At 43.8% G+C, this 132,522-nt stretch overlaps 4 protein-coding genes across 9 annotated transcripts; 3 read left to right on the forward strand and 1 right to left on the reverse strand.

Annotated features, from left to right (window-relative positions):
* The first annotated feature begins 948 nt into the window (after positions 1-948).
* Positions 949-46,668, forward strand: LOC132327231 (ubiquitin-conjugating enzyme E2 E1). Of its 6 annotated transcripts, XM_059846206.1 has the most exons (8): positions 949-1,143; positions 1,309-1,345; positions 1,855-1,919; positions 3,258-3,346; positions 5,432-5,482; positions 37,507-37,639; positions 44,670-44,817; positions 45,740-46,668. In XM_059846206.1, the coding sequence occupies exons 1-8, from the start codon at positions 964-966 to the stop codon at positions 45,835-45,837; spliced, it is 801 nt and encodes a 266-aa protein (XP_059702189.1). In that variant the 5' UTR covers positions 949-963; the 3' UTR covers positions 45,838-46,668. The 6 variants fall into 6 exon arrangements, with proteins under 6 accessions (XP_059702189.1, XP_059702198.1, XP_059702208.1 ...); XM_059846215.1 differs by lacking the exons at positions 1,309-1,345; positions 1,855-1,919 and having other exon boundaries at positions 3,168-3,346; XM_059846225.1 differs by lacking the exons at positions 1,309-1,345; positions 1,855-1,919.
* Positions 45,503-63,395, reverse strand: NKIRAS1 (NFKB inhibitor interacting Ras like 1). Its single transcript, XM_059846268.1, has 5 exons — positions 63,321-63,395; positions 62,212-62,305; positions 61,370-61,494; positions 53,544-53,785; positions 45,503-50,773 (listed from the first exon to the last, which is right to left on the reverse strand). Exons 3-5 carry the CDS (start codon positions 61,461-61,463, stop codon positions 50,534-50,536), a joined length of 576 nt encoding a protein of 191 aa, XP_059702251.1. The 5' UTR covers positions 61,464-61,494; positions 62,212-62,305; positions 63,321-63,395; the 3' UTR covers positions 45,503-50,533.
* A 64-nt stretch (positions 63,396-63,459) lies between these two features.
* Positions 63,460-69,064, forward strand: RPL15 (ribosomal protein L15). The gene is made up of 4 exons (XM_059846281.1): positions 63,460-63,559; positions 65,023-65,204; positions 66,581-66,717; positions 68,708-69,064. Exons 2-4 carry the CDS (start codon positions 65,033-65,035, stop codon positions 69,011-69,013), a joined length of 615 nt encoding a protein of 204 aa, XP_059702264.1. The 5' UTR covers positions 63,460-63,559; positions 65,023-65,032; the 3' UTR covers positions 69,014-69,064.
* Positions 69,065-84,535: 15,471 nt separating this feature from the next.
* Positions 84,536-108,559, forward strand: NR1D2 (nuclear receptor subfamily 1 group D member 2). The gene is made up of 8 exons (XM_059846293.1): positions 84,536-84,805; positions 88,158-88,418; positions 90,399-90,487; positions 91,368-91,512; positions 93,101-93,717; positions 96,930-97,115; positions 100,902-101,112; positions 105,501-108,559. Exons 1-8 carry the CDS (start codon positions 84,790-84,792, stop codon positions 105,695-105,697), a joined length of 1,722 nt encoding a protein of 573 aa, XP_059702276.1. The 5' UTR covers positions 84,536-84,789; the 3' UTR covers positions 105,698-108,559.
* The last annotated feature ends 23,963 nt before the right edge of the window (positions 108,560-132,522 follow it).

The following is a 132,522-nucleotide window of genomic DNA, read 5'->3' on the forward strand; positions in this document are numbered from 1 at the left end:
GGTCCCACGGGCGGGCAGGCCGCCGGGTCCCACGGGAGCCCCCAGGGCAGCGGCTGGGCACGGCCGCTCGCCGCGGGGAACGGGGAGGGCTTCCCCCGCCCGACCCGCGCCCGCCGCTGGGGCCATGTTGGCAGCCCGGGAACGGGCAGCGCCTGGCAGCGTCAGACGGGAAGCCCGGGCTTCAGGAGGAGCCAGCCTCGGCTGCCCCCGCTCCCCCCCGCGGTCGCTGCGAAGCGGAGATGACCAGCCTTGGGATGTCCCCCCGCCCCCGTCCCCCGCCACTCCTGCGGCTTCGGTTTTGTAATTGACCTCTCGGGACTCCCCAGGTGTCATGTCGTAACAGCGCCCTGTGGAGCCAGCAGTCCTGTGTGCCTGCGGATCACCTCGAGGTCCTCCCGTGGGAGAAAGGGTGACATACAAACTCCGATCCATTATCGTGGTGCGTGGCGGTGACAGTCCAGTGTATTTTCGGCCACCGAAGACACCAAGTAACTCGATAGGCGATCCCTCGATAGGCTGTGGAAACTGGCGGCAGCGAGCCAAATGTGCCCCGGGTGAGGTCGGTGGGAATGCTGGTCCCCATTGTCCCTTCACGAGTGGGTCCGGCACCCCCAGGAAGCGCCGCAGCTGCCCACCGGGGCTGCTGCCCGCGCCTGGGCCGGGGGCGGTGGGTCGCTCCGGCCAAATCACTTTTCTCCGTTGGGTGGACAGGGAGCGAGAGATGGACAGCAGAGGTACCGGAGAAATGAGTAAATCGCCTCGAGATTACTACACGCTAGCGAATACAACACGCCTTTTTCCGCAGACGGGCTCCCCATCAGGGGACTAGGGGAAAAAAAAAAATCCCTAACACTTTTACCTTTGGAAAATTGAAAGGTCTGTGTGTGTGTATCTGTGTGCGTCTGTGTGTTAGTGCTGTCGCTGCCAAGCCCAGAATTTTGTTTTCTCTCCCAGCATGCGTTGATGACATCACGAAGTGCCCCTTCTTTGTGTGTCAGTGATGTCACCAAATGCAGTGTGGGGGACAATGGAATCCTGAACTCCGGGCGAGGGCGAGTGGGAAGCGGCTACTCCTGCTGCTGGTTCAGGGCTGAGCCGGGGGAGGGAAGGGAGGACACAGCTGCTGCTTTAGGGCTGAAACAGGTGAGAGACGGGAAAGCTGCCGGGGATTCCTTTTGCCTGGATTGGTGGGGGCGACTGGGCTTCGGGCTAGGCTCCGGGGTTTTTTTTGGTTTTGGTTTTTTTTTTTTTTTCCTTTTTTTTCTTTTTTTTTTTTTTTTTCCCCTTATTGCTTTCAAACTGAGACAGGTGAGAAGTTGCTGCTGCCGCCGGAGGGATAAAGCAGGTGAGGCTGGGGAGAAGCTTTGGGGTTGAAACAGTTCTGAGAATAGGAGGAAAGCAAGCAGCCCCCGCGCCGAGCCTAATAGCCCCTCTGAGCCTTAAAAAAAAGCACCCCGGGAGCTGCCCCTCTCTCAGCCACCTGCTTCCACCGCTTCCCTGTGGGGCTCTCGCACGGAAGCAGCAGCGGAGCCGGGGAGGGCGCCTGTCCCTCTGCCCCCCGACACCCCTGCAGGTTACTTTTCAGAGGGTCTCCATTAAAAACTCAGGTCCCCCTCCGTGTGCCCCTTTCTTCCCTCCCCGGGGAGAAGGGAAAGAGAGGGGGCCGTGGCGGCCGGGATCCCCCTCCATCCTCGGAGCTGGGGCTCCGCCGCCCGCCCCCGCCGCCCCCCGCTCCGCACCGGGTGGCGCCCCGGCCCCGCCGCCCCCCAGCCCCGCTCGGCGGTGGGGGAGGCAGCCAGGGAAGCCATTGCCTGTTTAATAGTTGCTGTTGCAGCACTTCCGCTTCTCTCCCAGCGAGAGAGACACGAGTGGCCAGGCCCAGCCGCACCGAGGAGGAGCAGCCAGACACAAAGGGAGAGGTAGGGGGACGGGGCACCCCCTGCCGCCCTCCTCGGGGGTAGGGGCGAGGGGCAGGGCCGGCCGCGGCCCGGCGATGGGGCGGCAGCCGGCGGGGCAGGGGGGTCGCGCCCGGGGCTGTCAGGTACCACTGTCCCCCGGCCCTGCGGGCCCGCGGCCGGGGCAGCTCGGCCGGGCCCCCTCCAGCTCTCGGCCGGCGGGGGCAGGGGAGCTCCCCGGGGGCCCGTGGCCCTGGGAGGGAGGCGGCCGTGTGTCGCCCCCCCCGCCGGGCCCCGAACTCTCCCGGGGTGCCCTGCCAGCCCCCCCCATCCCTCCCGACGGCTTCTCGCCTCTCTCGGTGCGGACCTGCCCTCGGTAGCCCGCCGTGCTCGCCCTCCTCCCCCGTGCCCCCGGGGTGCCCGCATGGATCCGAGCTGCCTCCCCCTGGTCCCCGCTGCCCCCCTCCCTGACACCGGCCTCCCCGGGCCCTCCACTCTCGCCCCTCGTAGGCCCTGGCCCTCCTTCCCCCCACGCCCCCCCGGCACAGACCCTCTGCTCCCTTCCCCCTCCTCTGGCATGTGCCCCTCGGTGCAGTGGGCCTCGGTGGGTGCCACCAGTGCACCCCACTCCCTGCTTATCCCTTCCCCTTGGTTTGCTCCTTTCCTTCCCACCTCCCCTCACGGCTTCTAACGCCCGATCCCACAGACAGGGGTTGTCCAGCAGGCAGGGGTTTCCCCACCACAGATCGCGAGTCTGCCAGGGTCTTCCCTGTGTTGCCAGTGATGCCCCACTTCCATTTTAGAACTGGCGACGGGCACCCCCCTGGCCTCATCCCTTCCTGCCTCCCCCACGTGCCTCCCGGGAACCCAAGGGACCGGAGCTGTTCCATTTTTATCTCCTACACCCCTAGGCTCGATAGTGGTGGGTGGTGATGGCTCCTCTTGTGTGTGCAGTTTGGGGGAGATTAGAAAGAATTGCTTTGAGCTTCCTTGATCCTCGCAGTTGTCCTCGTTCCAGTCTCCTCTCATTCCGCACTTGCTTTCTGAGAGGAAGCTTTTAAAGTCCCTTTTCCCCTGCTCCTCGGTGTTACTAGAGCAGGGGAAGCTATTCCTCCTCTTGCTATGGCTGTAGGGCCTAGAGAGGAGAGGGAGACATGAGGGTCCTTTAAAAGGAGCATGACCCAAACACAGATCGAGATTGTCAGCAGCCTTTCTCTGTGTGTGTTTGTGTTCACTGTTTGTTCCCCACACCCCGTGGTGTCTCCTCTCCAGGTTGGGGTGTGTGGTGGGGGGGTCGCTATGTCGGATGACGATTCGAGGGCCAGCACCAGCTCCTCCTCATCTTCATCCTCCAACCAACAGACAGAGAAAGAGACAAGCACGCCTAAGAAGAAGGAAAGCAAAGTCAGCATGAGTAAAAACTCTAAACTGCTATCTACCAGTGCCAAGAGGTGAGGCTGCAGTCAGTTTTCTCACTGATTTGTTGCATCTTCCCTTCTTCCTCATTTTATTTTGCACTGTTCCCCTGCTGCTCCCATTCCTCATCTCTAGCCCTTGTGCTCAACCTTTCTGCGTGAAGCTGCTATTGTCTCACTTTTTTCGGTGTCTCGCTGCAGTTAGTGTCTGCCCAACTTCACTGCTTTCTGGTCCCTCTTCCTGCTTATTCTAAATATTTTCCTGGCTTTTCTTCTTCTGGGCTGTCATTCTGACCCTCAATTATTTGTGCTGTCTTTTCCTTTTTCCTTACTAGCATTTGTTATGGAAATGGTGTAGAATTGACATTTAGACCTTATTTTATTCTCTGCTACTGGAAGCTATGTGGTCCCAAGTAAGGCATTGCATTTCAGCATCTGTTTCGCTCTCTTGTGGGTTTGAGTCCAGAGTGTCTTTTTTTTCTTTCCAGAACTGATTTGGAGATTAATTAATGTTTGTGAAGTTTTGAGTTTGCTTGTTTTGGAGGAGTGCACTGCAGTGCGAGGAGTGTAATATAGCCCCAGATCTTTACCAACAAATACATTACTGTTATTTTTGTCTGCTCATCACTTATATTGAATTTTCTGTGTATGGTTGGATGCTAACTGGAATAAATCATCCACAGCAGGCCCACTTGTGGACATTCTGCTCTGAAATAGTCTTTGCTCACAGCACAGAGTGTGTTTGGACTTTCTTTGAGAATAAAGTAATTTTTATTCCAGAATAATGTGTAGGGAGAGACACCTGCATAGAATAGGAATTCCAGAACAGCTGTGTCAGTCAGCTTTCTTCACTTGGACAGACTCTTGGAGCTACTAATTTTTTTTTTTTAAGTTACCCTTTCTTATTTATTCTGCATGTCACCTGAGTTCAGCACCATCCTGCTCCAGGGAGCTAAGCTGACAAATGGAGGTTTTCAAGCAAACTTGCAGTACTTCAGTAAGAATAATAAACCATCTCACTGAACAGCTTTGCCAAGCAGCAGAGAGGTTGTATCAGTAGGTGTCTAAAGTGACTGGGGTTTTATGCAAATGCCCTGTCGTAGCAACTGAGTTCTCTGTGGCTTTGTAGAATTTAGGTGGTTTGGTTATTCCAGATCTCCACTCAGCAGGTTTCCATGGCAAACTGACATAGATAGTGGCAAGCAGTGTTTACGTGTTGTGCCCTTCACTGTTCTAAGGATAAGATTTTAAACTGCCTCCTGTGGAAAGGCTGTGGTTCTTGTGTGTGACAAGTGGCAGGAGATGCTGGCTGAGTTTAAAGGAGAAGGGAAGCAGGCTGAGTGCTGGGTGGGGAAATCTGGAAGGGAAGCCTGAGTGACAGTAATGGGACTCCAGGGAAGAGGATGATAGCTGGTTGGGCGTTTTGTGGCAGAAGCAGCGTAAGCCCAGAATAGTCTGGGCTGGGAGGACAGGGTGTTGGCTGAGCACAGTGGAGAGAGGGAGTGTCTGGAGTCCTATTGAGGGGACATGGGGGTGTTGTGAGGCTCTTGAGGGTGAAGAGAAGGGAGAATTGAAGGTGGTAGGAAGTGCAGGAGCGTCAGAAATAGATATTCACCTTCCTTAAAGTGTCCTTGAGAATGGCGCAGTTATTGACTCCCTCAGGGCTGTGTATTTTTTTTCCTCAGGATGGTGATGAGAAACTGGGGGAGAGAGGAGGGAGCCAATTTGGCAATGACTGTTTCTCTCAATCCTGTAAGACAAAATTCCTTTTCAGACTGCAGTTTCTTCTTGGTGCATCACATTTGCAGAGGTTTCCCCTCATTTACAGGCTGGTTGGCAGAGCAAAGAGGACAGTCTTTTCCACTGTGTGATTGGCATCTTTGTGGGAGTGCAGAGTGGTGCACCTGTCTGGGTTCAGTGCACGATGCCTGTGTGCTTTTCTGCCTGTCTCTTTAACAGTGCAGGGTGTCTGTCCTGCTGTGGGGGTTTGGACTGGTGGGAGGCCACACCTGAGAGTGCCTCTCTTACATATTGTGGCAAGCTCACAGTGACAGTACTTCTGCAAGGAGAATGTGTTAACTCAGTGACTTACCTTTGTTCCTTCTTGCTTTATTGCTGCAGGATTCAGAAGGAATTGGCTGACATCACCTTAGATCCACCTCCCAACTGCAGGTTGGTGTTCATTCCTTACCTGAGGAGGGTGGGGGAAGGTGAGGGGCTGAAGTGTGCCCAGGTGTTGTAACTGCCCTCAGAGGCTCTGGATGGAGCAGAGGAACGGCTGTTTAGGTGGCCAGCAGTACTTTTGTGAATGCTTTAAAGAGTTTCCAGGTGGGGATACCTCCAGAGATTATATGTATTTTGACCAGTTTTCTGTTTGTTTAGGGGATTGTTTTGTTTTTTTAACAATTGCATGTCAATATGCTATATTGTTTTGTGTGTGTATGTTTCAGAAACTGGTCTATGAAGAAGAGTGTGAAAACTTTCTCCTTGTTTGTTTTTGGTTTTGGTTTATAAATCTAATGCCTGACTGCACTAATCTTATATAAATAAGAGTCCTGCCAAGGAAGCAGAGAATGCTCTGAGGTTTTTAGTTCAGAGTTCTGTTGTGAACAGCAGCTGACAGTGGAAGTAAAGTGCGAATTCGTCACTTAATGCCCCACTGGAACATGCGTCTTAGCTGATGAAACAGAAAGCAGGGATGTTCTGTTGCCCTTTATAAAATATCTTGTTTTTAGGTATGTTTTAGAAATTTATATATTTTTTTAAAACCTCTGGTAGGTTGATTTGTTTCATTGCATGGTGTTGCTGAACCTCTTTGCATTTGGAGAGGAGGCAGTAGTAGTGTAACTTCTTTGGTTATACTTGCTCATCCAAGAGGAAAGAGGCTTTCAGTCTGGTCTGCATTTGCTGTAGTTGCCAACGCATAACTCTGTTCTCTGTTACATCTTCTTGCTGTAGCTGAGGTTTGATGTCTTTTGATGTTGGTAATGGCAGAAATCAGAGAAAATTATGCTTATAAATAACTGTTTAAATTGGTCTTTTTCATATTGAGTTACCACCCACAAACGTACATGAACCTTTTTATTGAAGCTTTTTGCCACTGTTAGTCTGTGGGGAGGCATTAGCACAAGAGTTAGCCTGACAGGTCCAGAGCCACCCTTTCAGTAGCAGTCCCTAGGATCATAATTATTTGAAGGAGAGATTGAATGTGATGTGTGACATCTAATCTGCTACTAAGAAGATTTTTGTGCTGTTGGGATGATAACCAATAAGTTTTGAAATCTTTAATTGTGACAATGTTGTTTTAGGGACAGTAATGACTTAGCTGACTAATATAAAATTTCCAGTTCTCGGGCTGGAGATGTCTGTCCCGTGTGCATCCCAGCTCTGTATCCAGATGAAGTCCACATGCTTTTCCCTCCTCCTCCCACTTCAACCTGATTTTCATGGGAAAGAAATAAGGAAGCACATCTCAGGCACTGTTGCTTCTCTTTAGATAACTAGATGGTCAAGGTGCTGGGACTTCAGACTGAGCTTTGCAAGTTTATCCAAAAGCTATGATTGTATATGAGTTTATTAGATTACGTGTTTCTTCTGAAGGTTTGTATAAATGATATTAGAACCCTAATTTGTCCTTGTTTAAATTGGATTCAGTCATAGGTAAAGATGAACTAGCAGACTACTTGTCAAAATACAGTATAGTTTTGGTTTTTCTTTTCTAATTACATGGACCATTGAGGATAACGTGCTTCAAGGCCCACATAGTAAGTCTGTGTTATTTCAGCCTTTACCAATATTTCTAATGGTAAAAATTAGTTCGTAGTACAAATAGCGATGGTTAATCTTCATCCATAGTGGAGTTATAAGTATTCTGCATTCCTTTTGACTTTCAGATGAGTGACAGTGAAGGCTGACAGCTTCTGCAAGTAATGCATGGAACTGGTGTAGTTGTTACTGCCTTTTAATATGTTGATAGGTAGGAAAACGTGAGTGGAGGGGTTTGTTGTGTGTGTATGTGTGACCAAAGGAGTTTTGGTATTGCTCATCTTGGGGTGAAGTCATCCTGCTTCTGTAAACACGGTGCTGAGAGCCAAGAAGAGCAGCTCTGCTTATGGCTAACGAGGCTCCAGTTGTGCATTTAAGCACTGGGAGTTTGCCCCTGTAGTGGCTGATTTGTAAAAAGGCAGGCAGGTGCTGATTGCCACAACAGTGAGATGAGTTTCAGCTGGTGCAGTTGTGGGGAAAGTTCACCTCTTGTGAAAAAAAAAAAAAAAAAAAAAATTGCAATAGTCAATTTATGACTGTGAGATTAAGCTAATGAGAAACTCTGGTTGCTGCATGATGTTTAAGGTTGCCAGAATTTGTTCTTGGGAAGCCTGCTAACAGTGTCACTGCTTTCCTTTATATTTTTTCCTTTTGTATGAACATTACTGGCATGCTGTGAAGGAGGTATTAAATACATAGTTTGAGAACTTAGTTTCAATTTCCTGCCTTTATGACTTTGCTTATTCTAACCTTTCCTCTGACCTCCTGCCCCTCATATCTCTGCTGCCTTTGTGCCTCTACAGATTTTTTTCAGGTGTCACTGGAGGAGAGGCCAGTCCTCTCCTTTTAGGCATCTCACTCTTTCCTGTAAGTTTAATCTTAGAACTTACATATTCAGGGCATTATGTATGATGTCATGTATTACCTGTTGTACTGCCAGTTTTAAGGGTTGCCAAAGCCTCAACATTTTCACATTTGAAAATGTTTGTCGGAAACTGTATCTTGTGTTATGTTGGAAACATCATAATCGTTTTTCTTTTTCTGAACATCTTACACCCCCCACTACCATGTTTGTATTTTCCCCTGTTCTATGTCTGGTGTTTGATATAAGTTCATGGTTGGCTGTGCTTTAATTTTTGGCCTCGCTGCAAAATACTGTTCTTTCAGTCTTATTGCAGAAATGGGAGTTTAGGATATTTAACACATCCCAGAACAGCTCTGCCTATTGAAAGATAAAGGTTCAGGTTGTGAATGATTTTTAGTAAGAACTGATTTACCATATCTTACGTGAGGTTTTTTTCTTCTTATAAAATACAACATACAAGATGCAATTACAAATAATGACAACCATTTGACATTTCAAACAAAATAGCTTAAAAATAAATGCTTCATTTTTATTTTTCTAGCTTTTAGTGTCTGTATTGTCATGAGTGTAACCTACAGATCATCTGTTTAAAAAACAAAAACCAAAAAACCCAAACCCCAGGCGCACTCAACACCCTGTGATTGAGCAGCTGTGTGGTTTTTACGCATATGAGGGTAATATGAGGGGAAGCTTATTCCAGAATTTCCTCTCTCCTCAGCACTTTCTTTGTTTCTGTTTTTTCCATAGCTTGCCTGTGTCCCCCAAAATTTACCTGTGCTTGTGTGTCATTGGCTGGTTCATTTCTCATACTCCCTGTGTACTTGTGTCTCCTTCGTCAGGGTGTGATTTTGATTTTCTCAGGCTAGTGCAGTTAGTTGTGCAGAGGTGCAGAATATGTGCATGGAAGCAGTCTCTGTTTGGCCTGCATTCAAAATGCAGGTTTTTGGACTTGAAAACATTTTCTAAAAGGGTATATTTAATACATGTTGCAAATTCGTAGGTTCCTGCTGGGAGGAGTGCTGCGTCCTTGTAAGTGTCCTAGTGTAATGTATGTTTGGCGGCTACTTCTGAATGAATTTTAGTCCTCTTCATTATTTTCAGTAGGCCAGTGCTCTGGAGGTCTTTAATTTCTGCAAGTTGATTTGACTCGTGATATTAATACTGAGTTATGAAAGTTAAATATGACTTTCAAGTTCAAAAGGTGGTTAGTGGTTAAGACGAATTGGAGAATGACTGTTTTTACCTAAAGTGTTTAAAATCTTTTGAGAGTGTATCTGGTGATCTCTTCTCCTACTTTGTTTTATATCAGAGTTTAACTCCAGTTTTAGAGCTCAGAGAAGGTAACTAGAAAGGTCTTACTTTTGGTCTTTTATATATGCTAGTGACAGAGGAGGTATCACACCTTTGCTTTGGGTCTGCAGATGTCAAAATACGGTTGTCTTGCTGTGTAAGCAGTCCTGACTTTTGTTTGCTGGTAACACGTAGGAGTGTTGTGCAGAAGCTTTCCTTCTGTCTCAGTGATGAACTATCCAAAGCTTTAAGATAAACTAATTCAAGCTTTAAGTACTCTTTATTCGCTTTGTGTAATTTATTCAACCTCTGTATCTAAGCATCTCCTCATGGTAGATCTGCTTATTGATGTGAGGTTATGGAACAAGTGGTTTTCCCCATTTTTAGGGGTGGGGAGTTGCAGCACACAAAAAACAAGTGACTTGTCTAAGGTCACACAGGAAGTCTCTGGCAAAGTGGAGAAATTAATGTAAATCTCTTTTGTTTCAAGCTAACTTGCAGCTGAGCTGTTCTGCTGGAACTGTGTGCATCACTTGCATTACGAGCAGGGCTTTGAATTTGTGCTTTATTGGGTGTCTGGTATTGACTGTATGTAAGCATGGTAATTTAATGTTATTTTTCCCATCTGTGTAGACGGACCAAAATGGATATTAACTGGAATTAATGTTTTTTAATCTATCTTAGCTAAACAGAAACAAGTTCGTCTCCACATGGCTCATTTAAGTCCATATAGGCGAGACCAGCTGTTATTTAAACAAAAATAATTTTCAAACCTTTGTTGAAGGAGGCATTTGCCTGCAGGGCTTTCCATTGCTTCAGAATAAAATGCTATCACAAATTCATTATTTAAATAATAATAAAATACAGTTGTGTTTTTTGGCACCTTCAGCCCAGTTTTTGTAAATTTGCAGAATAAGGACCAGATCTCCTTGAGAGTCTCGTGAAAGTTAACTGTCAGCACTTAATAAATATGTGTCTCAGTAAAGATGGTGGGGAGAAGTGCTCTCTATTATAACGTATGGAATAGTAATAGTTTTCAAAACTTTACAGTGTGGAATTAAGATTTCTTGGCTTGAGAGAAGTCTGCATAAAATGTGTGGCTCAAAGGCAGTTTTGAACTCAACAGCTTCATATTATAATTAATATATTTCATCTGCATACCATGCAGGTCTGGCATTTGTCTTGCTTACATTTGTTTTTCATGGTGCTTGTAATTTTTTGCAAATGTATTTTTCAATACTTTCAACTCCAATAATGCTTTAAGTGCTTTTGCTTTTAAATCTAACATATTATTTAAGGATGGATTGTCACTGTTAAACTCTAATATCAGTGTTGTTTTTGTTATTTTTATGTGTGAAATAGCCCTTCCTGAGCACAATTGTATTCTATAGCATAAACTTTCCAGTTTTACATTTTCTAAGTAACAAGCTTAATTTCATTATGACTTTTTTCCTTCGTATGCCCAGTCAAATTATTAGGTCAGGAATGGCACAAATTCCAGCTTTTGCTTCCTTGTAGAAATAAAAAAATATTATCACCTTTAAGGAAAGTGAAATTATCAGCTTATAAAAGTGGGTTTTAGAAGTATTTTTTTCTTTTTTTCACCTTGTATTGTGTTGAAAATGTGAGTGTTTTCTGTGAGAAGTTTCCAGATGTAGGATAGGAAGGCCCTACATAATTAGTGTGTAGTTGAAAAATATCATTTGTCATATAAACTACCAGTGGTTCAGCATCCTCTCCTTGCTTTGTTTGGCACATGATCCCTGGAGAAATAACTCTTCCTTTTGAAATGGTGTATTAACTAATTTAGAGATCCTCTGCAGTTGTGTATGGTCTAGCTTAAACCATAAAAACAATACATTTCTACACTGGCTGAATTTAAGTATGTGGAGGTAGCAGCTCCTGCAGGCAAAGTCCTCTGTCCGATGTACTCAGACAAAGGCTGCACCAGGAGCATTTTCTTTGCTGAGGATCGATTAGTTAATATTACAGGAATTAACTTTTCTGAAGCCACTTCTGTTTTTATTTTAACTGTCAGAAATGTTTTGATGGCCAGGCTGTTCGGACGCTGTGGCAGGAGCTGGCTGATGCTGTGGTAGATTTTGCTTTACACGTCCTGGCTCGGTAATTCCCAAATGAACTGCATTCTGTGCTCTTGCATGCCAAACATGGAAACGATGAATCTTGAGAGCGGCTGTGAAATTGTATCATGGCTAAGAACAAAGAGGATTGAAATCCCTTCTGTGCACCCTCCCTTGTATACCACTTAATTTTATTATTTGACTTTCAGTTTTGCTGCCCTTGGAGGGCACTGTGCAACTGTGTTTATGATGCTGCATATATGTTTTATCTGACAAATTCTTATTTCCTCTTGGTTACACAGTCTTGTTTGGTTTTTCAGTTGTATTCTAGTGCTGTTTGTCTAGATTTTTATATTGGATATGTGTATAGCAGCAGTTTATATGCCTGGTTTTGTTTTAAGAAACATACACTGTATGTCTATGATACTTCATAGATTTAAATGGGAAACAATGTATGTGCGCTATTTATACTTTAGGGCTTGAATCTACCTTGCCTCCTTACATGAAGACAAAATTACCTATGGTTAACTGGCTTTTCTAGGGGATTGAGGAGGATGGGTTTGTGTTTGAAGATTTCAAAAAGAGCAGGTTGCCAGAGCCTTGTGGTTTCTGAAGGACGGGTTGGTTTTGAGAGCCAGTGTCATTGTATCTGGCAGATGTTCGCTTTGGTCCCGCTGTTGGAGGGGTTGTGTTGGGATGGAAACGGAGTTCACCTGCACCAGTACTTTAGTGGATTAAGGTTATCTGTGAGTTTGTGTGTAGTGAGACTTCTGCAGCCTCTGCCTGCACTCTTCTGTAATTGTACATGACTGACCAGCCTTCCATGCAGCCCCTTTTCAGAAGCATTTAATGTACTAAAAAAAGGATACCATTTTATATGAATGGGTGAAGAGATTACAGCACACCTGTGCAGGCACACACCATGCTCAAAGTTAAGGGCTATACTTTCTCCACAAAACAAAGTGCTTCAAACTAAGTTAAATTAATGATGCAATTTACTTATTATAAGTAAAATCTTGCCAATCTGTGCATTCATTTGAATGAAATAAATTTATACTTATTTTTCCCTCTGAGGCTTAACAGTGGAGGTCTGAATGCTCACTTCATTATGTTACAAAACCGAGGAGAGAACATGTATTGTCAAGTACTATAAATAAACTACAACTGTCAAAATAAGCACTGTGTGCTCAAGAATTCAGAGGGGTTTTCTTGTTTCTCTTGCCAATTTGCAAATTTCAGCAGTAGGCAATTAAAATTCCAAGGCATTTGAGGAAAGTGTTATGGTTGCAACCATGCATTTAATACATATTTTCTGTGTGTAAGGGGCTAATTGACATTACAAGGAGATGTTGCAGAGCTGGATGCTTAACTTCAATATCCAATTTGCAGTGCTCTTTATTAACCTGGACTCTGGGGGAAGGAAGCTGGGGGAGAAAAGGAGAGTGGGGCATACAGACTGTAGCTCAGGGCAGATGTGCTGTTCGAATCTCCTCACTCTCTCCAGTGTCTTCCATAGTTTCACATCTGAAAATATGGATCAGGTAAGATGAAATTGAGTTGTTTTGAGAACTGGGTCCAGGCCAAGTTTTGGCAGCTCATTTGTTTGAGAGAAAATACAAAGTAATTGGATTAAAGAGGCTGTACGGTTAATGATGTAGAGTCCTGTTAGATTTCTTTGCTTCTGTGTTTCTGTGAATCAGTGTCGAGTTTAGGTCTCAATTCCTTTAGAAGCTTCAACTTTTAGAGTCAAAAGGGAGTGTGGACCTAATCAGATGAGCGTGTTAGCAGATATGTTTAGAACTTTGTATCAGTGTAAATGACTGTTTAAAAAGATTGCTCATCTCTGCCTCTGGAGCTGCTGGACTTGCTGGAAACACAGAATTTTGATCTGGTACTGAGAATTGTAAAGGCAAAATGGGGAGGAGCTTTCTGGAGCAGATGTACTGCTAATATTTAGTGCTTTTTCTGCTGTGGCTATCTGAGCAATATTTTGGTCAGTGTGCTAATCCCAGTGTTTCCCTGGGAGAAATCAGGAGAGGGGTTTGTTGTGTTTTCTTTTGATGCCTAGGATCATACAGGAGCTGCACACAGGAGTGAAAAGGCCCCCAGACATTAAAATTAATTCTGAAGTCAAAGCTGTCTTTTCACGATTGGTGAATTGATAAAAAAACCTACTTTTGATACAGTCTAAGAACTTTGTCAAATTTATTTGAGACAGTGATTGTTCTACAAAGAAAACTGCTGGGGTAATTGTCTCAAAGGTTTTAAATGCAGTTTGAATATCTTCACTGACATTTTAAGGTGCTAATTTAAGTTATGACTGTTATGGATTTCATATGTTTGCAGTTCTCAAGTGGACAACTTCTAGAAAGTTTCAGTGTGTTATTTTATACTCTGAACAAGTGTAGCAGCTCTGAGAAGTGGTCTATAAATGGTGGAGAAAGTGCAATTTATTTAATTAAAGCAGTGTTTAGCTGCTGCCGAAGGTTTTGAAAGATGGCTAAAATGTACACAGTTGTAATAATACTGTTTTAAAGTAATTAGGTCAATACTGTAGTATACCACAGAAGGTCATTTTATCAGAAGTTTCTGATCAATCTATTTGTTGTAATACTGTATTTGCATTGTGTTTTCTATATGTCTTAGTAACCTTTTTAAAGGAGGTAAATTAGGTGATGCATACAAGCCCTTATAGCTAGTGTCCTCCTTGTCTTTCTTATAAGTTATTTATCAAGGAGAATTGTCTAGCTTTCTTTTTGATGGGGTAATTCTTAATTTGAGATTCTCATTGTATTTTGTAGTGCTTTGAGTTCTGGTAAAAGTATTTATGCCTCCTTACACTTGGGTGACTGTGGGAGAGAGAAAAGACAGAAGCCTTTAAATAGCTATGCTAAGTCTCAAAATATCATGAATCTCACTGAGTTCTCCATTGCATTAAAGTTGTGGTGATGCTTTCATTCCTGCTTTAAATTTAATTTCAACAGCACCCTTGTAACATGAAATCAGGCAGAAAGATGTACGGTAGCAGCAAGAGTGACCTAGGAGATCTAAGTTTTGAATGTAACTAGTGCCAGGCCTTCAGCTGCCCTGCTGCTTGTCTTTCAGCGGCATCCCAGGGTTGAAATCTCTAGTGAAATCTAAACATTTTCTTTTGAATAGCATCTTTCCAAATTTTCCATCCCCTCACTCCTCTTGTGAGGTTAATCAGATTGCGGATATTGGTAAGACTGGGAGATGAATGAGTTGCAGATGAGGAGCAGAAAACGAAATAAAACCAGTCAGGGTAGCAAGGTTGTACAAGGCATTAATGGAGGCTGTAAGGGACAGCAGAGAGAGGTGGCCCGTTGGGGTGACTGAGGTGATTTTGTGCTGGTTGCTGAAATAGTTGCAGCAAAGGTGGAAGTAGAGACAAGACTGATGTTTTTTCTGCTCCAGCTGTTTAGTTCCAATTTCTGCTCCTTGCACTGTGAGGAACAGAAGATAAAGGGCATCTTCCTCTTGGTGGATGGGGAGGACCACCCATGGGCTACCCTCTTCTTGGCCATGAGTAGAGTTTCAAAACAGTAAAGCATACAAGCTGCGTGTTTTGCAGTGGTGATTGTTTTGCACCCTCACTTGGGAGATAAAATATTAATTTAGTAGTAAAGTGAATGCACTTATATGTTCTTATCATGGGAACATCATACTATACCTTGAAGCATGTGTAAAAGGTGCCTCACTGTGTCTTTGCAGATGACCTTGAACTGCTGCTTGAGTCACTTGTGACTCTTTAGCCATGTCTTCCTAGAAGCACATCAGTGAGGTGTGAGGAGTGGGGAAAAAATTGGGGAAGTGGTAGCAAGCAGAGGGAGTGAAAGGCAGACAGAGAAATGGAGGAAGAGGGCAGAAATGGAGAGAGAAATAAATTACTCAGTCAGTACCAGTCAAATAGACTAGTATTTAAGATAGGAAGTTGCAAATTAATTTTGTTGTAGGCCCTGTGAATCTGAATCTCCCAAAGGAGCACATTTTTTTTTTGTAGCAACTGAAACAGAAGTATGGCCAAAGCTGTTATTCAATAAATTCCATAATACTGGAAACACATATTCACTAAAAAAAGGTCATTTTAGAACAGTTTAAGTCCTTCTATCCAGTAGGTAGTGAGGTTCTGAAAACTCTTCTGCAGGAGGTTGTGGAGGCAGATAGTATCAGCATGTTCAAAGCTGGGTTGAACAAATTCATGAGGAACAGGTCCATGAACAGATACAAAGAGAAAAGTCAGGCAAGTACCCTTTAGCACCCCTCATCCAGTGGCTGTGGATCCTGAGGGAGTACAAAGGGAATGGACTACAGAGAGTATCCACCATCACCTATTGTAAGGAGTAGGCTCTTACCACTGCCAGGAGTAAGGTCCCGAGTTAAATGACCCCAAATGTTTTTTTTATGTTCTATGTGGAATACCCACAAAATTACCTCCTTCCCCTTCCCCATTGTCCCTCATTCCACTCCACTAACTTCAGGCTCCTTTCTATTTCCTTCTTCCAATTGACATGGCTTTTAGCCACAGAAAATGTTCAACTTCTGCCCTCCTTGCCTCTCTTCTTTTTATGCTTTGCCATTTAAAGCAAGCTCTTGTTTCCTGTCACTTAGCCACTTCTCCTTGCTTTTGTGAAGGATTAACCTTCATGCATTTGTGTTGCTGAATTTAGATTGCCAACACCAACAAAAATTTAGGAAGTGCTTTACTCTGAAAAGTTTACAAAGTGGTATGTAAATTTCCATCTATGTTTAAATGTTCTTTATTAATAACGTAGGTTTAGCCTTTGGGCTTGTTGGTGTTACCCTGTCCTCTCTTCCCCAAAAAAGTTATGCTTATGTTGCAGAATTGCCTTTTTTTCCCCCCTTATCTGATAGAGGTAAATAAGTGAGTTGTTTTATTCAGCAGCTGTTGTATTGTCTTGAATAAGTGATTTGATTATTTTCTGGTTTTATGCACACCAAGGTTATCACAGCTGTTACTTTGTGATACTACTACTTTGTAATAGGATAATGTATTTTGAGATATATTAGTGTTGGGGGCTTTTTTCTTCCTGGATAGTGGCAGAGAAATAATGAAGCTGTCCAACAGCTAATCTCTTTCTTTGGTGTCTTTGTGCTCCTGCTTCACCTTCCACCTCAATATCTAGGAGGACTGTAACTATTTGTTAGGGAAATACGAGTTAAAATGCATAGCTAGTACATATGTCGAGACATTCCAGTTTCAAGTACTTAGTATTCAGTGTGTGTACTCTTAATGACTATAAATACTATATTACATATGAGGTTCTGTAATGTATTAGCTACGTCTTGTACATTGTTTTTCCCACAGAAAATGCAAATTTTCTTATCCCATAGACTGTGCAGTCTCTACTTTCTGTGTTGCGTTTCAAGGATTTTGCCTTGTATTTCATAGAAGAGTCATTCTTATAAGGAAATGCAAAGTCCAGACAAATCATTCAGCATTGGGATTGTTCAGGTGCACATTTCACTGCATGCTGGGTAGCACAGAACTGGCCATTTAGGATGTGTTTATTAAATAGTACTGGATTTTGTCAGGAAAGACTGAATAGTAGTGTTTGATTAGTAGAGGCTTGTGTGGTAACACTTTGTGGTGGGGATACAGCAAGGTGGCAGGGTCCAGCTCTAAGTGGTAGCAGCAGAGTGAAGGGCTGTGGCTAAGTGAGGATGTGCTGTGACCTCTTTCGTGGCTGGTGGAACATCTGGGTGAGATTTGTTAGTGATTCACAGCTTCACTTAGAGAGATAAGGTTGGAGTGCTGATTTAGATTTGGATCTGGGAGGGAGAGCTATCTTTTACCGACTGAATCTGTTCTGTTTGCAGCAGTCTTCAGTGATTCAGAACAAATGAGGAAAAAAAGGATGGAGCTGGAGTTGATGGCTGAACTATGACATACTAGGGAAGAATGAAAATATAGGGTGGGATTAGATGTAACTCTTAAAATCAGGGAACAAGAGAGAAGTATATTGCCAGATCCCTTTCAGCAGTAAATCTTACTGTCTCTTGCAGAGATTCTGAGCAATCTCTATGCTTCTCATCTAGGTTTTCCTTTCCTTCTTCATAATCCAGTGTGTTACAAGTCACCAGTGTGGTGCAAATTCTGGAAGAAGGAGCTAGACTGCCTGTTCTGGCCCCTGGAGTTGGGCCTCTTTTTGCAGGCCATTTCAGCCTTGTAAAGAACAGTGGTAGTGTCTCCTGCTTCCTTATCCTTCTGAGCTGAGCATGTTCTGGTGCCTTCTCTTTCCTGATGGCTGCACTGATCCTTCAGCACTAAGCCATTATATCTGTCAAAGTCTGACGCCCATGCCTACAGAGAACTGAAAAGGCAAGGTTGTCCTGTTGACAGAAAGAAAAATGTATATTAGGAATTAAAAAATAAGCAGACATAACCATTCCTGTTTTATTAATTTACTTGCAAATGAAGTAGCAGTGATCAGCTAAACTACTGAATGTGTATATAGTTTGGTTGGGTTTTTTTTAAATTGCTAAAGTATCTGGGTCATGAATCAGAGTAGCTTGATGAAAGGGAAAGAGGGAAGTGTTTTTAAAGTACTTAAATGGGCAAATGGGATAATCCTGAGTGCAAGGTAACACAGAAATTGAAATTTGTTATCTTTCTTTATGTATTATATCTTGGTCATTGGAAAAGTATTTTAATAGCTTGAAAGGTTTCTAGTCAAGAGGATACATCTAAACTTCACTTCGGAGTTATGAGGGCATTTGGTTGTGCAGAAGGTGAGCCTGTATGAGCATTTACACAGCAGACAACTGTATGCCAGGCAAATGAAAGGTTCTTTGCTCAGTATTTTTACTAACCCTCCTCTCATGTACACATTAAATGTCACACCTGGAAAGTCATTTAGTTGCTGTTTTAGCAAATTATTTCTTTTCAGAGGGAGAATCTAATTTTTTTTTTTTTAGGTGTTAAAGTAATGGAAATATAATGTTTGCTTAGATTGGCTTTCCTGAAAGATAATGTGTCAAATCCTAATGACACACTGGGTCCAGTGTTAAATTTCAGTCCTTGCTGGAGATAGTGAATGAACTGTGTCCAGAAATAAGTGGGTTTGCATGTCCCTGCTTATATTACTAGACTTCAAGGTCGCTAAAACAGTTCTGTAGAGTTTAATGTACAATATGTATTATTTACCCATTTTTTTCTTTAAAGTGCCAGACTGTTTACTGAACTGTGTGAGCACTTCACTGTTTTATATATAGGCAATGATTTTCTCAGCTGGTTATGCACAGAGGGTAAGCGGTTTTTTGCCCTTATTTATTTATTTGTTAATTATGCTGAGACAACTGGATGGGAGAAAGCACTCTTGCCTTTGGCATCTGAAGGAAAGATCTCTATTTTTGTGTAGTGTGCTAAACAGGGTTGTTTTCTAGTAAGGGTTATATAATATGATTATGAAGGTATCCTGTCTTCCAGAGGGTTATAAATGTGATCTCTGGTCAGTACGGAGAAACTCACGCATTTGACCTTTCTGTCTCTTTGGACCCATTAGTTGTTGGACATAATGGTCTTATTAAAATTGCTTAATTGTTCCAAAGAGATCATTTGTGCTTACTCCGTTATTGCCATTTGATGCTGCCTCTCTACACACTGCCAAAAGTCCATGGTATATTACATTTTTATTGTTATGTAAAGCAGCTGTAAAATAAACTGTGGTTGTGTAAGTGTATTTGAAATCTTTGCTATTGGCTACTTTGTTTTTTCCCTTTATGTCTCTAACTCTTACATTTATTGTTTTGCCACCACAGAGAGCTAATGAAAAGCAAACATATAAACTATTTAAAAAAAAGGTAATGCTATGCACAGATTCACGTTGCTTCCTTACTAATTTATTATTCTGTTTCTCAGTATAAGAAAAGATAGGAAGCACATGCACTGCTGGGGTGTTTTTAGGTGGGAGGATTGGGGATTTTGTCTTTCCTTTGCATTGCTTTTGCTGTTAAAGTCCTCTGATTTTCAGAGACTTCAGGAGTTGTAGACCTAGTGGGCATACAGCAGACAAAGGAAGAAGATAAATTTATGTGCAGTAAGACATTGATCTGGAAGAGGGGAGGTCTGTTTAACTCCTCTTCTTTAGTACTTGCATACCTGTGGGCAGTCAGGCCCATGTGCATCCTTAGCACACTCACAGGATTATTAAAGGTGACTTCTCTTATGTGTTCAGGTTTCTCTTTACAAGTAGTACTGAAGAAAACAAGGTCTTAAATTATGCTATATTTTTGATTCTTTCTGTATGTCTTTAAGTATGTAGTAGAACACTCTGTCTCACAGGAGTAAAATCATGACGTGGGTACATTTAAGGGTCTGACTTTCCACAAAAGCTGCTTCCAGTAAGAAAACTCATTGAGATGGTGAGTCTCTTAATCATTCTTTGCCCTAGTGGAAAAGTGTGTGAAACCAGCATAACAGCCACTGGGCAGCCTCTCTCACCATTTCTCATCCATGCTGGTCACAGCTGCTAAGAAGTTTTTAATAGGTAGACTTTTTCTTAGTTTAAGCTGTTTTTCTGCTGTAATTGGAGCTTGCACAGCTTAGATCTTGCTTTCTAGTCTTTTCAGAAATACACCTGAACTCAGTCGACACTGAACCAGAGCTGCCTTCCCTCTGTAACCTGGCCTGGGGAGACATACCTACTTGGTGGGGGTCTGTTCTACATGGATTAAAGGAACAGAAACTATGAAGATTAAAAGATGCTCAGGAGGGGAACATGTACTTGGATTTTGCCTGCAGTTAAAAGTAAATCCCTTACAGTAAGGAAGACTCTAAATGGTGCCTCTCAATATGTGTTTTGCAGTAGTTGAATTGTTCAAGAAGACTGAACCACTACCAGACTTCAACTTTGAAATTATGAAGTAAATTTTAGCTTGATTTTTATTTTACCTGCCATTTCCTTTTGCAAATTATGAGGTAATTCATAGTAATTTGCACATTTTAAAACTGTTCAATGCTATCTGGGACAACAGCTCCAGGGAACAGTGTTGAATCAGATCTGCTTTTTGTCAGCAGTGTATTTAAAGCATGTATGTGTGTGCAAACACATATTTTCCATTCACTTACCACAGTGCAGTGGAAGTTTTGAGAAAGTAAAGAGGGTTTTTTTCCCCTTTTATTTTTTCCCTCCTAAATGTGCAGAAGTAGCTGTGTGGAAAAGAATCACTGTAAGATCAAGTTTCCTTTTCTTCAGCATTTAATTTGACTTGTAGACATTGACAGAGTATGTGTTTTTATAAAAACTGCAAACATTGCATCACCCAGGAGAAGAAGCAGACATAGGAAAGTCTCTTAGGGGTGTGCAAAACAGACTCCAAGGGTAACACTGACTTGCCAGTTAATACCAGTGGTATAAAGGGTAAAGTCAAACTTCTTTTCGTGACTGAGAGGGAATCAATGCTGCCATAATATATATTCTTGTCGTTGTTTTGTAGCAAAAATGATAATACCATTCTAGATCCACTGTAATGGAATACCGTATGGGAGTGTGTATGATCACGTCACTGAATGGAGTACAGCTCTGGGGTTGTAGAGGTTTTGTGTACTCCAGTTTTACACATGAGAGTGTCTGTATGATCAGAGCTAGATATAACAGGACCATTATCACACAAGTTTGTTAAAAGATATATGACAATTTTAGAAAATTCAATCTGAATGTTGTCACGCTCAATCAGAACACCTCATTTTGTGTATCACCCACCTGGGTTTCCTTTCTGTCTCTGGTCCTGTAATCAAGTAAGAACTAATTGTGCTCTTGTGCCCTTGGCTAATCCTAGCAGACTAGTGGCTTTCTTCCGGTCTTTACAGTGTTTTGACTTAGAGCAATGAACTTCCTAGCTGTAACAGAACACTTTGTTTATTTATTATCTATTTCACTGTTGAAAATACACTTTTTAAAAAAAATCTGATCCGACTGATATATATTGTCAACAAGAGTTTCTCTGCTCCAGAAATTTGTTTTCAAGTTCTCAAAGCTGGGCAATATAGGTGAGGCTTTTTCACATGTATCAAATGTATGCTAATGAATCCAGTGTAAAGAACAAGGGTCCCATCATCCTGCAGAATGAAGCATTGAAGTGTGTATTTTTCCTCAGCTGCAGTGTTGTTTCCATTAAAATAAATGAGGGAAGATGGAATTGGGTATAGTAAGACACAGTGCAGGCTGGTAGTGGGTCTAAGGGCAGGCAGGCTTTGTATTTAAGGATCAGTCCTATAGCTAAAATAACATAAAAGCTCTGTCATTTCTCTGAATTGTCCTTTCCTGTCCTGCAATAACTAAATCAAGCAAGATTTCCACTGAAATTTTAACACTAATGTCATCAGTCTGCAATTTGGTGTGTTCCCTCTGAAATCTACTTCCACTTGCTTTTACAAATTCATTGCCTCTACATGGACATGCCTAGTTAATGAAGTATTTTGGTTGAAGTCATGCTTTTGTTTGATGCAGCTTACACCCAGATAATGGTAGTTACATGCAAGTACAGATGTACACCCTTCCTGCAGGTGCCCAGAAATGTCATTGCAAAATGGTGGCATCAATCCCTTGTTAAGCTGTTCATCCATGACCATGATGATGGCACCTGAGAACTTGCTTATGCTCACAAAGGAAGCTGCTACTGTTGACTAATTGCTTCTACAGTGAGATTTAAAGTGGCATGCTAAGTATGTGTGATATCAGAGGTTTGGGTGCTGTTACATACAAAGTTCTGTACTTTTGCTTTTTTAATTGTCCCTCTCCCTCACTAGCATCATCAGCCATTCACACTGTATTTCTTTTGGTTAGTTTGAAGTTTGTAGGGGTGCTTTGTTTGGTTTGTTTTTTTCCCAAATATAGACATAGCAGCATTGAGTAGGGGAACATTTTTAATGCTTTTGGTATTTGGTTTCTTATTTTCTGTCATAAACCTTTTGCCTAAAGTTCATAGGTTTGAATTTCTTTACATTCTTGTTCATCTTTCTCTGATTCTTCTAGTAGGTAGGTAAGTTTACTCTGGAAAAACAGGCATTTACTGTGTCTGGAAGAACACAATCAGAATGAAATACTTCAGTCATTTAACTGCTAACTTCATGCTGCACTGAATTCTAGTGTAAGAGAAAATAAATTAGAAACATCTGTTTTCTTTTTCTCATAACAGAAGAACCAAGAGAGATGTTCTATTGAAATCAAAGAAGGCAAATAGAAGAGCAATAAAAGGAAGGTATTATATGTGTATTTCACACATATAATTAGTCTCTGGAACATACTGTCATAGGAAATTACTGAGGCCCAGAACATAACGGAATTTGAAATAGATTTGGGCAGGCATGTGGCTACCATCAATGTTCAAAGTCAGTGTTATTTATTATGGTGATTTGGGAGCAATATTAAACTCATGCTCCTAGGTTTAAGCAAGATACCTGGAGATATTGTACCAGAAGAGCATGGTGGAGGGGTTTTTGGGGCTGGGGGGGAGTTGTTTGTTTCTTCCAATAAACTAAAGACTAAAATCTGCTTTAATTCTGAGCATTGCACTAAAATCTTTGTTCAATCCCGACTTGCACAAAGAGTGTTTTTTCCCTCCTTCCACATACACATGTGCACACCTGTCTTGTATCTCTTTGGGACCAGAAATCCTCATCCATTACTGATGTCATCCCTTTTCATGCTCCTTTTCCACATCCCTTTCTGTATCAGGTCATCCCAGAAATTAATTTTATGCATCATGTCTGATCAGGTTGCAAGGGAATGCCTACAGAAATGACCTACAAAGTAAGCAGTAGAATCCAAAGACTTATAAATGATTAATACCTACACAGAGCAGAAGTCAGGGTGTTGATTAAACCTGAGTGTGCTGTAATGAGTGAAATCACTATATTTCTGTAAAGGAAGTGATGATGGTAGCAAGCTCTTTACCATGGCTTGCCTTTTTAATAAGTGGCACTTCAGGTTACAGAACTAATTCCATGGAGTGTAAAAATATCAGGAGTGAACAAGGAAGTATGTTAGAAGCTAGGCTATTATAGTTGACATTTGTGCCTGCAAATCTCAGCAATACTTTAAACTACACAGTTTCTACATGTTGGGGCTAGGGAGGAGAAATATCCTGATATGCAAAAGATTAAAAAAAAAAAAAAAACAAAAAAAACCAAAACAAACCCCTCCAAAAAAACCCAAACTCAAAACCACATAACAGAAAAACTCAACACAAACCCACATCTGTAGATTCAGAGAGAAAAGAAAAAAGGTTGTTGAGCAAAAACTAATAGAAACAAAAATTAGAAATACCTAGGCTTTAGTCAAAATATTCTTGGCCTCCAAATTCTCGTATTGGGAGTGTAGGAAAGATAACTTGAATAAATCATGTGGCTTTAAACAAAAGAACCTTAAAATTTCTCCTTTAGAGGAGTTCAGCTTTCTGTAAAGCTCTGTGCTTTCCTTATAAGGTTCTGCTATTCTGTAATTATCTATAAACTAGTGTTAGTTTAATGACAGAAGCAAAGTTTGTTTCATGTTTTGAAGATGTCCAGCAGCAGCATTGATTGATAACAAACTTTTAGACTTTACTCTTCCATAAAAAATACAGTATTTTGTATTTTCATGCGATGCAGGTGCAACAAAGATGCTTTCAAAAGTGTTCTTTGCTGACAGTGCGAATTAGGAATGGCATAATTACTGACTGGGTTAAGTGTGATGAAGCAACCTCCCAATCTAAGTGCTCTACAGTGATCTGGCTTTTGCAGTTGCTGCTGGTTTTGTTGGGGCGGGGGTGGGGATGGGGGGGAACGTTGTGCTGGATTCCCAAGAGATTTCTGTGCCCTGCATTGCATATGAATTAATTCTGTTGAACTTGATGGAATTTTGTCATTGACTTCAGCTAGCCCAGACTGATAGAGAAGTTCTTGTTTTTAGAAGGAGACTTGACAAATGTATGCTTACAGGACAGACCTTTAACGATGAGTGGTTTGCCACCAACTTTGAAAGGGAAAGAAACTTACTCTTTACTGGCCTAGTGCTCACTAGAGGCATTATGACCTGTGGTAATAAGTATTCCCATTTTGAAAAACGATCATATGAATGAGAAAAGGGCTAAATTCAAATACATACAGAGTAATCACTCATCTATCAGCTTCTGTGGAGGAATGCTCTCCACTTTATCTAAAAGAGTGTATTAGAGGAGTAAGCAGATTTTGGAGAGGAGAGATGGAATTAATTAAAAAAAGGAGGTGGAGGGCTTCTCATGTGAAGACACAGGGATTGTTTCCTTAAAAAAAAAAAGGCACCTGAAAAACCAAACCCACAAATGTAGCATTTACAGAGTCACAGAATATGCTGAGTTGGAAGGGACCATCAAGGATCATCAAGTCCAACTCCTGGCCCTGCAAAGCACCATCCTCAAAGATGACACCATGTGCCCAACAGTATTGTCCAAACACTTCTTGAACTCTGTCAGGCTTGGTGCTGTGATCTTTCCCCTGGGCAGCCTGAGCCTTTTTCCTCATTTTTTTAACCTCAAGAGAAAATAGAGAGGAAGGGTTTTTTCCTCTTCTAAGACAGGAACAAAGGCATATGGAATGAGATTAAAAGATAGTGAAATTTAATTTGTTCACTTTTTACAGAACAAAACGGGGCATAGGGAGTTCCATGCTGTATTACATTACTGAAAGCAGGAATTGAGCAAGCCTCAAAAAGTCTCTGTCTTCTATGGATGGCAAAATCAGACAGAATTTCTGCAGTTGATTCATAATACTGATTTCAGAAGGGAAACATGGATGCCTGGTGTTGAGGCTCAAGCAGTTACCACTGAGGTTGTTGTTATGGTAGAGGAAACAGAAAACTTGGCAGAAACCTTCTGATGCCCATCTCTGACCCATTTGACACTGGAAGCCAGTGAGATACGAGGTGTTAAACTAGGTGGACTTCAGATGAGATCCAGCCTGATGGATCTATATTTCTTTTGATAAGCTAGTAGATAAAATTTGCACTTGACCTGTGATCAAAATCTTTGGAGTAATACTATCTCTCTAGTATACTAATGTGTGAACTGAACTTTATTTTAACATTGTTCTATAGGAGGAAAAATGTGGTTAGAAAAAAATCTTTGTAAGTCAAGTTGTAAAAAGATTTGTGTTGTATGAAACATACATTTATATAAATGTGTGTGTGTGAATATATAAAAAACCACTATTAAGAGTGATTTCTAAAAGTATTTTCTGTTATATTTTTGTCAAAATAGTATGTCTCTCGTGAATTGAGTCTTAAAGCACAAAACAAGGACTCATTTTGGTGTTTCACGTCAGTACTTAAGGTTAAGTTTACCTGATCAGATTTCAGGTTTGTAGTATCATTAACTCAGTGCTGGGAAGTTGCATGAGTTTTGTGTATATTTATGTAGACTGAATTAAGAAATCATATTAATATTTGTTAGTTTGTTAATCTGTAATGATACTGTCATGGGGATGATTTTTTTGTGAGTGATATGTTCTACTCTTCTGATGCTTACAAACTCAGCAGAAGAGAGTTATTTTTAGCTTTTTTACCTTAATTGGAAAAAACTTGGCTCATCATAACCTCTAGCTACATTTGATTAAAAACCCAATATGTATTTTTTTTTTTTTTATAGGGTAAGTTACTTTTAATGATGGGAATATCAGCTGCCTTTGGAAATTGTCTATTCTCACTAATTTGTTGAGAAGGCTTTTTGTGTGTACTCTGAGAGTTTTATTTACTGGCCTTTCTGAATTGAGGTCTTGATATAGAAACTTAAATGAGGAAAAACCCGCTTATTATTTTATCTTGAAAGTTCAGGTGGGGTTATCTAGACTGGAGGAGAAATTTTCCAACATAGTGTAAATAGTGCAAATATATTTACATTGTAAACGTATTTCTGTTTGAACATCTTTATTTCACTACAAGAAATACTTGAAATGCCTTTTAGTAAGAAAAATCAGTGAATGAATGGGGGTGACTAGAAACAGATGACTTTTCTTTGTGCTTAGAGAGATTTTCCCTACCTTCATACCCAAAACCCCTGCAATTTGTAGCTAGTGAGAGATTTATTTCTCTTACGTTGTTGTGTATGGAAAATTGCATCAAGCATGGGTATTAAGGCTGGCAGTTCTTCCAGGTATTTTGCCATACCACTGTGTGCTATTATGCTGGTTTCATATTTTGTGCCTAATTAGAAGCAACGTGTTCAGTTAGTGTTCAGAAACTTAATATTGTAATATTAGGTGCAAACTGCTCATCTATCTCTGTGTCAGTTCTGCAGTTTCCTCAGCATTATGGAAATGGTTATTGCATAACAAAAGCAAGGCTCAGCTCTCAAAACATATGCCTAATCTTGTCACTCTTGCTTCAAAGTATAACTTGCAACAATGCTGAGGTTAAAAGGTTAGAAAATGTATGCTGTTCTCTGCCTCTAAGACACTTGCATGTTTCTGTGAGAGGTGTGCTCTCCTCCTTCTGCCTGTACAATAGAAAACCTCTTGCTAGAACTACTACCAATTCAAGTGTTGCCACCATCCAATGAAGAAATGTGTATTTCAGACCCTTTTTTGTACATTTCTTGGATTGCACCAGAGGCTTGTGGGGAAAATGTCTTTCTTTTTTAATGACTAGAAAAGCCTCCATGGCAACATACATGAAGTATTATTTAACATGAGTGATTTCAGGTAGTATAAGTGTGAATTTAGTATGATTTTTTTTATCTTCATTGTACTGAAAAGTTTCAGTTTAGTTTAAGCTATCAGTGATCAGCTGAAGAAGCAAATTCCTAAGCCATGCGGGACCAGGAGTGATGCTGAGGAGGATGCCTGAATTTCTTGTGCTCCCTAGCAATTCCCTGTTCCCTGCCTGCTGTTGCTCTCTGTCAGCAGCACTTAACTGCCACACATGGGAGTTGTCTTTCAGCTTATTAAATTGTAGCTAGGCCATCTCTCTTTCCTGGAAATCAGGGAGGAGAAGACACCAAGTGTTGGCTTGTGTGAATGTAACCTGTTTTTCATAAAAGGTGTAAGTGACATAATGCCCTAAGTTGAAACTATTATTGCTTGTCACTTCATTGCTTCATTGTCATTAATGTTTCCTTACATTTGGGAAATTTGGACATTTCCAAATAAAAGGGTCATGAAGGAAAGGTATTGGGAAGTTCGAAATTATTCTATGAATTTTTTTGCAATTCACGGGGAAGTTGCTTAATATCGAGTGCCAAATAGGGTTCTGAAGAAGAAAAGATAATTTGTGAAGGACTATATGTGTTCTTCAAGTTAAGGCATACAGGTTGGCCACAAAACTGGATACATCATTTAAGAGCACTGCTTAGTCCTCTTATGGCTCCTAATGAGGATTAAATTTAATGTTCCTAATATTTTGAAAACAAAAAAAAACCCCAAAAGTTTGGAAAGTCACTGCAAGCACCTGTTTAGGCTGCCCTTTATGCATGTGAATCTGCTGTAGAAAAATCAAAGTTATATTTTTCTTTTTAAATCTCTTGATATGTTCTTGGAGGTTTTTTGAAGTTTTTTCTCTCTAACCAGCTTTGAAATATTTGTATCTACTACAGTAAATGTTGGCTAGCTATTGTGACTGGCTCATGTTATTAATGGGAACAACTTGCAGTGGTATATAAACAATTTTTAGTGGCTTCTATGTAGTTGGCTGGCAGCTGTGCTGTATTACAGTGTAGGTAATCTTGTTTTACTTAAAGCAAGCTCTCATCTTAGATTTCTGTTTCTAGTCTGTGCATGCCAGAGTTTCAAAACTCAAAGACAGTGTTTTCAAATTACTTTACTTTTTTGCCAGGTAATTTTGATAGTTTAGAACTGTGAAAATCAGGAAAAATTTTCTCTCTGAGTAGTACAGCATAATTGAGAATATTTTGTTGTTGTTTTGAGAAGAGTAACCAAATTTTGAGCTGTTATTGGCTGATTTCTGTAGTTTTGCTGTTAGCATCCACAGTGAAATGGGTTCATTCAAATGCAGTGATCTTGATTTATTTAGTGAGTGGCGAGGAAAGGAGGTTTAATGTAGGCAAAGGAGAAGGGGAAGACCTTGAGATTGGACTCTTTTTTTCTTTCTATCTTTCATGTATCTTTAAGATATGTCCTTCAAGATATACTGTATTTTGTTCCTCAGCATAATGTTATCAGTATCAGCATTGGTGTGCTGATGGGGAGCGATATAAAGATGTGAAGCCAAGATAATGGGATGGCCTGTTTCTCTGGTTAAGTGATGTTGACTCTACTTATCATACATCTGGTGGGAAGGGGACTCTCTTTGTTGATTAGCTGATTGATTGTTCTAATTTGTAACATGTTTTTTAGGGCAAGCTGGTCGGTAGGTAGGTAGATGATGGGACAGGTAAATCAGTTTAGGAGCATGTGGTACAGGAGCAGGTTTTTTTCCCTTAGGTTATGTTCTCTTGAAAACTTAGAAGTTGCATATAAACTAGTAATCTTAAAATAGTACTTCATCTGTTCCTAGGACAGACTTTAAGCAGAATCCCTCCATTCAGTGCAAGAGAGATGGTAGTGTATCTCTAGTCTGGAAATGTATTGACTCCTCTCTCTCAAGAAGCCCTTTTCCTCCCCATGGAACTAAGAAAGTTAGCTCAAGGAGACAGTTGGGTGAAGCCTCAAGAACCTTGTCCTTATTAGTGTGAGGAAGCTCGAGAGTCCTGTTTGCATTCAATTTTCAGCATAGCAGAGGTATCTTGCCAGTTTTTACATAGCATCTTTAACTTTCTGGGGCTGTTTTTTTAAGCTGGTTTACAGCTGCTGTTGCCCTTTCAATTTAGTTTATTTAGGGTATGTATTTCTTGATCTACAGAATTACAATGAAATCAATAGGGCAAGTGGATTGTAAAGTCCAAAATAAACAGTCCACTCTGTTAGCTTGGTGCTGGATAGGTAGGCTTGTGAAATAGGTGGGGTTATCTATTTTTTTTTTTTCCTTGACAGGGCAAGCAACTTGTGAAGAGACAGAAGTGTTCAGATCATGTGGGTTCAAATTGATTACTTTTACAATTGATGTACTACAGGGCTCCTAAATATTTATGATGTACTGGGGAGTTTTACCTGCTTAGTGAGATTACCTTCCATATTCACACACTGGTGAGAACAGCACAGGAGATGGGTATGATAAACAGAAACACTGATGTAGGTCCCAGCTTGATTTTGGAATGGCAGGTTAATTGTGGTAGATTTCTATTTTCCTTAATGGATAAAGCACAGTATTTAGGAAAGAGCCCTGTTGTCACTCAGTGTAGCACCTCTGGAGCTTATGGAGGGGAAGGGGATATTATTGAACTGTTTAGCTGTCAGAGGGAGTAGTTGCCTTTCCACGTATGAAGGACCTACTATATCCCAGTAAATGCCAGGAGGAAGTAGATTTGCTTTCTTTTCAGGAATATACCACATTTGAGATTAGTGAAACAAGAACTTTCATATTTATCAGTAATATTGATTGTCTTTTATTTGTCTTTAATTATAGGTCTGTCAGTTTGATTCTAGGCAACCAGTTTAGGGTATGCTTGCTTTATGCAGCCATTAAAGTTACACTAGATATATTTCTACACCAATTTCCAAAAACCTTTTAGAATATGAAGACACCCCCTAAAAATGGTGTAGTTGAAGAAACAGTGCATTTGTGAAACTGCCTGGTTTTGCTTACCAACTGTAAATTACATATATGTGCTATAAATACATAAATAATTTGGAAATGAGGTCTGATGATGTGTAATAATTTCTGGCTCCGTGTTGGTAGTTGATAGTCAACAGACAAATGGCAGGAAGGAAACTGATTTAAAAATAACATGAGGTTATGTTGGCAGACCTCAGATTCTACCACCACATTTCTTGTCATTTTAAATGAGAAATTACTTATTGTTAGGTGGGTCAGATTCTGTGTTACTCTTTCCCAATTTGTTTTACTGTTTCTTATACTGAGTATTATTTAATGGGACGTGTAAGGTCACAATAAGCTGGGACATTTTAATTTATTTAATTTTTGTTCACAGCCTCAAACTAAATATATGAGGAGAAAAGAAAATGATTTGCATACAATGAAAATAATTTCATTCATTACTTAGTCTGGCATTTTCTGTATTTCTGTACTGTACATACTAAAGTCTCAGACTTACAGAAACAGCCTTTCTGCTGTCGTGTTTGACACTGAAAACATTCCCCCTGTGTAGTGGGACAAACTTCCAGTACTTTGCAGTAGAGAAGGCTACAAAGAAGTCACTGGAAAGAAAAACTGAAACCCTTGAGAACTGTGCAGGCTGGGTTTTCTTTCAATTTTGGAACCAATGCTAAATGGATTAATTTCTCTTGAATCTTTTTATAAGGACTTCCTCCTAAATTGGAGCGATTATTGTTGAACTAAAAAGAGCTGTAGCACACTCCTGAGAATATCACAAGTCTCTTCCTGACCTCCCTGAGGTCAAAACTGAGATTTTATTTTAAATCTTTGGAGCCTGGTTTAAAAATCAGACTCTGCAGTGGAATTGTGTGAGAGGGTTGGCCTTTTCACCAGGTAGCTTAGTAGTAACTTCACAGTAATCTTTTGCAGAGACTGAAATATTTCAGGTAAAAGTCCTAAACTTGCAAGTACCCCATGGCATTTCTGTTCCTATTGTAATAGAAAAAGAATGAGATCTTGGCTGTGGTAACTCTTGGTTGTTGTGTGATCTTATTGCCAAGTATTTTTTATATAAATTGAAAATGTAGTCTTTTTTTTTGTTTAATTCCAGCAAAGAAATCCCCGTGATCAGATTTCCTTGAAGTCCCATAAATCCCCACATTACACCTTATCAGCTCCATTATCAGAGCTATTTAGTTATTTAGTTCCTTTTTTAACCTAGTAAGAAAGTAATTCACTGCACCATTTATCCTCCAGTTTAAGCTTTGTGCAATTGTTCAAACCTTCCTAATTTTACATTAGGCTGATACTTAAGGGAAAAGCTTTCCCAGATGTTAAAACAGAAATTTTGTATGTGAAAATGCAGAGAAGAATGATATTATCTCTAACTCTGTTGGAAGTGTGGTGGGATTTTTAAGGCACTTATGCTTGTGCAATAATATTGTGACTGCATTTTAAATTGAAGACAGAAAACACAATACTTTCAATGACTTACAAAAATAATAATATTTACGGCTTTGTACTGGAGAACCATATCCCTGAATATGAACTAGAAGGAGAATTAAGTTCTATTTTCAAAACTTTATGTTTGGGTTGCTGTAGCAATATTATGTTCCATCTTTGCTCACTTACCTCTCTACCTCCTTTGCTCCCTTCTTGTGTTTTAACTAAAGCTGGCTGCAGCTTTTTCTCTTGCTGTCTTTTCCCTCTCACTGAGGGAAAAGATAGCAAGAGAAAAGTTTTCCCTCTCATTGAGCCTGCAGGAATTTCACCTGATATCATTCCATCATTTTTATGTTAACACAGAGGAGCAGCTTGGTTGTGTGTAATGACAGTGGGCAAAAATTGCCACTGATTCACCTAGGCACGTGGTAATTCAGTAAGTTACCTTCAATTTGCCATGGTTGCCCAGGAGTGGTTTTCTTGTGTTGTGATTATTTTTTTTTTCCTTTATTTTTCTTTTATTTCCATTCTTTGACTTAAAAATGAGAGGCATCTCACTTTTAAACTACTTTGCCAAAAAAATAGTAATTAAATGGATGGCCCCGGGTATCCTCTTAATTGCTTCTCTTTTGTCTATTTGGATTTCTTCCTAATAACTGTGTAATGTTTTAATGCTTATTTTATAATTGAAAAACCTTTGTAAATTGTGTACACAAGTCTTGGGATTGTATTATAGCAGGCTTGGCATAGTGTGGTCCTGCCTATGAATGGAGTGTCTCAATGCTATAATAATCAAAATAATACTAATAGATTTTGGTTGCTAAAGCATGTGCAGAAGGTGACAATTTATTTCTAAAATTAGAACTGTGCATTAATATGAAGGTTTTGAAGTGAAGTGTTGCCTTTAGGATTAGCTGGATTTTGTGTTGTGGGTTTTTACTCTGTCCTTCAACACACCTGTTTTGAGACAGCTTGCTTAAAGATCTGTAGAGCAAAATTTCATTGAATGGAGGATTTGGTGTTTGTTTTCAATGGCTAAGATGGATGAGCTGTCCTGCTTCTTTGTAAAGGTGGCACCTGCCTCCCCCAGTGATCCAGTATTTCTGGGGTGCTTTTCCAATCTCTCCACCAGATTCAGTTTAGCAATACAAGTGAGCAAGTTCAGGGATGGACCCACCCAGTGGGCTATGAGAAAAGAAAGCATATTTACCTTGAGGTCCAGAGTGGGGTGGGTTCACCAGAAAAATCAAGGTGCAACAGAACTTCATGTGAGAATGATATGGTACCTGCCTGGAAGCCAAAACTTCTGATGTGTTCTGGGCTTACATCTTTGGAGAAGAAAATAGGAAAAAAAAAAAAAAAAAAAGAAAGACAAGGGAGTGGGGAAAGAAAAGGGACTTCTAACTGTCAGCTGCTGCCTAGTAAGTCCATAACTAAGATGCACTTCCATGTTCAGCCATTAACTGTTTCTTACTAGAAAACAAAGCAACAGCAAAAAAAAAAAATAAATGTTGCTGTCAGTTTGTAATGGTGAAGTTTTACTTTAGAGATCATTAGATTCTCTGCCACCTTGAAATTCCCATGTGGCATTAGTATGTTGTTCGCTTTCGGATTTGAGCTATGTCCCTTGGAAAAGGTCATGTCTGCAGTGTTTTTCGAATTTATGTTTATTTTCCCCAAGTGTGCCACTTCAAAACAGCTTAGCTACTAGCATCAGACTCTTCATGTTTAGGGCAAAATAGCCTCAAAAATAGCACCTAGGGATATGGAGTAGTTGGTGTATGAGTTCATGGGTTTGTTACTTGCAATTTTACCTGAAATATATTGTAGGTTTTCATTAGGTGTTACTTTGTTGATCATAACAGGGAATTGCCCTTCTTCTCATCATGCTGTCAGATAGCAGTCTGTGGCACTTCTAAACTACTCTGCTAAATTAGTTAGCTTTTAAAAGGAATATGTGCTGCTTTGGTATATCAGGGTATTAACCTAGCGTCTGTAGCATCAGCTATTTTGATTTATCACTGCAGTGATCTTCTGTTGTGTCTTCTATATCTCAAAGAGAAATTAAACTATTTGCTAGTCTGAATTTTCACTAAAGGGAGCACTTACATTATCATTGGTCAACTCCTAGAGAGGACCAGGTAGTTTCTAAATGAACTAGCATGTTTACATAAACAATGGACTCTTACTGAGTCATTCTCCTGGAAAGTACCATCACTGTGTTCCCAGGGATTTTCATACATTAGCTATACGTGGTGAACGCCAAAAAGTCCTGCCTTCCCTTGTGGCATAGGCATATTTTGAGTGATTTGCCCACGATGCCAGGACAGAGGAGGAAGCTGAGTTTGTGTGTGCAAAATATCAGGGTGGTATCATGTATTGCAGACCTGTGGTGGAGGTTATATCTGGCAGGCTTAATACAAAAAAGCCACAGGCTGGGTGTTCTTGCAGACTGTCTGCCATTTCAGCTTTTTCCATTTGTGGAAGTGTATGTGTGTGTCTGTGTGTGTCTTCTCCAAGAACACTGAATCTCTGAGACAGAGTTCTGTGTTTGCAGTTGCTCAGTACTGCAAGGCATCTGCAGCTAATTTGCCTAGGCATCGTTCTGCTCCCCAGCCTCTGCTGCAGGCATTTCTAATTTACCTGTTGGATTTTTAAGTTGGGAAAGATTATGGCGCCTGCCAGCAAAGAGAGGCAGAGCAAGATCAGTTTTTTCCAAAGCAGCACAATGCTGTGTTAGGACTTGGCCCGTGCAGGACTTTGAGCTTGGTCTCACTTGTGCTGACTCTTTCTCTCTGCCTTGGGTTTACCAGGAGGTAACGCCTTGCATTTTCCTGCTTCTAGACTTGGAAAATTAGATATTCCTTGAACAATACCTTGGCTCTAGGAGGTTTCCCAAGGACTGTTTCTGTCATAACATCAGTCTGGGGAATAAGCTAGCATCATTGGGAACAATCAGGATCAGTTGTTACAGTGAGTGCAGTGCATCTTCACAGAATATATCACTGTTTTTCCAAGAGAGATCTCAGTTGCACTGAAATGTAACACATGCTGCTTGATAGGATAATAATGGGTTGGGATCTTTTCAGTTTTCTTTTGAAGTCATTTTTCACTCTGAATTGCTGGTCTTTTATTCATTTGTTTCTTTGGAAGTGAAGAGGTTGTGGGCTGCTGAGTTTATATATAAAGTTGTTGCTCACATACTCTCATCTTGCAATGGAAACTATTTCTATTTAATTGGTTAAAATTGTCTTCCTAGTGGTCATATGTTGGACAGCTTTAAAGTGTTATATTAGTAGACCTAGACACTTAATTTGAGCAGTGGTGACACATATCAGGCAAGGTGACAGCTGTGCCAGTGAGCCCTGTGTCCATGCATCAGTGAATTTCTTTTTGAAGCAGATAATTGCAAGGATTTTAAACAAAGAATGTAACCTTTAGCCTTTGACAGTTTCCATATCTCCACCAAAAGTTAATGCCACTGTTCTTACACTGTGGTCAAGTATTGTCACTTTTCTATTATTCACTAGGTCTTCATGAGCTATTTGATATTACTAATCCTAAGTTAAATCTAAGCAGTATCATACTTGAAGCTGACTTGCATCATCTTCTTTCAGTCTTTTATAAGAAATCAATGTTAATGTGTAAAAGTTGGACATGCACAGCTATTTTATACTGTTAATTGAATTATGAAAAGCTTAAAAGGAAAGCTTAGCACATCATTGTTAAAGCCTACTGATGTCTTACAAAGATGTTGCACTCTTAATATGGCAGTATATTACTTGTGTGCAGTGATAGCTCTAATTGGAAACCTAATAGGATACAAGAGATTTCTAAGACTATTACTAATGATAATATATTTTTTAAGTCTGTGGGAGTTTTTTATTGACAGTCCCTTGGGCTGAAGCTGGAAATAAAATGCGAAATGTTGAAATATTTCTCATTGGCTCAGAGGGCTGTATTCAGTGCTAATGGCACATCACATTTCTTGAGTGCTGAAGTGCTCTCCGTTGGCAGTTGTGGCAATATAAATTCCAACAGTAAATCGGTGCTAACGAAGTTCAAGTACCTGTTCCCGTTCAGTAGCTCCACCTTTAGGGGAGGGAGGGAGGGAGGGAGGGGAGGATGATTGCCGGGTGCAACTTGCAGTAATGACAGTGTGTCAGTAGGTTGCTAATAGGTACATAAAGAGGTGATTCCTTGGAGCGGTGGCTAAGGGTGCCCCAGAGAGTCCCTTTCGGTAAGTTTGCACAGTTAAGTTGGTTTCTTTCCAGAGCCAGAGCTTCCCTCGAAATACAGCACTTCTCCAGTCTAATGCACAAGTGGTAGCTGGAGAGTACTGAGTGCCCAAATATATGGACATGCATAGGACAGGGACAAGTCATAAAGGTGGAGTGGGATGCCAGGAGTGTTCAGGATGGAATGGCTTTTACTTTAATTTAATACCGATCTTGAGCTGTGCGGGGTTTTGTGTTCTGGAGAGAAAAATCTTTCCCTTGTGGCTGGTGCATCATTTGCAGAGAATCTGTCTACTGCTTTCTTACATGCTTTCCTTTCCCTAGAAGCATGCTTTTAGTCATAACTTCACCATTGTTGAATTATCTAGCACCAATGTATTGTGAAATTTTATTATTAGGTTAATCTGGAAAAAAAATATTAGGTTTTATAACAGAATTAATTCCCTTTCTCTCTCCTGATTCCCCTGCTGTCAAGAAGATGTTCACCAGTACTGGGAAGAGCAGGGAGAAAAAAAAATGTCTCTGATCACTGTTGACAATCATGTTCTTGCAATTGTATTTCTGTTTGTAACATTGTTATTACCACTTAGTGATTACTCTGGTTTCCTGCATGTTACTCAAATGCACATTGTCATGTGTGTATTGAATTTATTGTATTGCCTTCCTTCTCAAATAATACTGCTCCATGATTATTATAATGTGGAAAGAGCTTGGTTTTTACCTTTTGTCTTAGAGGAACCTTGTTAAAAGAAGGAAGAAAGAAGAGCAGCACTAGTTTTCATTGTATTAGGAATCTTAAGATCCATCCCCTTCAGAACAAGGGGAGAAGAGATTTCTGAAGCCATGGTACATCCATGATGGAAAAAGCTGTGTCAGCACCTCCTGTTATGCAAATGCTTTTCCAGCTCTGGCATCTTACAGCCAAAATACTACCATAGCAGTACAGAAGGGAAGAGCCAGCAAAGGAGTCCTACACCATTAATGGCTTTATAGGTTGAGCTGTACTTAGAAATACTCAGTGACATATGGCACGCTACTGAGTACAAGCATCTGAGGATATCAGTAAAACTAATTTTACCAAGCAGACATTTGATCTCTGCAACACCTTTAGTTTATACTGCTTATAGTGACATGCTGGCAGGTTAGGCAGAATCTCAAATAAGCAGAGCTAATTTGAGAAAGTGCAGTTTTAATTTGGCACAGTGATTTTAATTCCCCCTGAAAAACGCAGTTCGACAATGCAAGCAATATCAACAGGGTAAGATCATGTGCAGTAAAATGATAAAAGTGTAGAAACTTTTGACATTTAAGAGCATCATCATTAATTTGGCTTCCTTCAATTATACTGTGAGCCTTTGTTTAACAATAATGCAGGATATATTTTAATGTTAAAGAACACACAAGATTCATAAAATGAACTTAAATCCTTAATTTGTTTAGTATGGTCTTTAATGTGGTACAGTTTTATTGAGACTGAGATGGAAGTGCCATTTCTGAAATACAGTAGGAAATTGTTCTTTGAAACTTAGCTCTTGTATTGTATTGATAGTGTAGTATGTTTAGGAGTAGTTCTGGGCAGTGCTGCTCTTGTAACTATCAGGAGAGAGAAAATGGAAACTATACCCCACCTCTAGTTTCTCAGCTTTGCTAAACAGTCTGGAACACTGATAAGTTCAGGTAAAATCTCTGAGTGTTTGAAAGCATTCAGTCTTCTTTTAATCCCTGTCTCTACTACAGGTGGTGTATGAAGAGTAACACTGAAATATTTCTTCCATATCATACTTGAAGAATGTAAGAGGTCGTATTTAAGCTGTGGTAGTATTTCTAAATGATTTTGTTTTTTATCTCTTAGTGCTGGCCCCAAAGGTGATAACATCTATGAATGGAGATCAACCATTCTAGGACCTCCAGGTTCAGTCTATGAGGGAGGTGTTTTCTTCCTTGACATCACATTTACCCCAGAATATCCCTTCAAGCCTCCAAAGGTAAGAGACCTGTAGCTAACATCTTAAGTCGTGAGTGCTAAACATAAATGCAGTGTTAATGGAACACAGCCCATTTGGAATCCACTCTTCTTAAGAACAAACTTAAGCTAATTTTAGACTTTGCAGGAGTTTCTATTAGCTAATGTTAACAACTTTTCCAGTCCTTTTGATAATTATCCTAGAGCTTGTCTTCTTTCTTCCTGCTTCTGTTTATAAGAAGTCCTAAGCATTTAGTGCAAGCATTTAGACAGGACTGAGAAACTGAAAAGTAAATAAACTTGAGAAGAAGAGAAATGCTACAAATACTTATTTCTCCAACAACTCAGGTACCGTAAGCATAAGTTACATGTGTTTTGGCCACCAAAGTAGTATTTAATTTTCCAGTTTTGTTGGACACTAGTGTTGTTCACCTCTTGGTGCAGTAACAAACTTTCTGTAGGTGTGTTATATTTGTGAAGCTCTTACATTCCAGTGTTGTTGTGTTCCAGTGCTCTAAGGCAAATACCAGTGCAAGTGAACATTATCTGGTGGTTCCAATATGTGGCTACAGGAAAAGTGTTGGGTTACAAGAGGTGCTTGTGCATACACTTGGTGTTTGTCTTGTATCTGAAAGCATTTATGTGCATGTTTAACTTTCTACTTAAAAGTTTGATTGATGAGATAAATGCCAGTGACTGCACCTGCATCTTTCAGACTTTGGTCTAGTATTCAGCAGAAAGGACTTCTTCAGGCCATCAGTCCATCTCAACAGAGCAATGCTAATTGCTTGCACAAGACAAATTAATACAAGCTTGCCAAATTAAGGAAACTGTTTGCCTGTTCTTGCTCACGTAACTTCAGGGTTTCTTTCTGGTAGAAGGTCCTTAAATTCTACCTCTAAGATAGGGCTCTAATTCACAAACAGCATGTTCTGCCTTGGGACATCTCTAGTGCTTTTCTGCTGACATCTGTCCATCTCTTTTTGGAGAGTCTCTGGCATTCTCCAATTGTTCTCATGTCAGAATTTTAATTCACTTTTGAGTAGTTTTGGTTGGTTGGTTGGTTTTAGTTTTGGGGGTTTTTTATTTTATTTGCTGAATAATTTGTTGTCCAACCAACTGTATGCAATTTATTTTGTTGTGAGCCCAGTTAGCGTTTAAAGAAGGATCTTTTGCTTTTCCATGTGTGCTTTGTTACACCTTTGCTTTCTATAGTACAGGTCAGAAGCATTTATCAGCCCAAGGTTGTTCTGACTCATCATAGAATCTTGGAATTGTTTGGGTTGGAAGCAGCCTAAAGACCGTCTAGTTCCGGCCTCCTTGCTGTGGGAAGATAGACCTTCCACTAGACCATGTTGCTGAAAGCCCTATTCAACATGGCCTTGAACATTTCCAGGAGTAGAGCATCCACACCTTTTCTGAGCAACCTGTTTTAGTGCCTCACCATTCTCACAATAAGGGATTTCTTCCTAATATCTCGTCTGAATTAACCCATTTTCATTTTAAGGCCATGACTCCTTGCCAATGCCCTTGCAGAGAGTCCCTCTCCAGCTCTCCTGTGGGCCACTTTAGGTATTGAAAGGCTGCTCTAAAGTCTCTCTAGAACCTTCTCCTCTCCAGGCTGAACAAGCCCAACTCTCTCAACCTCTCTTCATAGGAGAGGTGCTCCAGCCTTTTGATTGTCTTGAGTCCTCTTCTGGACTCAGTCCAACAGGTCCATTTCTTTCTCGTGTTGGGGGCCCCAGAGCTGGATTCCGCGCTTCAGGTGGGTCTCACAAGTGCTTGTGATTGCCAGACACAGGTACAAGGACCTTGCACATGGGCTCATTGAACTTAATGAGTTCACAGGCCCACCTCTCTCTGTTCCTCCTAGGCTGCCTGTCCTTGCTTCCACTTTCTGTACAGTTGCTGTATGTGTTTGAGTTTGTCCAGGAGCTCCTTGTTCATCCATGCAGGCTCCTTCCCCTTCTCTGACAGGTGGATCCCATCAGACCAGTGCCCATCAGTGCCCAGCAGACCAGGTTTCCCAAGGCAAGTCCCGTGGTCTAAGTAGACAAACCCCCAACTGTGGCACCAGTCCCATTACCATTTGTTGGTTTGCTAGATTTGACTAGCCCTTTTGAACCCTTTCCCTTTGACCAGGTGGATTGATGAAAAAAGCTATCCATGCTCCAGAGTCCTTTCTTGTCACTCCCAGGACTGCCTTCTTTGGCTTTAGTGCCTTTTCTGATAGGATGGGTGTTTCCAGTCTCAGAGCAGCACAGTGGTTCTGTGGGGACACCTCAGTCTTTGGGGGCAAGTCTCTTCCTGCAGATCCTTGCCATGGCAAGCTTCAATTCTTCTGCATTATTGGCCCCCTCCCTTCCCTGTGTTCTGGTGGGAGTTTCTGGCTGTTTGGCCATAGGATGTGGGTCCAGTGCAGTTTGGAACCAGCTGTCTAGCTCCTCCTCAGCAGCCCTGATGCCACACATGCTTCTCACTGCCTCCTACAGCTCAGCCAGCTGCTGCAGGAGGTTTTCCACCTGGGCAGCACCTTTAGCAGTCAGGCCTGCTGGCTGTCCTGCTCAGGAGAAAGGTCTTGACACTGCCTGCAGTCTGAGATCCACTCTGCAGCCTCTCCCTTCAGCAGCTTCATCTGGGTAGAAGTGTCTGCCACGGGCAGGGTACATGGTACAAATGGCCCAGCCAGAGATGCAGCCCTTGCTCTCAGATGTGTTCCCACCATGCTGCTTCAAGGGTCAAGTAGGATGCCTTGCAAGACTATGCTGTAACTGCCAGAGCTACTGAGCCAGCCCTGTATGCCAAGTTCCCCCATGCAGAACCAAATAAACAGTTATGTCATTCCAGCTCAGCCCTGCTTTCTGCTCAGTGCTTCTGACTGAGATCGCTTTGTCTTTATTTTTGCATCTAAACCCTCACCCAGATGAAAAGAAGGTTGGGATTAAAACACCAAACAGATAGGTACCACTTTCTGAGACTTTAAAAGGTGAGTTTAGTGGTGATTCACTGTATTGGAGCAGTATCATTTAAATAGAGTTTTTAATCTAGCAAAGTCCAAGTCAGTTTACAAACCACATGTAGGCATGGAAGTAAAATACGTGTAACTTCAGTCTCATTGAGATGATATATAGGAGAAAGCATGGTGCTGCTGTAATAGAACACACTTTTTCTACTTGGACACTTCAGGTTGAAATGAAGAACCATCCTTTGAGAACCAAAGCTGCTCCTGTATTAAAATCTACACTGGTGTTAATCAGTGGTAATGTGGAAAATACCATTATCATATCACTCCTGCTTTATTCCTGTTATTTTTTTTGATTACAAACTGTACAGCTACTTGCAGTAGAGCGTAAATACTGTCTGTGGATCATGTTTAAGTGGTAGGCTAATGTAATTACAGTAGCCTTCCTGTAAGTGCCTTTTAGGGCAAGAAATAGGAAACAGCCAGTTGAAAAAAAAACCCAATGTATATCACTTTGATGATAAGCACGCACAGAACAGTAGAGTCATGTTAAAATAGAGTAGCATGTCATTTTAAAAGCCTTGATCTCTGAAAAGATGAAGCTCTGTAAGGAAAAAGGACTTGCAACCCTTGAATCTTCCTAGTCAGGCCTTGTAAGACCAGTGGAAGAAAGCCTCTGTGAGTCTTTGGTAACTCCTGTGAGGACAGATCCTGCTGTGGTGGGCTGCCAGTGGTGAAGTGCCTGTAGTTGAACACATTTCATAACCTGAAACTAAAATGCCATTAAAGGATTTACTTTCTTAAATAAAATTAGGTGAAAATGGTCATCCTGGCAAGCTTCCAAGCCCTTAGGAATATGTGAGAGAAGGTGTTGAGGCATAAACACTGACAAATGCTGCATGATTGATGAGCATCTTAGACATGTGTGATGAAGGATATACAGGTGTAGCCTTTGAGGACTGGGTCTAGCTCCGGTTGAGGGCTTGATTCAGTATGTTGGAGTAAATGTTTTTAGAGAGGATGTTCCTGTAGGAGAGCCAAAAGACTGTGCTAGAAGTGATATTTAGATTTCTGTGAGGATATTAAGAGGGGCTGCACTACTGTGCTTGAGGTTGGAGAAATGAAAGGTCTTAAAATTTGACTTGGAAATGCGTTGCATGGTACAAGGAACTTCAGTGGGAGAAATCTGATACAGGAACAGATACTCTCTTTCATGTCCTAAATATGTATAATGGAGTTCTCTCGCTTTTAATTGAGCATTCTATACAACACCTTGAAAATGTTAGTGCTAATCTGTTCTCTGCTTTTTATGTTTTCTCATTTTCTGTTGTATTCTGGTTTTGCCTGTGTTTCAGATAGCAGATGAGTCAGGCACGTGCTGGGTGTGCCTGGATTTAGGAGAATCCAGTAAACAAGTATAATTAGACTTTAAGAGTTCAGTATTAGTACTATTACAATGGACCTTTTCCTAAGAGTTACATTATTGTTGGGTTTGATTTCATTTACTGAGGTGAAAACAGTAGCTTGTGTTGACCTGGGGTGTGTGCTTTGATCATTTGTATTAATAACCTCTAACCACTTCCTTCCACCCACTCCTATTCTGCTGCTTGTGTAAATTAACCTCTGCTATCACTTCAGGGTAAGGTTGAGATTAGCTTCCTTTATGTCTTTTCAAAAGCTGTGCTTAACTCCATGTACTTACTGCATTAATGTAATCTCAGGTGGGACATTTCCAAAGGATTGTTCAGTTACACTATATTTTTCTGCTATTCCACATGCTGTTCTCTTCACTACCTTCCAAGTAACTCAGTTTCTTTTGATTTTAGTCCGAATGTACTAGGTTGATTTGAGGTGGTTTTTTTTCCTCTTAAGGGTGTAATGAGCATTTACTTTAAATATTTTTGTTTGTTTTCAAGTGGGCGTCCAGTTTCTCTCTCTTCCAGTTCCATTTGCTTTCCCTGCACTGCTGGGTTTTGTGCCATCAGCTAAAATCTTAGATGGCAAACAGCTTTACTACACGTGTCTAACACCATCCTAGTTCTGAGTTGCTGCTAAAGTGAAAACAAATTTAGATTTTTTTCCACAGTGCTTGGTAGAGTTCCTCTAACTGGAGAAAACTGCTTTCAGTGCCATAGATATATCCTTTAAGGATTGTATCTTAAGGTATATTAAGGAACCAGGCTTTTCTGCCAGTATATGGGAGTCTTCTTTCATTTTCACTTTCCCCTCCTTCATGAGAAATAACTTAAAAATAAACCTTACTCTTAAAGACAAACAGCATTCATGCTTTATTATCAGTTATTAGTCAACTGGACTGAGAGACTGTCTACAGAGTATTTAGCTTTTGTGATGAGAATCAGGATTAACAACTTTCTGTCTTTACAAATTAGAACTGTTGACCTATGTTAATTTGGTCCTTGTTGTATCAGCTTGGAAATACTCCATGGTTCCCCTTCTGGAAGTGTTTAAACTGTCCAAATGGTTACCTCACTTACAGTTAGAAACCTTCTTGGAAGGAGCCCAAAGGTGCAGGTCAAACACAGAAATACTGAGCAAGCAGCAGGGCTGGGCTGGGGGCTGCTCAGGAACCCGTGGCAGAGCCATTGCTAGCAGCTGCAAATCCCACAAATGTGTTTTGCCCTGAACAGTGTGGGTTGGGGCAGGTACGACAGAGGCAGATCCGCCCTCTGCTCAGGCTGGTGCACGTGGACTTCCACATGACTGCAGGGAGTAATTGCTGCCTTTCCTCCGAAGATTAGATGATCTGGGAAGCAAAGGTCATTTAGGCTTCTTGTCTGCTATACCTCCAAGGCTCCCTAGGTAGAAAGCATCTGGAGTTCTTAGTTTTGGAGTGACAGTTTTTTGCAGAAGGTGTGGGATGGTAACATATCTCTGCTGTCTTGCAGTCATTCTGCTATTTCCCCCATAATGTGCAAATGTGCAGGGATTTGGGGTTTCCTTTGTTTGCTTCCTGTTTTAATCCAAAATCCAAGCAGCTCGCAAGAAGTAAAGCGTAAAATCTCCCCAAGCATGCAGTGTGGGTGTCTCCTGTGTGACAAGTAACCGCTTTTGCAAGTCCAAAAATAGCCCATGTGCTCTGTGCATTGGGAGCATTCTTGGAAACACTGCATGGATTCAGTGCACGGGGACATGCCAGTCACCAGGCTTCTGTAGCTGTCATCCCGCCCCCCAAACCTGTGAGAGCGAGGGTCACAGGCAAATTTTTTGCATCAGAAGGGCAGTAGAAAAAATGAGGATTGACTGGCAAGTTTTATGTGTGGGCTGGACCCATCTTGAGAGAAGGTAAGTGTGTGGTATGACAAGAACACACCAGTGCTAAGTGTGTTTTGCAAATATTCCTGTGACCTCTAAACAGACAAAAAAATTTCTAGGTGTGGATAGCTGACAAATTTTTGAAGATTTAGGACATGAACCCACCAGCTCATATTCCTCATCCTAATTATTCATGCTCATAATCCTAATCCATGCGAATTGCACCAAATTTACTGTCACTGTTCACTCAGTGTCAGGGTAAGGCCTCTCTGCAGGTCCCATGGTGTTCTGAGCACAGCTCCTGGTGCTTGTGTTTCTCTTTCAGATAGCTTCTGTGGCAAGCTGCCTAGCTCGGTCACATCGTGAAAATAAGTAAATCTGACTATCTTCCCCTATTGCTGAGCCTCTTAGAAGTGATGGAAACTGTGATTCCAAGTGCCTTGGCCTGTCTGGAGGATTTTACAAATCCTTGGGAGTCCAGAAGGAGAAAAATTCTGGTGTTAAGGCCCTGGGCCCTTTTGTCACTGGGAACAAAAAGACAAAAAAAAAAAAGAGTGTGAAAAAGAAATGAAACCCACCGCGGCCTGGGTTTTGTGTTGACCGTGGAAGTCGGCTCCTGAGACTGTTGCTCATTTCTGCTCTAAATTCGGCTCTTTCTCGTTTCCGCCGCGAGAGGGCGGCGGCGGCGCGGGGAGCCCGGTCTGGGTCAGCCCGGCGCGCCCGGGCGCTGCTCCGCTGCCTCGCTCGGGACTGCTGTCCTGTCCCTCCCCACAGCCTGTGGCGCCCCGGCACACCCGCTCACACCCCTCTCTTGCAGGTAACGTTCCGGACAAGGATCTACCACTGCAACATTAACAGCCAAGGCGTCATCTGCCTGGACATTTTAAAAGACAACTGGAGTCCAGCATTAACCATTTCTAAAGTTCTCCTCTCCATCTGCTCCCTCCTCACAGACTGTAACCCCGGTAAGTCCACCTGCGCCTTGCATTCCTCCCAGCACCTAAACAATGTGGCCCTCCTCACTCCCTTGGTATGGCCAGCTCAGCTCATGCCTCCGGTGGAGCACATTTCCCTTTCCAGGGTAGTCAGAGAGGGGCTGGAGGCAGTGGAGGGAGATATCCCTTACCAGCCTGCTGTTCACTGCTCCTCAGGCTGACCCATGGGGAAACAAGCAATCCTCCTGCACATGAAAACTCCTTCCCCTTCCAAACGCAGCCTTTGCTGGTCTGAAGGGCTACAGTAATTCAGTAATAGAGCTTGAAGAGCCGCAAACAGCTCTGAAAACGGGGGGTTGACCTTTTACTTTGCATCATCCCTTTAAAAGAAGTGGCCAACTGTGCCACAAGTGGTCATCACTGCTGCTCTAACCCACCCACTGTCCGCACGAGTTAAGCAGAATATGTCTTCATTTCCAAAGTAATTTTACAGGTTGCAATTTTATATGTCTAAAGAGGAGAGAAAGACCAGATTTCACTATGTACTAAACTTGATGTACAAAACCCCTCCTTGAGATTTTATCTTTCCTAGAAGGCAGCTTTACATTGTTACAAGTACACTTAGCATGAGTATCTCAGGTACTCTTAGAAGGAATAAAATAAACCTGAAATGCATGAATTGGTGAAAACCCCCAGTAATGCAAAATATGACTGATTGTTGCGCCTTAAATTTTTAAAACTTTATTGGCATTTCACACTATTAAATTACAGATTAGCACGTCACCATAAATATTCAAAATCAGAGAAGATACAGATCATCAGTTCAGTATGTTTAGGTTGTTACAGTGTACCTTACCTGTGTGTTTGCCTTGTATGAAATTTACACTTCAGCTTTATTTAAAAGCTTTTATTGGGTAACTTGTCTGAAATAAGCGGTGTGTTTCCTTTTCAGCTGACCCCCTGGTTGGAAGCATTGCCACTCAGTATATGACTAACAGAGCAGAGCATGACAGAATGGCCAGACAATGGACCAAAAGATACGCTACATAAATTGGATTTTCGTCAAACTCTTACATTATTTGTCTGTGATGGAAAGAGCTGCTTATGATTTTGAAGGGGTGGGGGGGTGGGAGGGTGCTGGTAAAGAGTAGGGTATTTCTATAACAGATTTTATTCAGTCTTTTATTTCCTAAGATTTTGTTGTTGTAACTTAAGGTATCTTGCTACAGTAGACAGCTAGGATTTGGAATAGCATACTTTAAGACTGTAATTAGTTCAGCAATATTAGCTCACATATAGTACCGAGAAGAATGTAAACTTCTTAGACTTCTTTGGTTTTCAGTTTGCTTGCAATATGTAAAAGATTAAAACAGCTTAATTTTGTACAGGTACATAGGTTGACATTTATGTAAAACTCCTATCAAGACTCTACACACTGTTTTTGCTTTTTATTTGTTTGGGTTTGAGGGATTTATTTTGTTCTGGGTTGAGTTTCCTTTTTTTCTTTTTTTCTTTTTTTTTTTTTTTGTAAAAAGATGTTGGGATTGTTTTTCCCTATGGAGGGCACATTGGTATTTAACAAATCCTTTTTAAAGACTGTCATCTCATGATCTGTGATATGGAGAGGTAGATATATGGCCTCATATATAAAATGAGAAGTAGTTAATGTATTATTTTATAAGCCAATCTATCTTTGTGAAAAGAATAAAGGGTTTAATCAGGACTTATGGTAACCTGTAGTGAAATACCTTAAGCTGTTTAACTGTAAGGTGTGGAATAGGAGTCACTCAGTGGATTGGTTGTATGTTGTGGGCTACTTAAGTCTGCATTTGTTACTGTGCTAATAAAAAGATGTTTAAAAAAAAAAAGAAGAAGAAAAGATTTCTGCTTAGTCCCGTGCTTTGTCATTTTGCCAGAATGGTGTCTCTGTAAGCTTTGGAGGATTTATGCTGTGGTTAAGGACAAGGGAGATCTGCAGGTGAGTGCACTGACTGCTGCTATTTTAGGAAGACAGTTCTAGACAACCATACAGTGAATGACAGCATAAGACCTTTACAACTGTTCACTAGGTGTTCTGCAGGGACCTGGCCATGAGGAGGTAACTTGCCACTGAGTCCACAATAGTTACTTTTTAGCTTAAGTTTTCACAGTGTTGCCTCTGCAGGACCGCCATTTTGTTTGAAAGTACAACCAGAAAAGTGGAAGCTATCTGGAAGGGAAAGAGGCAGGAAGTAAAAGAAAAGAATGTCTTGATGTTTTTCTGTGGAGTGGTTTATTCACACCTGGAAGAGAAGGAATCGTGTCCTGGTAAGGTAGACAACACCATAAAGGAGTATCTGTACATCCTTTAACTACCTATAAAGATTATCTCCTAGAGACATAGTGTTTGCATTGAGGTGTGTAGCAACAGGGCAGTTCATTGTGGATGTGGCATTTCTGACCACTCCCTTAAGGTAAGGGCGGAAGCAGAGATTCATTTTTCATGGCGAGTGCTTCACCTTGCAACATTCTTGTGAGTGCTGGGTGGTCATCTGCACTCTCAGATTTGGTTTGGTACTTTAAAATAAATTCTGTATGTATTTCATTTACATACTTCTCTTGCTGTCTAGATACAGAGCAAATCTAACTTGGTCCAAAGTAATCTGTTAATCAGAGGTGTCCTTTCCCTTGCTGGGTGGGTAGTAGCACTGTACCCTCATCGGCTGAACTGCCGTCATTTGATACGGTGCATGATTGGCGTACGAGCTCCCTGAGCTGTTTACCTGTTTGGTACATAGCTGCATCACACTAGGAGCATCTCTGGTAATCTTTCCTTCTCCTCTACAGAGTAAAGAGGTAAATGGCTTAATCTCAGTAGTTTTTTTGCCAGCTTCTTTCTTTGTGCCACCAGGACACATCGAATTAACTGTTGTAACTGGTGAGGGCGAGTGATTTGTACAGTGTTTATTCAGCAGGGTAGAGGCTTTAGAGGAACAGAGAAAGATGGTTCAGTTTACTATTTTGTTTTTCTTCTTTCTAATAAGTTTTCTCCATTATCTTATGAAGGGACTCTGGTTTTGCAGAAGGTAAATGATCCCAGTGACCTAGAACAGGGTTTGTGTCAGTGGAACAGGAAGAACAAAATAAATGTTCTGCACATTAGGTACTACGTTATATTCTGTACTTTGCTTATTCACCCTGTGTAAAACTCCACTACAGCAAGTTTCATTTTTACTCAGTACCAGCCACTGTGTGCATATTATTTGCAGAGGAGACACTAGATTTTCCATCACTTCTCAGTAAAACACTATAATATTTAGAAAAACATCAGAGTAAGTTTATGAAAGAAAACAGTGGGTGGCAATTTTCTTTTTTAACTGAATGCCTCAAATTAACTAAACTCTGCATTTAGCCAAATCAAAGAAAATGTGTTTGCCTTTATGTAGCCTATTTGGAAAAATGGCCTTAGTCACTTAGAAGATTCTGTTTCTCTTGCCTGTCTTAAAACACTGTCAAGTCCTGGGAGTCCAGTGGAGCAAGTGCACTTGCACTGCACAGCTCTGGCAGCCTACAGGTGACATCAGTCTTGGCAGAAGAATTGGCACCGAGTCTGCAGCATGCAGAGCTGCACAGGAACCAGTCATCCCCATTCTTTCCATCTCCAGGCATTTTAAGTTCATTCTGACTTGTCAGCCTGCACTCCCTTGGCTCAGGGGTCAGCTTTAGCGATGTGTTGTGAGTAGACATCTTCACTTATTTTGATTGATTCAAGGCTGATTCTAGTCCCTTCCAGAGGGGTTCTGCAGAGCTGAAGAAGAGGAACATGACCCATTCCTTGGTAAGAGGTTGCAGCGAGGAGGTGAACCACTGCTGCTCTGAAGTCACCTCCACTTCCCAAGCATGCAGGCAGATACGGAGTCTTCTGGGTAGGGAGAAGCCTGGAGTACACGTGTGTTCAGTAGGAAATGAGTGAGGAGGGAGTGTCATCCTGCTGGGGACAATGACTCTTACTGGCTAGGTGCGGGGAGGTCGTGCTATCATGCTTACTCAGCTGCAGTGTGGAAACAATTGTATGTTCCTAGCAGGGCATTACAAGAGCTTGCTCATTCATAATTGCTGTCTTATCTTACTCCTTGGCCACAGCAATTCAAACTATATTGAGCAAAGCACATAAACAGTTTCGTCTACCTTCATTATAATGGTAGGGATTCCTGTTTAATTTTTAGTGAAGTGTACTGCTGCTCTGACATTAATAATGTTGACAGACTTTAGTAATGCTAACAGGCTTTATTAATCAGTATTCAGGAAGAGCAATACTATGAGCTTAATTGTGATCATTAAGCACACTATTTAGCAGTTATGATATGACAGTGCAAATAATGCTTGTGGTTTTGCTGATTCACAGTGAAATTCTCAGTATTTGTTCAAAAGAGGATTAATTTAGTGGAAAATGCAGAAAGTGGGTACTTCACTCCCTCTCCCTGCTCTTGCCTTCAAATATAAAGAAAAGCTAGCATCAATTAGTAGAGGAGGTTGTTAGATGCCAAAACTGGCCCCTGTCTCTGGGAAAAATTGCTCATTCTGTCACTCTGTATATCCCCTGTTGTTCAGTTTCGTGCCAGGCTGGCCTGGGACAGCAGATTCCTGCAGCACACAGGTTTGCCAGCGTCGAGTCAAACAGAACACATGCAGCTGTGCTCCTGCAGCCAGACTATGTGCAGAGCATGGAGACCAGGGCCATTTGTACAGGTATTGCTGGGCATTTTCCCAGCTCCAAAAAGGCAGGCAGCCTCCTATCCTCCTTAGCCCCACCTGCATTGTCATACAGAGCTTTGTACCAGCTGCTACCTGGCCTAGGGAGGGTGGATTGCTTGCCTGAGCAGACAGGTAAGCGAGCCCTAAGCAGAGCCCAGCAATACCTCCTGCATACAAAATTGATCCCTATAATTCTCAGTAAAATGACCACCTGTGGGATGTGGGACACCTATGAAATTTGTAGTGGACCTACTGGAACAAGCCCACAGCTATGTTGTCCTTAGGTTGTTGTTCAATCAGTGAGCTCTGAGAGCTGTTCTGGTTTCTACAAATTAATTCCTGACCTGAAAGCACTGCTTACTAGACTTTGTTGACAAGGTTCATGTTGGGGTATTTCCCATAAGATGTGGGGGGTGGTTTTTTTTATTATTTTCTTGGGGTTTTTTTCTTCCAGACACTAGCAAAACATCAGTGGCTAAATCTGATAATTGTTCCTCCTGCTCCATATCCTTCTCCTACACCAAGACACTGATCTCAGCCTCTTGCAGCATCAAAAAGCCCTGTGGCCCTGTTTAAGGTCAAGGTAAAAGAACTGTTGCCATTTCAAATATATCACCTTTCCAAATGGAATGCTTTATTGCAGCTAATACTTTTTGTGACTACAGGCTATAGATCTGCAGAGGGATTATATACTGGTAAGCTTGTTGATTTGTCCCTCAACATGGCTGTATCCAGGCATAGTAAAAGCCCCTGCTAGAGAGGTATCCATCTATCCCTTCCTCCTCCATAACCCTGGCTGCAAAATAACTGCTCTCCTAAAGTGCTTTTTGAGGCTTTTACCACCAGCAGCTTTTCCAAGCCAAGTCTATGAGAAGGAAGGATACCTCTTAGCTATATGCTTGCTGATTTTATTGCTGAATGATATTATTGCTTTAAGTGAAACTGCAAGGAGCACATGGCACAAAAAGGACTTAGACTGTGACCTGGCAGCAGGAGACAATGCTAAGCTAGTCTAATTTTCACAGTTATTCCCTTTGCTCTTCCTTCCAGGCAAGGGAAATGTTGATTTGTTCTGGGACTGGGACAGTTTGCTAGCTAAGAAGGTGAAGGGTTCAAGCAGTGTTTTGCGATCTGTCACAGTCACTTCCCACAGTCTCACTTTCTCAGCCCTTGCCCATTGCTGTGCTGCTTCTGTTTCCACTTGCCTTTGGTCCAGGAGGTCAGTTTTGTTCCCCAAGACAATAACTGCAACCTACAAACCAAACAAGAGGGAGAGCTTTATACCAAAATCATCCACCAGTCACCATCCTTTTAAACAGTGGACAAGTAGCAACACAGTTCAGTCTTGTTCTGTAACTTAGCACTGGCACAAGGTAAGTTGCATGTGGATTGGAATAGCAGGGTCTAGGATTTGAATTAGCCTCATCTACTTATGGGTTGAAAGCTTGTTTTAATCATAGGATATGCAGGACTTCCCCTTCTTGCCACCCCACTCCCCGCCCCCAATGATTGCTTGAAGGGAAGCAATAGCCAAGAGATCCAAAGTTAAACAGCCCCATTCTCCACTTACTTGGCAATTGAGCTGCCCTAGACAAATGATAAGAGCATGACATCTGAGTAGGTCACAGCAGCAGATGCTTGAGAGATGAAAAAACACACAGCAGCAGAGAAAGCCTGGATCCCACAGTGGTGGATTTTGCCCAGTTTGTTTCTTGCCCAAGCCCCGTTCCACAATATAAATAAAGCCAACTGTGCCAGCAGCCCGGGCAGGCTGAGCTATGGGGCTCCTCTCCCAGCTCAGCCCTGCTGGCTGCCCAGCCCCAGGGATGAAGGGGACAGTGCTGAGAGGGGCAGATAAGCACCAGCAGTGTTTTCTGGGGAGCAGTTTGAAGAGCAGCACATCTGTATCAGATGTGCAGTTGTAAGGATCCATCAAGTGACTTGTGTCACTATCACCCAGACAGTCCAGCGTAGCCAGCTCAGTAGGTACATGAAGCTTTCCCAGTGCTTCAGCTCTAGGAAGTGCCAAAGGCAGTGCTGACCATGTGAAGCTACTGCTCCTCCTTATTTTAACTGTTCTCTAGAAATGTTTTACCAGCTCTTAGGGGGAAACCATGCCTACTTTTTTAGTTCATGGTCCTTAGTCAAACTCTGTTTTCAACTCTACTAGTGGTTTGACAAAGATCGAGTGATAAAGTCCTCTCTTGATGATGATTTGTGGGCTTTGCTGTGGCCACACTTGCTTGCTCTTTCCTGTTCAGGCTAACTCCAGAATGCCTTCTGCTTCTTTCCAGCTAGAGATGTTTGTCATGTTCCTGTGAGGTCTGAGACTTCCTTTCTTTTCTACAGCAGTCCATGGTGTTTGGAAAAATGCTGCTTAGGGGTTTTTCCCCCCTCTGTGAAGGCTTTGAAAGAAGCTATAATCTTCATGTGTATTTACTGCATACTCCAGCTGAATTTTAGCTATGGCAAAGCTCTGTCAGTGTAACAGAACAAAACCTCTATTTAGTATAAAATTTGGCCAGGCTTTAAGGTGCATGCTGGAGAGCCCCCACAGCCAGCAGAGGCAAGGAACCAGCCATCAGTGCTTTCTGTCATCTGCCACACAACAGGGGACTGTGCCACTCAAAGAGTTGAAGTTCTGCCAGCTCAGAAGCACCATGTGTGGAGATACATCCCCAATTCAGTAAAGAATTCATTTTAGCAGAGCCCGGACTTTAAGTCACAGAGTCATTAATCTGCTGATTAACAGTTTACCTTAAGGGACTCCTGATCTCACCTTGTACACCTTAAAGCCTATTTTTTATGGAAATCATAGGAATGAAAACTATTTTATCCATCTGACTGTGGCCACGACTTTTTTAACCATGTAATCCTCAGTCAGAATCACAATTTTAAGCTCTTCAAAAGGATAAGCAAACTGTTTTTTTTCTAAAATACTTGCATGTAATGAGAGAGAAGAGTTCTGACAGGTAACACAGATGAGCAGGACGCAGATCCTGTTGGGGCTGTGACTCCCTCTCTGCATTACAACATGCTGTATAGTACCAAATCAGGGCCATCTTAAAACACAATGCCTGGGAAAAATTTCCTGCTTGTCCACCTTTCCTTGCCCTGCAGGGGAGTTATGCTTGACTCCTGCATCCCTGATATACGTGACAGTCTGCAGCTCACACCAGCCCTACCACCTAACATACCTCTCCTGTGACTGCACATTCATCTGCCATCAAACTTGAGCCTGCCTTTCTCTACCACCCTGTGTGCTGTCAGTACAAAACAAGTTACATTTTTGCAAAGTCTCTCCCTACCATTATCCAATTAATTCTTCATGCATTTTTTTTTTCCTTTTAAACAGCATAAAACAGGCATTTGGAAAGCTGTAGGCTAAAGACATTTAACAGAGAACACTACTCCAGAATATAGATACCGTAGGAAAAGCCGCAATGCTAATGCCACATGCAAGTTATATTCGTTTAGCTAAGCTGGAACGCTGTCAGCTGAAAACACTAGCTGCTTTCTAAGGGAAAATAGAGTAGTCATTTCACACAATTGAATTGATTCAATATGGTTGTTAAAATACATTAAAGCTGCTTTGCCAATTGACTAATGTCTGGGAGACCCATTGTCAATTACACTAGTTTGTAAGCCATCAAGTACATGAATACAAAACAAACAAAGATAATGCCCTTCGTTACATTATTCTATGCACTTGACTTCCTCTGTACAATATCTAGAAAAACATGAGCTGCACTGCTGTAGACCATATGTTTTATTAGTCATAAGTGTCCTGGCTGGTGCATTCAGCTTACTGAATTTTAGCTGTAGTAGAGGAAATAAGGAGGGGAAAAAAAAAAAGCATTCTTTTGCATGACCTGCATGGCATGTGAATTAAGCTTCTCTGGCATGTGAAGGCTTCCTTTTTGCTGTTTTCCTTTGTACACGACGTTTACAGAAACAAAAGCTGGGCTTTGCGACCTTAACTTCCTACCACTGCTACAGCATTTAACCAAGCATGCATTTACCTCCTTTTTGTCCCTGAAGACATCGATCTCCTTTTTGAGCAGTTCAACTCTCTGGAACGCCTCGAGGCTGGTCACGGCGTACACCAGGACGAAGCCGTCAGCCACAGAGAAATAGTGTTTGGGCAATTCCACGCCCTCCTGCAGACCCCTGGTGTCATAAAGCCGCAACTGTTCCTTCACGCCTCGGTCTGTCTCCACCGATGCCAAATACACATCTTCCATTGTGGCACCCTCTTCTAAGCCTGTTTGAAAACAAGCGGGAATGTTCCGCTGCTCTAAGTACAGCCTCACTATAAGAATTCTTTGCAGTGCAGCAGAATTTTGCCCCACAGTAGATTTTAGTGTGTTTTACAGAGCGACTTGGCCAGGCCTTGACCTTGCCTGGCATCTCCATGGAGGGCTGTATTCATAGATGACTGCACTAGCTATTTCCAATAGTGACACTGTAAATACATTAATATGTAAGCACATGATTATGCCTGTAAAATTAATCTATGCAACATGCACATTCTGAATAGGATAAGATATATGCTCTCCTCCCAAGTTTTCCAAACTCCAGCCACCCAGTTGCACCACTTCTGTGCCAAACACGCTGCAAAACGAGCCTGCCCAAACATACCCTTTTGGAACAACAGCCAGGGAACACCAGATAGTCAAGTAGAAACATCTTAAGCCTACTTCTTTGCCTCATAATGTGCTGGATCATACTGCAGAAGCAGGAGCCAAAGGAATTATTCTGGAAATGAATGTGTATTAGTGGTACAACTAACCAATATGTGAAATTAAGCCAGAAAGGGAAGGGGATGTTTGCAGGCAAACAAAGTTCCATACTATATTCACTCAAATACACAGAGAGCTTTTTCCATTCCCTAGGGATTTAAAATGACTCAGATTTGCTAATAGGAACAAGTTCATTTACTGCAAGGCGAGAGCATGCACAAGGTAGCAAGCTTTCATATATGTATCACCTGGTCCACCCTGACTCTGCATCCTGGCCCTCCTTCCCTCCTCCTCTCCACACAGTCAATGTGAGGTAATTCAAGGCAGCTTGCTTTGAACTAATTAAAATTAATTTTTCCTAAGCCAAACCTGAAAACATCAATCACCTTAGCTTTGTGTTCCCCCTGGATGGAGGTGCATAAGGTTACAGGTTGAAACAATCTATGTATAGTGTAGCTGGGCCACTTTCTGAGTTGGTTTTAAGTATTCGTATTAGCTCTCTGCAACCCACGTTTTTGCCTCCACTGCACTCCTATATACAATTGTTTGCTGCTGCAGGACTACAATTATGAGTCCTGCTTTATTCTCTTTGTCTGCCAAAAAGGGACCATTTTTAGTGTATTGTTTAAGAAAACACAAGGGATTATCTGGCCTATGAAAATAAGGATTTTGCTATATTCAATGACACTATTCAAAACACTTCACACTGACAAACAAGCTAAAGCATTCCACCCACGCTGATGGTTTCCCGTGATGCATGCAGCATTCCTGTGCAGGAAAGTGGCACAAGCTGTTCTTTTTGCCCCTCTCTGTGCAGTCTTCATAGATCAAACTCTTATTAGGTTTCCAAAGATTTAATTTATCTCGCCTCCAAATATAGCCACGCTAATGTGTGGGAGCAAAACTAAGAACAGAAGGACAAAGCAAAGGTTAATGAAAAGAGGAAGCACAAATGCATCCTGTGTGATTGTAGAATGTGTCAAAGGGTCACTTTTAAAGACTGAGGTAGTAACAAAGCCCTTTCTGGAGATAGCGCTATTGTTTAGACACAGCACTATATTCTTGCTCTGCCTTGCTGCATTGCACAGACAGGGCAAGGAAATGTCTAGCATCAGTAAACATGGCTTTGGCAAGAAGAAAGGAACCATAAGTACCTACATTTTGTTTTTTTAAAAGCAACAAACAATATTGTACAGTTTTTCATCCTCTAAATGCTGTAATCCAACAGCCTCTAATATATCCTTGTTATCCTGTGACAATCTCTTCCTAATGGCATTAAAAGCAGCAGTGAAAAGTGTGTCTTTTAACATCCTATTTAAAAACGAAGATGAAAATTTAAGACCTGGGACTTAACTCAGCAGAATAGAGCAACAAATTTTAATGTGAAATAGGGGGAGGCACTTAGGAGAGACTTGAAATTTATGCACCAGTATCAGATTCCAGAGGTGAAATTTCACCTACATGCACTGGGGGAGGGACTATATGCAAGTTGTTTCCCAAATAAATATAGACAATTTTTAGAAATACCTGTCCCATCTTATTCTAGGGCCGGGTCCTAAAGCCCAGACCATGTATCAGCTGTATCTTGCTGACAATGACATTTACACTTCTTGTTAGTAGCATCCCATTCAAACACTTCCTAGGTCTCCATTCAAAAATGGGTCAGGCAAGTTGTTGTAAGAGAAGCAACACTAGTCAGTGTCCTAGAAAGATGCTGGCACCATCCCATCCTCCCTGCCACAAAGATCCTGATTCTCCTTCCCTTCACTGGCATCCCCGGTCATCCTTCCACCACCTCTGCCTGAGTGGGCAAGGGCAGCTTGTGCTGGGAAGTTACTGTCCTGCAGACAGTTGCCAGCTTGACTAGTTTTTCCATGGAGCAGAGCACTGCAGTGGGCCAGCTTTCAGGTTCAGAAGTGGAGGGGTGAAAGGGAACTAACAAGATAGTGCACAATGTCACACTTCCTTTGAAAACAGGAGATATAAAAAATTTGGAGAGGGAAAGGAGGAATAGACAGAAGTGATGCCATTCTCTAGCATCTACTTAGCCGGTGCAAATCTTAGGAGAGGCAGAAAGGTCTTTGTTTTTTACTGACTGCTGCCACAGAGGAACTGCAACGGGAAGCCTCAGTCATAACTGGGTGTTGTTCCAACCCTTTGTGGCTTCCCAAAGAGGAAAAGAAAAGGTTTAATATACTAATGAATCCTGCACACTTAGGCCAGGCACAGCAGATAAACTGCAAATACCTAAGTAAATCGAAATTTCAGGAGGGATGGAAATTCAAAAGATCCCAGTTGGATCTTGAACATTAATGCAGTACAAATTTTTGAGTACTTTTGAAGATTTCATGCATAATCCCTCTTCGCCTTTTTCCAGAGGAATTCAGCAAAGAGCTCCTGAAACCTGCTATTCCTTATGTTTGTAAACTGCAGAATAACAGGCTTTTCTTATTTAGATCTCAAAAGACCATGTATCAGAGGATCCCTGACTTGGGAAAGAGCTGGACAAACCTCAAGAGGAGCTGATCTGTTTAGATTTAGCTGCTAGGGAAGTACTGGTCCCACCAACAAATAGCCAGGTTTTGACATTCAGTTCTATATATATTCAGTTCCATTCTCATCTATTTCTAAAATACAAAGCTGACTGCAACTCTATCACCAGGCAGTTTTAATTTAAGAAGTGAAGATGTAAAAAGATGTCTCTGCCCATGGCAAGGGGGTTGGAAGGAGATGATCTTTAAGGTCCCTTCCAACACAAACCATTCTGTGATTCTATGAATGCATAATTAGGTTAATTAGCCTCCACATCCAAAGTGTGTAAGCCAAAACCCCAAATCTCTCCAGCTGGAACAAGTGAGGCAATTTCTCTCATTATGGCTTCCACCACAGTAATATATGGTGTTTTCATTCCTAGCTAGTAAGAGGATCTGAAGTAGCTGCTTATGAATAACGTGACCATCCCAGCTATTTACACAGCCAGGAGCAGAGATAAGTTTTCTACAAGGGAGAGTTCTCATCTCCTCCTGTTGAGGTGATAAGTTTTAGTATAGGCTGAGAGGCCAGAAATATTTTAAAGGCAGAAGAAAGACTCCCTTCTGCACCATCACTGAACAGGAACACTGTTTAAGGAAAAATATCCATCCTCTTTACAGACATGTCCTTTACCAAAGCTAAGCCAGCAAGTCTCCTGCTAGCCTGGTCAAGAGGTACCAAGCAGTGCCAGGTACCACAGGTACTTAGTGGGACAATCTCCTGCTGACAGTCAAGGACCCTTTTCATGACTGAGGAGATAAGACTGGCCCCTCTTTCTTCAGGACAGCAAGGTGGAGGATTTGGATGAACACAACACTAAAGTCACAAAAAGAGAGATCATCCCAGGTACCAGGCAATCCCGAATCATAGAATAGTTAAGGCTGAAAAACATTTCCAAGATCATCAAGTCAAACTGTTCAATCAGCATTGCCAAGCTCATCACTCAACCATGTCTCCAAGTGCCATATCTGGTTTTTGAACACTTCCAGGAATGGTGATTCCACCACTTCCCTGGGCAGCCTGATCCAATGCCTGAACACCCTTTCCCTAATTTTTCCTAATATCGCATCTAAACCTGCCCTGGCAGAACTTGAGGCCATTTCCTCTTGTCCTGTTGTTTGTTACTTGGGACAGAGACTGACCCCCACCTGGCTACACCCTCCTGACAGGTACCTACAGAGAGCAAAAGGTCCCTCTTTGGAGCCTCCTTTTCTCTGGGCAGAACACTCCCAGCTCCCCTCAGCTGCTCCTCATCACAGTAGTGCACCAGACCCTTCCCTTCATCAGCTTAATTTTCCTTCTCTGGACCCACTCCAGCCCCACAATGTCTTTCTCATAGAGAGAAACCCAAAACTGAACACAGGATTCAAGGTGATGCCTCATCAGTGATGAGCACAGAGGGATGATCACTGCCCTGGCCCTGCTGGTCACGCCATTTCTGATAGAGGCCAGGCTGCCATCAGCCTTCTTGGCCACCTGGGCACACTGCTGTACCTGTATGTGTACCACATACACATGTGCAGTGCTTAGCAGCTACTTGCCCTGACCTATGGTGATATAGTTCCTACATGACTCAGTGCTAAATCTGCACCCATTTCAAACATTTCCTTTTGGGTTTTTTGTAATTCCTTGTACTAGTTTGGCAACAGTGTCTGCCTTGCAATAGCTACATTATTTTACATGGCTCTGAGAGCATCTCTCATCTATTTGTCCTCTCCTTTCCCATCTTGGAACACAAGGTAAATTCCCTTGCAGTTTAATGCCTAGCACAAAATCCAATACCAGACATCGTTGCTCACATGCTACAGGGACACAGATATTCCTTTTTGGGGGTATTCCTCCATCCTGAGTAGTTTTTCCTCTCTGACCTCAAGCAATCAGTGACTTTGCAAAGAGTGTTAGCTGCTGACCAAGTAAGTAACATGACACTTAGGGACTTCACCCATGACAAGCCAGGGAGACCTGAAGGTGCTTGTTTTTCTAGGAAAAGAAACAGTGCAACTGGGTTTACAGCACCATCACCAAGCACACAGCCAGGAGCACGGGCTCAAAGCCAAGGGCTTTACATAGCAGCGTGAAACCTCCAAGGACTCTAATCACTTCCCTGACACCAGCTGTGCCACCACTCCTTTTTACAGGAAAGTCAACAGGAGGCACGTGAGCATTGACAGACTTGTGGCTGATTTACAGCCAGGAGGAGACCCTCGTGACAGTGGCTGCAACACCTTGGAGAATGGCAGCAGACCCTGTGCTCTGAGCCTCCAACCAAGTTCTAGCGTGCCTCTTGTCACTGAGAGGGGGATGTGCCATCAGAACCAGAAAGGAAAGACTCCCCCTGTTGGCTCGGCCATCCTCCCCACGGCTCCTGGGCCCTTGGAGCGGCTGCAGAGCTGCTCCTGACGTCAGTCAGGAAGCACAGGTTTTGAAACAGCTTGTGTCTGCGTTGCCATGCCTGGTGAGCTGCCTTGCTGGTTGGCTCTGAACAGTCAGGCTTTCAGCAAACACACTAGTCCCTTCTTGCCTCCGGCCAAAAAGGCCATCAGCCAAGATGTACATATCAGCTTTCTGGAGCTCACAAGCTTTAGGAAATGAGGATCAGGATCCTGTAATCATGTTTCAGGTGTGGAAGGGCCACCCCTGCAATGGTAGCACCATTGTGCAGTTTAAAGCAGCTCAGCTAAGAAGCAAAGACCCACTATTCCTCAAATTCTGTCCTTGTGTAGTGAGATTCTCACAATGGCATCCTGCTCCTGAAATTCAGCAGTTAAATCAATACAGAGTGGAACAGTAGCTGAAAGTCTTCCAGGAACCATTTCCACCAACCCAAATTCCAGGCACCTCTTGCCACAACTGCCTGTGTGCTGAGGAAGAGGCAGGGAGGATGGTGACCACTCAGCAGGACTGCCAAAAGCACCAGCTTAGAGGTCCCTCCTCTCAAATGTGCCTGATGGCCTGTGTAAGGGATACGAAAATTGCTGGGCCATGACCACTCATCTCTTGGGAGTGCAGCAGCTCTGTAATGACCCTCTCCATATCTTCATCTTGTCTCTGCTACTTGCCCTCTTTCTCTGAATGTCTTAGGAATATGATTTGACCAAAATCACAGAAAACAGGAAACTACATTCTTCCTTCTCCCCTTGCATTCCCCATCTGCTATCAGCTGTTCCTTCCCTTACCAGTAACTCCAAAATATAAGATCAGAGCTGCAGGCAAGGAAAAATTATCTTTTTAAGCGCAGGGGGGCCAGGGGCAAGGTCTGGAGCAGGGCATTTGGGAGTGACAGAGAGACACTCATGGCTAAATCCCAGGCACGAGGCCTCCCTCCGGTTATGTCAGCCAGTGTCCGTGACGTTGTATAATCATGTACATGGCTGGCTCCATAAATAGCTCTTCTGATCAGCAACACCCGAATATCCTTCCTGCCGGGGTTGCTAATAGCAGGCAGGAATTAATGCAAGGCAATACGATTTAAGTAACGTGGCCTTGCTCATGCTGCTCGGGTGTCTCTGACAGTCACCCAGCCCGCCACAGAGGAGAGGCAGGTGGGTAGCAAAGGGAAAAACCTTCAGCCTGCAAAGCTTTGCAGCCTTCACGTTGAAAGCTACACGGGGCTACGTGCCTAGCGCTCAGTAGGATGCTGGAAACAGATGTTGCTGCAACATTAGAGGAAATCCTCCTTTTAAACACGGGTATTAGCACACAGTTCTGTATCACGCTTTGCCAGCAAATTCCTCCCATCCACACATTTTAAAGGTGCAGTGCTGCAAAGCACCATGCTAGAAATCCTTGTGTTTATCCAACAACTTATCCCTACATCTAATTTACTGGCTCAAGAAAAAAATGCAAAGTGACTAAACATCTTCTGGTGCCACCCCTTGTTTCTAGGTGAGGCAGGAATAATTTGTCAGCCTGATGATCGTTGCCCTTCCTTTCAAAGCCAAATGTAGAAACAGAGGGAAACGTGCAGGCTCTGCCTTTGTTCCCTTTCTTTTGTGCACAGCAAATATCAGGCATCCTCTGTTCCTCTGTCAAGTCTGTTTTCCCCATGGGGATTTCTTAGAGAGCAGAGACACTTGGCCTTCAAAACTCAGCATAGAATGTGGAACCTAAAGCTGAGCTATTTTTCTTTCCAGAGCTTTGATTAAATGCTAGCCAAAACCAAGCAAAATAAAGCTATAAGAAGATGAAACAAAAGTCTAAACAGCGTCTACACTCATCATGTGACAGCTATTTATTTTTCAGGCGTCTACGGCATCTTTCAGGGAACGAGATATTTCTTTTGTAAATACGCAGCAGGCACATCACCTACTTTCAGTGTTTGTTTCTTTTTAATCATTCTTGTGTTTTATTACTGGGAACATCATGGAGCGGGTTCTTCTCCACGACTCTTTTAAAAATCTGTAAGCAAGGGACTACAAATTTTAAGAACAGCCCAGAGATGCCAGAAAACCATATTAATTTCCTCCTTCACCTGAGCGCAGTTCACAGTCCTCCATTATTGGTGTTTTGGGGCCCACACCGACCAAGATGCTAGAAAAGGAAACCACCTCCCCCCAAAAGTAAAAATGTCTCACCGATAGTGTGCTTTCCATAGAGAAGCTGCTCCAAAATCGCAGTCTTTCCCACTGAGGCCATTCCACAAACCACCACCTTGTAGCCCTTTCCCATGCCTCCCGACAGCCGGTTCCACGGTGGAGCCCTGTGCAGACAGGGGAGGCTGTGAGCCCGGCACGGCCCGAGGATGGGGATGGGGATGGGTATGGGATGGGGATGGGGATGGGCACAGGCACAGGCGGGAGCCGAGCCCACGGAAGGCGCAAGGCAAAGGCGAAGCAGCGGGGACACAGCTCCCTCCCAGCGCCTGCCAGCGACTGATATTTTTAGGACTAGAGTTTCCTCCCACACCATTTTTTCAGGTTTTAGGCTGCTGCCAGTGGTGCTGATGCTTGCCTGCAGCCTCAACACTTGTCCTGTCAGGTTTGGAGAGACTGGGAGTGCTGGGGCATGCACGCCCCCGGGGCAGGGGCTGTGTTTGTTGGCATGTGTGTGCATGGCATTATTGGGCTTCCTGGGTTTGAAGCGGGCTTGATGGTATCTCATGGTACCAGGATGGCTTCTGGAAATACAAGAAAACAGTGGTTCCTTCCATTTTATTCTGCTCACAAGAAAGTTTTTAGCTTTTATGGACTAGGAACTACAAAACAGGAGAGTTAAAGGCAGAAGCACAGGAAAGCAAATGCAGAAAGCAGGTATTTTTGGTCTGCTTTGAAGCAGTTTGATGGGTGGGGGTTGGTTCTAGCAGGAGGCATCCAGCAGCTTGGGGCACTTCCCTCTGCCAGTGAGCCATGGCAGGGCAGCAGGCCCTGACTCAGTTTGCTGTTTGGAGCCATTTCCCACAGAGAGAGCTGAAGAGTACCTTTTCTGGACCAGGAGGGGCTGGTGTTGTCCTGCTTCAATTCCAGTTTAACCAGGTAATGCTTCACAAGCCAGGGTGCTCTGAAAAGCACACACTGAAAAACAGAAAGGTCATCCTGTAGCTGCAGATAGGGAAGCAGAAAGGACTTGCAGGCTGGGAAAGCCTAACTCATAGAATCATAGAATGGCTTGGATTGGAAGGCAGCTTCAAGGTCCTCTCCTTCCAGCCCCCTGCCATGGGGAGAATGCCACCAACCAGACCAGGTCGCTCAACACCCCATCCAACCTGTGCTGTGCCATAAGCAGGAGGGAGGGGAGCAGAGACAGGAGCAGATCAGTGGGTAAAGCCAGGGTCTGCAGAACTAGGCACCCCATGGTGCCCTCTCCCTACCCTCCACTGAAAAGGTTTTAGGATTGGCTTTAGGGCTTTTTTTTTTTTCCCTTAGCGTTTATTATTTAGAACAGAATAGAATTAGGTTGAAAGAGACCTTTTAGATCATCCAGTCAAAACATCTGCCCAGAACTACCACTGTAACCACTAAACCACTTCATCCAGCACCAAATCCAGATGCCATTTAAACCCCTCCAGGGATGGTAATTCCACAACCTCCCTGGGCAACCTATTCTGATGCCTAACAGTGAAAAATTTTGTTCTAACACCTAATCTGAGTTTCCCCTGTCTCAGCTGAAGGCCTCGGGTCCTCTCAGTGCAGTCACAGTAGAGGAGACCAGCCCCCACCTCACTACATTCTCCTTTCAGGGAGTTGTAGAGAGGGATGAGGTTTCCCCCGAGCCTCTTTTTCTCGACACGAAACAAACCCAGCTCCCTCAGCCGTTCCTCATCTCACGATTTAAAAAAAATAATTATCATTTTAGAGAGATTTTTTTTAAGGCTTCTTTTCAGGGTTTTAAGCAAAGTCCCACCCAATGCGGACCTGGGGGTCTCACGGGGGCTGGGGAGCGGGGGTGTCTCGGGGAATGCCCTATCTCGCCAAGGCCCTGCCCCAGGTGCAGCCCTCGGGCGGGGCGTGCCCCAGTGCCCTGGGCCCGGAGCGCGCCCCCAGCCCCCGAGCGCGCCCCCGGGGCCGCGCCCCCGCCGCGAGCGCGCACCTGGACAGACAGCCGTCCCGGCCGGCCCCACGGCCCCGCGCGGGGCCCGCCCCCGCCGCCCATTGGCGGGCGCGGGGGGCCGGGCCGGGCCGGCCGGGCTGGGAGGGGCGGGACGCGCGGTCCGCACCCCCGCAGGACTACATTACCCATGAGGCAGAGCTGCCGCCGCCGGAAGTGTATTGCGGCCCGAGGGTTTGTGGGAAGTAGGGCCTTTCCTTTCCGTCGCTGGGCGCCATCAGGTGAGGGCCGGTCCGCGCGCGGCCTTTCCCTCAATCCGCGCCCATCCCGGGATCCGGGCGCCCATCCGCCCGTCCCGCCGCCGCGCCCGCCCGGCTCCGGCTGGGATGGGGCTGCGCCTGCGGCGCGGAGCCTCTGGGAGGCCGGTGGAGGAGGGCCCCGCGGGCTGCGCCTCGGTGGGGCGGGAAGGGGAGCGGGGCAGCCGGGGTGGCCCTGGCGCGCCAGAGCGGGTGCAGGTCGGTGACAGACGGCGCGCCCTGGTTTGCTCCGGGTTTGCGGTTTGATCGTGGGGGTTTTTGTGCCATTAGGCCGTGAAAAGGTGGGGTGCCTGGGGATGGGAATGGATGAGCTATGGCTGGGCAGGTTCAAACAAGAGGGATGTCAAAATCACACCCGAACTGTTTGTGACGTGTTTTTACGTGTAAATAAAGTGAGTTGCGTGTATCTGATGGTGAGTTGGGTGAGGGCTTGATGGAGTTCAGGTACACGTGCTGATTGCTGCAGATGTGTAAGGCCTCAGAGGTTTTTGGGAAAACAGCAGTAAACGTGATGACAAAATAAAGTAATATGTGATTTTTGAAACGCCTTCAGCTATTAAGGCATATTAATTTAGGACATACTCACATCGCATTCATGTTATTAAGACATATTCACTTCAGAAGAGGGAGTTTGTAATAATCATTGTTTTCTGAAGACAAAATTTGATCTGTAAGAACTTTGTGTTGGGCCCTTGCTCTGCTGAAGGCAATACAAACTACCCCCGATGGTGCCCAGCAGAAACGATTTTTAAAAACAATTTTAAAAAAACTCCACAGGGCATCTATGGAGCAAAACACAAATGTCATCAGCAGTAGGACCCTGAGCTATGACACTTCTCTTTTAGTATGACACGATCAGTAACGCCTCATTTTGCCTAAAACCCATTTTCAGCGGGTGTGCAGGAAGGCCTTGTCTCTCCTGGGATGTGGGAGACACCGTGTGAATAGCTCTAAGGAAGCAAAAGTCCCAATCCAGCTCATTTCTTAAGCAACTGTTAAACTTCCACTTAATAAGAAAACTGTTAAGCTTTCACTTAGAAGTAAAACCTTTACTAAAGTCAGAGTTAACAATAACTCCTCACAGTCCTGTAGTTCTTGATAGATTTGTATGTAAAACACAATTCAGCTGTTAATTGTTGGGTTCGTAGTATCAGACATAGTGCAGCTGAAAATTTCTCAGTTGAGGAGCTTAACACTCCAGAATAAATTAAAGAGGAGGAAAATTGCTGGGAATGGTGACGTCAGGGTGTCAAGCTGAAGGCTGCCAGATGTGATCCGTGTTCCCAGATGTGTCAGTGGTACAAAGAAGCATGAGAGCTCCCTGTCTTTCAGTGCTTTTCCATATGTGGTTTGGTGCAGTGCCCCTGTGGGAAGATGTTCCAGCTGGGAATTGGTTTTGGTGCATTGTTTCACTCTCCATCCAGCAGGTAGACAGACATGGGTGCCTACAAGTACATCCAGGAGCTGTGGAGGAAGAAGCAGTCGGACGTGATGCGGTTCCTGCTGCGCGTGCGCTGCTGGCAGTACCGCCAGCTGTCGGCCTTGCACCGGGCCCCGCGCCCCACGCGCCCGGACAAAGCCCGCAGGCTGGGATACAAGGCCAAGCAAGGTAACTGCACGGACAGGTCAGGTCCCTGTGCCTCACTGTGGAGTGACATTGGCTTCCTTCAGTGACAGCAGAGTATCAAAGTCTGAAACTGAAGTATCCCCCAATAAACTGTAGTGTCCTGCATGAAATGAACAGAATATCATAAATGTCCTCAGCTGGTAGCAGTGCCCACAGCCTAAAACCTTAACTTCACTTAATTTCCCATCTGTGATTTCTGTGGCCGTTCAGGCAGGTATAGATCAAGTGGGCTTTGTCCTCAGTTTTTGTTCTTGTGCAGTGTTAGTGCCACACAATTGAGCAGGGGTTTTAGTATCCTAGGTTTGCAGGATGTTCTTTCTCTGCCCAAGTTTTGTCATCTGTTACTTTCACTTTTTTCAGGTGACTGAACTGTGACCATCTAGCACCTTGAAAAGAGCTACAAGAAATCTGGACAGAGACATGAACAAGAGCTTGTAGTGACAGGACAAGGGAAATGGTTTCAAACTGAAAGAGCGGGCTTAGATTAGATACTAGGAAGAAACTCTTTACTGTGAGGGTCGTGAGGCGCTGGAACAGATCGCTCAGAGGAGTTGTGAATACCCCATCCCTGGCAGTGTCCAAGGCCAGGTTGGATGGAGCTCTGAGTGAGCTAGTCTGGTGGAAGGTGTCCCTGTCCACGGCAGGGGGTTGGAACTTTAAGGTTCCTTCCAACCCAGACCATATTGTGACTGTATTACAGCTGCATGTGCTGGGGCAAGATGATAGAGTTTGTACTGTCATTGAAAAACAGATACTGGTCAGGGAAAGAAATGGGCTAAGTGGCTGTCCATGTGTAACTTGTGGAAATCCATTTAAAAACCCAGTATATTTATTCACAAAGAAAATAAAAAGCTAAGACTTGACACTTCTGTCACTGTTTGTCTAGTTTTGTCATTTCTCAGTGACCAGATTCAGCAGGGTTTGTGGATGGCTTGTGCTAAAGTGCTTTTTGACTGCTGCCATGTGAATTGTGCAGTTTAGGTAGTGGTTTTGCTGGTTGGTGGTTTTTGGGGGTTTTTTTGGGGTGTTTTTTTGTTTGTTTTTTGTTTTGGTGGTTTTTTTTAATGATTGTATTACAGTATAGCTGTAGCTGATCTTGGTTTGGGACTGTATAGTGAAAAGGTGCCATAAGTTCTGGTTTGGAGCCAAAACCAGTTGCATCAGGGTATAATTTTCCTTACTCAGGTTGTAGTGAAAATAACAAAACCATCTTGCATTATCCACCTTAAGTTGTAAATTTTGGTAAAAATTGGTAAAATGACTTTGTGTTGCAGCATTTAATGTAAATTTAGGGGATTGGAAATGCAGTACAATTGCTACTAGAACTGTTCTAGTTCCTGAGTCACTGTTTGTTTTAGGTTACGTTATTTACCGTGTCCGCGTTCGCCGTGGTGGCCGCAAACGCCCAGTCCCCAAAGGTGCAACCTACGGTAAACCCGTGCATCATGGTGTTAACCAGCTCAAGTTTGCCCGCAGTCTTCAGTCTGTAGCAGAGGTGAGTATTTTGGTTATTGCTCACAAATTTGGGTTGGAAAGTTTTAGTCTGTAAAAGCTGAAAATATTCAGAGACAAAAAATACAGAACCAAACCAGCTGTTTTGTTTATAAGTTGTTAGTAAGATTTTGAATAATGGTGGCAGGAAAACAGCAGTCTTTTAAAACTCTATTGAGACAATAAAAAACCTATTCAGACTTTTAAAATGGGGTCTATGGGTGGTTTAGTGAAGTTCATACTTCTCAAGTATGCCACAGTATTTGTTATGAAAAACATGTAAGTAGACCAAGCCACCGTAAAATAAAGAGCTGGGCATGAGAAGTAAGAACTTGCATGTGCTAGGGTGTGGGTCACCAGCTGTAGGTGATGGTCCTTTCACAAAGTACATGTGAGTTCCTGTGTTAAAGCCTGTAGCACCTGTTTTTGTAGTGGTGCTGCACGGCACCCTTAGATGTATTGCAGGAGCTGAAGGCAGTGTGCCAGAGACCTTCTGCTTCTTTATAAAAAACTGGTACCTCACAAGCACACAGCTTGGTGGTTAACTTATTTTTAGGTAAGATCTTGTTACTGAAATACTCAAAATGTAAACTTCGATTTGATGAGATACTGTAAGCTTCATTGCCATCACAGTTATAGTCTGGAAGAGATGGAGTTCTCACCTTTGCAAAAAAACCCTCTTTCAGAGGGTTAGAGTTAATACCAGGCTGCGTTCTCAAACTAGACATTGTGGAAGAATGGTGAGTGACATTGCCTTTCCATCTTGAAGCAGACTTTTCTGTTCTCAGGACTTTAAAAATATTGCTGAGTGACTTCTGCAACTTGAGTATGGTGGGATTTTTTTTTTTTTTTTTTTTGGGGAAAAAATATAAATGGGACATGCTTATTTAAAAGAAACAGAAGGTGATGAGTTTGAATTAAAAATGCTGTTCTGTTTTCAGTGCTCATGGTATTCTCTTCATAAGTGTTATTCCCAAATACCTGATGGCTAATCACTTAGGACAGCTATGGAGGAGGTTATTTGCCCTCAGTTTTAGCTTCAGACACAGTCTTTCTGGAAGACTTCGTTTTTCTGATTACAGAAATGCAAAGCCTCAGTTTGGAGCTCCCATCCTCAAATAGAAACTGGTTGAGGGTGATTGGTGTTCTAATATTTTATACAGGTGTTGCTCTCACACTAGAATAAAAGAACTTGTAAAAATGTTTTTCCATGTGCAGAAAATAGTCAAGCTGTTTAGGAAAGCCTGTAACAATAGGTTAAGATCACATTGGGGAAGAAGATGAATGGGATCCGTTGGTTCATGCTTCCCCGTGATGATGGTAAAGTCCTACAATTAAACACACTTATTGTGTTTAATTAAAACACACTTAGTGTTTAAAGGAGAAGCAGATTTAGTTGCATAATAGCTATTTTCTGCTTTGTTTGTTTTCTAAACTAAGATTGTGTCTTCCTAACCAGAAGTGAGGATAGGAAAAGCACACACTAATACACCAGCAGTGGTACAAAGATTTGTTACATCAGCTGTTCCGTACTCCTATCAGTACAGGCTTACACTCTGCAGAAATTTCTTTCTCCCCTTAGCTTTAGATGTGGAAATTAATCACTTTTATAACTTCCCATAAAAGATTGGTCTTTCACCCGAAGTGCAGCTCATGCTCTTCATCTTCACATTGAAGTTATTTTTAACATTGTGTTTTTACTGACTGGGTGCTTCTGTGCGCAGAGTTGTTCTTTTGTCAAGCAAGCACCTTCCTGCTCATGGTCTTTAAAACCTGTTTCATGCAGGAATCCAAACAGCCTTTTTTTTGTAACAGTGTTCTTTTCAGCTGTTACTTTCCTTGCACCTTTGCATCTGGAAGGGGGTGAGTTTTTATAGGAAAAGAGGTTGTCCTAGGGAAAATTGAAATTTTGTGTTTGAGTTAGTAATCTTTCTGCATGAAGAGTGCCCTGCATCCATGGTTTTACAGTCTGTTGCATTTATTTTTTCCTCTAGGAACGTGCTGGCCGTCACTGTGGGGCTCTGAGAGTCTTGAACTCGTATTGGGTGGGCGAAGATTCCACTTACAAGTTCTTTGAAGTGATCCTGATCGATCCGTTCCATAAGACCATCAGGAGGAACCCCGACACCCAATGGATCACCAAGCCTGTCCACAAGCACAGAGAGATGCGCGGGCTGACGTCAGCCGGGCGCAAGAGCCGCGGGCTTGGCAAGGGCCACAAATTCCACCACACCATCGGTGGCTCGCGCCGCGCGGCCTGGAGAAGGCGCAACACCCTGCAGCTGCACCGCTACCGCTAATCCTTGTAAACGTGGCCATCCAATAAAGATCATGCAGGTTGTTCAATTTAACAGTGCTTCTGCTGCTTCTTGGGTTGTGTGGATAAGCGTAGAATTCTCCAGGGGTTCGGGTGTTTCCATATTTTGACAGGCTTTTGAAAATGTAATTTGGTACTTGTGGAGATCGTAGGCCCCACTTTTGCTAACGTGGAAGGATGTGTGCAATGTGTGTTGAAAGCCCCAGGGCTGGTCCGTGTTCTTTTTTCTCTTGGTCTGAGTTTATTTAGTCACTGTTTGTAGGTTGGGGTCTCTATTTGTCCTGTGCTTGGACTGAAGGCCAGCTTTGATCTTGTGCAATGAGATGTAAACTGAAAGTGCTCATTTATTTTTTATGGGTAATTAAATACTAATGGCTATTTTATTTTTCAAGTTCTGTTTTTTTGTACTTCTTCAAAGTCAAACCAGCTCTTGGGCCTCTCAGCTCCAAACATTGTCTAAATCAGCTAAGCACAGAATGGAAAGGTAAAGCTTGCTCTCTGTTCATTGCAGTGCACAGTATTAAAAATGTGGGCACATTGCAAAGAATGATAGGATTTTAGGCTGAATAGTAAAATACTGACTGTAGAGTAGGTATTTGGCAAGATTGAGGGGGACAGTTTCTTAAACCTTCCTTTTGATACCAGAATAGAAAACATGCGTCTGTTAAAAAGCTGCATTCTGATGTACTCTGCATGGTTAGGCGGTAGAAATAAACACATTTGGATAACAGTTACAGATGAATGTGTTTTTCAGCATGAAGTCAGTTTGCTCATAAAGGCTGAGAGATTAAATTCAGTTCCTGGTAAATTAGGTGGATGGCTGTCATAGCGTCCACAGATTCTGTATTATATCCGTTAGATAGTGATAGGAAAAGTGGTTGATGGAAGGCTGTGAAGAAGGTTGACAGAGGTAGCCATGTCTTCCTGGAACTTCAGCTTGGGATGTGGAATGTTTTGGGTTTTTTTCCTGAGCCTTGAAACATGTCAAGATTTTCCCTTCAACTGAGAAATTCACTAAATACTCCACTGTGTTCACGAGTGTAAGTTCTTACAGGAGGGTGGTGGTCTAAAGAGACATTTTGGCAGTGTGTTCTCAAAGCCAGGAATTACAGCTCAAGGTAGCAATTCTTTGATGACATGTTTTGTTTGGTTCAAACAAGAAAAATGCAAAATAATTTGCTAAAAAGTATTAAAGCTATCTCCTCTAAACGTGGGACATTTTATTGGCCTCTCCTTTAAAGTATCACTGATGTTCTTGAAAGGTAGTCCTGTGATGTTGTAGGACAGGAAGTTCCTCAGAGCAGATTTGATGAGTGAGGTCTCCCCTGAGCATGGCAGGGGTTATTGCAGAGAGGGGGCTGATCTGTCTGGTTTGTAGATTTAATGGCTTCAGGTAGTGCCAGTATGGCCAGTGTGTCCATTCCTTTGGAATTTTTTTAGATAATAGAGTAGGAATCAGGCTCTATTTTTAGATGCCAGCTTTTTAATTCATTAGCTGTACAGAGCGTGTTTGAGCAATATGGTCTAGAAAAAGATATCCCTGCCCATGGCAGGGGATTTGGAACTAGATGATCTTTAAGGTTCCTTCAACCCAAATCTATAAATTTTTTTTTAAGGCAACAACTTCATGACTGATGATACTGTACTGGGGGTTGTTAAGCTGTTTGGGACCCTTGTCATTGATGGGGGAGGGTGACAGCAGGTGACGGGGCAGTCAGCACTAATGCTGTGTCATTGGCCAGCTTTCAAACCTTGCAGCACTTTTGTCTGCAGGTGTCTTCAGTGAGACCTACCTTAGGTTGGCCCTTGTGGTCCTGTAATTCTTTGAACTTTAAAAGAAAATACTGTCCCCTCTGAAGTTTATTGAAAACTGCTGATGACAGTGTATCTAAAAGGGCGTGGGATCTAGCAGACCATTGAGGGAATTTGAAACAGATGGTGGTGCCTTCAGAGGATGCTCTGGCTATGTACAGCTCCTTCCAAGTCTTTGAGATTGCCTTCATGTCTTTCCATGCTAGAAGTGTCTCATGCTCGTAGACAGGATTTTGCTTTTGAAGGGACATTGCTGTGCAGAATTTATGCAAAGTGGGAAGACTAATTATATTTCATTAAAATCTTCATTTTAAAAAGGCAAAACATTGAGGAAAAACTGTTTTTGTTTGGGGTTCTTGGCTTGGAAAACCAGGGATAGAGAGAGGTTATGTGATCTCTGCCTTTCCTACTTGATTCTCGAACCTGTTGTGCAAGTTCAAGAGATTGCAAGTAGTGTGTGTTCCTTTAGACTGTGGTAGAAACCAGTCATGTGAGACAGTCCTAGTGAGAGGCTGTAACGTGAGTTCAGTCCTCCCCAGACACCAAGGGTCTGCCTGTAACAGAGACACTAAGCTGTAGCTGAAGGAGGGCAGGGGGAGGGAAGAGGAAGCTTCAGGAATTTCACTAGGCAAATCTATTAAGACATAGAGGAATCTAGTAATCTGTTTCCAAGCCATCTACTTGGCTCTCTTTGCAGGACTGATCATTTCTCAGTCTGAGCAGGCATGTTTTGGATGTAATTAAAAGAGCTGTCTGGTTTGTAGGCAAGACAAAATGAATACCACAGTTAAACTGCAGAGAAGTGGGGCTGTACAGTACCAGGCTGGTTCAGCCTGGTTTTTGGTGCTGTTGAAAATAGTTGTAAGCTTTTATTAGGCTGGATTTCACTTTTGTGTCAGCTGCCTAGATTAGCTAATCACTCAGCTCTTGATACAAGGTGAGGACCTGTCAAGGGCACTATTTCTGTCCCAAAGGGTAGGATGTGTAAAAACAGATTGTGTGATTTAGGATGTTCTTTAAATAAGCAAGTAGGAAACTCCCTTCCACATAGCTAATAGAAGTGCTCATTACTTGGCAACACGAGCTAGGTTGAAAAGTAGGGACTCACTAATCAACAGCAAGCATGATTGTTTCCTTGCTTTGTCTCTGAAGCATTGGGAATCTCTGCAAGGCAGCTGTGAGCTGCTGGGAGAGGCACGCTGGCAGGATGCCTGCCAAAGGCACAGATGCTGCTGGAGGAGGCAGTTGGCTCCTTCCTTGCGGCAGAAGGTCATGGAATTTCACTGGTGATTTTTGTGGGGGCCTTAGAATGAAGTAATTAGCAATGGAGGAGAGTTATAGCTCGACTTTCTCACTTATCTCTGTCCTTGTAATGCAGCAGTTGTTCCCTAGCCTTGACCCAGTAGAGAAAAGTGACTGCCTGTGAAGAGTTCTGTACAGCTAATGAATTAAAAAGCTAGGCTCTAAAAATAGAGCCTGATTCCTATTCTATTATCTACTCATTCTCCAAGCTGGGAAAAAACACCATATTTTTGTACATCCCTTTTCTTTTCCAGCAGACACAAGTCTAGTTGGGAGAGTATCAAGCCAAAATACTCAGAGTGATGGAGACACGGCTGCAGCCACAAAAAAAATCCAATTTGGATTTGAATTGGATGCTCTTTTCTGGGGCTTTGAGCAACCAACTTTTTGATCCAACCCTTTCAAAGTAATTGTTTGAAATGTAAAGCTCTATGAAAGGATGGAGAGAGCCTGTAGGTTGTTCTCTTTATGTGTCAAGGTTCTGAATCAGCTTCAATTTAATAATTACACACAGAATGTTTAGGTTGCAGAGCCTTGCTCCCTACAGTTAGGAAGTGTCTGAGCTGCACTGCTTACACAACCTTTAATTCAGTGGCTATCCTGCTCTTACTTAATGGGCCAGAAGAGGCCTCTGGCAAAGCCAGGACTGGAACCCAGTTCTTCTGGACCCCTTGTCACTGCCTGAAATTTAAGACAGCATGCTTTTCTTTGGTATCAAATGATGTTCAATGATATAATTAAAGGCTCTTATTGTAATGAAGATGACATTCAATCTCATTAAATACTGTCATCTCTCCATCATTCAGGGAAATGGAGAGCAGGGGTATCCTGGAGATCAGAGAGCAGATGAATGATTAAACTAAGCCTGGCTCTGATAAGAGCAATGCTGGCTGACACTGCTCTCTCAAAGGGCAGGTACTCCCTCTTCCAAGCCTTCTCAGGTCTCCCTGCACTTCTGGTGCTAGGCTTTGGGAAAACCTCGCTAGTTAGCATGTTGAACCCTAGCTGACTCCATAGGGGTTTTGCAGTCTGTGTCTCCTTGCACAAGAGCAGCAGAGGAGTGCCTCTGGGGCCAAGCTGGCTGTCCAAGAGCAAGTTGAGGAGTTCTCTTGGAAACCCAGGAATGGAGAGGCACATGAAAGGGGGTGGGCAGGGGGTGGGAACAGGAGAAGAAGTGAAAAAGAAAGAAGATAACAAGTAAGCTCGCTTTCAGTGGGGCTTGTTAGTACTCTGGTGCTGCTCAGGGACAGGAACATCTGGTAGACAGTCCCCTGAGAGTCCCTCAGAGCTCATCAGCCAGGCCTGTGTGGGGCCGTGCCCACAGTATAAACCTGGCTGAACAAACCTACAGGTCCTCAGAATAGCTCCACCGTGTCTCTGGTATCAACCTGCTTTCCTGAAACACCAGGCAGCAGCTGGACTTCACCAAACCCAGAGCAGGAGGACAGTTCTCAATTGGTGCCGTGAAATGAATGTCCTGTGTCCAGTGCTCAAGCCCTCCATGTCCCAGGCCTTGTCACCAGGCTGTGTGTCAATAGAGCAGCAGTCAGAAACCTGTTAACTCTGTTAACAGGTTTCTGTTAAACCCTGTTAACTCTGCACTGCGTTTGCGAGTGTAACAAAAACGAGTTGTCATCCCCTGAGAGCTCATCCACCAAGCAGAGGAAGTAGCTCATTAGTCCAGTGTTCACTCATTCATTTATTCATACAGTTTTCTTGCAGCATTGTTTTTCTGTGACTAACAAGCAATTATTTGAACCCTTTCCTTGTATGAGAATCATGGCCCTTCAATTCATCTGCTGTTACAATCCACCTGCCTCTCTCACTGGTTTCATGATTAGTCAGATAAGTTTAGATAGCAAGTTACACAACCTGTATAAATTATGTGTTTTGAGCTTTGTGTTTTCAGTTCTTTCAGAGCCATATATAAAAATAATGTGTTATAAGTTGCTTTGTTTGCAACTATTTGGAAAGCGGTTTTGCCAAGGCACAGTTAAACAAAAGTCATAATGAACCTTTTAAGCAAAACAGAAAGTTTTTTATTATTTTCACTTTGCAAATTATACTGTGGGTGTTGGTGGAGAGCATCTGCTTAAGATCTTTTTTACAGAAAAAGACACAAAGATTCAGCTACACAGGAAAAGTCAGGATGCAAGTAAGAGGACTTCTCTTGAGGTTTGGTTTTTTTAAATTGAATTATAGAAAATACTTGATTCAATTGGTTCTGTTGAATCTGTAGAATCTAATCCCTAACCTTAATCTAAGTAGTTTTATTTCTGATGGATGCCTGGTAGTCCTTTCTTAAGAAGCAGAGACTAAAATCCATATGAGCTAATAGTAAGATACTAAGTTTTTAATTTCAGACCAATGATTTGTGCTGGGAAGCTGACTGCTGTCCATTGTAAACAGCAATTTTAAAGCAATAGTTATATCAATGGGAAACACAAAATAAGCTGATTACTGTAAGTTACACTGAAAACCCATCTCTTAGGTTTATGATTTGTGCTGCTGAGAAGGAAAACAGAAATTAAAACACCATGAAAAACTGAATCACTGTTCTGACTCCTGAGGCTAAATTAAAATCTCCAGGATAGTTATTACTTTCATTGGCTAGTTTAATAAAAAATATGAGAATCATAAAACTATGTAAAGCATAAGGCATACATGAGTTTTATTTTCTCCAGTGATGGTCCCATCTGTTTAGAACTGAAAATTTCAAAATGCCTCTCTAGGAAACAATCTCACCTTCTAGTAGGTGCTATTCTGACAACATTCTGAAATTTTAGCCTGTTTTAAGAAAAAAAAATTAGGAAAAGTTTTGAGCATGAATAATTCTGTTAGCCAAATTATGACTGTTGAAATTAACCACAGATATGAAACTTGATGGTTTTTGCAGATTCTGCAAATTGTCCTAAAATCACATTAATTGCATTACAGCTTGAGCACTGAATTGTATAGTACTTTCATAGGAAGTTTGTGATAGCAGTAAAGGCTGAAGCAATTTTGTCCTGTGCAGGGAGTCAGACAGAGAACCAGGGAAGTGACTGCCTTCCATTTTCCCCCACTTTGGCCCACCCTGAAGTGGTAACTCTGGACCAGCTCTTTCAGCACCCACCAGCCAGCCCAAGCTGACTCATCTCTTTTCTCCTGGGTTTATTTACAGCTCTGTGCAACAGGCTACTGCTTGCTGCTGACTCGGTTCTTTTTGTTGTTGTTGTTGCTGTTATTCAGCAGGAGTGAGATTGCCAAAGTTGTAGTTGTTTGGTTTGTAAAAGATGAGCTGGTCAGCTTCTTGTGCCAATGCTGTTGTCACAAGAACTGATTGTGACCGTCTGTCAGGCGTGGTGGGGAGGAGCAGAGGTGGGAGAGCAGGCATGGGAGAGCAGAGGTGGGAGAGCAGTGGGGCTGAGGTGAGGCGGGAGACCTCCTAATTCCAAGACAGACACAGTATAATGTGTCCTGCTGGGTGGGATCTGTGACCCAGCGCTGAATTAAGACTTGGCATTGCCTCAAAGGGAAATAAAACAAGAAAAAAATGTGAATGGCCATTCAGGGCCAGCCCAGAGGTCTGATGAGCACAGTGCCTGCTTTTAACAGGGACCAGCCATGGGCATTTGGAAAAAGACTGGTGAGTGTGGAGCAAGTCCAGCCCCACATGGAGCATCTCCAGTTCTCTGAAGAGCAGGGTAAGGATTTCCTCACACTGTGGTTGCCCTCGTGCCAGCAGCCACCCAGGACAGCTGCAAGCTGTGACATCCAGCACTGCCTGGGAACTCCCACAGGGCTTCTGGCTCAGCAGGTGCACGGGCTGGATCCGTATGCGGGATGGCATCTGAAGGCAGATAAAGAGAAAATTATTGCCTTGACTCATAAGTGCCTCCTGTAATTTGAAATGGGAAGTGGAAATACAACCTGTTTTGATGGTCTGCTCCTGGAAGCTCACTGAACCAGACACTTTCCAGATGACTCAGAGCAAGATGGTTGTTTGCTGAGAACTGCTGTATCAAGGATTTGGCAGGATTATATAACAAGCCATTGTCCTTCACCCCGATAATGTGTCTTCTCTGTGAGACTGATGCTTACAATTCACCAGTGTGAGGAACAGCAATAAAACAAAATGGCAAGTTCCTGGAGGCATCTTCAGGATGCAGCTGAGCTCCTGCCTGGAACAGATCTATTATCTGCTCCTAGACATTGCACTCCAGTTCAGAAAAACATGATAAAATTTCACTGCTAGCCTCATGATGCCGCCCATTCTTTTGCAGTCCTGTTTAGGTTGTGTTTCCCATAGTGTACCTCGCTGTATTTAGCAGGAGCACCAAACCTAGATGTGGAGAATGTACTTCTTTCTTTGCTAAGGCTCAAAGAGTGAACTCTTTGGGAACTGGAGCAGGGCTGGCTAATTTTGTGTGCTTGATTTTTGCTATGTCTCTTTAAGTGCCCCTCCTGGAAAAGATTGCACTGGATTGAGCTTTGGTGAAAATTATCAGTGTTTGTAGATGAAGGTTAAGAAGATCCTTTCTAGGATGCATTCTCCCCATTCAGGGGAAAAAACCAACAAACACCCCTGCACAAGAAAACTCCGCCAAACAAACAAACAAAAAAATGAAAACCCAGAAGAAACAGGAATGGTCCTTTTTGTCAGTGTCTGACATCAACTTTTTAAGAAGATAATTGATTGTGTCAGGGATTCCAAGAGTATTTCCAGTCCTTGGAACTGTGTTTGAAACTAATTAATTCTGTTCCAGCCAAAACCAGCACAAGACCCAAGCTGGGAATTATGTTTATTTGCTGATGTTCATGTAACCAGAGATGAATTGACCATGATGATTTTATTAAAACTGCAAGCGCCTCACCGGGAGGTTTTGTTGGTTTGCCTGTGATCCCCAGAAGGAATGAGAGAATTGGCTCCCTTCCCTCTTATTTGTAATGGTTTAGAGCAGAAAGTTTTCACTCTGACTTAATGCAGAGAGCCAGTTTTGCTGCATGTGAAGCTGGTAGCTGAATCTGGCTAAATGCACGTCTGCCTTTATTCACAAGGCTGATAATATCCAGCTCTGTTTCCATCCCATCAAATACAAATGGCCCCTTAGCAGGAATATTGTTGTGTCAGGAGTAATCTGGGCAAGTCGCTGAGGCATAACACAGCCAGACCCAGGATTCAGGACAGGCAGAGAGGTCAGCATTTCCACTGCCTATACAAGTGCCAAAATTGCAAGTGCAGATTAGTTTGGATACACAGCAATGTTTTTACCCAGAGCTATCCCACCAACAAAAAGGCCCTACAAATATAATTTGGATCTCACGCTGGTGTTTTGGGGTTACACCCTTTTGCTTTCAATTGAGTTGTTCCAGATTTATCTGGAACCTGGATTATTTTAAGAAGCGTTGTGTACTTGCAAATGCCTCAGGTTTGTTTCTAGTGAGCTTTCACTCTTGCTACCAATGCCTTGCAAAGGGTTTTATGAGAGAGACTCCATTTGTTTTAACAGTTAAGTTTTTATAGCTGGAAGCAATTTTCTTTAGTGTAACATTTCAGGAGCCCTTTATGGCTAGCAATATTTCATTGAATGCCTGAAGATTGAGACCTTCTGCATGACTTTATCATGTATAAAGCTTATTATCTGACATAATTTGGTGCATAGCAGGCTTATTTATTTAAAAGGTCACACAATCATATTTCACCCCTGGTAATGGCATTTTTATCCATTTAATAGGTTTATCCTAAAGCATATTTATTCCTAATGCATTTTGTTCAGAAGCCAGTTAATAACTTTAACTCTTTAGGCTCTTAGCAAGATACAGAAGCCAGCTTTTCAGAACGAGAGTTTTACCAGCTGGGCCTAATCCAGCAGCACGCAAGGCCCAATACAGAGTCCCATGCATCATCTCTTGATTCAACTCAGCACCTTGAAGCTGTAAGTCATCTTTTGGACTCCAAGTGAGACCACAATCAGGGGAAAAAAACACTGTGCTGGGTAGAGCCTGGAGCTGTCTTGGCCCTTGAGTTGCCAGCTGTCCTTTGGGTAGTCACAGATAATTAGTCTTAGGGCCAATATGCATTTTGGTTTATTTCCCAGAGAATTTTTTCAGATTTTACTATAGTTGCCTTTGTTTTGCCTAGATGTAAAAGGCAGTTCTCACTCTCTGGGCCAATGCACAGGGACCAATGGCACCTGTAATGAAAGCTGTTCATTTTCTACAAACTCGTGTGATTTAAGGCCCAGATGCAAGTCATGTTTGCCTCTGTTGGTGACTGAGCTGAGTTTTCTCTGGAATTTTCCTTGTATATTACACCAGTAATCATAGTAAGTTTGTGCTGCTGCAGAGGAGAGAAGAAAGGGTGATACATAGAGAGCTGGGGCTATAATTTCTGTCTGTGTGTCCCCTTGAAACAACCTGCAGAATTTCCCCAAAACAAGGAGAAGGCATCATTTGCATCTCTGTTCTGCCCAGGGTGAGATTTATGTTTGTGTTGTGATAGTACATCTCTCCAGGAATGAACATAGCTTACGAAGAGAAAAATAAAACTGGGCTTATGTTTTGGTGGCCTGGAGGGTTCAGAAGGGGAATGGTGGAGCTGAGCTACGAGAAGACTTCTGAAGCAATGGTTTTGATCTGGTGACAGCAGTGACACCACACCAGGGATGTCCTGGCCAGTACCATGTCACGCAGTGCCAACGTGGTTGCTGCCAGCCTGCAGCTTAGCTAACTTCCTAGAGAGCATTGCTGCTTTGAAATAAGGTGCTCTTCAGGACACTGTGATATAAAAGAGTTGGAAAAAGGCAGAGGAAAATACAAAAATCCAGACTTAGAAGGGTATTTAGTACAAAAGACACCAGAGTGGGAAATGCAGGTGCCCCTGGAGAGGTTTGGATGGTGGGGAGAGGGGACTGGCAGCTGACAGAGCATAAGGCAGCAGTTGTATGCTGACTGTCCCTTCAATACAACACTGCTGATGCCTTCTCTGAGACAGCACGATGTGTCAGAAATCACCTGTAGCTATGTTGTGTGAGTCTTTTTCAGTGAAGGCAAAAGGTAGCTCCTTGTACATCCTTTGCACTATCCATTCTGCTTCTCTCCCAAAAATCCCATTTGGCCCAATCGAGCAGTATATATTCTCATCTTTGTCTCATTAGGTGATGATTTGATTTCTGTATAAATAGATTATATACTGACAGATTAAGGAATTTATAGCACAAAACCAAAAAGGTGGGCAGTGATATTACTGCCATAGAAGATAGGTTAATTAACGTAGAATTAATGCTTTATCTTTCTAGACTAAAAGTCCAAGTCATCACCTTCCATTAAAATCTACAGGGGCAGATGAGGCTAGTGGTAATACATCACTATTGCATGGGGTTATTTCCCATCAATTTGACCAGCCCAGGCCACCAGTTGTACTACCAAAGTCTGTGAAGAAGAAGCACGCTTGCAATAATGCTGGGTAAGAGAAAAAAGTGGCAGGGTTATGTGCTTCAGGCTATAAACTGACTGCTGAGGAGCTTAATCAGAAAGAGAGTTACCCTATGGGCAAGTTAGTATATGACTGTCAATTATGAGCTTTTATATCTTCCTCTAAGGCTCTGATACCGAGAGACAGGATGTGAGTGCAAGGGGATGGTTTGTGAGCCACATCCTCTGCTTGGTTATACTTAGCTCTGTGACTGCACCACTCCCAGTACCTAAGCTAGCTGCATTTGTGTCATGTAGGCATGCCCTTAATGGGCAGCTTTAAATTATTCTATATTTAGCTTTTGCTTCTTCCTAAAGCATTCTGCACACATTCAGCCTATGAAGGGATGTGATGACAAGCTAAAGACCTCTGGGACCTCCTTATCAGGATTTCTGTTTGACAGAGAGAAAAAAGTGCACCAACTGAAAGAGTTAGAGATATATATGTTAAATTGGAATGGAGAAAAAGTAGGGCAGGGGGTCAGAAAACATTGTGTAGGGCTTGACCCAAGCTGACTCTAATCGATAGAAAAATTTCCACTGGCTTTCAGAGGCTAAGATTAGTTATATGACTTATGGCTATTTATATCACTTAATGTACGAAAGAAAGTCACAGTTACAGCTATCTTTATAAAGACTTTTAGAGGGCAGTATTTAAGGTAGTAACTGTAGATAGCAAGTGAATCTCTGCTTTAAAGAAACTGGAAATGCAAGCATGGGTTTGGTATCAGTTGCCTCACCTAAGTGTACTTGTATGAACTAGTTCCATCTGCAGTCGTGGAGCACAAATTATTCAGGACAGACAGAGGGTGTCAGGAGGATCTTATCACACAGACTGACCAGAGTGAAAAAGAATGACAAAGAATTTTATATGGGGGGAAATATCTTTTATGCTATTTAAACCAATGTATGCTGTAAACAACCAGGGAAGAGAACTTGGACTTACTGTAGATCTGTGCAAATGTCAGCACTGTTCTGAGCATCAGTCAAAAAGACAAATAAGAGGTTAGGAATTTTTCCTGCGGTAATGAGGAAAAAAAAGAAATAGAAAACTTCAGGAGCTGTTGTGGCATGAAAATATGCTGCTCCTTGGCACTCTTCAAGTAAACAATTTTTTTCTCTTAGCAAAGTTTATGTTTTGGGATCAAACTAAAATTATTGTAAATGTGCCAAGCACTGAAGAAATCCAACTCATCTGAAAGCAGAAATGCCTGCTGATGGAAACTCACACGTTCCTGGCTGATGTGTGGATGTTTACCAGGATTAGGAGGGCCTCTCCATGGGGACAGAAAGGTGCAGGCTTTCGGATCCAACCTGAGGAACCACCAGCATTTCAGGCCTGAGGAAAAAAGAGTCATCAGCCTCTACATACCTCTGCTGAGGTGGCCAAAGTGCATCCTGTCCCACCATCCAGCTATCAGCTGCACTTAACATTCAAGTCAGCATTAGCTGGTTGCAACAACATTGTGCCATCTCCCACCCAGAGGTAGGACAGATGGGAATCACTCTGCAGCCTCTGGAATTCAAACACGCTGCTTGAGCTGCTCCATGTGTGTGGGCTGGGAGGAAAGAGGGATAAATGTTTGTGTTCCTTCCCAGGGGTGGGAAGGGGTTTGAAGAAGCTGTCTGTCCCACCTTCTGTGCTTTTTCCCTTCTTCTGCCCCTTCATGTTTCAATGCCTCACTTCAGTCCGTTCCCAGAACCACAAGTCTTCTGCAGACAGCAGCAGTAAACAGAGGCTCAAGGATTCTAAGGACTGACCAAACACACAAATTCCCAATCACTCCTCCACTGATCATTCAAGTGCCTGTCCAGCCTTCAGGTTGGAGAGCTGCCATGCCACTGTGAATGCCAGCAGTACACTGCTTCTCCATAAAGCCAGCATTTGTTTTGCCCTTCATGGAAAGCTGAATCACAGACCCTTGTGGGGACCAGGAAACATCCACTGAGCATCACATCTTTAAGGGAATGTTATTTGCAGCTCAGCAAGTAACACTAAAGCTTTAGCAGCCAACCTAGAGTCAAAGAGAAGCCCCTCAAGAAGAAGCCCAAGCACCACGACTTGGCCAGCACCCAGAGCCACAAGCTATTAGCCAGGTGTTTGCTTATGTGGGTTTGGATGAGGTAGGCAGAAAGAGGCCCTAAGAAAAATTTGACCCTCTTATTACATTGGCAGAGTGGAGTCTTTTTCCAGGTTAGAGGGCAGAATAAAAACCTTGATGCTCTCTAAGACAGTTTTCTTCTCCAAACATTGAAGTGCCTCTCATGGTCTGCTGTGGCAGTCCACAGTTTTGTGCTGAACAGCAGAACTAGAGCACAGGAGTGGATGGACCATTTCTGAGACCTCCTGTGGAAACTCCAGGACAGAAATCATACTGTTTGCATCCCCTGGCCACCCACAGCCAGCTCTACCTGCTGGACCTTCTCAGGAAACACACCTTTTGGTGCCCTTGATGCGGACAAGGATCCTGTGTGAGGCTGGGTGGTGGGCCCATTATTTGCTTTTTGCCATACTACATCCCTAAGAGAAGTGCTTGGCTCTTGCAAACCGTGTGTGTGTGCGTAGCAACCTCAGGGAAGGAACCAGAAAGGATGAAGTATGGGAACACAGAGAGCACTCCTAGGTCTGGATGGGTTATTCTGAGATAAGAGAGGGAAGCAAAATAAATATATTCTTGAAGATAGATGGGGACTGGCTTTGGGACTGCCAAGTGCAGCATCAGAGGCAAGAGCAGGCTGAAACTGCTAAAATGATCCCTGAGAGTTTCAAAAGCAGATAGTAAAAGATACTAGAGGCTGGAATCTCTCTGGGAGTGACAAAATGACGTCCTGGCAGTAAATAGGATAGATTGAGATTGGGAGCAATAATGTGACGGCCTCTCCCTATGGCATCCTACGAACCTGCGTACATTGCCTTTCCCATTTGTCCCGCCAGGCAGGAGCAGCAGCATTTATCCTTGCCCACAAAGGAAGTGAACAAGCAGTCCTTCCCTTTACTGACCACTCTCAGGAATGGAGTCCATGCACCCATGCACCAAGGAACCTCCCTTGAGCACCACAAACGGCCTGCAGGCCAGGTGGACCTTTGGTCTGAGTGCCAGTGCCTCCATACTCATCTTTGGGTGCTTCCACCACCACCTGCAAATGGAAGCCTTATCCAAAAGCAAGAGTTCTGTAGGGTTTTTTTAGCAGACCCAGTGCAGTTCTGTGGGGTTTTTTAGCAGACCCTGGGATTGATGACCCACTAGTTAATAACCATTACTCAACTATCTGTTTTGTTAAAATCCAAATACAGCATTAGAAACCCCAGAGACACAGAATACACAGACAGAGAGGACTTGCTCTGCTGTTGTTCCTGACATCCAAGCTAGTTTTCTAACAGCATTTGATGTATTCACTACCTTCTCCTTTGAGTCCGCAGGCCGATTTAATCTGTTGAGAGGTTTGAGATGCCATGATAGGCTGATATCAAATAGGTTTTATTTGTGCTCTGTCTACAAGGACCAGCAGCCAGGCAGAGGAGCGAGCCAGAGCCCTGAGCAAGGGGAGGGTGGGCCATTGTGCCCTGCACCTGACCGTGCCCAGGGCAGGCAGCACTGCTTGGCTGCCAGTCATGCAAGCAGGGACTACACAAGAGCCCAGAGGGAAGCATGGCAGGGCTTAGGAAATGTAGTTTAAAATTGGTATGAGGATGAGAACTGGGAATATGAGGAGCTTTTTCTGTAGGAAATTGGGGCTGGGGGATGAAGGGTCTGGAGACAGTGATGGATTTTGAGTGTGGACCAAGAGGAAAGCTGTATGCCTCCCAACTGCTGACCATGCACAGAAAAATGGGAAAACTCACCCTCTTACCTTATTCTAGAAGCAATGAAGCTCACACAAACTGACCTGTTTACCTCATTTGAGAGGAGAGGAAACTCACCCAAATTAGGAGGCAGTAAACTACATTTAGCTGCATTTAACCTCCACTGGTTAACCTCATTTAACTCCACTGCCTCGCTCTCAGTCTGGAGGTCAATATAGTACATGAAGCCATGCATCTGCCTCTGAACCCCGGGGTCAGGGAGGGCCAGAGCTTTACTTTGGGCTCTGTATTAGCTTAATGGAGAGTCTGCCCCAAGTTTCTGCTCCCTTTTTTGTTGTGGTACATTTTCTTCGTGGGTTTCCTTCTGAGAGCGAGAGTATGGGGACCCCGGCGGGGACACCTCTACTTTAGGTCCTCTGGGGGTGCATCCCTCCCCCGCTGCGGGAGGTCTGTTCCCAGGGACATCACTGTATGGTATGAGGTATTGGAGGCTGGAATCGCTCTGGGAGTGACAAAATCACGTCCTGGCAGAGAACAGGAGAGACGGAGACTGGGATCAACTGTGTGATGGCCTCTCCCTATGGCTGCAGAGGGAGAGACTATGCGGTGTGTGCGCGCTGCCGAGAAGGGTCTCTCCCGGATATTCCTTTTTCCCGGCAGTGAGAAAGCACGCGGCTAAGAGGGCACCGAGCGCTGACAGTTGGAATTGGGAGCTGTCAGATGCTCGTGTCGGGATAGGAGAGAGCTCGTCAGCTGCGGCAGTCACAGCGGTGGCATTTCCTGCCGGTGCTCAGCGCCGGAGCAGCTGACACACACCGCCGCCCCTCACCTTGCCCCACGGCCGCGGTGGGCGAGCGCCACTCCGGCTGCGGCAGCGGCGGTGACCCCGGCGGGGCTCCCCCGCCGCACCGCCCGCTCCGTGCGCTGCCCCGCCGCCGCCGCCGCAGTGCCCCCGCGCTCCCGCACGCTCCCGCCGCACGTGAGCGGTGCGGCCGGCGCGGAAAGTGTGTCACTGGGTGAGGGGGGCGGCCGGGGGCGGGGCGGGGCGGCCGCCGGGGCGGGGCGGGCTAGAGGCGGGGCGGGGCGGGCGGCCGTGCCGCACTCGCTCTGCGCGGCTCCCCGAGAGCGCTTTTGTTGTAAAGGGGAGGGCGCCGCGGCGGGGACGCGCACCCGCTGCTCTGACAGGAGACAGCGCGGTCGCCTCCCTCCCTCTCTCCCTCCCTCCCTGCCAGCCAGCCTCCCGCCGGCTGCATGTAGGGGTGCGGCGGGGACACGGAGCTGGGAAGACAACGACCGAGCGGAGCCGCGCCGCGCCGACCGGAGCCGAGCCGGGCCCGGCGGAACCCAGCGCGGCGCCGCCCGTGCCCCTGCGGGAGGAGGTCGCCATGGAAGTCAGCGCGGGTAAGCGAGGTCGGCCGTTGCGGGGGGCAGCTGTGCGGGATGGTCCCGCGGGGCCGGGTGGGCGCGGGGGTGCGGGCAGGGGTCGGCCGGGGCGCGGCGGGGCGGGGGGAGCGCGGCGGGCGGCGGCGCTGCCCGGCCCCGGCCCCGCTGGTGGCCGGGACGGCCCCGCGCCGCCTCACATGGACCCGCCGGGCGAGCCATGTGCGCGCTGTGTTTACGTTCCGCGCGGCGCGCCCGCTCATTGGCCGCGCGGGGCGGTGACGCGCGCATTGCATAATAGCGGCGGGGCGGCGGCGCGGGGCGGCGGGCGGCGCGGACACGTGAGGCGCGCGGGCGGCCGCTGTTTTGGTGACCTACATTCGGGGCGGCGGCGGCGGCGGCGGGGGCGCGCCGGGGACACGTGGGGCCGCGCCGCAGCTGCGGCGCCGGGCGGCCCCGCCCCCGCGGCTCCCGCGGCTCCGCCCCCGCCGCGGCGGAGCGCGGGGGGGGTCCGGGCGGGCGGCCGGCGCCGCGGCATGATGCGGGGGAGTGCGCGGGGTCGCGGGGGGACACGCGGTGCGGCCGTGTGCGGCGGCGGCGGCACGCGGCCCGTCCCGATGCGCGGGGGCGGTGTTGTGTAACGGGGAGGGGGCGGCCCGGGGGCAGCGCAGGGCGGGCCCGGCTCTTCCAGCCCCGGCGCCGCGTGACCGCGGCAGAGAAAAGCCGCAGCCCCGGTGCGGTGGAATGGGGTGAGGCGGGAGGGCGGCTGCGGGCACGGCGACCGCGCTCCCCGCTCCCTTCCCGCTTTGTGGGTTAGCCAGGGAGACCAGGGGTGCCCGCAGCCGGGCCCGGCGGCCGGTTGGATCGCCCGGGCAGTTTGCCGCCTGGTTCGCGCCCCTGCGGCGTTACCGCTTCCCAGATCTGTGTTAATGGAACACCGGCAGGTTGCGGTGAATACCGCCAGGGATAGAGGGTAGAGCCCAATGGGTCCTTGTCACTGAGCCGGCGGTGCCGCCGCCGCTGCAGCAGCAGTAACGCGGCTCCGGCGTAGCCCAGAGGAATACTTTCAGCACCCTCCGGCAGGTGGGTTCCCTAAGAAAATCCCTGGCAGTTCACAGAACCGGGGCTGCCTCCTCCACCGAGCAGCCCGGTATCCCCTTTCTGCGGAGTGCCGGCATCCGTGTGCACGTGTACGTGCTCCGTGTCTGTGCTCTTTGTTCTGAGATGTCACCCTGTGCTCTGCGTGAGAGTCAACTTTTGACTGCTGACCAAACAAAAACAGGGTTCACAGAGAAGTGTCATTTCTAAAATAATAAAAAGTACGAGGAATCGCGACTGTGACGCTGGCAAGCCTGCCAAGCTCTCTAGGGTGCCAAAGCAGCCCAGCTATCTGGAGCTCCTCCAGCTCTAAGGAGAAGAGGGGTGAAACTGCCCCACAGGCACACACTTTCTGTGCTCCTCTGTGACATTGGCCCTACCCTTGAGGGAAAAGAGCATCTCTTTTACGAGCAGGGTTTAAAGATAATGGGGCGCGGTGGCCGCGTGGAGAAACGTGGAGCTCCCTGCAGGGGCTGGCTGTGCTTGCGTGTCCCGATCTGCCCCTGCCGATAAGGATGGCGCCTGCTGGGAAGCCCGGTGCCTCCCTTGGACCAGGCGAACAGTGAGCTTTGCCCTGGCACCTGGCAGAGGCGCGTGCGGCGCTGGGGGATGGCACAGACCTTTGGCAAACAGGTGGTGTCTTAGCCCAGCACGGGTGCCTGATGATGCCGTGTTTCTCATGCCGTGGCTGAACTCATGACCCCCTTGCCAATCCTCCTTTCTCCGAAAACCTGATCCGGAATGCGTGCTATGCTGTGTGGAGGATTTCTTAAAAATAAATAAATAAATAAATAAATCTGCGGGACCAGCCCGTGTGGCAGGGTGCAGGGACACTGCTGTCTGGGAACGTGAGCAGCAGTCTGTGTGTCCTGCACGTGTCACATGGCCCCTTAGTCTGACTTCTGCTCTCAGGCAGTGCTGCCAGGAGCTCCTGGGTTGTGTGCTGTTTAGGGAACCCTCCTGCCAAGGGTTTCCTTGGTAGAAAAAAATGAAACGTTGAAGAGGAAGTCGGCCAGTTTTGCTGCTGCAGAGGTGCTGAGAGGACCGTTACGTCTAATAAAAGTACTGAAAATTTGTAAGTCAGAATTGTTCCCTGCAAGCAGTGATGTTTCCAGAGTTGTATAATACCCCTGCTTTTATCTGTGAGGAGGGTATGGCTGATGCTTCAGCCTCTGCCTGCCATGCCAGTTCAGTTGATCAAGGATTCTACAGACACCAGTGCTTTTCTAAAGGAAGACAGTGCATGGCCCTTTTAAAGTTTTGAATTCTTACTGGTGTGTGGAGTTCCTTGCTGCAATGTCCTGAGTCATCAGTGAGGAGAGTCTACTGAGCAATAGAGGCATAAAATGTAGAACATACTGTGTGTGATTTATTTAAACAGTTTCATGGCTGTGGCTTTTGAAATTCTTGAGTGAAATATCAAATGTTTTTATATTGACTTTTGAAATGCCGCGTCTTGGAGACAAACTCATATGAAGTGCAAACAATTTCTCTTGCTTACGAGCAAGAAGAAGAAGAAGCCTGTGAAGAGCCAGAACTGCTCCCAGGTCTGCCTGAGGACAAAAAGCTGTTTCATATGAGGGATTCTCAAGTGTGTCAGATCGCAAGATGCAGCAGGACAGAGGCTGTTTGCAAATAGCAGCCCTGGCAGTTGGAGTTTAGCTGCTGCTAGAAAGGCTACAAAGGCTTGCAGTCGGACAAATGGCGTTCAGTAGGCTAACCAGACTGCAGTGCTATTTCCTTCCCTTGCCCCCTTCCCTTCTGCATTGTGAGCACCTCCCAGCCCTTCCTTTCTGTGCCTCTGGCGTGTAGCCTGCATGAAGTCTTTCTCTCTGCCCTACTTCTGTCCCTAACCTAGCTTGTTTGCATTCTGGTTCCACAGCACTGTAAGATCCTGTCTTGGCTCTGGCTCCAGATGAGCTCTGCTCAGTGGGTGGCCAGGGAAACCCTCTCTGGGTCACTCCATGCCCTGTCCCTGCTGCCCCATCCTTCCAGCACCATGGCTTGTTGCTCCGTCTTTTGGTTATGCCATTTCATCCTGGCCTGTACCAGAGGAGGCTGATAGGATGGGAAAAGGGGATGAGGCAGAATGGGAGGTCAGCTGTAGAAAACGAATGGAGACAAACAAGCTTGAGGGAGAGAGGGAGGGAAAGGAGTGCTCCCAGGAGCACGTAATGGCTGATCTGGTGGTGCTGGGTCACGGCGTGGCTCACATGGCAGCGGTGCATGTCTGCTGGTTATGTCACTACGTGCTGCCTTTTTTTTCTTGCCTTAGGGGGTGTGATAGCTTACATCAGCTCTTCGAGCTCGGCATCTAGCCCAGCCTCATGTCACAGCGAGAGCTCAGACAGCGGTTTCCAGTCGTCCTCTTCGCCTGTTCCATCTCCTCCAAACAGCTCCTCCTCGGAAAGCGGATGCAATGGCCGGAGCAGTGAAGGCTCTGACGGGGTGCCGAAGAGCGATCGGCTGGAGGAGACTATTAAAACAAACCAGTCGAGTGTTGCTGGTTTGACAAAAGGCCATAATGGAGTCACAAGTATGTTTGGTGCCAGTTCCTGAAAACACCATTTTCCTCTTATGTGTTACAGTCCCGTGTGTTACACCCAGGTCTCCCTTTGGCTTGTGGTGTAGGTGCGTAGCAAAGCCTCCACGTTTATCCTTTGGCATTATGCTTGTGGCAATACATACGGTATTGCCATACAAATGCTAATACGATGGGGGTCCCATTGCTGCCAACCTCAAACGGCCCATAAATACAGTCCAGTTTTACTTCAAATTGTCATTAGTGAAAACTGATCTTGGGAAAATCAAGCAGTCGGTTAAAAAGAAGTGATGAAGTAAAGGTGATATAATCCAAAATTGCCTTCAAGAGTATTTATGGAGCTGTCTTGGAAATCTGGTTTCTCTGTTCTTTCATACTCTGTCCCCTTCCCCTTCCCTCCCCCCACCAGCTGTGAGGAACAAAATAAATTACCCAAGCATAATAACTTTTATAGCTGTGGGTGGAACAGTTATCTTTTTGATTCCAAGTCATAATTCTGTTTATGTGAAAAATAAAATACTTGTAAACTGGAACTAAAGAATGACCTTTAAAAATACATATAACAATCTATCTCTACATATTTACTTCACACTTCTTTTGGTAATCAGAAAAGATCAGTGATAGAGAAGTAGATTTGAACAGTTTTGGAAGGGCAGGATTTAAAAAAAAGTATTGGAATGAGTGATTCAGCAAACAGCTGAAATTTAGTCTTTTGGAGGCTGACTACCTTTACTGGCAGAACTGTTTTATTGGTTTGGATTCTTATGAAGCTAGAATAACTGTCTAATAGTTCTACCTCAAATAAGGTTTTTTTGTTGCTTTGTTGTTTGGGGTATTTTTTTTTAAGTATCCCTACCTTAAGTTCTTAGAAAACCTAGAATTTTTAAGTAAAGGCTCTTACTATGTAAAAAAATTCTAGGTTTTTTACTTAAAAAAACTAGGTTTTTTGTATCAGGGCAGAGATTCCTGGAATGAAACCTGTTGTAAATTGTTCAGATAGATAACTTTTTTAGCTCAGTACTAACTGTGTTTGAAAAAAAATAAAAAGTTGTGGTTTGGTTCTTTTTTTTTTTTTTTTGAAAACCTTAAAAAATGTTTTAGTTTCGCTTTACAAATGAAACCCAAATGTCAAATAAGTTACTTTTCTGGTAGAATATGTTTCTGTGGGAGTATTTCCAGCTGTCTCTGTTGGATTAAGGTAACTTTGTGGTTACTGAAATCACTGGTAAAATTCCCATTGGCTTCAGTGAAACCCATGTTAGACCAGCACTTAGGACTTGAAAAAAAAGTTTATTGACAAGCTGAAATAAAATAGCTGGGGAAAAACTTAAAAAACCCAAACCATGAGCATTTTTACGGGATTGAGAAGGTATTTTCAAGTTCAAGTGTGCAAGCCATTCTGGATATGCACTCTAATGAGTGGTCTCTACATATGTAGGTATGGCTGAGTCACCAGTCCTGAATTGTTATCAGATAGGTACAGTGTATGGCCAGTGTTGAATGTATTATAAAGTGTCCTTCAGTATTTCTGGTTTTTAAGAAAAAGTGTTTATTTTTTGTTGGGGAAACTGTAGCCTTTCATAGGCTTTCTTGTCCTGATGGAAAAAACAGATTGAGTCTGAACTTTGGTGGCCTAGTTAACTGAATGGTCTTTTAAAAAGTGCTTAAATGTAAGCAGACTTTCTTTTTCTTCTGCTGAGTGCACTGCTACTCTGACAGCTCAGTGAATGTGTGCTTTCTCCCTGTTTGTTTGAGTGCTTCATGTTTGTCCTCTTTTCCCCCCACCCTTGCACTGGTACCTTCTGAACTGTTCAGGGAGTTTGTACATTCATGTTGTCTGTTCTTCTGCTCTATTTTTTCATGTGTTGAACTGACCTGACATATTTGGATTTAAGTCCAGGTTTTAAAAGCTGGAAACATGTTCCTGCAGTTGTCACTGGTTTCTATATCCTTGACTTTTTTGTTTGATTCTAGAATTTAATGGCATGGTTCTTCTTTGCAAAGTCTGTGGAGATGTCGCTTCAGGATTTCATTATGGTGTTCATGCCTGTGAGGGCTGCAAGGTGAGCTATATTTCTGCTCACCTTTCTGCTGGTGAAATGCTCAAGTTCTCCCCATAGGGGAAAAAGGGGTGATACTGCCAAAACATATTTTGGTATAGTTCTCTGATAAATATGAGAAATTTCAGAAGCTGTAGACAACAGGCAAACCACTTAGGAGTATACAGCATTTTCCAAACTTTACAGTACTTTCTGTTCCCACCCCTTGTCCAGTCCTGCCTGACTTGGAGCGCACAGCAGAGAACAAGAACTGGAGGCAGAGGTGGTAAGGACCATGTCACGCAAGACATGTGCATGTTAATTGCATTAGGAGATAGTGGGTGTGACTTGTCACCTGGGCTGGGACACAGAACAGAACAGCTTTGGAAAAACAGTTCTTGACCACAGGGAAAGCCAGAACTAGATATGTATTTTCTTAATCTGTAACATTGCAAATGTTATGATCTGTGAAGGAGCTTATCAGCATAAAGAGTTGTTTGAAAAAAAACACCTTTGAAGGCCATGTGGTGCAGCAGGGTGGTTTTGTTGCCAAACTGCAGAGATGGAAGTCAGAATATGTTATTTTGACTCCCATCTTTGCACTTGATATCATAGGTGTTTGAGGGCATGTCTTAGGAACTGTTGATGCAGTGACAGAGGTAATATTGGAGATACTCTGCTCTTGGGTGCTGACTCTGCAGGGAACAACTTATCTTCTGTAATTAGAAATCATAACTAGTTCACATTACATACAGATCACACACAGAGGGGAAGTCAGTCATGAGGAGTACCAAGTTCTTTAAAATCTCTTGGGGCTGATGGCTCTGAAGCCGTTGATGCGATGCACTGAGGATTTGCCATGTGCTGTAATGATAGTTGTGGGGTTTTTTTTGCTTGTTTACAGGGTTTTTTCAGAAGAAGTATTCAGCAAAACATCCAGTATAAGAAGTGCTTGAAGAATAACAACTGTTCTATAATGAGAATGAATAGGAACAGATGCCAGCAGTGTCGTTTCAAAAAATGCCTGTCTGTTGGGATGTCGAGAGATGGTACGTTCCTGTACTGAGCAGGGATCCTCTGAGAGGGAATCTGCTGCCCACCTCAAAAACAGTTGCTGAGGGTCTTAATGGCAGATAATGCAGCCAAGCCCTATTGTCAAGGAGAGGTTCCCTGTCTGAGACCATTTAGTTCAGCTTGCCTTCTTGCTTCATGAGTGTCCTGGGCTGGTGAGGTGGTACTGCAGACAGCTGCAGAGCTGTCCTCCCACCTGTGGAGCTGATGCTGCAGTGGGATGTGCTGCAGTGGCCTGCTTAGGGGGATGGTTGTAACAAGTGTCTCAATTTTGGTTTAATGTTAAGACTTACAGCTGTGTCCTACCTGAATCTGAACAAGACTCATATTTTTCTTTTTTTTTTGTCTTTGTTTTTTTTTTCTATTTTCTTTCGTTACTATTGCTTTTTCAATGAAAGGGAATTCTGCCCAACCTGATAGCTTTAGAATAGTCACCATAGAGCCTAAACAGTTAGCTTTGGGTGCATAGGATGAGCATGTATCTGCTCCTTTTTTTCTTTCTTTTCTTAGAGGAAGAGGAAGGGCAAGGAGGAAATGTTGGTATTGGTCTGTGTCTCTGACCACCTTGCTTGCTTTCCACTCCTTGAGCCATTTTAATAAATAATGCTAAAAGTGTAGTTCATTTGTCTGCTACAACTTACTGCCACAACCAGAACTCTTCCTTCTGTTTCACTTTTAAATTTTCTCTGGGTGTTTATTTCACAAGAACTAGGAATCTCGGCCTGTTAATAATTTAGTGGGTGGAGTGCTAGAACTTATTTTAAATAATTGTTCCGAGTTCTTGTCATGCATAGGAGTTATTTCATCCCCTAGGCGCTTGTTTGCGCACAAGGTTGCACCTGCTCTAATGAAAGAGACTTAGTTGCATTAATGATGGACTGCTGCTTAATTACATCAGTCGAAACTGGTTATAAGCCCTTGTGTGGCTGCGGTTGGACAGGGTGGTAGAGGCAGTTGTAGATTCCCTAGGACAGGGTCAAAAGTGCTGCAGCCTCAATGATGCCCATCCCCTTGCCAGCAGAAAATGTCCTTGTCAAGGCAAAGTTACCAAGAAAATTTGCCAAGGTAAGCTTCATTCAGCATTGATTCTCTTGTTTTGGTAAGTTACGTAATTGGTCCGTGAGGACCTGATTTGTAGGACTTCTATGCAAAGATGATATGAACTGTGTTTACGTTCAGCTAATTATCAGCTCCCGAAGCTGCGCTGATTTAATAAAGACACTTCTGCAGTTAACACAACTATGTGTGTAATGCATAGCCAGGTTTGAGGCAAAAGGGGAAAAGGCATTGCAGACTGTGTGCCTTAGAGCTTTCTCCCTAAACAACGGCATACGTTTGTATTCATGCCAGTCCTGTGCCCCAAAAGCTCTTTGACTTCACTGGTAAAACCCAAGCTGTAGTATTGGTGAGAGCAGTTAAAATTTTGCCTTAGAAGGCAGGATTTTTTGTTGGGGTGTTATTTAGTGTGTGCACGCTAACACTTTCAGGACTGACTTTTTTTTCTTTTTTTCTTCCCCCCCCCCCCCCCCCCACTTTCCACCACTATCCATTTCTCCACCTCGGTAGCTGTTCGATTTGGCCGTATTCCCAAACGTGAAAAACAGAGGATGTTGATTGAAATGCAGAGTGCCATGAAAACCATGATGAACAGTCAGTTCAGTGGTCACTTGCCCAACGAAGCACTGGCAGAACATCAAGACCAAGCACCTCAAGAAGATCTTTCCTCCAAGCCCAAACAAGAGCGAGAAACCATCAAAAGCCCTTCTCCCCCTCCTGGTGCTGACATGGCTAAGGAGGAGGTGATCGGTATGGTCACCAGGGCCCACAAAGACACTTTCATGTACAACCAAGAACAGTCCCAAAACCCAGCAGAGATGATGCAGCCCCAGAGTGGGGAGAGAGTGTCCAAGAGCACCGAGCAGTACATCTTGAGCAACGAGCACTGTGTTGGTGGCCTCGGTGGCCCTCAGTACCCTGACAGGGAGCAGCACCTTGGCGGACAGTACAAAGGGAGAAGCACAATGCATTATCCAAGTGGGCACCCTGTGTGCTTCACAAACAGCCACTGCATGAACTTCACCAGTGGTTACACTCAGCGAATGTGTGAGAGGATCCCAGAAGATGGCTTTTCTCCAAACAAGAATGCCACTTACTCTTGCAGCACTGGAGGAAGAATGCATCTGGTATATTGATATCAATTGTTTGATTTGACTTAGTTGTTGGCGGGTGTGATCCAGCTGTGCCTCAGTAGTCAGTGAAGCTGCATGCGGTTGGCACAACTGCTGAAACTTCAAAGGGTGACACAAGTTTGATAGTGGAAATTGTGATGAAGGGCAAAAATGGGTAAAGGTGTGAAGGATTTGAAATCATACAAGTAATGGGGTTTCTTGGCTTGGTTTTTAGCTAACTGAAAGTAAAATAACATCAAAGTGTTTTGGCTGAAAAAAAGTCATGGGTTTCTTATGTGACTTGATTTTAAAATGAAGATAGGAGTTTATAAATTCCCCTTTTCACTCAGTCCTTTTGAAGACTTTACTTTCAAATAATCTATACAATCAGAGGTACTGTATTTTCTCTAAGGGTTTTAAGAGCAAATTTCTGGGGTCAAACCCCAGGGCTAGGCTTTTAAGCCAGTCTGCAGGCCTTACTATAGGCTGTAAAATCTCTGTTGTGGGGTAGGCTGCTTTTTTGGTGATGGGGTTTTTTGATTTGTTTTGTTTTAATGAGGCCCACAGGCTGTACATCCTTTTCACTGTAGAACATGTTCAGATCTGAACAGAGGCAGGAGGAAGATGCACAGTTAAACCATTAGAGAGAAGTTCAGGGTCTTCTCTGTAGTACTTATGCAAGTGAGGCTCTGGACACACTTTTGAGTACCTTAGATGACTTTGCTAGAGCATTTTCTCACTGAATTCCTAACAAGGATGCTTCCTGGTTTTTTGCATATGGGTGTTGGTTTGGTTTGGTTGGGGATTTTTTTTTTGCCTTTGCTTAACAGGTCCCTCTCATTTGCCTTGCACCTGCTGTTTCTCTGCCATTCAGGCAACCAGTTCTGTAAGCCCCTTAAAATAGATTGTCCTTCTCTTTATCACTGGAGCCTGGGATGAGAGAACATAACATCCTCGTTCTCATCCTGCGCTCCTGGTGTGAAGCGCGAGCCCCTGACCTTTCTGAAGTATTTGAGCTGCCGGGGTTTTTCTGCCTCCTACTTTGTGAAGATCCTTCACACGTTCTTGAAGACCCCCAAAGGTCTCCACAGTAAAGGTGTTTATTTTGATGCTGCACTTCCATGGGGGCTTTTTTTGTTTTTTGAGGGATTTTTCTTTTTTAAAAAAAAGATCTTTTTGTATACTGCATATCTAGACCATGCCATCCCTAGCAGGGTCTGACCTTAATTGCAGACTCCAGGCACTGCAACATGGCAAATAATAACTCCCAGCCTTTTCTTCCTTGCAGGGAAAGTATGTGGTATCACTACAACAGCATTCTTGGCACTCCTGAGAAGCAGAGGTTAAACCTGTCAGTAAGGGCAGGCAGGGAGTGGTGCTGCCTTGCAGAGACTCAACCAGTCAGTTTGACCTGTGCATGGCAGCTGCAGGCAGGAGTTAATCAGTGATGAGGAGACAAAACCGAATCCAGCAGAGCACTGCAGCTCCCCCTCCCCGCCCCACATCCCTGATATGAATGAGGGTTTTGCCCAAGAACTCACTGAGTTCAGGATCTGACCAAAATGAGTTATCAGCAATAAGGGCAAGTAATTAAGTTTTGAACCTGTATGGAGATAATGTTCAGGGGTTTGGTCGTTTTTACTCAATATCCCTGTAACCAGAAAAGCAGAACAGGTCATTCCTGAAGAGGTTCCTCTGAAGAGAACTGGTGACTGTACAAGCTGACAACTGCTTCCATAGGAAGCCTGTCAGAGTTCAGGGAGTGCCTGGATGGAACTCTTAGGCACATGGTTTAGCTTTAGGTGGTTCTGCAAGGAGCACGGAGTTGGACTCAGTCCTTATGGGTCTCTTCTAATTAGAGATACTCTGGTTCTTGGGCCAAGGTCTATCGAGAGACCATAGACTCAATGCACTGGGTGTGGAAGTGGTAGTTTCCCCCTGGGACTGAGTGCCTGTGGGTCAGGGTGTGCTGTTGCAGAGTGAGAAGTTAAGGTGATTTTTGTGTCCATTGCAGAGCAGGGTACTGAACGAGAGATTCCTTATTTTTAGAAAGTGCTGTATTTGTAACAGTACCTATGTGAACCATTGCAATATCACAGGCAGAGCAGTGGTTGGCATCTGCTGTCCTTCTGGTTGTGTGCCTAGACCTTTCCTTTTGCCAAAATATTACAGTCTTGTAATCTTAGGACCTCCCACGCAAAGAATTGCTAGGCAATTACCATATTCAAGATGCCCTGCAAGAACAGCACAGCTCTGAGGAATTGCTAATCTATTTCACTGTTTTCTCTTTGTTTTGCTGACATTGTGTAGGATTACATACACCATTTAGTACACTCGTGAGGAAAACTTAAAAGGAATTTTTGTCCTTGATGATGACAGGTGAAATGAATATGAAAATGTGAAAGCTTCATTAAAAGATGTAAATTTTAGAAGCTAGAACTGAAAATATCGCAGAGCTTCTGGTTGGCTCTTGCAGAGGGAATTTATTGGCAGTCAGCCCTGACTGATATGTCTGATATCAGTGAAATGGATTCAGACTTTCCTACAAAAAATTGCTGGTTGTATAAAAGAAAGAGCATTTTGTCACCTTGTGACTGAGAAATACTGTAACACCAGTTCCTTGGTGTTCTCCTTCAGCGATACAAGTAAAAGCGAACTTGCAGAAGAGGGTTATCCTTGTAATGAGGGTGTAAACCTGTGACTCAGGAAACCAAGGCTTGCTTTCTTGCTCTGGTGTTGACACCTTTGTCACCTTGACTGAAGCACTTCAGTTGCCTGCAGAACAAGAAGGATAGGAGAATGAATGTCGTAGTGACTGTGCGATTGCAACTGATTGATTGTGAAATTGCCATTTACTGTGAAATTGCAGGGATAATACAAGTAAAGAGAAATTCAGATGTCAGAGCAGATTAGTTGAGATCAGGGCAGAATAGCATAACCTTGGTTGTGTCAGGTCTTTTGCAGTACACAGTGTTGTAGGTTCTGAAGTTAACAAATTTATAAACAGATTGATAACGATCACATGGATTTTTTTCCTAGTTTGTTTTAAAGCAAGGGGAAGAAGTCCAGTTTCTTTGGGAATTGATTGAGGAATACTGATCTCTTTTTAATCCATGTCATTATTGCAGAGTTTTGTTGAATAATAAACATGTTTCTCTCAAATATTTGTCAGTATTTGGAATGATACCTTTAAAAGCTGTTTTCTGTCTGTGTTTTGCAAACATCAGGTCTGCCCAATGAGTAAGACTCCCCATGTGGACCCAAACAAGTCTGGCCATGAAATCTGGGAAGAGTTTTCCATGAGTTTTACTCCTGCAGTAAAGGAAGTGGTGGAGTTCGCCAAGCGCATCCCAGGTTTCCGAGACCTCTCCCAGCATGACCAGGTCAATCTTCTGAAGGCTGGGACCTTTGAGGTGAGACCACTGTGTGTGTGCTGCAAACCTGACAAGCTGTGCATCAATCTGACCCTGTAAAACAGAACCAACTAGACCTGGGTTGTGTCAGGTGAAACCAGCTTGTTCATGGATGCTCTGAGCGTTCTCTGAGGTGATGGTGTCCAAGGGATCTGTTTGGTCAGACCTTGGTGACCTGTCCTTCTTCCAGTGAGCTCAAAACTGCTCAGCCCTTCTACTTTTCCCTCTTCCCTTGGCATTAATAAATGCATAATTAGGGGTTTCCAGCTACCTTTGCTTACTCTGGGGAGCTGTACTGCATCTGGAAGGGTGGATAGGTTAGAAAGCTGTCTACTGACTTAAAAGTTTTCTTGAGGAATGTGTTTAATGCTCTGCATGTCCTTCCTTGTGCCACTCTGCTTCCTGCAAAAGCCAGAGTATCCAATCCTGACCAGTCACCACGTAGGTGGCAACTTGGGAATGTCTGAAGCATCCATGTCCAATGCAGTAACAATGGTTAAATAGGTGTACTGCTGCAGCTCTGTAGATACTGTGTGCTAGCTGCAGCCTGACTTACTCTAGACTAATCCCGCTAGGTTCTCGTGGTTAATTGCATCCACTTGTGGTCATGACGTATATGTGAATTAGTGGTATTAATTTGGAAATGATACCACAGAGCTTGGTGCTGTTTTATAATTAGTGACCTTCACTAGATGACCTTCACATCATGTTTTAGTTGCCCTTCCAGACCCTCGTGTCTGCTGGAGACCGTACACATTTCGTCAATATTCAAATGTGAAATTTGAGTAGAGAGGACACATTTCATAAATATTCAAATGTGAAATTTGAATAGAGAGGGTCGGAGAAGCTGAAGTCCCAAGTATTTGGTGTTACTGTGCTTTTCTGAGGAGTGTAGCACTGATGATGCCTTTGCTCTTGTTTATATGATTTACTCTTTCAAAGAGAGATGCTGGATTTTATATTTACCTGAAATGAAGACATTTCTTGTGTGATGTGTTGGGTCTTCTGTCTGCATTTATACAGCCCAGTTCTAAAATGGATAATTGTTGGCTTGGAAGGTACAAGTTATACAGGAAGACTTGTTGCCTGGAGTCTGTTAGTTTTCTTGTTTCCTTCGTTTTTATATAATGTATTTTTTTCTGTTATTCTTGACCTTTTAATATTCATCTACAACTCCTGTAGTGAAAGAGATGTATTTTTACTTCTTCACTTCTTTCACCTTTCACAAAAATATTGGTTCCTTCCTCTACAAAGGAGGAGGAGGGTGAAAAATTTGGCTTGAATTGTCCCTATAATGTAAAGCCAAACCTTCATGTTTTGCAAGTAAAACATTTTGTCTTGGCCTTCCTTCAGCTGAAGCTTTTCTCAGGCCTCACTCCTATGCTTTTTTTGCTGGTTACAAGCACTGCTGATAAGGAGGTTCCTATATCCAGGGGAATTAGTAATAATGTATGGCTGCATGCTTGTCACTGTTCACTTATTTATAAGAAACATTAATGATTCCTGGTAGTGAGCTACAACTTGCAGTTAAAGGCCTATGTGGCATCTTAGCAACGGGAAAATAAAATGGTAGGGCTACAGAACAGTGGAAAAAAATCCACAACAGGATTAACAAAACCATTGCGATAGAGGCAAAAGCATCTTGAAAGCCTGGTGCATCCAAGGTCATTTCTGTCTTCTGGGTAACTGAACCAGGATATTCCAATGTCTGCATGTTAATAGAAGAACTTGAGTGAAAGTGCTGCCTCCAGGTCTGGTGTGGCTGGCTTGGCACTGTGCTTCTTAGCAGTTTGTATTTGAGGAGTGCCTGTTCCTGTGAGGGTACGAGGACACATGGAGACAATGTTGGTGCAGAAGCTGCACAGCTATAATTATATTCACACACACGCAAGCTATAAAGGTCTCTCAGAACTGGGAGTACTGGGGAGCTCAGTGTATCGTGGTGGCATTTGCATGGCTTCTTATGAGAGCCAGCTCAGAAACAGCAGTGAGCCTAAAATAAGGAACTCGACTGGTTTTGAGTGGGCCCTCCTCCACCTCCCCTCCAAATGTAGTTGATGGTAGAGCTAACAAGGCCCTTGGATCCCTCTGAGTAGTGACTCAGATTTGACTACAGCTTCTAGGGACATGATCAAGCAACCTCCCAGAGTGGAGGTTTTTATGTGCCTGTGTTGCCTATGGTCAGGTGATAGGATTGATCAGATGTGTCCTCAGCATGCACAAGTATGAGCCTGGTTTGAAGTGAAATGGGATGAATCAGTCCTGTGCTATGCCATAGTCTAAACTGTTTTTCATTGTTTAGAATGGTGGCACTGAAATTGGTGAGGTCTTTGCCTTAGAATAAGTCAGCACAACTTTATGGCCTTCAGTTTTGAATATCAGCACTAATCCTGGTTGCTCCTGTTATTTAAAGATGTTTCTAAAGGCCAATTCTATAGGGAGAATACCGTTTTGAACTGAAAGGTTGCTGGATACCTGGTGGGTCTGTGCTAATGCACAAGTTCAGCTTTGTCTGCCTGCCCTTTGCCTGGTTTTGTTGTATTCTGATGGCTTCTGCATCTGGGTTTCTGCACTCTGTAGTTAATGTCATCAAAGGACAGATAGCTTAGTTGACAAAAGTGAATAGTATGTAGTGCTCCTGTGTCCATCAAGGTTGCTGCATGTTGTTTGGCTCGTTAAATTTAGGAGGTCGTGTAATGTGCATGAACAGTGTTTGAATTCTCAAACATTTTTGTTTGTTTTGAACACTCCTTTCTTTAAGCTTGTCAAAGGTACTAGTCTTTGAAAACCTGGTTCTCCTCTCACCTGTAGTAAACATTTGAATTAATGCAGTTAATAGGGTAAATGAGAAGAGACAACTGTCGCACCAAGAGATTAGAGTGAGTCTGAAGTTTTACCAATGCCAGTTAGTTAATTTTCTTCAAATAAGAAAGCTGTTCTGTGCAACTTAAACCTTGAAGATGTAAATACGGTTGTTGAACATGAGCAAATGAAACTTTACAAGCCATTCCAGAGGGAAACATTTCACAGTACAACTGAGAAACCACAAGAGAAATTTCAGCCCAAAGGGGTAAGTTTAGCACACCTCAACTGCTCCAGCCCAGGTGCTTGTACCAAAGGGGTATTCCCAGTTGCTGCAGACCAGGTGCCATCTCAAGCTGTGCTTCCCCAGCCTCTTAAAAGCTCTACATGTGGCTCCTTTCTAGCAGAGTTCATTAACATTCCTGTGGGTACAGTGATGTGGCATGGTACTTTTCCAAAGAATGCCTAGGGGGCCAGATCATCAGGTGGTGTAAATCAGCATTGTTTCCATAGAGCTGCTCCACTTTATGCCAGGTGGGAATCTGGTTCAGTACCTTCATTTTGCTCCTCATGAGTGTGGCCAAGAAAACATTTCTTTTAATGCTCTGTGTGCCTTTGGCTGTTGTGTGGCTTAAGCAAGTGGTCCTACTGGCATATTTATGACTGACATGGTCTGTGTGGCTCAGGCTGTCTGAGGCTTAAATTTTAATTTTCCTGCCTTTCATATGCTGTAGCCCCTCCCCTGCATCCACTCCCTAGTTTTGTCACTTGTTTGTTTCTCTCAGATTACGGGGCCAGAGCTTGCACTGTGTTTTGCAGCTCAGTAGCATGCTGACAGTTTCTGTATAGAATGCCTCTAGAGTGGTTAATGAGACACTTTGAATGATCTTAAAAAGTTTAATTTTTTCTTTGGCTTTTCTAGAAATGCACCTGCATTTATCTGGTTTTGTTGTTCTTTTTTTTCCTTCCTTTTTCTTTCTCCAGGTTTTAATGGTACGATTTGCATCTTTGTTTGATGCAAAGGAACGTACTGTCACCTTCCTGAGTGGCAAGAAGTACAGTGTGGATGACTTGCACTCAATGGGAGCTGGTGATCTGCTCAACTCAATGTTTGAATTTAGTGAGAAACTAAATGCCCTGCAACTTAGCGATGAGGAAATGAGTTTGTTTACAGCGGTTGTCCTGGTATCTGCTGGTAAGGAGAGAAAGTTACCTTGCACCTTTGCCAAAAATTGAATGTGACTCTCTATTAAAAGTTTTCTGTAAAATGTATACTCTATTTTTTTTCATGTATAAGTGCAGTTGAGTAGGTTTTAAGATGCTAGCAGCTTGTAATGTACTTTTTGAGATACCTAGCCTTTCTAATATTGCCTTTTAAAAAAAAAAAAGTGACAATGGGCTTATGTTTCCTACTGCTTTCTATGTAATGCAAAACCAAATAGCTGCTTCATGACCATTAAGATGCTATTTGTCTGGCTCCTCTAAGTTTCACAGGACAGCATCACTGAAATTACTCCTGACTTGCACAGCATAAGTCTTTGGATAAGGAGGTATTTTCGCTTCCAAGTGTCGTCATTTAAGTCTGTTGCGTATTTTACTTAAGTCTAAATCCAACAGTTTGATCTCTGCCTATGTCAGCAAGAAAGCCTTATCATCTGCATTGTGACTTCTCCCCCCTAAAGGCCTGCCAATCCACTGACATCTTCACCGGCCTCCTATCTTGTTTCAGTCCCTGGATAGACAGAACACCCTGGCCCAGATTCAAAGAAGGATTATGCACCTACTTCTGTAGTATTATCTCAAGCCTCAAATTAGGCACATTAGCTCTGCATATAATGCCTGGAATGCAAGATGCAGAATCCCTGCTTGCTGGGTAAGAAGCTCTCCTAGGGGTAGGTAGCAGGAATGCTTGCAGCACCCACTTGGACAGTGAGGCAGCAGCTGGGGAGCACTGAACTCCTTGAACAAGGGCACCCCTTTCACATGAGCCATTTAGACCCATGTGTTATCAAGGAGGGGCACCCAGGCATGGTGCTGTAGGCACGTGAGGCCTCTGTAACAAGGTAGGACAGTTCAGGCTAATAGCTTTGTGCATGGCTGAGCTGAAATGTCACAGCACAGGGCAGGGCAGCTGTCACTTCTTCAGGTTGTAAGCCATGATAATGAGCAGAGGGTGGCACAGAATTAGCAAGCTTCAAGAGCCAGAACAAATGGCAGCGTGAAGGAAGCATGGCACTATGATCTGAAGGAAGCATGGAATCTGTTAATGAAAATGTTCAGGTAGCAGAGAGAAACCTGCGGTCTTAGTTGCCTTTCCAGACTCTGGAAATTCTTGACAAGAACTGCAGGCAGCCTTTAAAATAAGGACTGACAACCAGGTCTCTTTTCTTTTTGTGCACTCTAACTAGGCTTACAGCCATTCTTCTTGCTTGCTCAGCTCCTGGGTCCTAGAATATCTCAATCTCTGTGCCACCTGTTTCCAGTCTAAGTGGCTGTATCTGTTCTGGTAAATGTGCTTCCAGCACAGTGCCATCTCCCCAGCCTTTAATGCATTGTGCTGATTGCCAGCTCCCAGCAGGGGTTAGCTTAGGGATGGCATGTAACATGTGCAGCATGTAGTGTCAGCCATGCAGCAGGACAAAGAGAAGCTGTTCAGGCTTCTTGCAGTTGCTGAGGATTTTTCAGATCATATTTTGGATATTATTGCTGCCTATCTTAGCTGCCTCATGATCTGATCTGCAGTCTGATCACAGCCTTTCTGGACATCTTCACAAACTTTTTTAGGGTTTTATAAAGTACAGCTTTATTAGCCAGTGTTGGGGCTGTATTCCAGACATAAGGTGATGTGGGTAACCCTGATGATCACTGGAGTTCAAAAATTTTCAGAGCAACTTTGCTTTTTTATGTGAGACTGGATTGAAATGCTGCAGTTGTTACTTTGCACAAGTGAGTAAATGAGCAGGCTTCATGCTCAGGCAGGTAGTGAAGAACAGAAGAGGCCTCAGCAGAGTTCCTGGGGAAGATGGTTACAGTGAGAGGGATTGCCAGGAAGAGAAGGTGACTGTAGAACTGAAGGATTGTGGGCATGTGTTGATTAAACAGATCTTGAAAGACAGATCCCTGCATCCCACTCTTTGAGTAGTGTAACCAAAAAAGTAATTTCCTGTAAGGGGAGGTGGCACTTTGTTGGAGATGAAGAGTTGAAGAACAGGATCAGAGAGATTGACACGAGGATGCAAGCAAAAGGAAAAATGCCATAAATGTAAGAATGACTGACTGAAGGTGGGAGAAAAAGGCCATTATGACTTCTTCATCTCAGAATGAAGGTTATTCAAGAAAAGACTGAAAGGGAGATAGTATTCAGGATTTACATCAGTTCTAAAAGCAGAAAGGGAGTGTGACTGTTGAATGCTGATTAGGTGATCCACAATATAAAGTTCCGTGCTGCACTAATTAAAGATCTTTTTAAAGACTTTTAGTTGATTAAAATTAGGAAAAAAACAAAACCCACCAATGGAAAAAGAAGTTAAGTCTCTAAATGCTGCTAGTTGGAAGAATGCTTGTGAGAAATATCTCCACTTAACACTGGATGAATAACCACTCCTAGGAGTAATATTTAGAATGCACAGAAGAAGCAAGGGTAGTAGCAAGGGCTGTTTGTAACTCTGTACATCCTCTCCTTCCCATGTCATGTGGCAAAGAAAGAAAAAGCAGGATCACACTTGGGTGGTGCTGAGGAATTGTCTTGGTACTGTTCCAGAATGAAAAGAATGCTTCACCTCTGGCTTCAGTTAGCTGGATGTGTTGAAAATGGAGGAGAGGTAGCGAGGTGGATCATGGCCACTGGAGGAGGAAAAAGTAGGGCGGAAGCAAAGCTGAAAGAATGTGGTTTGTGCAGGTCTAGAGAGCAGATAATCCCTTAACTAAGGGTCTTGCTTTGTGGTAGAAGAATATGAAGTACACACCCTCTGTTATTCTCCCTTACTGGCATAATACTAACAAAATCATCTGCTGGCCACTGGGAGCAACTGGAGGTGACTGAGAGGGGGTAGAAAGACTTGGACTAATTGAAGCAAGGAGGCTACAGTAACTCACCTGAGGCAGCCAGGAAAGGCTGGGCTGTGTTCTTCCACCTTCAGAGGCAAGGCAGTACTATTGTCACTGTACAGAGCTCTTGTGGAACTCTGTTGGGCGTGTTCTGTGCAAATGTCACTGTACCTGCTCAGAATAGAGCAAAGCTTTTGCAGAGCAGGGGGCAAGCAGGAGAGATCATTTAATAAATAAAGGCAGAGAGATGTCTTCTCACTCACGTTCTCTTGGACAGCAGCTGTCAAACTTATTGGACAGTTTTCACAGAAAAGTGGAATGTGTGGTAATAAAAATTGCTTAATAGTAATCAGAGCTCCTAATTGTAGAAGATTCTGGAACAATCTTCCTAAAGGAACAAAACACATGTAACTGCTTCAAGATGCATCCTTAATTAGATTATGTAATAATTTTTCCTATAGCAGTAGGGAGCTGCACTGAGTAGTCCAGGAGGACTTCCTAGCCTGTTCACCTGAGCAATCTGATGGGATTGACTCTGACAGCATAAGGAAGGGATTCCCACTCTGTACGATCTGACTCAGTGTTACTCCAGAAAGCTGTTGTCATTCCACGTCCCAGTTCTGCAAAGTGCTTAAGTACATGTACACATCAAAGCACATTTCTGTTTGTGCCAGTCACTTGCCTGTGTGTGTGCCCTGCTGAATTTACATAGTGTTTAAGAAAAGAAGCTACAGCTTGGAAAAAACCAGCTACTGTGCATGATTATGTGGTGAGATGTTTTACTTAAAAATTCATCCTTTCAAGCCGCTTACTGAGGTTCCACTTAACGATACCAGGTGTGTTCAACTTAAATACAGCTCTGTTGAAAGCAATGCTTCAGGTGTTGTGGGAGTGCAGTATGTGAGAACATAATATTTGTCTTGATGTTGACATTCTTCTTTTCCTCAGCTGGGAATTTTTGGGTGCATCATGTTTCATTTTTTAAGTGCTTCAGAACACGCTCAGAAATAGTGCCCCGTCATATGAATGATTGTACTCCCTTTGCCCATGAGAATCCCATTGTGCAGATAACAACTGTGGCTTGTCCAGAGTGGGATTTCCTCCTCAAACCTTCAGTTTAAGTTTAGGGTTCTATATATAGCCTTAAGAAACGTTTGAAATTTTTACTTTCATGCACCCTGTCTTTTTCCTTGGGTTGAAAGTTGTGATTCAGCAACATATTTCAACATTTGCTTCAATCTGTCATCCTCTGGAAACGTGGGTTAGGGATCACAGAAGTAGTGATCGAATGCTGCCAGTTTGGCATGAACTTAGTACTTTGAAAAGTTAATGTTAAATAACCTTTGAAAGACTTTTGGTGTGTGATTTAAAACTTCTGGCATAAGTATCTGATTTTTCTCGTGCTTGTTAATTTAGTAAGGGCTTCTTGCCCTGGTTTTATGTTGCAGGCTACATCTGTTCAGTCAATTTTTTTCCCCCCCTACCCTCCTGTTTTTTAATTTCTCTCTCTCCCTCTCACCCTGCCCTTTTGTTTAGATCGCTCCGGAATAGAAAATGTCAATTCTGTGGAGGCACTTCAGGAAACACTAATCCGTGCATTAAGGACCTTAATTATGAAAAATCACCCAAACGAAGCCTCTATTTTCACAAAACTTCTTTTGAAATTACCCGACTTGCGTTCCTTAAACAACATGCACTCTGAAGAACTGCTGGCCTTTAAAGTTCACCCATAGGCCTTTAGGTCTCATTTGTACTTGGACTTGCCTCGTGTTAAACTGTTTTGTGCTAAAGTATGTATTTATACAGTTGTACCACTTGTTGGAGAGAGTTCACAGACTGTGAACAGTTGATAGCTGTCCCATAACCATGCAATAAAGCTTTGGCAGGTGCTTTCAGCTGATGGCAGCGCAGCCTTCGGAATCCTCCGCGGCATCCAGGCCCAGCTGTGCCCACTGCTGCAGAAGAGGCTGTGATGAGCCTGAGTGAATATGGACTCTCCTTTCATTTAGGAAAAAGAACCACCACTGCCCTCTCACCTAAACTGAATGCAGAGTAGCTGTGTATGTGCTTATGGAGCATGGAATGGGGTGGGAACAATCCTGTGCTAATAGGAAAATGGAAGAGCTGATTTAATTGGTCTTTCACTTATCTAATAGATGTATGTCTGTGTCTCTTGATAACTCACTCATGGTTTCACTGTTGTTATTCCATTAAACCCGATGGAATGGTTTCAGCCTGCACCAACTCTTCACTGAGCGTGTGTTCATGCCATGTGTATATAATATAAATAGTTAAGTAGTGAGTGTTTATGGCTATATAAAGTACAGAGTTGTGTGTATATATGTGTATGTATATAAATAGTTCTATACATAAAGTATACATATAATTTCTTCACAATATTTTAAACTGTGAAGGAATTTAAACTTAAAACAGAAGGTGATCTATGGAAAGAACCAAATAGATGCACTTTGCATATTGCTGAACTAATTATCTGAGCATTTTTTAGAAAACATCAAATTTGCATTAATATGCTGTGTTTGTTAATTTAAAAAAAAAAACAACAAAAAAAAACAAACCAACAACCAAGAGTGGCACTAAAGAGGCAGAGTCAGATTCAACTTCCAGAAGGGTTTTGTAGAGAATCTCAAGCAGAGATGGTTGGTTGTGGCACTGATGAGATGGATTGTCCATTGCCACTGAGATTCTTGTGTTCGGATAAAGGTTAAATAAGCACCAGATGCTCTTCAAAAACTTCAGCACAGCCGGAAAGAAACTGTCAGATTAATAGCAACGTCTGTCAGAAAAAGAAAAAATGGGAAAAATGTATCCATGGTTGCATTCGGGTGTATGTGTGTTCTGTGACTGTTTATTTCTTGCAATACATCATTTTGCTGCTTCATTGCTAAATGAGAATTGAAAACAGAAATGTGAGATTTCCCTCGTCTTTTCTCCATTTGGGCTTTGTGGTTCCCATGCCTGTTCTTCTGGAGCTCTCCATTGGTGTGTGTGCATGTGAGCGTGTGTGATGTGCAGAGAAGGTGCATTAGATGGTCTGGATTCTTTTTTTTTCCTTAAAAAAACACCACAAAAACCAACCAAATAAATGGGACTTTTTTTGTTGTTTATGCCAGTAGCAAATTACAGGGCAGATCCACAAGGCGTAAGATTGTGCTGCTTTTCCATCTAGGAAAGCAGCTCTCTGTGGGTTTTTTTCCATTTGTAGCAGGACCTGGCACCAGAAAAGAGATATTAAAAGAAGTCAGAGCAGTTGTGTTAATTAGTTACATTTATGTTTTGCTAATGTGGGAAGAAGATGCTCCATCACCCCTGTTCAGTTCACTTGCCTTAGAGGTAGCCCTCAGGGTCTCTAGTGTTTGGCTACTCTTGGGAGGGAGTCTGCTCCTGGTAGTCAGGGCCTGCACGGAGGGAGCCTCCAGCCTGCAGAGCTCCTGCCTGCACCACGGTGGGTTGAGAGGAGCCCTCCTGCCTGTGCTGGAGCTGCAGCAGAAGCAGCCCCGTGCCTGCTGCTCAGCATCAGCATCTGGGATGGGAAGAGGGAGGGCTCACACCCTGCCATGCTCCCCGGCCTTTGTGCTGGGGATTCCACCTCAGACAGGAGGAAGGGGCTGAGGGCAGGTGGGGCAAGTGCTTGGTAAGAGGTGGGGAGAATTCAGCTGTAGCCCTGGCTAAGGAGCAGAAGAGCCCACCCTTTCCCCAGGCAGGGCTGTCCTGCTTCAAGCTGCTTTAACCACTGGGCAATGGCCCTTTCATGCATACAGTTTTGCTACCCAAATGTTCTATCAGGGCACATTGTCCTAATTTCTGTTAACAGTCTGCATCCTACCAGTATTATTTGTTTGAGAGCTTCACTGAATTACGCATCGAACCATTCAGACTTTAGAGAGGACACAGTCACACGGTTTGTGTTGTTTAGTTGCTGAAATGACTTCTTTGTAGACCCCATTTCAAACGTGGAAAGTACAGTTAGCCCTTGGTTGTTTTGGGAGGGAAGAAGGCTTCTTACAGAGATTGCCACCCTACAGCTGTGTTTTGTTGTGTTTTGTTTAATTTTTTTTTCTTCTTAAAACTGTATTATTAAGCCTTTAGGAATGTATAACCAGGACTGAGTAATTACTGCTTATTAAATTTTTTTTAGTTAGATTGACCATGTATGCCTATAGATAGATATTCTAACTTGTGCAATTTCATTTGAAATAATCTTCCTGTACATAATGGAAAAACTCACATAACAGAAAAAAAAAGCCCCAAACAGATTGACTGAACAAAAAGCTGATTAAAGTATGGTTCAAAAATGACCCATGTATTACAAACCCTAGCTGGACTCTTAGAAGAAAATCTAAACTCATTGTGTTAGCTGTGTATTGTGAGCTCTTCTTTTACTGTGTCACTGGTTATACACTTGTTAAATGCTGAGATAATAGACTTCATGCCAGGCATTTGAGTACTGTAGATTGGGTCATTGCTGAAAGATTAATGTACTGTATGACTTAAATGAAATTTTTATTCTTGATTTTATTCTTGATTTTGTTCTTGTTTTAAAAGATTAAATATGGGCATTATGTCAGCGAGCTAAACTTGTGTGTCTGTGTTCTTTGTATTTCTCTATACGAAATCTGGGGGGGAGGACAGCACGCTGGGATGAACAAAGCAGAAGAGATTCTCTTCTGGATGAGAACATCAGCTGCTGTAAGGTCACGGGGCTGTGCTGGGGCACAGCAGCAGGGAGAGAGAGAGCCGGCATCTCCCTCTGTGCTGCTGCTCTGCCTTCCCAGGTGTTTGGATGGGGTTTTCTGGTGCACTCCGTTTGCTACAGTTGCAGGATTTTTTTTGGAGGTGTGTCATAAAAATAGTTATTTTAAACACTGCAATAATGTGGAGAATATAACTTTGTAACTGAGAAAAGAATAAGACACTAAAGAATAAAGCTGAAAAAAAACCTGTTTGGGTAAGACAAGTCTTCGGGTTATAAGAAAGGTGTACAAAAAACAGAATAGGAGGGGCAAAGATCTGTTCTTTTTTCCAGCTTTGTTTCCTACTTTAGAGTGTGCACTCTTTTAGGAGATAAGAGAAGCTTCTCCAGAAGATGTTGTATCTACTGGTATTCTTAAAATAAGGTGCACACCAAAAAAAGTTGAACAGAATTATTTCTGCCAGCATTGGAAAAAATAACAACACAAAAATACCTTTTCTTTTTTTTTTTTTTTTTTTTGGTGTGGCATGTTTTTTCTGGTGCCATGTTTGCACATGGCTTTTTTTGTTGAAGAAGTCTGAGCTCCTGTGAATAGTGTGACAAAGCACAGAGGTTCCAGAGCCTGGGAGGTCCTTGGGAAGAGCTCTTCTCAACTCTTCCTGAATTGCTGTGGATGGGCCCCAAGTAATGCTTCCCTCTTTGGCTGCAAGAGCCTTACCACAGCAAATGGTGGGGGCAGGAAAGACATTTCCCAGAAAAACCATGATTCAGTTCTCCTCGCTCTCCCAACCTCCCAGTCAGGCAAGATGCTCTGGAGGGGAGCAGGAAGCATCTGTGCTTGTTCATGGGAAGTTTGCTGGGCTCTGGCTCTGCAGTGCCGGCCGGAGCGTGACCGTGTGCCCTCAGCAGCAGCCTGGCCTGTCCTCGCTCCACCAGGAAATGGTGAATGTCACAAGGAAAACACAGGTGTGAGTGTTCCTGTGTGAAAGTGTAAAGCAATGAGGGTGTGGGCAGCCAGCTGCCTCCTGCTCTGGCTCCTGACCCAGGGGCTGTGCCGGGCGGGAGGGAATCGGCATTTGCAGCTCGACCGCAGAGCGCTTTGATTACAGAAACAGTTCCTACAAGGAAGTAATTGGCACTTCCTCCTCTTTGATGAGTACAGCCAGCAGCTGCTAGAGCCTTCATCAGTGAATGCCGCCTTTCCCCCCCCTTTTAATTTACTTTTTTTTTATTTAAAGTCGAAGTTTGGAGTGGGGAGGGAGGAACATCCAGGTATGAGGAGAGCCTGGAGGCAGCCGCCCCTGGCAGCTGACTGAGCTGCAATGGGCAGCTTGTTGAAAGCACTGTAGAGGCTGTGCTTGCTGGGCAGGAAAGTTGGTCAAGGACACAGACGCACCACCAGCAAGAGAGGAGCTGAGCAGGTGTGTGTGGAAGCTGACAGGCTGCTTGGTTATTTGGAAAAAAAAATGCTCATTCGTACTAAAAATACCTTCCCCTGTGCAGACACTGCTGCCACACCAGGTTCCTTCACAGAGCAGTTTATACCTGAATTGTTGGTGAACGCACAGCTTGCACTGATACAGAGCTGAGCTGTTCTGTCTCCTGCCTGGCCTGAATTCCCACGGCAGGGTTTGCTCCCCTGCATTGTGCCCCAGGACTGCCTTTGCCTCTGGCTGGAGAGAGGGGATTACTTGTAAAATTACATGTTTAAAACTTGATGGGGGAGTTATCTTCCCAAAGGGCCCTCCTATCTGCCCCCCCCCCACCCACTCAGTTTAAGAAGACTGTAACAAATTATTCCGTGCAGCAGCATCGAGCACTACCTGTGAGATGGTACAGGGTAGAGGAAAGCAGCCACGTGCCAAAAGGGGTCAGAAACTGCATCTCAAAATGAAGCACGGCTGGAGACTCCTGCTGCTGGATTGCTGCTGTACAACAGCTCTTCTCTGTCGTGGGTGATGCTCCAGGGGCCTCATGCAGGCAGCCCTGGATTAGCTGCAGTGGTAATGCTGTATAAAATTAGGCTGACACCAGTGCCCTCTTGTTTGCCACTTTGGCAGGTTCAGTTGCCAGCACACAGCTGAAGTTTGTCTCTGACCTAGGCTGACTGGTTCTTGCATAGTTCCAGAATATGGGAGCATCTCGAGGAGAAGAGATTGACTGACTTGGTTCTTGCATGGTTCCAGAATATGGGAGCATCTCGAGGAGAGCCTGAAGTATCCTTTGGTCCCCTTCCTTCTGCTCATGCAGAAGCCCAGGGAAGCAATCCAGACCTGTGCACATCCTGATAGCTGACTTCTCTTCTGCACAACACTTTGGGGTAGAGAGAACACATGGGGAAACGGTCAGCCTGACATGCACCTGGCTTCCCAGAAGCAGATGGCAAAAATTATCAAACTATTTAACAACGTTGCATTTCCACAGTGTCTAAACTAGCACCCCTCAGGCTGGCTTGTGGTGCAGAGCTCAGCCAATGCTGCATGAAGGACTTTTTCTTTTCACCTTCTCATCCTTGCCCAATAGGAGCCTCTCCAGCCCTGTCTCATGCTGCTTAACATGTGTGTGGCTTGGCAGCCCTGCTTCCCACTGTGCAGTGTGCCTCTGCCCCCTGTGTGCCCATGCACAGGCTCCCCCTTGTTGGGAGTTTGTCACGGGGCCAAACTGACCCCCTGCACACACACCTGCGGGGGCACATCTGTCCTGCTAGTGCCTTTATGAGGGTATGAGCAAAACTGCCAGGCTAATGCATCACAGAATGAGTGCTGGTTCTTACACTTCACAAAGAGAATTCAGTCATGTTTTCCATAATTTGGGGAATTCATGGAAAGCTGCCAGGTGGAAAATGTACTGATGGGAGGCAGGGGGTGGGTGACAGTCATCTGAACATGAATGAACCAGTGTGCCCAGGTGGCCAAGAAGACCAATGGCATCCTGGCCTGTATCAGCAGTGCTGTGGCCAGCAGGACCAGGGCAGGGATTGTCCCCCTGTACTCGGCACTGGTGAGGCCACACCTCAAATCCTGTGTTCAGTTTTGGGGTCCTCACTGCAAAAAAGACACTGAGGGGCTGGAGTGGGTCCAGAGAAGGAAAATTAAGCTGGTGAAGTATGTGGAGCACAAATCTGATGAGGAGCAGCTGAGGGAGCTGGGAGTGTTCTGCCCAGAGAAAAGGAGGCTCCAAAGAGGGACATTTTGCTCTCTGTAGCTACCTGTCAGGAGGGTGTAGCCAGGTGGGGGTCAGTCTCTGTCCCAAGTAACAAACAACAGGACAAGAGGAAATGGCCTCCAGTTCTGCCAGGGCAGGTTTAGATGGGATATTAGGAAAAATGTCTTCACTGACAGGGTGTTCAGGCTGCCCAGGGAAGTGGTGGAATCACCATTCCTGGAAGTGTCCAAAAACCATGTAGATGAGGCACCTGGGGACATGGTTTAGTGGTGGGCTTGGCAGTGCTGGACTTGATGATCTTAGAAATCTTTTCCAACACAAATGATTCTTTGATTCTATGATCTATCATCATTATTTACTGCCATCTGCCCTGTGCCTCACAGAAGTTCTGTGCTACAACGCCAACATATCAGGGAGCCCAGGACATCACTCAATGGCTGCTTGCTTTTAATGCATCTGCACGCAGCAAATGCTGTGATAATCATGGGCAAAAAAGTACTATTTTTATATAGGTGCTTCACCAATGGAGAGGTCTTTCCCTTGATTTCTGGGGCAAGGTGGGGTGTCACTTTTTAACTTCACCCATCACTTTTGAACTTCACCATAAAAAAGCCTTTCTTGGTAACTAAATCCATGTAACTCTGCACAGGGCTGTTCTTCCACAGGATCCACTCTTGAGCATAGGTGGGCTGAATTAAAGCTCTGCTGTGAATAGCTAGGGGGATCTCCTGCCAGCAATACCAGGAATTAACTTACACCTGCAGCCAAAATTCCTTGGCATGAACGAGCAGGCTGCGGGCTCAGCCTTTGCAGCTTTGTAGGTGTCAGCCTCCCCTGGCTGCCCCAGGCTCCACAGCTTCTGATCCATGTTCAGACTGAGAATCTGGCTCTGAAAAACCTCCTAATGTGCTACAGCCAAGACAAGAGTGTGTCACATTTGGGGGGTTGGAGGAGGTGAGGAGATGACAAACATGGGATGGGCCAGGATAATAAGTCTTGGTGACTACATCCACAGCTAATAATTATTTTCAAGTCATGGAGAAGGTTCCTGTGTTTGCTCCTTCCCACCTGCCAGGTGTCTGCAGGTCTGTAACCAGGTCAGGATCTTTAAAAATAGCTCTGGGCCTGAAGGGTGAAGTGCTTGCAGGCTCTGATGTCCACACTGTGCTTGTCTGTGGTGAGGATTTCCAGTTGTGGCTCGGCCTTCACACACACTCAGCACAAACCCTGGGTGGCTGCTTTGCCTCTTCCTTCACCCATCTTAGCCCCTAAAATGGCCAGAAACAGACAGAGCTAAGTTTGCCTTAGTGATACATGTTTCCTTGTCCTATCATTTCATTAGAACTAAGAGAAATAAAAGTGTAAGACCCTCAGAACCAGGACACAGCTTTGTGTGCCTATTCACAAATGTCATGCATGTGTACCCTCGCTGTCATGCAGTTCCTGATCACAGAACCATAGAATGGTTTGGGTTGGAAGGGACCCTAAAGGTCAGCTCAATGCATGGGCAGAGACACCTTCCACTAGAGCAGGCTACTTAAACCCCATCCAATCTGCCCTTGAACACTTCTAGAGATGGACCATTCACCACATCCAGGGGTGGAGCATCCTGTTCTAGTGCCTCACCACCCTCACAGTAAAGAATTTCTTCCTAACATCCAATCCAAACCAGCCTTCTTTCAGTTCAAAGCCATTAACCCTTGTCCTATCACAACACACCCTTGTGAAAAATCCCTCTCTAGCTCTTTTGTAGGCCCCCTTTAGGCAGTGGAAGGCTGCTACAAATTCTCCCCAGTCTTCTCCATCCCCAATCATTTCAGCCTGTGTTCATAGGAGAGGTGCTCCAGCTGCTTTGGCATGTTTGTGGCCTTCCTCTGGGCTCACTTCAAGAGGTCCATGTCCTTCTGATGCTGGGGGACCAGGCCTGGATGCAGTACTCCAGATGGGGTCTCATGAGTGCAGAGTAGAGGGAGGGAACATCCCCCCTTGAGCTGTTGGCCACGCTGCTTTAGATGCAGCCCTTATGCAGTGACTGCCTCTTGGCTTACAACTGGGCCAGTTTAGGCTCAGTGACCCCCCAGTTTAGGCTCAGTGACCCCCCAGTTTAGGCTCAGTGACCCCCAGTTTAGGCTCAGTGACCCCCCAGTTTAGGCTCAGTGACCCCCCAGTTTAGGCTCAGGGATGAGCCTAACCATGGCACTTTGCTCTGTACAAATCCCTTGATGTCCAGCAGCTGCTGAGGTTTCCATAGAGGAGAGATCAGCTTCAGCCTCGTCCTGCTGGGCTGCAGCCGTATTTCTGTGCTGCTGCTCTCCCACCACAGCAACTGTGCATTCCTGTGTGCTCAGCTGGGCACTCCTGAGGCTGGCTCAGGGATGGGAATGTGCCCTCAGCCAGGAGTGCATCCCCCAGGAGAGTGCAACACCCAGGAGTGCATCCCCCAGGAGTGTGCATCCACCAGGAGTGCATCCCCCAGGAATGTGCATCCCCCAGGAGTGTGCATCCCCCAGGAGTGCATCCCCCAGGAGTGTGCATCCCCCAGGAGTGTGCATCCCCAGCTGGGAGAGCAGTGTCAGTGCCTCAGAGCCTGTGGTGCTGCTGTGTCTGGCCAGCCTGGCAGTGGGAGGACCTGAGTGAGTGTGACTGCTTGGCAATGGATCGCATTCCTGCTGCTGCAGCCGTGGCCTAGAAGGACAAAGTGGTGTAGGGAAGGCAAGGCCTGGGGAGGAGCAGCTGGGGTTTAGTCCCTGCTCTGTCCTTACTCACCGAGTGCTCTCGGACACGTCGTGTTCCCTCGCTCTGCCCAAACTTCCCTGGCTGCATAGCACAGTGCTTACCAGTGAGAGCAGCACAGCCTTCCATTCCATGATGTTAGCTGTCTGCTGGGACAGCCCTGACAGGAGCCTGAGTCTTTCCCAAAGTGCTGAGGAGCTGCCATGGGACCTTCCTGCTCTGGAACTTAAACACACAGCTACCAGGGTAGGTTTTGTCTTCTTTGGAGTGTCTTAAAAGATATAAGAAAGAGCGAGACTCCAGCAGCTTGTTAATACAAGAGGACTTTATTGAAGTCTAAAAGAAATCCCTTGAAGCACTTCTATTCTATTATTAATAAAGTTTAATAGCAATAAGAAGAGTATTTGAAGAGGAATACAAAATGTTTTTACAGTTGCCTTAAACCCGGTGGTACAGTTTCAAATGAACCATCTGCGTTCATACCTCCCTGGGATGAGGTGTGGACACTATGTTTCCTTCACATTTCCTCTCGATGCGGGTATGACTGCAGCTCCTCTGTGCTGAGAATAGTTTTAACAGGAAGGTCTCTGACGATGTTTGCAGGGGTCCCAGGATGAGGGAAGAGATGAGAAAGTTGACTCCATATTTCAGAAGGCTTGATTTATTATTTTATGATACATATTATATTAAAACTATACTAAAAGAATAGAAGAAAGGATTTCATCAGAAGGTTTAGCTAAGAATAGAAAAGGAATGAATAACAAAGGTTTGTCTCTGACCGAGACAGTCTGGACAGCTGGACTGTGATTGGCCATTAATTAGAAACAAGCACATGAGACCATTCACAGATCCACCTGTTGCATTCCACAGCAGCAGATAATCATTGTTTTCATTTTGTTCCTGAGGCCTCTCAGCTTCTCAGGAGAAAAAATCCTAAGGAAAGGATTTTTCATGAAACATGTCTGTGACAAAGGTCTGTCTCAAGTCTCTGTGTTCTAGCTTCAAATGGACAAATGTTTTCAACACAAGCACTTCAGAGAGACCTGTATACACAGAGCTGCTGGGGTGAACTCACACTTCAAACCACAGTTCAAGGTCTTAGTCATCTTGTTGCTACAGAAAACAAACCTTTTGGGAGGACCTCTCTTTAGAGAGAGGTGACAAGGTAGGCACTACTCAGCCCCAAAAAGGCAGGTTAATGAAGTATCATATTCCTCTGTTCCACTCAGCTCTCCACCCAGCAGTATTCTGTGTCTCCCACAGAAACTCTGGGATGCAGTGGCTGGATGTGCCACCCCACGCCTGCACGAAGGCCAACAGCTCCCTCAAAACCCATCTTCAACAATCTCTTTAAGCTGAGCTGCCAGATTTTGCTCCACAGCAGCCAAAGACCAGAAACAAGGCTCCTGAACCCTTCCATTCATGCCACCTTGCTGACCAAAAAAGTGTAAGAATTACAGAATTGTAGAAGCATTGAAAGATCTTTGAGGTTATCAGGTTCAACCACTGACCTAACTCTGCCAGGTCCACCATCTAACCATGTCCCCAAGTGCCATATCTACACTTTTGTGAACATGTCTGGGTTGCTGATTCCACCACTTCCTTGGGCATCCTGCTCCAGTGCCAGATCACGCTTTCAGTAAAGGAACTTTTCCTATATCCAATCTAAACCTACTCTGGTGCAACTAGAGGCTACTCCCTCTTGTTCTTGGGAGAAGAGACTGATTCCCACCTGTCTACAACTTCCTTTCAGGTGATGAGCTCCCCCCTGAGCCTCCTTTTCTCCAGTGATGCTGCAAGAGGGGCTGTTCCCTCCCTAAGTGACTGGACTGGCCAGCTGAGAGCAGAATTTAACCACAGCGTGAAATTTGTCAGTGTCTGCCAAAGCTGAAAGCCTTGACCAGACAGAAATTCTCTGCTTGGGCTGGAATCAGCTACTGCAAAGGGAAGAGGTGCTGTCCTGCAGGAGGGCCACCTCCTCATGCACAGCCTGAGCATGCAGGAGAAGGACTCTGTCCCCATCCCACCATCATTGTAGACCCTTGCTCTGAGCTCTTGGATGGAAGGATTAAAATGCAAGTTTGAAAGACACAAAAAGAAGCACCTGAAGGAGAAAGGGAAGTGAGAAATTCAGCGGATAAAGGGCATTCCCTCAATCTAGGAATGTACTCAAAAAGACTTCACTTCCTTACACATCATTTGCAGCATCATCCTTTTAGATAGCTTCATCCAAGCACCTGGATATTAACCTGTGGCTAGACCCTGAGCTGCAGAGTCTGCCTGGCTGTGCTTCCTCCCCTAAAGGGAACAGTGTTATTCCTCGAAATTTCTGGAAGGGGGCACTCTGGCTCCAGGATTGCAGCCCAGCACGCTGCTCTCTGCTGCTGGTTGCTGCTCAGCCCAAAAGGGAAACTCAGGAAAAAAATAAACCGTTCATATCCAGCTTTGAGACAGAGACATTAGAAAGAGAGGGATAAACTGCTGCTCCAGGGACAAAGATAATGTAGAAGTGAATTTATTGAAATGTCAGGGCAAATGGGAATGACATAACCAAATAATCAAAAGGGGGGAAGAAAAGAAAGTATCTGAGATGATAAAAAATTAAAATGGCAAACACAGCACGACAAGGAGCAATTACCCTGGGCTGGAAGCAAAGAAAATGTACAGCACAGAGCTGTGCAGAGAGCAGTGGTGGAGCACAGCGCAAAATGAAAACAATAAAGCAAAAATATAATTAAGAACAATTCAAGCCACCCAGATGCATTGGTAGTTCAGCTCGGGTGCCAAATTCAGTTAATAACTGCTTCCAGCTGCTCAGCAATGCACAGTCATTTCTCACTGCAGCCTCTGCACCAGGGCTGGGCAGAGCATCAGCCCCATAAACAGGCACAGGCCCTGGAACACAGCAAGGCAGCAGGAGGGAGCTGGGGGATTAGGGGATGGGAAGAGCCCCAGATCACTGCTGAGCATAACTGGGATGCAGTGTGGTCTTAGCATAACTGGGATGCAGTGTGGTCTTCTGAGCTTCTCCTGGTAGTGGGCACTTGGTGAGGGAAGTGGGGAGGTGTTGCAGCATTAGAGCTGCAGCATCAAAGTGATGTCTCCGTGGGGTCTCTGCCTTTGCCCATGGCTCCTGCCACTCATCTCCCCTCTCAGCTGCTGTTTCTTCTGGTGAAAGGAAGATGAGGGAATGAGCCTTAAGAGCAAGCAGCCCTTTACAGAATAGGGCTCAACACCAGCCTCTGTGCTTCCTCTGGGGCCTGGAAATAATAATACCAGATACCTTTAACTTTCCTCCTTTTTAGTTATTGGTTGTTTGGGTTTTTTGTTTTGTTTTGGGATTTATTTTTTGTGTTTGTGTTTTGTTTTGTTTTGAATCTGTGTATTAGGATTCACCTTTTCCTGATTTTCTTTTTTTTTTTGTTCTTCCCAAACCCAGGAGGGCTCACAAGTTAACTTTCTCCTGTTTAAACACAGAGATTCCATCTGGCCAGACACTGAGTGCTCATACACACACGCACACACACACAGAGACAGACACACAGACAGAAATACAAACACTCACGTGTGCACATGCACACACAAACATGGTCCCAGCACCTGGGGCTTGATGGGGACCATCAACTGCAGCCATGGACCTGCAGCACGAGCATCTCCTAAGTTTCCCAGGGGATGATGTTTTGTCCTGTAAGACAAAACAGTCCTCATATAATCGAATAACATTTAAATCACATCTGGCAGGCAGGACATGGACACCACCAGCAAAACTGAGAACAAAACAAAGACGGAGGAGAGGCACAAGGGGGAGCTGGAAAACATTTCCTTCCCCTCTCCATCCCCTTTTTTAATTAGCATCAAGCCTAGTCTGCGATGCTTGAAATGGCCTGTGTTTGTTAATCACAGCTCATTTGGTTGTGTAGGAAGGTATAAATAGAGTTTCATGTGTGACTGATGGGAGCTGGGAGCCAGCCCCCTGGGTTGTTTGCACTGCTCCTATGAATAGCAGCTCTTAATGTGTTTATATGCCAGGCCCCAGCTCCAGAGGATTCTGCTGGAGTCTGCTGTGGTTGCACTTCAGCTGAGGGGAAGGACTCCAGCTCTGCTGTGCCTCTTCTCAAGTCCCATCTCCAGCAATACCTCCTGTGCTTGCTAGATGAGGTAACATCCAGGTTTACATCTTGTACAGCTCCCTTTGTTCCTGCTCTGCCCACTTGCTGGTCAGAGAGCAGAGACCCCTGCTCTGACCTTCTAGCACCTCCAGCCATACAGATCCTCCCCTTTCCTGAGACCCTCCTCACCCCTGGCAGTGTGCAGTCAGCTTCAGACTCTCTCCCACATCCTGCTGTGTCCTGCCTGCCTTTTCTGGCAGCCTTCTTCAGCTCAGGTTGCCTGACTCAGGGCTGTTGGAGCTTCCTTGTTCCCACTGACACTTTCCTGCTTGTTGTTGATCCTCTCCCCCTTCCCCTCCTTGATGAAAGTGTTCCCTTGCATCCTCTCCCATCCCACCACCCCATGACATGGTCAAGAACTGGCCACAAAGGCAACTTGAATTTGCTCTGGGAGCCTGATCTGTGCCTGGGAAGCCCAGCAGCAATCAATAGCATTCTATTAAAGACAGAGTGATCAAGGGGGGGAAAAGAACCAAGGGGTGATCTGCTGTAAGAGCAAAAGAATGGTCCCCAAGCACTGACCTGCAAATGACTGACACCTCAGTAATGCCATAGATGCAGCTGTGTCAGTCACTGCTTTCAAGCTGTTTAAGCTGTCAACCATTTGAGGTGTTTTGGTTTCTCTGCCTATTGACTCAACACCAGGCTACTGTACCAGAGATCTCAAAGATTATTTGTTCAGGTGGGAGGGCAAGAACCCAGTTCTGCTCCATTTAACTCCTGCCAAGACAGCAGCTCTGAACGATGTCAGGCTTGTAAAGAAAGGTTGTAAGTGTATTTTCAGGACCAGTCTTGCACTTAAAAACTTCAGACTACATTGATCTTTAGATGTGGGGAAACCCAGTTCATTTTCTTCCTTGTTTACATGTAACCCTGATTCAGCTTTGAGATGAACAGTAATTGCAGGGGAAAGTCTGTCCTGCAGACACTCTGTGTGTCCCTGCTAAGCCACTTGCATCACTTTGATGCTGGTGGTGAGTGAGCCATGATGATGACATTTTCATCATCTCTCATCCAAAGATGGGGAAGGAACTGAATAAACTCTGGCTGTAAGTCTCTATTTCTCTTTCACTGTCGTATCTGAGCCCACAGGAAAAACATTTGGCTGCTGTGGGAGAGTTGGGGAGCAACCACTGAACGACAGCTAGGTTATGAATTTAATGGCACACAGGGCAGCCTTTGCTGAGAACTCTACTAGTTGCACCCTTCCATTCTGGCATGGGATCCACAGGCTGCACTGCTGTGTCTTGTGACTGAAGAAGCCTTTGTGGTCTCTTGGAACCTTTCTGCTGCTGTGTGGCCTGGGGGACAGCATCCCACACTGAGCAGTGAGAGCTGCTACCTAAGGTAAAAAAGGGGGTTACTTAAATTCAGCCTCACTGGATGACTGTAGATGAGTACAAGAAAGCTGCCAAGGGTTGGGAGCTTGCAGGTTCTCCATTTGCACTGTGCTGATTCACAATATCACACCCCAACCCTGTGCCTGACAGAGATTTTCCATCAACAGGAAGGATATTTTCTCCATCATGCCAAAACTATTGTGGACGACCTCAGACATTTCAACGCCCTCAGTGATGAATGTCCAAGTCAAGGAGGTGCTCAGCTATTTAGCAATATGTGCATGTGGCAATAAAGTTGTACAAGGCTAAGAATTCCTGCCATGTGCTTTTCATTAGTGTAATAGAAAGAATTATGTAGTCAATCAAGCCTATTAGCAATTATGCATCTAATTTTTGTTCAGCCAAAACAACATCAAGGACAAGTTTTTCAAGAGCTCTTGACTATGGCAAAGAAGTGCTAGCTCTTGTTTTTTTTTTTTTTTTTTTTTTTTTGGCTGCTACTCTCATTAATTAACATGATTTTTTCTTCCATTGTGATGAGAAGCACTTCAGAAAGATGCCAAATATAAACATAAAAATTGACAGCAAAGTGAGATCAAACTAGAAGACACAGCTAAGTTTTCCCACACCACCACTTTCTTGTATTTCTTCATGTAATTGACCCTTCTCTAAGAAATCATAAATCCCTCAGAGAAGAGCAAGCCTTACTGCTGAGGCTGCTATTGTGCATGAAGATTGCTGAATTATCCCTCAGCCTCCTTCCTTATCTGCAGAATATGTGGAACAATTTGAGGGCTGGGGTAAATGATGAAAAAAAGAGAATACACCTGACAGTTGGGTTTCAAGCCTCTTCAAAGGTAATCTGTTTCTCTGAACTTTCTGAAACAACAAAATTGTGCAGGAATGATATTAACACATGGTTCAAAAGCATCCAAATCCCTCTTCATGCTCCAAAGGCCTCTTCGGACTACCTCTTGCATGCCACACATCCCTGAAAACCACCACATAGCTGCACGAGATCACTTACCCCTTGGCACACCCTGCAGCTCATAGTTTGAACCTTTGGAGCTGTAGTTCATCCACAAAGCCTTTTTTTTTTCTAAGCCTTCCTGGCAGCCCTTCTGTGTGGCAACCCTGAGTAACATAAACAACCCTCATTATCCTAATCAAGAAAGAACAAATATTAAAAAAAATAATATGTGGCATAAAGTATTAAAATAGCTTGTTAATCTCCCTCTCCTATTCTCATTCTCTTCCCCCTCAGAAGCTCACATCTTCATCTTTTCAGCCCAGTGGCCTTAGAATAGTTGTGTACATTTTTTCAGAGCTGATTCATTGCTGCTGAAGAGCAAATCTCATGTTTGATAATAAGAATATAACACGGGGTGCAAAAAGTGTTGAGCATGTTGATATAATTACTGTGACTCCACGTAATCTTGAAAGGATGCACTTCCACAGTGTGGGCACTCATCCACTTTTTCCCTTTTTTCTCTCTGTCCCACACAGAACCCTTTCTGCTGAACAAGCCCTGAGCTTGTCTTTTGCCACAGTAAAGGGAGCAGAACATCTCCTTCAACCTGGGGCCTCTTAACCAGCACTCCTGAGATTTTGGTTCCTCTAGAAAACACCAGGAGTTAAAACTTACTGATGAGAGGGAAAGGTAAAATCAATGGGGGCACATAAAAACAGAGAGAGAGAGAATGAAAGCATAATTACAGGGATCTTAAGAAACTGGCATTTAAAAAAATAGTTCCCGTGTGTTTCCTTGTTCTTCATTTGTTCATGATGCCTCCTTCATATTCCTGGTGTTTTCAGAGAATTAATTTTGCTGTCCTTTTCTGGACACTAGTAGAAATCAAAGAATGGCTCTGGGCTGACACACACTCAATTTCCATCAATACTCAACCTGTCATATCTTTGCCTTCCCCCAACTCCATGTGCTATGTCTCACATCAGGCATGAAGATGCCAGTCTCTTAGGGAGGCTAATCTTTTCCTGAGGTAAAACCTGTGGCCACAATTTATCCAAGCTCCTGAATGGTTGAATAATAAACTCATTCTTGGACTGAACTGTGGAGTTTAGCCAGCCAGCGCTCTCAGGCATCAATTACTGCAATGAGAAGTACATCCTGAACCTACAACTCATAAGCATTTCTTCCCCAGTGTTAATTCATATCCATTAATGCAACAGCCAAAGAAATCACAGAGAAAATTCCAGTGGAATTTATGTTACTTGACCTGTGGAAGAAAACACCAAGTGTAGCAGAGCAGGAGCAAGCTTTCTGTTCCTCATGGCTCAGTTCCATGTCCTACATGCCAGGAGGATACTGAGAAGGCAGAATTGGAGGGGTTCAAGACACTTCTGTCTGCTGCAGACATAAAGAAGTGAATGGAGAATGAGGACCAGGCTGTTCTTTGTCTGGAAACCAGCAGGTTTTTCACTCCATTGCTTCTGTTCCTCTGTCAGAACAGCAGGCCCACTTGCAAAATACCTGTGCTTGCCAGAAGGAAAGGTCTTGCCCTCCCTGGGATTCTTTTCACTCTGTTCAATTAATTTTATTAACACCCTGTAGACTCAGTCCTCAAGACTTCAGGTGAAAATGTTTCATCATTACAAGTGTTTCACAATAAGTGCCTTGCAAAACCTACCAGTGCTGTGTGTGTGTTACTATTAATTACCCTGTCAGAAAGCCTAGGAAGGCTCAATAAAACAAACTGCATTAAATCCACCATCCAGAGGAATTCATTCAAACAAGCAAAGCTGACTCAGGCAGTTGCCAACAGTGTTGTATACAAAGGGTGACACTCGATGTGACACATATGGAAGAGATCAGGCTGTCCTACACTGCTCTAAAAGGTGCAAGTATGACTCTCATTATTGTGCTATTTCTATATCATCAGTGCTCAGGAAGGCAGAGTTATGTTATTTCCTTTTTGCAGAGAGTTTAGCTTAAGACCCATGCCTGAGATCACACAGAGGACCTTGGGCTAAGGTGGGAATGTACTTTGGACCTCCTGAGTTTCATTCCATCTTTATCAACTCCTTTCTGGTCTCATTCTCAATGGTGAACGGGGTCTATACCCAAATGGCAGCCACAGTGCACTGCATAACCCAAGCCAGAAGTCAAAACAAGAAGAGGGACAAGTGGGTAAGAGGTGACACAGGCTGTAGCCTTGAGTGTGCCTCCAGAACTGCAGGCAGAGAAGCTAGAGCTCTGGGAACAGAATTCACTTGGGATCTTGAGTCCCAGGAACTGAATGAGAAGTGCATGAAGAAACCCCAATTCAAGGGACCTCCCAGAGAACTCCCCTCCTGGATTCCCATTTACAAACCATATATCTGAGACAGACCAAATATCCCCATCCTCCCCCTTCAGTGCTCATTCTGTGACGAGCAGGTAAGCAGGGCAATGACCAAGATCAGCTCTGGAAATGCAGTGCTGTGAGGAGAATACCTGATACAGGATGCAGGAATGAACCTGTACTAAGCACATGATGTGTTGTAAGACCCAGGTTTTCAGCTGATGTTCAAAATCTTTGGTGGTGTAGGACTCTGAATTTTCATAACTCTGTACTACTAAAAAGTACTAGAGAGACACAAAAAAATGGCATGGGAAAAAAATTCTCTACTATGTGGCAAATCTAGTGAAATCAGAGGGATAAATATGAAGAAGTAATTTCTGAAACCTGCTCACCATATAGTCTGGAAAGTTCCTTAGTCTGGGGTTTGGAGTAATTTAGATTAGCTTGAGCCCTGAAGATCCAAGGAAAACAACATAAAAACTGTATGAGTTTCTCAGAGCATTTCTTAGGTCCTCAAAGGGACAACTGCAGGCTTCATCCTACAGCCCCTGCCTGGAGACTGTAACTTTTCTCCCTATTACATCTTGGCAAAGTAACAAGAAATTTTCCAAGATGAGTCAGTAAAACACACACAGCATTTTGAAGCAGGGCAATCAATCTGTTAGGAAGAGCCAACGTTTGTGTCACAAATGTGATGTTCGGCTGACGGGGAGATGCTGATAGCATCAGCCCTGGAACAGATACCAACATGGTGATGATGGGATGCTCAGTTTGTCCATCCTGGGTGTTCTCCTGCTGGCAGCTGAATGCACACTGGGCCTCCTGGCCCTGGGAACAAGTTAGACATGCGTGGTATGATCCCAACAACAGGCTGGGTGGATTGTCCTGCTTCAGGCTGTAGTGATAAAGGGCGGGTACCCACGGACAGCTGTGCTTACATCATTATCACCTATTAGGCCTTTTCTCACATTTCAGCCCTCCTTTCTCCACCCTAGTCTCCTCCCAAATAAACAAGAAAACCCTAATTACTTTTTTCCTTTTCAATCATAATCTGTCTGGATCCATATCCAAATTATGTACTTCTCATAATGATATGTTAAACTTGTATGTCTCACCTTGAGTTGCACATGCAGTTTTGGACACTTCAACATAAAAAAGATATTAAGGTATTAGAGAACATACAAAGTAGGGACACAAAGATGGTGAAGGGCCTGGGGAGGAGGTCTTAGGAGTGGCTGAGCCACTTGGTTTGTTCAGTCTGGAGAAGAGGAGACTGAGGGGAGACCTCATTGTGGTTTTCAGCATCCTCATGAGGGGAAGTGGAGGGGCAGGTACAGATCCCTTCACTCCCTGGCAGCCTGTCGTGTCTGGCCATTGCTCATGACATGCCCAGTGGTTTCTGATGACCTGCTCAGTCCTTCAAAGGCAGGTAAGGCCACTGTCATCTGCCTGCAGATTTAAAAAATACTACATGATTTTCAGGAAGGCCACGATGTCCACACCAGCTGTGTGCTGCAAGAAACATGGACCAGAGTACAAAAAAATCTGGAGAGAGTTGGACTGATATCAGCCTGGACCTACAGAATTTCTGTCAGGAGACCAGATGTGTTAGGGCTCGTAGCCAGGCTTTATTTCAAAGCAGGGAGACTTTAGCTGAAAAATGGCTCCCTGCATCAAAGTATTGATATGTCTGTCACAAACTGACTGTGCTGCAGAGGTGCACAAAAACACTCACAGCACGAAGGACTGACCATTTCATGGAGAAGAACATTCTGAATGATGGAGGTTCCACTGCCATGGTCTGATCAAGCACCCAGCCTTCCAGTCACAAATCACAGCTTTGTGTCAGGGGCAAAGCTGGGCTTCCCCAGCATTCACACTTCCACTTCCTTTGCCTCCTTTGTAAAAGCAGCAGACAAACTTTACCTGAAAAAGAACACATATTTTTGCAAGTGCAAAGTACTTTTGTAGTGAGGATGGATCCAGGAAAGTCATCAACCTGTTGGAGCAAGTCCAGAGGAGGGCCACCAGGATGATTATGGGGGTGAAGCACCTCTGCTGTGAGCATCATCTCATTCTCTTTTGAAGCTCACAAAAAGAAAACAATAAGTATTTTTTACTTTATCAGTAAAATCAGGGGACTTGCAAAACTAGTCCTGTAACAGCCCTTTAGAAGTGCAGCACCGCAGTTGCTGGCTCATGAAAACAGTTCTGAAACCTGTCTTATTAGTCCAGCCTCTGCTCCTGGCCTAGACACATATCTTGTCTTGACATTTCCTGGTTAAAATCCTTATTACCAACTGCTTTCCCACGAAAAAAAGAAAACATGGGGAATATTGCTAGTATGTTCTAAAGCTGAAAACACTGTCATCATGACCAGCTCCAGAAGAGGCACACTCATGGGAATAATGGAGTGTAGGTGCATTCAGCTGTCTGAAGCCAAGGCTAGAGGCAAATCTGATCAGATCAGCACAGCTAGAAATGTGACAAGCTATTGTTAACATTAGGTGATTGCCCAGTTTCACTGCTGATTTCTTTAAAAGAACTTGAAATAAAAATGAAATTAAGAAGAATCCTACACCTCACAGCCCAAGTGGACTCTGTGTGTCCTTTCTGCCCTGGGTTCAGACCAGCAGCTAAGCCCAGGTGCTACTAGAGCTGGAGCTGGAGTGCAGCTCCAACAGGGCTGTGTGCCTGTCAGCCGCCCAAGGCATGTGATTGCACCATGGATATTCCCAGCCCAGTGTGTTCCCTTGCTTCCAGCACAGGGCAGCCTGGGACTTGAAGCCATCCCTGGCTCCCAAAATGCCCTGCCCCAGAGGACCTTTGATTTAAAGGGCAATGAGGAAAGCCTGGGGGATGCCTGGGGGATGCTAACACTGCGGGTCAAAACACCAGTGGGTCATTAGCTGCCCAATGTGTCCCTCTTCTGTCTGTCCTTCAAAATGTCCCAAGCCTCACAACACTTGCTGATGTCCCAGTTTGCCCTCAAGGTCAGCAGAGTTAAGTCTGGGATGGGACTAACTCTGCTGTAAAACCTGATATACCCAAGTGCAGGCTGTAGTTCTCTCCCCACACTGTTGCCATCCCTTTTAAATGCCTTTTTGCTTCACAGTGGCCTGGTAGACTTGCTCTGACACATTCTGGAAGCCCCTGCAGACATCTTATGCTATTTTAAAAAAAACCACAGACTTCACTGCTACAAATGAAAGAAGCTGAAAATGTCCCAGCCAGAGCTCTGGCATTTGTGGGAGCAGAACTATTTCTTCACATGGAGTAAACAAGTTTTTACACAGCAGATTGATTCCTTGTCCCAGAGCTGCTGGCTCGGTGCAAACCCAGCAGAGGCTTTGGCAAGGCTTCCCCACGCGGTGCCTGAACTGCAGTGCTTGAAGGGATTCCATTGGAGGCACAGCAGGGATTTCATGCTTTCCCTCTGGCTCCTCACACACACCTCCTGCCTTTGAAGGCAGCCCCTCTTCCCACAGGCCACAATGGGGGGGAATGAACCCTCCAGCTGCTGCCACAGCACTACCCAGGGACACGAAGCCAGATGTCAGGAATGTGCTCCCAGGGGTGCCACACGGAGGGAGCTCAGCATCCCTTGGAAGGGTCCTGGCCCTGCCTGTGGAAGGGGACCAGGAGCAGGAGCTGGCAGGCAGCCAGTGAATGCCTGTGGAAATCACGGTGAAACAAGAGCCCAGAATAGGTTTGCCATCTGGGACAGGCCAAGACATTACTCTGGATCCTGGCTTTCCTTCCTGACGGGTATGAAAGGACTGGAGAATAATTCAAAATTGCAAAGGAGTATGGGAACGGAGATAACATCTGAATGAGGAAACCTTTTCCAATAGGTAGTACACCATGAAACACATTTGGCAGTGCAGGAAGTCTTTTTCTACTTGAACTCTTTTGTATTGCCCTTACCCAATCCTTCTGTAAAGGTTCTAATTAAGAATATATTTTTCAAATTTAAATATCTCTTCTTCCAAGACTGCATTTAAAGATAGTCTGATGCACTTAATTTTCAGCTTAATTTCACTAAGTATCTTTCCTTCAATACTTGCCTCTTGAGAGATGGCAATGCACAATTCACATGCCTTTTGGAGCTGCTGGGACAATTTCTGGGGCAATTATGTGCATTCACCGTGCTGCAGTGATGAAGCACTTTTGACAGCACCAGAAGTGGCTCAGAAGTTTCTCCTATTTAAAAATGAAAGGTATGGATCATTGTGCTCTTAGGATGATTCAGGCCAACAAGGATCTGAAAAGACTCTGTCTGTGAAGGTGCCAGACAGGAACTCCCAGCTGTATGCCACAGAGGCAACTTTCAATTAAGATTAAATAAACATTTACACTGACGCTCTTGAAATCAATCAATCTGTCCTTCCAGTTGCTTCATCCTGGATATATCTTGGGAAAATACTGGAATTATATTTCCTACAGTGCCCTCCTCTAGCTTTTCAAGTCCAGTTGCCCCCCATTTACATGACTCTCCCATTGAATCTGCTGGCTCTTAAAGGTCCAAGCCACACACACCAAGTCCATCCTCACTTCAGTAATCCTTTGAACAATGCTGTCCAGTGGACATGGTTTTTGGTAACATACTGTAAAATGGCCTTTCTTCACTCAAAAAAACTATCTCCCACTCTGACACTGTTTTGTCCAGACAAGAACCTGCTGCACACCTTTATAAATGAAAACAAGCCAAAAAAAAAAAAAAAACCCCACCAAAATTGGAGTTTTGATCATATTTGGAACCTGTAAACAACTGGAGTGTTAGGAGCTTTCTAGAAAGACTTGCATGGCCCAGCATATAGCTACCAAATAATCTGTGTTTAAGCCATCCTCCAGAAAGGAACTCATAAGTGTACAACTTATTGAGAATTCCTCTAAACTACTGCAGTTTGGGAATTTTAGCTGCAGGACACATCTGTTTTTCTAAATAGGTTTTCTAAATCTTTTGCTTTGTAACAGCTGTTGATTACATAAATACTAATTGCACCACTGAACAATAGTTGTCTCTATTGAACTGCTCAGCAGATAATGAAAATAGACTGCAGACATAAGAAAGCCCATCTTCAAATTCTTCTGTTCTGCTGGGCATCTCCATCTAAAAGGTCTATCCTTTACTGACATTAATGTACCCTTTTCATGATAATAAGTTAAATTACTTCACAATTACTCCAAAAGCAGTAATTATGTTGTAGAAACAATGCCTAATTTCTACTTAGATTTGTTTACTTTTGTCTGGAGCCATTTTTGTTATGGAAACAGCATTGTCAGACTGCTGGCAGTCTGAAATAAAATGAGAAGCCTCATTTCTGTTACTATCAACCTTGGATTCCACATCCAAGTGTTGCACCATCTTCAGCAGCACACTGTGGAAATTCTCCAAGGAAAAAAGGTAGAATTTAATGAAAAACAACATTTTTAGGGCAGCAAACAAGTTCTATTGTGATCAGAAGGATAAGTGTATGGTGTAGAATTTTCAAATACAAATACAGGTTAATGAAAGATACTTACACAGAACATAGGAACAAAGAATTACAGAATGGTTTGGGTTTCAAGGGGCCTTTAAAGATCCTAGTCCCAGTCTCTGCCAGGAACAGGGACATATTTCAAACTAGAAAGCCTCTCATGCATTGAGAATGGAAACAGCAGTCATTTATACGTACCCAGCTCTTGGAAGGTTCTCTATTTTTTTTCTCCAGCTCAAAATCACTGGCTTTGTCTGCATAGCTTTTACAATGATGTAAATTCATTTATTTTGTGTAACTCCCTCTTCATTTACACCAAAAAGTTGGAATTCACTTTCCTTCTGTCAAGTGAGTTTCTGTGGGAACACATTTCATTAATCCCACTTTGAAACCCATGATGATACCACAAAGAGTGACAATCTCTAAGTCTTCAGTATGAAAAATGATGAGCAAATTAGGTAACTAAAGCCTCCACTTCAGTTCCTAATGTCACAGAAAGCCAAACCAGCATTTCAGTTTCTCTTCTTCTTTCCCCCACTCTCCTTTCTGTCCCCCTGCTCATTCTTCCTAGCTCCTCCAAACATCTCCCAGCCTCCTCCTAAACACAAAAAGCCCCACAAGCTTGGGGAAAAGAGGGGTTCCACTGGATGGTATGGAACAAGTGCCCGACACAGCAATGGTTTTATGGTACTGCACATTACCTTCATCCTAACACCTCCCAAACCTTCCACTGTTTTTTATCCCAAGATTTGGGCATATCCCCCCAAATAGTCAATACTTCTAGCTCAAGCAACTCTCTACTGTAAGCTGATGTTTTTCTCTATGAAGACCATGCTATATTGTATCTGTTAATAATATAAGTTTAATATTGCAGGTAAGCGTATTCATATGGCAAAGCAGTTGCTACAGTGACTAGAGTTGGTGGAGGATTAAAAGAGAAAACCTCCAGTCAGGTTTGATCTCACTCTACTAAATCATATGGATAGAGCTACACCATATAGTTACACTAAACCAAAGGAATCAGAGCTGTGCTTCTGGCAGCATTCCAGACACTTCTCACTGGAGTTTGGAACTCAAGCTACACGCTGCTGTGTGACACGTGGTGTAGAGGTCAGCACAGAGCACCCCCGTGGGCTGTATGCAGTGCTTTGAGTCAGAAAGTTTCTTTTCCCAGCTGAGCAACAAGCTGGATCTGAAATGCCCTGTCCAATGTTAATTAGTTGGTTTTTCTGGTCCCATGATCAAATTCTTCAGATTATAAGTGGAATTATAAAATTTCTGTTGGGTCTTTGTAATAGAAATTGATAGTACAGTCCTTTGTAGAAAAATATTTTTACTATTTTTGGCCATTCACCAGTTCACCAGTGTAAATAGGTAAGTAAAAGATGAATAAACCTTCTCATCTATTTATGGAGGAAATTCAAAATTAGAAAATATATGCTGGGGTTATTACATAGGTCAGAAACTGGCAAAATTTATTATTAATAGAAATAGGCAAAATTTATTATTAATACTTGAGCATACACTGGTCTAAGTTCAGAAAAAAGCTAGAATGCCACAGCATCACATGGCAGATATATACATACATACATACATATATATATATATATATATATATATATATATATATATATGTATGTATATATACACCAATTAACAACATTGATACTGTTAGTAATGCAGTAGTAACATGTGTAATGTTATTTTATATATATATGTGTGTGTGTGTGTGTGTGTGTGTGTGTGTGTGTGTGTGTGTAGTGAAGAGAGAAACACAGACAACAAAATATATGTTTTCACTTCACATTTTCTGAACTCCTCCATGGAATGTATATCTTTAAATTATCCATGATGGATGCACACAGAAACCTAGGTGCTGGTGGCACAGTGCAGTGCAACGAAGCCCAAAAATATCAGTGACAACACTCTGGGGTCCACGTTGGCATCATATGAGTGAAAGGAAATCCTACAGTTCAAAGCTGCTGGAGTTGAAAGCTCTCCAATGATGATCTGATGCACGGGCTGGCTGTGGGACCTGGTGGCAGATTTGTGTTATTTTAGCTGCAGGTGCAGGCCGGCAATCACAGCAATTGTCACTTGGTGGAGCCAGATTTCTCTGCAAATGGAAAACGCCTGACGAGTGGAAAAGCTCTCCAAGTCACGATTTTTAAACAACAGATTGGAGAAATAAAGATGGGAATCAGCGGACTTAAATGTTTTGAGAAATCAAAATTTTTACAATTTTGCTCTTAGTTACTCTGTCATAGCCTTGCCAGCTGAGGAAACAGCCACTACCACGCAGTGAAACAGGACAGAAATGAAGCTGAGATACATTTGGGAATTTATCTGCAAACATGTAAGATGCAACCAAAAGCTGTCACTTTTAGGGTTTGCACAGTTTAAACAAGTACAGAACGTTGGTGCTAAACTGTTGCTAAACTGATGAGATCCTGCTACTGATGATAGGTTTTTAAAATATATCTGCCATTTTTTCCCATTTCTCTCTTAATTTCTCTTAATGTAAGTAAAAAGGACAGAAGGTATTTATAGTCTAACAGACAGAACATCCCAAGAGGAAAAAATGAGAGGATGCTAAACTATAAACACCTTCTCTACACTGTGCTCACACTAGCATGTTTCTTTTCCTGATCACATGTATGGGACATTTTAATTAAAGAAGTGGGATTAAGTAAAAGCTTCTCTGGCTTCTGCTTTTGTGTTACATGTATTATAATTCCTGTAACAGCTCAGGGAACTTGCACTACTCTCTGCCATCTTGCTTTTCAATGATCAGGAGGTATTGCCAAGATCATAAAATCACAGAATGGTCTGGGTTGAATTGGTTCCCAAAATCCAACCCCCTTGCTGCACGCAGGGACACATTTCACTACACCAGGTTGCTCAGAGACCCATCCAACCTGGCCTTGAACACTTCCAAGGGTGGGGCAGCCACAGTTTCTCTGGGCAAACTGCTCCAGAGTATATGTCCTCTCTAGCATGTTTGTATCTTCTCATTACATAATTCCTCTCTGCACTGAATTGCTCTGAACCAGTGAGATAAGGATAGATGACAGGTCTACTTTTGTGGACTTGTCCTGACTAGCATACAAACAGTCTTACCTGTTTTTCCATACCTTTTTCAGACCTGTCAGATCCCACACTTTGGGAACAGACTATCAATTGGCTCCAGCTTGCTGTTTTCTTCAATATACATTGAAAGACTAAGAGAGCTCTTGGTAAGTGACCTTACCTGCCAGAAAAGGCTGGCTCAGTCTGCACTCTGTCCGTGGGTCTGTCTTACAAGCAGGACAGAGAAGAGAAATGGGAGTCCCCCATCAGAGCACCGGGGGCTTGGAAGGCCATCTGCTTCCTTGACACTGGAGATGATGATGGCCATGATTTTTAGATTCTTGATACATTGGCAGACCTGGCACACGGTCTGGTTCTCACAGGTGCTATTCTGTCCTACAAAAAGGTGAGAAAGAACAAGAACTGTTTGTGTTACACATTAGAAGGTTCAAGTACACAAGCGTATTGGACATTATTAAGTCCTACCTTTGCTTTCCCATGTAGTTAATTTACTCAATTATTTCTGCATAAGTTTCACTCTTTCAGGGTGAATGAGCACCTGATTACAAAAGCGAATTATATGTGATGA

This window comes from Haemorhous mexicanus, chromosome 1 (assembly GCF_027477595.1).
Source record: "Haemorhous mexicanus isolate bHaeMex1 chromosome 1, bHaeMex1.pri, whole genome shotgun sequence".
In the NCBI taxonomy this organism is placed as follows: Eukaryota; Metazoa; Chordata; class Aves; order Passeriformes; family Fringillidae; genus Haemorhous; species Haemorhous mexicanus.

Coding starts and splice junctions, on each gene's coding strand:
- RPL15 (XM_059846281.1), top strand. CDS start 65,033: ATGGGTGCCTACAAGTACATCCAGGAGCTGTGGAGGAAGAAGCAGTCG. Junction 65,205..66,580: donor GGGATACAAGGCCAAGCAAG/GTAACTGCACGG, acceptor TGTTTGTTTTAG/GTTACGTTATTTACCGTGTC. Junction 66,718..68,707: donor GTCTTCAGTCTGTAGCAGAG/GTGAGTATTTTG, acceptor TTTTTCCTCTAG/GAACGTGCTGGCCGTCACTG.
- NR1D2 (XM_059846293.1), top strand. Junction 90,488..91,367: donor ATGCCTGTGAGGGCTGCAAG/GTGAGCTATATT, acceptor GCTTGTTTACAG/GGTTTTTTCAGAAGAAGTAT. Junction 91,513..93,100: donor TGTTGGGATGTCGAGAGATG/GTACGTTCCTGT, acceptor CCACCTCGGTAG/CTGTTCGATTTGGCCGTATT.
- NKIRAS1 (XM_059846268.1), bottom strand. CDS start 61,463: ATGGGAAAGGGCTACAAGGTGGTGGTTTGTGGAATGGCCTCAGTGGGA. Junction 53,786..61,369: donor CTATGGAAAGCACACTATCG/GTGAGACATTTT, acceptor GTTTTCAAACAG/GCTTAGAAGAGGGTGCCACA. Junction 50,774..53,543: donor TCTTCAGGGACAAAAAGGAG/GTAAATGCATGC, acceptor TTTGGTTTGTAG/GTTGCAGTTATTGTCTTGGG.
- LOC132327231 (XM_059846206.1), top strand. CDS start 964: ATGACATCACGAAGTGCCCCTTCTTTGTGTGTCAGTGATGTCACCAAA. Junction 1,920..3,257: donor AGCCAGACACAAAGGGAGAG/GTAGGGGGACGG, acceptor TCCAACCAACAG/ACAGAGAAAGAGACAAGCAC. Junction 44,818..45,739: donor CCTCACAGACTGTAACCCCG/GTAAGTCCACCT, acceptor TTTCCTTTTCAG/CTGACCCCCTGGTTGGAAGC.